The 144,179-nt window shown below is 42.0% G+C and overlaps 2 protein-coding genes across 2 annotated transcripts in view; one reads left to right on the top strand and one right to left on the bottom strand.

The window, feature by feature from the left end:
• EXOC1L (exocyst complex component 1 like) overlaps positions 1 to 12,805 on the bottom strand; it is a 12,936-nt gene extending 131 nt beyond the window's left edge. The window contains exons 1-3 of the mRNA XM_030565514.1: positions 12,685 to 12,805; positions 6,628 to 6,758; positions 1 to 133 (exon numbers count right to left, since the gene is read on the bottom strand). The exon at positions 1 to 133 is cut by the window's left edge and continues 131 nt beyond it. Coding sequence (XP_030421374.1) covers positions 1 to 133; positions 6,628 to 6,758; positions 12,685 to 12,805 — 385 coding nt within the window. The remainder of the gene's footprint in view (positions 134 to 6,627; positions 6,759 to 12,684) is intronic.
• Positions 12,806 to 33,628: 20,823 nt separating this feature from the next.
• On the top strand, positions 33,629 to 120,373 carry LOC115652666 (cyclic nucleotide-binding domain-containing protein 2-like). The gene is made up of 16 exons (XM_030565063.1): positions 33,629 to 33,792; positions 42,363 to 42,474; positions 43,366 to 43,440; positions 49,197 to 49,285; positions 51,249 to 51,411; positions 52,824 to 52,907; positions 70,680 to 70,744; positions 90,774 to 90,851; positions 91,491 to 91,551; positions 94,327 to 94,474; positions 95,713 to 95,777; positions 100,652 to 100,748; positions 101,765 to 101,808; positions 109,805 to 109,864; positions 111,087 to 111,134; positions 120,023 to 120,373. Exons 1-16 carry the CDS (start codon positions 33,629 to 33,631, stop codon positions 120,248 to 120,250), a joined length of 1,581 nt encoding a protein of 526 aa, XP_030420923.1. The 3' UTR covers positions 120,251 to 120,373.
• Positions 120,374 to 144,179: the final 23,806 nt, after the last annotated feature.

Genomic DNA, 144,179 nt, shown 5'->3' with positions numbered 1-144,179 from the left:
CAATCTTCAAGTCCTTTTTAAGGTACATGTAATTCAATTTGTTTAATGTTCGAGCAAAGGCATATTTAGATGCACAGCTATATGCTTCCCAACTGTAGACCTTCTCAAAGTGCATGTCAAAATATGGATTATCCTAAAAAAATGGAGAGAGAATGAAATTACTAGCTTTATAGGCACTGGAACAGCAACATTTATTGTTTTATGCTTAGCCACCTTGTAGTCTTTGTCTCACTATAATGGATTCATAAAATATTAGCACTGGACTTCAGAAATATTTCCACAATCCACAGACATTCCTACAGGGGTGACTCTTAAATTTTTACCAAGAATGCCCTAAAACAGTAGTCTTTAATCAGGTATAACTCTCAGTGATGTGAGCACGGGTTTCAGGATTTGACCAAATGAACACACTACAACTTACGACAATTTAAAAATGTGCAGGACTGTAACATTGTCCAAAATGTACTGTATGAAGAGCACTTATCTCCTATTATAAATAAATTCCCCTATCAAATTAAGAGTATTGCCTTTTTTGCTTATATTGCAGATATCTATGTTTACTGGCTCCTCTACTTGCTTAATGCTAACAATGACTTTAAAATGAAACCTGTTAAATTAAACTTTGTGAATGTCATTAGCTGTAGTTTATTATGAACATTTATCCTAATGTTAATGACTTTATGATTAAATGTTTTTTCATCAGAAATAAGACAGGCCTTGATCATACTCTCCTACGAAAAAAATCTGTGGGAGAAGGTTCAGGAATAGGAAATCTCTGGGAGGATTCCCTCAGGGGATAGCTCCCTCACATCATTGCATTATGGAAATGGAGTTCAGTGTAGCCATGTTATGAGCAAGTCCTTCTGTGGGAGCTCTGGGATGTGAAGAGAGTAAAGATAAATCAGCCCTAAATTGTTATTTTTTTGGCCTAAGCTGCATGGATCCAGGAGGGGCTGGGAGTGGTTGCACATGTCCTCCATCCCCTAGCCTCATTCACCCAGATTTACGATAAACACCGAGAGAGCATGAAGTACTCAAAGTATGGGAAGGGGGATGTGACTGACCCTACCCCGTCATGGGCATGAGAGGAGTATCATGTTCTTGTATCAGACATGGATGAGCTACAGAGCTTGCATATACACACCAGATGTGTTCATCACAAAATCCTTTCAGGCTTTGCCAGGTATGGCTGAGATTTGTTTAAATAAGGTATTTTACACACACATACACCCCTAGTGACTAAACAGTAAAATACAATTTAGCATTTCACTGCATCTCCCCCTTTAAGTTCTACATTCCCACCACTTACAATATTTATACTGTCACACTCTTTGATTTTCAGTATGGATCTGTCTGTTAAGTATCTCTGAAATGTGTTGAATTTCTAATTACATGACCTAACACATAACAACTCGTTCATCTAGCTAGTTGCAATGACTGTCTCTGGTCAGTTTGGAATCTGAGTGTTCTTTCTGAGGAACAAACTGTAGATGTTGACAGTTTTTGCTGAACTCTCTGCTATTGGTGTCAATCACATATGATCGTGGCGCTGAATTTTTTCCTTTACAGCAGCTGGAGTTGTCCATCCCTTATCTCCATCCAATTAGACAAAAACATGGTTGCCAGGTGGTAGACCTGACAGCTCTCTAACCAAATGATATCTGTTGTAAAAGTGTTTATAAGCTTTTTTAGCCTTTTTATCCTATTGGGCTACTTTCTTCATGTCTGGTCATGTTGGAGATAGAACCTGAGTTGTCTTCCCATCAGGAGTTTTGCTGGACTGCATCCAGTAGCTGCTGTTGGCATTGATCTGTTACTCAGAAGAACAAGGAATGGATCTTCCTGCTGTAGGATTTTCTTGGCCATGTGTACAGCTTTCTTAGCATCTCCTTTTGCTTGTGGGTAATGTGGGCTGCTAATAATATGATCAAAATCGTATTTCATTCAGAATGACTTACATTCTGCTGCAGTGAATTGTAATCTGTTGTCTGTCATTAGTTTTTCTGGAATACTGAAGTGATCAGAAGATAATTTCAATTTCTTAGTAACACTATGACATGTTATTTCTTTCAAGTGCATTATTTCTATATACCTGGAAAAACAATCCACTCTGACCAGATAATGATGTCCTCTGAATTTGCATAAATCTGCATCGAGTTTCTTCCAAGGTCTCTTTGGTAGGTATGTTTGTATACTGTAAGGTTCAGCATTGTCTTTTAAGTTGATTTGTACTGGATCTCCTTTCAAAAGTCCCCTATTATCATATCCATCATCAATTTCTTCCCATTTCTTTCACTAGCCCGTAAGGGCTGCCATATTGCAGCTGAGAAGGTTGTTAGTCTTTGATCCTAGGCACGCTGAACAATTGGAAAAAGGCAACCAGAGTGCCCATCTTTAAAAAAAGGGAAGAAGGAGAATCTGGGGAACTACAGATCGGTCAGCCTCACCTCAGTCCCTGAAAAAATCATTGAGTGAGTCCTCAGGCAATCCATTTTGAAGCACTCAAGTGTCTGTTATAGCTTCTAGGCTAGTTTCAGGCTTTTCAAGTTGCTCCTGCCTTTTGTTCTGTTTGACTAATTCTGACTGTTTTGCTATCTGTATAGCTGTGGCTAGGGTTAAATCTCTCTGCAGTTGTAACTGCTGTGAAAAGTTTTTATCTGTTAACCCAATTACCAGTCTGTAACGGGATCAGGACTCATCACCGCTGGCACCTCCTGCTGGTTGCGCCAGGAATTAGCTCTTGTCAGCTGTGGAGCACCCTCTGCGCATGGTGTCTTACCCGTTGTCTGCTCTGCTGGTTTGGGACCCGCGTTATTCCCTGCTCAGAGGCATCTGCTTTAGGACACTGCCCTCTGGCAGTGTCCACTACTCCATTCTCACCCCCTTCCAGGGGAGGGGGGGGTTAACATCAGTCCTTTGGCTTGCACCTGCCTCAGGTGGCCAGCCACAACCCCAAAGTCTAGCTCCTCACCTCAGGGGCAAGTTGCAGTCTATCTCTGCCACACTCCTCCGTGGCCAGGTGCAGTGCAAGGGGGGGGAAAGGAGGGACCCAGGCACACCCTCTACTCTGGGTCCTGACCCAAGGACCCTCTAGCAGCAGCCTCTCTCTGCCCTCCTTCTCTCCCCTCCTGTACACCTATCTTCCCTAGGACACCTCCCCTTTGGCCCCATTCACCTTCTCAACCCTTTTATCAGGGGCCGTATCCTAGCAGGCAGGACCGGAGCTAGGGGTTTGAGCACCCTAGGCTCACGGCAATTTCGCCGCCCTGCGCACTGGTCCCGCGGCTCTGGTGGAGCTGCCACAGTGGTGCCTGCAGAGGGTCCGATGCTCCATGGCTCCGGTGGAGCTGCCGCAGTCGTGCCTGCGGGCGGTCCACCGGAGCCGCATGAGCAGCCGACCGTCTGCAGGCATGACTGCGGCAGCTCCACCAGAGCCGCGGACCAGCGGACCCTCCGCAGGCACCACTGTGGCAGCTTCACCAGAGCCACCTGCCGCCCCCTCCGGCAAAGGTGCCCACCAATTATTCTGGCGCCCTAGGTGATTGCCTAGGCTGCCTAAATGGTAGCGCCAGCCCTGCTGGCAGGTAACTGGGCCAGAGCTCTCCTCTGCGCCCTCAAGCCTGCCCAGCACTGCTCTGTCCAAGGTGCTTCCTCCTTACAGGCATCTGTAACTTTCACTCTATGCATCTGAAGAAGTGGGTTTTTTAACCACGAAAGCTTATGCCCAAATAAATCTGTTAGTCTTTAAGGTGCCACTGGATTCCGTGTTGTTTTTTGTGGATACAAACTAACACGGCTACCCCGATACTTGACTCCTTACCTCAGGAGCCAGTCCTCCCCCCTTGCTAGTCTCCTCTGCTAGGCAGCCTTTATATGGGGCCAAACCCAGCCCTGATTGGCTCTCCACAGGCCTTTGCTGACTGGCTGTTGGTCTGCACAGCATCTCTGGCCTGTTCCAGCCCTTTTTCTCATGGAGTGGGGCAGCCGCCCCACTCCACAGTGTGTCTCTGATATTTTCACGTCTTGCCTTCCCTAAAATCAGTTTTCAGACAATGTACGCAGAGCTTTTATAAAACTTTCCACATTTTCCCCTGGTTCTTGAATTCCCTGTTGAAAACATGCTCTTTCTTAAACATTTCTATGAGGTATAGAGTATGCATCAAACATAGTCAGAACCCTTTCACAGTTATCTTTGACTATTTTCAGTAAAGTCAAAAGATTTAAAGATATGCTCTGCTTGCTTCCTCATAGCATAAATTAAAGACAATATCTGTATAGCTCCAGTTTCTTTGTTCAGCTTGGTTGTCATGCAAAATCTTGCAAAATATTATCTCCAGTCTGTCCATTCTGAAGGTTTGTTGAAGCTGAAGTTCTCTAGGGCATTGAAGAGTGGCACGCTGATGAGATCGTGCAACCTTTTTTGCTTTGTTTCTTCTGTTTGCAACCTTTGTTGCCTTTTCCCTTCTGTTTCTATTCTTAGTTTACTTCTGACACCATGTCATGTTCTGTATCAGCATTGGACTGGCTGTACAGCTTGCCTTTAAACACAAGGTATGTTCATCATAAGATCCTTTAATGCTCTGCCAGGTATGGCTGAGGTTTGTTTAAACCAGGGATTGGTAACCTCTGGCACGCAGTTCGCCAGGGTAAGCACCTTGGCAGGCCGGGCCAGTTTGTTTACCTGCCGCATTGGCAGGTTCGGCCGATTGCGGCTCTCACTGCCTGCGGTTCACTGTTCCAGGCAGGTGGGGGTGACAGGAAGCCGCAGCCAGCACATTCGTCACCAAAGCCACATGCCAGAGGTTGCCGACCCGTTGTAAAGGAAGTACTGTATTTCACACACAGAGCCATCTAGTGGCTGAACAGTATAATACAATTTAGCATTCCATTGAGGGAGATAGGTGTGAAGAGAGACAATTTTGGGGGGTGAATGATTCAGACCAAGGTTTGTTTTTCTTGGATGAAAATTGGTTTATATTCATTTGGCTGAATGTCTATTAAAATCTTGTATTGTAAATGCAATAAGGTATTTTCCTCAATTCACCTTCATCTTCTGTAAAATTTAATTTAATTCTGTCTCTAGATTTGTTCTGATGTCTGTTTTTACTGCCAATTTTGCCCCTTCCATAGTTAACATGAATTACTACTCTGATTTGAATCCTTTAGCCACAGGTCCAGTGATTAGGGCACTAGGCTAGAACTTAGAAATTAAACCTGGATCTCCCTAGTCTGCCACACACACTTTGCGTGTGATCTTGGGCAAGTCACTTAGCTTCTCTGTGCCTCAGTTCTGTATCTTAAAATGGGGATAATAGTACTTCACCAACTTACTGAGGTGTTGTGAAGATAAATACATTAAAAGATTGGCTGGTGCTCAGATTAGTGATGAGGGTTGTATAAGTACCAAAGATATATAGATCCTGTTTACTCATGAAAAACAGTCAGAGAAACCAAGTAATGTGAGCAAGATTTGGTCCCAAATATTTCACGATTGCAGTTCATGGGAATGCAGTAGCTAGCTCCATGTTTTGGGGTCTACCTCTTTTTCATTATATCTGTGGGGGTTTTCATGGGAAAGTTCCAGTGTAATAAAATAGTGTATGGTCACTACATCTATTTAAAAAGAGTAAATCACTAAAAGTTAAGTGTCTTAGGCCTTGTTTAGGTGCACATGGACTTAATCTTTTAAAACTGATTTAGTTAAACTGGTGCAGGTTTGTATATAAACACTATTTTAGTGTTTTTAATTTTGAAAAAGCAAGATTAAATCAACAGATTTGTTAGTTTAAGGTCCATGTTCCCATTCCTTATCTATAGGTGTAGGCTCCCTTCTGTACACTTACTTCTCCACTCTGCAACACTTGGGAATGTTCAGGGACTAGGCATGGTTTGGGGATTCTCTGGCAGCACAACAGTAGGCAGATGCTCTTGCATCCTGAAAATCTGCTGAGAGCCATGGGGACCTCAGAATTTGTGAGCTAACGGGGCAGAATCCCCAGCTGCTGCTTCCACTGATAGGAATAATTTTGATGCCACATTCTGTAGAATTTATATAAAGTTCTGCAAGTTGAAACTCTGGAATTTTCCTCATCTTTACTCGGGTTATTCCAAGTTCAAACATCCTGCCCTCAGTTATATGTAAGCAACTCAACTGAAGACATTGAGTTAATTTTCCTTTTAGTTACACCAATGTTAATCTACTGAATTACTCCAGATTTACACTGGTGTAGTTGAAGTCAAAAAGTGACTTGGATAATCTCTATTACGAGGACCTGCTCTAGGCACCAGCTAAGCAAGCACATGTGTGGGGCGGCACAATGCTTGGGGCAGCAAAAAACCTAGAGCCAGCTCTGTCTATTACTACAATGACATACAAACAAGAAATAGGTCATCTTGACTCTCATATCTAAGCAGAGTTTACAGAACTGACAAAAAAAATTATTGTAAGCAGAGCAAATGTGATCTGGAGTCGGACAAATGATAAATCTGTATCCTCATTATGCCATCTTTTTATTTTTTTTTCACAGAATCTGCTTTCTTAGTAAACTGCACCTCATCTGTTATGCCACAAATTGTAACATAAATGCATTGTGTTAATAGAAACTTACAGTAAAATACAGCACTTACAGTGTCCGCTTCTTTTCCATCAATCATCTCCAGATCTTTCAAAAACCACTTCTCAGCCATTTCATATTTCTCATCCAGATCTATTCTAAAGTGTTTCACCATAGATATTTCTACTTCTCCACCTTTAGTCACTGCAAGACAAAAAACTAGTTTACAAAAACAGACAATTGCTTTCCAAAATATCTGAAAATAAAATACTTCATCAAGCTGTATTTTAAAGAGTAGTTTAAAAACTAGAGCTATATGAAACTTGATGGGTTTGTTTGCACAGCGAGCAGAATTTAGCCCAATGTTTGCAGCCCAATAAAGTCTATTTGCTTTTAATAGATGCTTTTTTTTCAGCCTGACCCAGCCTATAAAGGTGAATCTTGTTTGTGGGAAAGCTTTGTTATTGGGTTTACTAAAGAATACACTCATTAAGGCCCAGATCCAGCCTTTAGATCTGTGCAAGTAGACCCTCGTGTCTGGAATCCTAGTTACTTCAGTTGTGTACCATGCACATGCAAAGGTCCACTGAGCTGATGGACTGTGACCAAAATCAGTTCTGAGTCTGGGCATTTATATTAATGTTTGTATACTTCCCATGAATGGAAGATCTGTGTTTTCCTATAAAATATTAGTATAATACAAAACAAAAACAACATGTAGTATTTAAGAAATACTACTTGAAGTTCCAACTTATCTGTGATTATCTTCTGCTAATAGGGAGTAAGTGAAAGAAGGATAGAAAAACTCTTCATAATCCTCATCAATAGTAATTAATTGCGTTAAGCACTGAAAAGGAGATCAGTATCATGGAATATACATGCTAATTAGTGAGGAAAACACTGGAATTTGAACACCTATATTAGGTAGGTTTATTTTATTTTCTCTTTTTTAATTGTCAGATGGTGTCTATGGCTTCACACAGAGATTTGTAACACTGGCACCCTCCTGAGAAGTTGTACACCTCTAACCTAACGGCCTGCTTCTTCAGCATAGCACTCCAAAACCGTGCTTCCCCTGCAGCTGCAGCCTGACTTCACCACTAGACATCAGCACATACCCTTTGCGGGAGTGGTCTGGTGTGAGAGTAGAAAGCTGTAGAAAAAGGGTGAAGACCAGTACTAGAGGCACAGCATACTTCAAGGGCACAGTATTTTTTTAAAATGGAATTCCTGGACATCATCTGGCAATAACTTCTTCCTATCCAAATTTCTTTTGCCTTGCCAGCAAGAAATTGGTAGTCCCTGTGGAGGAAGTTTTATGCTTTTTGTCAATCATTTTACTGTATTTAAAAAAATAATAGAAACAGATTTAAAATAAAAACAAGGGTAGGGCCTGATCTTGCTAAGGTGTATAACTCCATTTACAGAAGAGGGATTATGCCTGTAAGAATAACTCCCATGCGCAAGGGTTTACTGGGTCAAGCCCATATTTCACCCTGAAATACAGAGACAGACAAACCCAAACCAACAAATACACTGGATATAGTTTTTCCTGCAAATGCACAGTAAAACAGGGTGGCTTGCTTTTTTTTCTTCCTGGCCCTGTCTGTTGGGAAACCCAACTAATTACTGCTTTTTCTAGTGCTCGGCTCTAGACTCCAACTAGGAGTTGAAATCGTATGACATCTGACAAGAACATGTGTTAAGAAACAGCACTAGAAATAGTGAAGTCCTAGCTCATATAAAATATGTCCTCACTTTCTGGTAGTTTAGGTTATCCAAGTTCCTATTCTTCATACTCCCATGACAAAAATTGTGTAACATCAGCATTTCTCAGATTTCCCATTTAAATTAGGCTTGAAATTTCTTCTTGGGGGAGAGGAGAGACATTATAGTGCCTTGGATTGTTTAAGTTGTTTCCTGGAGTGTTTTACAGAAGAAAAAGAATTGTAGTTTGGGGATGCTTGTGTTTTCCAATGGACGATATTAAGATGTCATTGCAATCCCTCCTAACCACATCAAAACGCAGTTGGTAAAAATGGCTAGACATCTCTACATTTCAGTTTTGCCACTAATTGGGTTGTTTAGTAATTCAGTGTAGGAGAGTACATAATTTCCTCATTCCAGAATTTTACCATTTGCTACTATGAAAGTGAAGAGGGAATATGACATGGAAACAGCAGCATTTCTCTACCCACATTGTCGTTTTATTGTAGTATAGCTTTAAATGGGATAGTCTCCTAAAGGTTTCTGTTTGCATCTATGCAAATATTTGGTTATTTACAATATTTCTCTTTCTTACAAGCTATTGACAGGTGTAATACAGGTTAACCAGGAAGAATAATTTGAGACTACTATTGAAAGGATAAGATTTTAGTTAGAATGTTTTGATCTTACAGCTAATTGTGCAGCTAGAATATATACTTGCCACTTGTGAAGAATTAGAAAACATGTCTGTATTTAAATGATATTAAAACAGTAACAATTTTGTTTTAAAAGATATTTGTACCTCTTCTAAATGCACAAAAATACCAACCTGTTTTCAGAGTTCACAGAATTTTTTAAAAATAAATTAATGGAGATATCCTATCTCCTAGAGCTGGAAGTGACCTTGAAAGGTAATTGAGTCCAGCCCCCTGTTGTCACTAGCAGGACCAAGTACTGATTTTGCCCCAGATCCCTAAGTGGCCTCCTAAAGGGGGTTTAGCAGGCTAATGCTCAAACTACTGAGCAGAGGCAGCTCTAGGGATTTTGCTGCCCCAAGCATAGCAGGCTGGCTGCCTCCAGCGGTTTGCCTGCGGAGGGTCCGCTGGTCCTGTGGGTTCGGTGGACCTCCTGCAGGCGCCTTCCGGCAGAAGGCCTCCCGCGGCTTTCCGCCCCAAACACGCGCTTGGCGTGCTGGGGCCTGGAGCCACCCCTGCCACTGAGCTATCCCTCCTCCCAGAAAAGTTAGTAAAAAGTAAAACAAGTTTGGGCTCCTTTCCTCCTAATCCCTTATGGATACTGCACAGAGCCACCACCCATTCTGACCTTATTTGATATAACTGAGAGGCTCTATTCGAGAAACTTCCAGGAATAGAAAGAGCTGTTTAGATCAGGATTAAGGACTATATCAGGGGTTGGCAACCTTTCAGAAGTGGTGTGCCGAGTCTTCATTCATTCACTCTAATTTAAGGTTTTGCGTGCCGGTAATACATTTTAACATTCTTAGAAGGTCTCTTTCTAAAAGTCTATATTATATAACTAAACTATTGTTGTATGTAAAGTAAATAAAGTTTTTAAAATGTTTAAGAAGCGTCATTTAAGATTAAATAAAATGCAGAGCCCCCCGGACCGGTGGCCAGGACCTAGGCAGTGTGAGTGCCACTGCAAATTAGCTCGCGTGCTGCCTTCAGCACCCGTGCCATAGGTTGCCTACCCCTGGACTATATCGTGCAAGGTGCTGAGCAACTTGAACTCCCGTTGACTACAGTAGGAATTGGAGGGTACTCACCAACTTTCAGGATCAGATTTACCCTGTGCCCACTACTTACCCAACTATGTTAGAGTGGGTTTTTTTCTCTCTCATACACACATGCGCACACACGCACTCACTCTCCATTGTTAAATTTCAGAATATTTTCCATTATGTCTGCAGAGAGTCTCCATTAGGTGAATTTGTTTAGATGATTTCTTCACTGGTTTGTTCTTTTTATTCTATGAAAACAACACTCAAATATTTCAGAAGGTGCTTTTGCTCTTTTCCCTTTAAATGTTCTGTAACATAACTTTAATCTGATTTTAAAAAATTGATATTTGTCATAGTTGTACAAACTATCAACCTTCACAAAAATTCCTGAAGCCCATATGTAGCACATGGTTTGAACTTGAAGAAGAAAAAGGGAGTGGAAAGTAATGTTCACTTCTACTTACTAATCATAATATTTATAAATTCCCTAAGTCTGAAAAGCTTTCAGTGGTATAAAAACAATACAATCTCATTGATTTCTAAATGTATTTTACTAGGTGATATTTGTCAATGTCTTTTTAATAAAGTTATATAGCAGACACATTTGAAATGCATTTTTTGTAAATATTCTAGTAATAAGGTTGTGCCACCCTGAACAATCTTACTTTATTATAGTGATAAACATTCACAATTTCTTGGTTTAAACAAAGATGTACTTCAGGCAATGAATAACAAGAAACTATACTTAAACACAATGAGGGGATGGGGACTGCAAACACTAAACAACACACTAAAAAAAGAGGAAGAGAACAAATGTTTACTGAAGAATGTTATGGTTATAAAAATACAATTACTATTATAAAATAGCATTAGTCTTTTAAAGGCAATTAAATATGTTTGCAAAGTGTGAATAGTTTTCTAACATTTTGTATTGACTATCTCATTTCTTTGTGTATTATAAACAACTATGTATCTGGTGCTTTTCAAAACTGGTCTGAAGTAGGAAAAAAATGCATACTCTTTTCTAACCCTATTTTCAAATTCCTAAATATGTTGGCTACAACTTTGCAAAAGTGCTGGGATTCTCAGCAAAGCGGTAGACAAGGAAATGCCCTGAACTCGATACAAATGAGAAACAGAGACGCTTCAGACAAGGCTAATGGTTTCAGACTCCCCTTGCTTTATGCATGTCCACATTTGAAGACTGCAAAGGAACTGCTTGATTGAGACTGACAGCAGACAGCAATCTGGCAACATACTCGCCTGTCCCAAAAGATTCCAACCCATTTAATGCCATTAACTACAGAGGGAGGAAGTGTTGCAGGTTAGTTGCTCGTCACTTATATCAAATACAATCTCTCAGGCTCCGCTACTTTTTATTCGGGCAACATTCCCACTGAAGTCAATGGGAGTTATGCCCGCATTTAATCGTGCAGGATCAAGCCCTATATATATTATTGCCCAACATCATAGAACCAACATCTTCACTGATTTACGCTTTTCTTGTTCAAACCATTGATTTCAGTGGGGATGCCCTGGCAGCTATAACACAGGGCGGCAAATTTTATTCTCCCCCTTCTCTCCGCGCTGTGTGACAGTTTGTATCCAATCTCAGCAATGCATTTGGAAAACGGATGTGGCTAAGGGGCTATCTCATCCAGTTACTGTTCTATACTGTCACTCGCTTTCTTACCACACACAGTGTGCTTGGGCCATAGGCTATTCCTAAACATCCTCATGTGGAAATCTCGGATCCTTCTTACTGTGCAATTTAACCTGCTGCACATACTGTGAATGAATGAAAGCGGCGCGTTAAGCTTCGGTTTAACAAAGGAAGATCCGTCAGACAACGGACAGCGGCGCGGGCATGATCGTAAAATGTAGGCTATATTCGTGTCAACAGCCAACATAAAGCAACGAGGCCCGAGCAATCAGTCTACTCGGGTTGAAGGTTAGGAGCCTGGCACGCAGCGAAGCAAAGAGCTGTCAGTTACATTTCACCAAGAAAAGAGCCACAAGGTCTCACGAAGCATCTTCTTTGCTTGTATCTACACTTGGTTTAATATCAAAACAAGCACCCTGCGTTTGTTTCAATTACACTAGGCCAAAGGCTAAGTTGGACGCAGGATCATTAGTTAAAAACCTTTCCGAGAGGAGCAGCACTTCCTAAGAGTCCAGTGCACCGGCGTCCCCTCTCACCCCCACCTCGCTATTCCCACCTGAGGACAAGTAAGGACAGTTGTCCAGACCGCCACGGGGAAAGAACTTGCATTAGAGCCCTCTGAATACAACTTCAAAATAGTTCTTCATCAGTCCAGTACCATGCACATGCCACATGCAAGTAGCCCAGGATCCATGAAACGGGAAAGTGCAAGGTCAGGTGCCAGGCCAGCGTGCTGCAGGAAGACTCCCCTGAGTCACAAAATTAAGGCAAACGTTCCCCTCCAGCGCCTGGCACCGTTGCCACCAATGTAAGAGCCTGATGTGCAATGCAGATGTTGGAATGCAATTAGTGACCAACGCAAATCGGCCCGAGCTGGGCCCGCAGCAGGACCCAGCATCGTTCGCAGGCTCAGCGGGAGCCCGGAGGCGCATGGGAGAGGGCGAGCCCGCCGCTTGCTCACTGAGCGCGAGGCTCCTTCCTAGAGACCGACACACCTGCCCCCGCAGCCCCTGCGTTACCTGCGGCACAGAGGTAAAACCTGTCGTGGGCTGAGCACTCGATCTCTATGAACTTCCGCAGGCTCTGCCCCAGGGGCTGAAACAGCTTCTTTTGCAAGTCCTCCTTCACCAGCGAGGACATTTCCTTCGCGGCAGGAGAGGCTGATGCTGACTCTCTCTGGGTCCCTTGCAGCCCCGTTTCGTGGCTCCCGAGCAGGTGCCTGGAGGTCTCGGTCTCTGTAGACACCCCGATCGGGCCTCAGACAAACCTCCAACTTCCCAGCCTCCTGACAAGAGCAGCCGCTTGCCGCCACTCGCGCCCAGCACTGACTCCCTGCGGCTTGTCCAGAGTTTAGTGGTGTGGGGGACATACTCGTCCATATGGGTGTTGCAGACATATATAGCCCCCGGGCTGTTACCCTGCACAGGCATTTTTAATATCAAACCTTCAATAAAGCCGCACGACCTCGGTTTGATTCCATTATACCCATCAGTTAACAGCTGACTGAAGGTATCGATTGGGATCATCTTCCATTAAGAATATTACCACTGGCAAGAGGAAAGGCAGAAGCGGGGCTGTCTACCCACCCTCTCCCTCCCTCCTCTCCTACAGTAGCGCGGCTGCCGAACACTTAACTTTCCCCACAGGTCTGCGTGCGTTGCTTCAGAGCAAAGTGCCAGCCAGCTCTTGGCTCCAGACCGAAAAGTAGCTTCAGCATTAGCCCAGGTCCAGATTTTCACCAGGGTGAATCTGGCCTATTATTTGGAAATCTGATCCTCCAAACTAACCCCTTCCTTATCACACAAGGTGTTTGCAGCAATCACTGTGGTGTCTTGTGAGACACCTTTTCACGTTCTCACATCCTTCTCCTCCTTCCCTTGTCTTCAAAATTAAATCAGCTCTCATGTCCAATTAAAGGTGTGACAAATCTGTCATTATCAACCTCTGTTTGCAGAGGTTATAAACTTCTTTGTAGGCTAATTTCAATCTAAAGGTGTCATGGATTTTTAATAGCAATTTGAATAGATGGTTTTGCTCAGATATGATGCCTTTTTGGTCTAGCAACTGAAAAAAAAAACCCTACTTTTAATGAACTAACAAACGGCTCTATTCCCGTCAGTAATATGTACGTGTGAAACTCTCATTTTATGCATCTGATGAAGTGGGCTGTAGCCCAGGAAAGCTTGTGCTCAAATAAATTTGTTAGTCTCTAAGGAGCCACAAGTACTCATGTTCTTTTTGCAGATACAGACTAACAGGGCTGCTACTCTGAAACCTCTCATTTAATAGTACAACTTATGTGAAGCTATCAAGTCATTACTTTTGCACAGAATCGTGTAATTGAGAAGATATTGCAAAGTATTTTTTATTTGGAAGCAGAGAGTTTTACTTGAGATTTGCAAAGCTCTGAAGGCAGGTTGCAAACTGATCAGATCTGCCCTATCCTGTTGTCCTTGAGAACAGCAGGAGTCGCAGGGACAATTGAACAAACTAAAAGGTAGACCATTACAACCAAACAGAAGCTACAGTTCTTTATACAGCTGTCGCAACCTGTACAAGCTACTTCTTCAGGAGGCTATCAAGTCAAATAGTTAACAAGACCTTTTAAAGAGATCGGACAGCTTTATGACCAATAATAATATCTGCCATTATGAGATAGCTATACCTCATGCTTCTATAAACTGATTACCTGCTTGAGCTGGGAAATAATCTGCCTATCCTCATATAACACTACTCACAATTGGCCAGATGCATTTTTTTGGAGAAAGAGGAAGCCATCCTCTGAAGTGTTAAATACCCTTTTGGAAGCAGAATACATAACAGGTATGGCCATGCTTATAACCTATGGTTAACTATGCTTGTCAGCCAGCAGATGTTTCCATAAGGTTCCTCAGCAGTACAGTATCCCTTAATTTCAAAACCTGCAATAGAATGTTCCAACCTTTGATTTTCTCCCATTCTTAGATGCCTGTAGAAGCTGTGCTGTTGCAATTATTTCATTTCACATCCATCAACATGGTATTTAAGCGCTTCATTTATTTTTCGTTTCTTGTATTCTCACCCAAATCATTTTACTACTTACAGCCAATTTTATCTCAACTACCTTAGTAAATACTTTCCTTACAAAGGATCATCCCCCACTTCTTCTTCCCTGTATATAGATTGCATCTATGGATGTTAATTTAACATTTTTCAACTTTGGCAAACTCAATGGCAACATTTTCATTCACTTTTCTTAAATGAAGTCAGTGTCTTTAGCTGCCATATTTCTAGAATACATTTTAAACTTTTAACTTGCCAAGTGACTGTCCCTCTTTCCTGTCTGAATCATGTTGGTGCTGCTTCTTGTCAACACATCTTTGTTGCCTGGTGAGAGATGCTTAGCTCTTCTTCCCCTGTGCACTGAGGCTTTAATTTTAGTTTGGAAAATAATGTTGATTGTAACAGCTTCTCTCTTCTGCGGGTTTGCTGTGCTTCTAACGTCACTAACTGTTGCAAGGAAAAATGACACCAGAGTGTGATCTCATTAGTATGATATAAATCCATAGTAATACCATTGATTTTTGCCTCTGGCCTAAGGGACTCCTGAATGAGGATCTTGCAGGTGAGCTATGAAGCTGAAGAGTATTTTTTCAAAAAATAGTTTTGTTTTTATTAATCTACGTAGCATCATAGATATATCTGGGGTTCACTGACATGAAATAAGATGTAGTCACTGACTTATAGGCTTTTACATTCTCAGAGCCTAATTCTGCTCTTGCTTCCTCTGGTGTAAATTGGGAGTTACTTCAATGAAGTTTATGCTAGTGTAAAACAGTGTGCTTTAACAATAAACTGCCTAAATATGGGGTAAGTATGTGGCTAACAACCACAACATTTGAATTGTTTAGAATCATAGAAATCATAGAATAATACAGGGTTGGAAGGGACCTCAGAAGGTCATCCTAGTCCAACCCCCTGCTCAAAGCAGGACCAACACCAATTAAATTATCCCAGCCAGAGCTTTGTCAAGCCTGATGGTAAAAACCTCTAAGGAAGGAAATTCCACCACCTCCTAGGTAACCCATTCTAGTGCTTCACCACCTTCCTAGTGAAAAAGTTTTCCTAATATCCAACCTAAACCTTCCCCACTTCAACTTGAGACTGTTATTCCTTGTTCTGTCATCTGGTACCACTGAGAACAGGCTAGATCCGGGGTTGGCAACCTATGGCGCGCGGGCCGATTTTTATGGCATGCTGCTGCCTGCTGGCATCCCGGCTGCCGGCCCCACTCAGCTCGCTGCCGAACCCAGGCCGGCGCGGGCTGAGCAGGCTCGCGGCCGGGACCCTAGCAGGCAGCAGCATGCCATTAAGAATCCTGCCTGGCTGGCCCACTCTTTTCTGCCCCTCTGCTGGCATTTGCACATGCGTTCCTGACCTCCGTGCACTTCCAGTGGGAGGTCATGTTTCCAGATTAGCATGTCCATACCATTACCTGGGGTCCATGGAGTCTGAGCGGCCCCAGAAGCGGCCCCACCGGTGGGAGCAGGAAGAGGGACCCAACCCCACAGGAGTTGCAGTGCCCGCGAGGCCTATAGGTGGGGAAGAGTCCTGGGTCCCAGCTGCACTGTGCGCCCACCTGCCCCAAGCATGGCTGGCCCCACTCCCTGGACTTGGGCAGGCTGCCCCAGGGTTGGAGCCCCGGTGCCGGGATGAGCTTGGCTCTGTACTGGGGCAGGCTGCCTCCCACGGCCTGAACCCGAGCCCAGGGCCTGTGGTTCGCTGCCTGCTGGACCCTGGCAACAGCTAGGTCATGCCTCTTTCCCCACCCCAGGTCACTGGACTCCACTCCCCTCTGGCATTGAGGGCAGAACCCAGGAGTCTGGAGCCCTAGTCTCTGTTGGCCCCCCACCCCCTGGAACAACTAGAGCCCAGCTGGAAATCTAGGATTCCAGAGTCCTCGCTCCCAGCACTCCTCCCCCGAGCATCAGACACCAGCCCCTTCCCAGAGCCCAGGAATCCCAACTTCCACCCCACTCCCCGCCCTACCCCCCCACACCTCCCCCAAACCCCTGCCCTGACCCCTGCACCCCTCACATCCCCCAGCCCTCTGCCTCCTCACACACCCCCAGCCCCCTGCTCTGACCCCTGCACCCCCCACAACCCCAGCCCTGACTCCAGCACCCCACACATACCCAGCACCCCACACACCCCATGCCCTGAATCTTGCACCCCCACATCCCCACCCCCACCCTGAGCCCCAAATGGGAGCTCCTGCACTGCCCCACCCACATTCCCACCTGCACCCCTCACGCCAAATGGGAGCTGCCCAGGTAAGCATTCCACACCCAAGCCTCCTGCCCCAACCCTGAGCCCCCTCCCTCATTCTAGCTCCTGGCCAGAAGCTACAACCCAACCCCCAACCTATTCCTTCACCCCCAGCCCTGTGCTCAGTGCACCCCCCCCCCTCAGCTCAGTGCAGAGAGAGAGGAAGAGAATGGGCTTGAACCAGGGAGAAGGTAGGTACCCACTGTATGTGGGCAGGGCCGAGACCCCAGACCAGCAGTGGGCTGAGCGGCAGCAGGCTGAGTGGCTCAGCTCACTACAGGTCTGGGGTCCTGGCTGCCCGCCTCGCTCAGCCTGCTTCTGGCCCCGGATCTCAGAGGCCGTTCCCTTCCCTGGCCACCGGTCCCACTCAGCCTGCTGCCAGCCTAGGTGAATGGAACCCTGGGCCAGCAGCGGACTGAGTGGGCCAGCGGCATAAGATCAGCATTTTAATTTAACTTTTAATGAAGCCCTGCTCCTATCCTCCTGGACTCCAGATAATCTGGTTCTGATCTTTGATTCTGATTCCTGTCTGGCTCTGACTCTGCTTTGATCCTTGGCTCTGGCATTTGGACTCTGACTCTGATTCAGACTCCTGCTCTGACCACTAGGCCAGATCACCAATGACCTGGTCTCCTGATATGCTACTGATTCGAAACATCAGACTGGATTAATTGTGAACAAACAATTCTTACTCTCAGATTCTTGGTTACAGCTGAGGAAAGCACAGCATATCTTAGGAGGAGTGTGAAGGTGGTGGCTTCTGTGCTACCCTGATCCTAGGCCAGATCCTATGTTAGGCCAGACCCTGACATAATTTAGAGATGCCTACAGCTGGTGTGGGCAGCTGGGGATAAGCAAGGCATAAGGGTGCTTAGTTCCCTGGCCATGACTCCTCTGCTGGGATGGGTCGGTGTAAGAGAGCTATGAATACTTGATCTTGACCATCTGAGGATGCCCCTACACTGGAATAATTGGCATGCTAGTTCTGTGCCCGGACCCCACCAGGTTAGTGCTTAGATAGTAAACTCCTAAGGTAAGGGAGTCTATGTCTATGTCTATGTCTTTCTATGTAATTACACAGAATTAACACAAAATGGCTCTTGCCATAATGTGGGCACTGTGAGATGATGATATAATAATAGTAATTAATAACTTACAATTGAAAACTCCTTAGCTATGTTGCTTTCAGAAATAATTGCACTGACTTGACCTGACTTCAGTGGAGTTACTTTATTCTCACTACTGTGAGAGGGGACTCAAGTCTCCCTATTTCACTGCCAGTCTTTTCTGCATAAAGATTGCAGAAGATATTGATAGTAAGACTAATAAACACATTGCTTTTGTTTCAAAATATTAAAAGGCCTTACCTTAAAAAAATCTGTTTTTTAGTTTAGATCTTGTCAAGAGTTTCAAAAATGTTTGACACTATACAAATAATGAAGCTGTTTGTATATTTTTTTAAATGCTCTGAGATGATAATTTGCATGGCTTTGTTCTCAGCCAGGCAGAATTTCAAATATCTGAGATATTAATTAAGCCATCAGATATGGGGCTTGCAAATGCATAATAAATATGCAATATTGCACAGTGAACTTTTTGTGTAGTGAACTTCTTATAAGTTACAAAGGCAGCTGCTATCTGTTCAATAGAACGTCTTGCACACTGACAAAATTCTCCTAACAGATTTGCATTGTGAAACTTTACATTGATTATCTGTTCTCTTTGCATGCACAGAACTTCCCGAGCATATAGGCCAAACAGAATATCAGTCACAATCCACCGTGTGGATTCAGCAAGAGCCCCTAGATAGGCTGTTTATATACTCACTGGGTGGACCAGGGCAATACGTTCTTTCCCATAGCTTCAGGGAAGGTTTAAAAAATAATTGACTCTGTGGATGTACCTATTATCCCTTTTCTGACTGTTCCTGTGTTTTGGATTGGACTCCTATTTTTAAACCTGCAAATTCAGAGGTGTTGTAGCATGCAGCTATGATGTGAAAAAACAGCTTGCAATCTTCCCACTCTTACTGCCCAGCCTTTGTATCCATCCGTCAAGGATGTGCTGAAGCTTCTGCTCCCTCAGACTTCAGTTCATCACCATCAGTATTTATAGTGTCATGATAAGTTTCAGTGTTTCATAGTCAGTGCCAAAGTTCTCATTAAGAAACTATTATTTGTCTGACTCAGCTACAGTACATGGTGCACACTCCATGCCATGTGCCCGGAATATTTTTGTGACACTTTTTTAAACCTTGGGCTTATAGGTACAAACTACCTTTTAAAAACGTGTATGGATCTTTCAAAAAAAGCCTCAAATATATATAAAATCTTCATTTATTTATTATGCCCAGGTTCAATGCCAAGGCATTCAGGGTGCTGAACAGTTAAAATATAACTCCATACAAACAAAATAATTAAATATTGAAAAGCAATCTGAACAGTTCTATTATTAGAGCCGTGCTAAACTCAAGCTTTTGGAAGAAGGCACAGCAAATTTCCTTTTAGTTTGAGATTGCCTGGATTTGTGCCCTCTCGATTTCATTTTCAGTTTTCAGGTAGAAAGAAAACCTTGGCGACTGTGGCTGACTTGTTCCTTTAAGCTTCAGTTGAGCAAAACTCAGTGAAAATTGGAAAAAAAATCTTGGTTTTGGGTCAAAGCCACACATTTCTCATGGGCCCCTTTGGGGAGCAACAGAGCTTAAGCATATAATATGGATTTCCAGCAGTATCCTTCCTCCTCGGCATCTCAGGGGAGGATTTGTGGGTTTTACTCAAGACCAGGCAAAACTTTTTTTTATTAAATCATTTAATGTCTTGGTGCCTTAGTTTCTCCAGCTGTAAAATGAGAGCAGTAATATCCACCTCACAGTTGTGTTGTGAGATTTAATGTATTGATATTTTGAAGCACATTGTGGAAAGTATTATTTTGGTTCTTAAATATCATGCCAATAGACTTATTAGAAAAGCCTAGTTAGATAAGGCCATGAGCCTGCAACTCACTGTAAGTGTAGACCATTGCTGGTCTGCTCATGCAATTTGGTGCAGGATCCAGACCTAAACTTGCAGATGTCAGTGCACTTGGGCCAATTTTCAGGTTCCATGCAAAATGTTAATCAGTTCTGTGTTGTTTCGTGCTTATTAAAACCTCTCAGACACATTCACTACACTGAAATATAAATTACAGTTTTCTATATTTAGAAATTCTTTTGGGAAGGAGAACCATTTCAAAAAGGAGAAAGTGCTTAACACTTGCATACAATTTTTCTGTCCAAAGGGGGGGAAAGCATTGAAACAATTTTCATGAAACTTTTGTTTATGTATTTACAGTACTTCTGAGCAGTGGTGAAAAGCAACATGCCATCTCAGTCCCAGTTCACAAGACCTCATTCTGTTATACTACTGAGTAGTTTCTTTGCAGCTCCTCTTACATCAAAAATCAGCACAGGGATTAAATTACTTCTGCGACATGCTCTTATGCATTAAGCACACTACCTTGACAATATTAACAGGCTTACTGGGTGGATTTTTATATACAGTCTTTTATTAAGAGACAGCCAGTATTCTTGCCCACTGAATTTTGCTCTCTTGTTTTGTACCCCATTGTTTTAGGACAGTTTTGATAGGATTGATCTGCTATGGACAAAATTGGCTTTAGGATTTGGGGTATGGTCAGTAAAATTATTTTCTTCCCCTCCAGCTTAACTGATGCTTTATATAAAACAGACAGGGTTGGGTGACTCTCTGCTGTAGAAGTGGAGCCTAGCTGCTTGTGATGGGATCTATGCATTGTTGTCAACATATTAAAAAGAAAAAAGTCAATTGACAATTTTTAGTGCAGTTAGAGTGTCTGGGGGCTACACAGCATAGTAAGCCTGAGTTTGTGTGACCCATGCCTGCAGACTCTGTGTTTCCAAGCCCATGTTTGAGCATCCACCGTGCATTGGAAACATGGGCCTCACAAACATGCTGGTGCATCCATACTGCATGGACCCAAGTCAGAACTTCAGTTTCTATGGGCACATACCAGAGGTAGGCAACCTATGGCATGGGTGCTGAAGGCGGCATGCGAGCTGATTTTCAGTGGAACTCACACTGCCTGGGTCCTGGCCACTGGTCTGGGGAGCTCTGCATTTTAATTTAATTTTAAATGAAGCTGCTTAAACATTTTAAAAACCTTATTGACTTTACATACAGCAATAGTTTAGTTATATATTATATACTTCTAGAAAGAGACCATCTAAAAAGGTTAACATGTATTACTGGCACGTGAAACCTTAAATCAGAGTGAATAAATGAAGACTCAGCACACTATTTCTGAAAGGTTGCCAACCCCTAGGCACATACCATCACATAGCAGAGATCCTAGCACTGTATCCAGTTGTAGACTCTCTAGGGCTTTGTTCACAGTGGATTGTGGGAGAACTTGTCTGCCTGTCAACTTCTGCGGACTAAAAGGGTTGTTGAGTGGTTTTAGACTGTAAACACATCCAACCGAGCCATTTTGTGCTTGCATGCTCCCAGCAACTGGAGTCATCAGCATGGACCTAAACTGGTGGATGAACTTCTTTCCTCATGCTCTGTCCTATTTTGGGAATCAGGCAGAGCATCTGCAAGATGCTGTTGGACATTTGAGTGTCACTTTTTGACCTCTCAAAGGCACTTCTCAGAGGGGTGTGCATACCAGCTGATGCTGCTCATGCCTATGCCTTAGTGGCAGATTCCCTCATGCAGACCAGGATTTCTGAAGCAGGGCCACAAGCAGAAACTAGTGGGATCACATCATCACATGGACCTGGGAAAACAAGTAGTGGATCCAGACTTTTCACGTGAAGAAGCAGATGTTGCTGGAGGTTTGTGTTCAGCTTTCCCCAGCCCTCTAGCCTCACAACATCCACTTGAGGGAGGCCATGCCAATCCAGAAATGAGTAACTATAAGAAGGTAATAACAGCCATACTGGGTCATACCAATGGTCCATCCAGCCAAGTGTTCTGTCTCTTGTCAGTTACTAATGCCAGATGCTTTAGAGGGAGTGAACTGAACAGGACAATTATCAAGTGATCCATCCCCTGTTGTCTAGTCCCAGCTTTTGGCAGTCAAAGGCTTAAGGGCACCCAGCGAATGAGGTTGCATCCCTGACCATCCTTGGCTAATATCCACTGAAGGAAAAATCCTCCATGAACTCATCTAATTCTTTTTTTAACTCAGTTATACTTTTGGTCTTCACAACATCCTGCGGCAATGAGTTCCACAGGTTGACTGTGTGAAGAAGTACTTCCTCTTGTTTGTTTTTAAACCTTCTGTCTATTAACTTCATTGGGAGACCTGTGGTTTTTGTGTTATGTGAAGAGGTAATCAATACTTCCTTATTCATTTTTCCCACCTCATTCATGATTTTATAGATCTCTGTAATATCCCCCCTTAATTATCCTTTCCAAGCTGAGCAGTCCCAATCTTTTTAATTTCTCCTCATATGGACAGTGTTCCATACTCCTATAGCTAAGACCCTACTTAATTTGTGATATTGCAGGTCCTGCAATATTAGGCTTCTACTACAATTGTCAGCTGAGGGGCTGACAATGGGAGCCCTGCCATGCACGGGGCTGGTGGCTGGGGCTCTCCCTGTGAGCCTGGTGCATTAATAACTATAATAGAGTTGCAGCAAAATTGTCCAGTTATCAAAAAATTGCAGGCATAACATAATACTTGAGTGTTTATATTGTTCCACCAAATTTTTCTTAAACAAATAGGTCTTCTCTGGCTTTTCCAAATTTCCACAATTAATGAAAGACCATTACTACTTTTTTGAGATTTCCATGTCTGGCCTGCAATACATTCACAAATATTTGACAATCATCCCACGATTCAAGTAGGGCCTTACCTATAGCCATCTGCAGCTTGCTACCCCAGACTGCTACAGGTTTGTGGCTAACCGGCGTGGAATTGGCAAAACAACTATTGGGCAGTTTTGTGGCAGAGGTTGGTGAGGCTATCAGGATTGTGATGTACCCAAGGTGGTGGGCATTACAAATGTTCCTGACACAATTGCTAGCTTTGAGAGAATGGACTTTACAAACTGTGCAGGGCCATTGATGGGACTCGTGCCAACAGTTTTCCCTCTGCAAGGATCACATGAAGACATAAACTTCAAAAGATACTACTATATTGTTATGCAGGCCCTCGTTGACCACAGGGGCAGATTGGTAGACACTAATGTGAGATGCACTAGCAGGATGTATGATACCAGGGTGCTCCGGAGATTGAGACTACCTTCATGGACAAACTGGGACATATTCCCAGCAACTGACCTTGTTATAAACTGAGTTACGGTCCCATTTTGTCATTACTAGGGCCTTACCAAATTCACGGCTGTGAAAAACATTTTACAGACCTTCAAATCAGACCTCTCCTGTGAAAGCTAGAATATTGGCAGGGAGGGGTAGGGCTGGGGGTGCCCCACCTGGGAGCTCCTACTGTGCCCCAGTCTCCCGCTGCTAGTCCCTTCTGGGCTGGAGAGGGACAGGACTTCCTCTTCCCCTGCATGTCTGCTCTGAGGGGATGGAGGGGAGCGGGGAGAGATCAGATCCACTTCCAGATACCTTCCCTAGCTGCAGGTAGCTCTGGGGCTGGGTAGCAACCCTGGAGCTTCCTACAGCCATAGGAGGTTCCCGGAGGGGTGAAATGGGGGAGGAGTTCGGGCCCTGGAGTTCCCTCCAATCAGGGCAAAGAGTTTCACTGCAGTCCCAGACGAGACTGAGAGCTTGACCCCACCTGGGGCCCAGCTCTCATTTCTCCCTCCATCCCCCATGGCTGGGGCCATGGAGAGCAGCGAGTGGGGGCGGATCCTCAGCCGAAAGAGCTGTGTCAGAAGGCTAGCCTCCCCCAAGGGAAGCTTCACCTGCTGCCCATGTCCGCCCCCCCTCACTTCCTGCCCCCATTGCTCCACAGCCATGGGGGGAGGAGTCATTGTACAGGGAGTTGCCCTCTCTTCCAGATACATGCAATTATTAGCTTGTTTCAATAAAAATAAGAAAGGTCAAGAACAAGAGTTTTTGATTGACACTTTACTGTAGCAAATAATATTCAGGGCTCAACTCACTGATTGGTACATATGGACATTGGGGTGGTTTTGTAGCATAATGATCTCAGTTGGAAACCTACGAGAAGACAAGTGAAATGACTTTAAAATGAGTGTCCAAAGGAAATCACAAACCTCTACAATAATTACTGCAACGGATCATGTGAAAGAACTTGGAAGTCAAATTTTGCATGCCGATGGTGACAAACTATTTTGTACAAGCAGCAGTGTTTCATTGGATCATGCATTTGGGGCAATGGTTCAGTGCCACTTACACTCAGAAACCCATCAAAGCAGAAAGAAGGCTGCGGATAGCGCATTGCTGGGAAAAGTTTAAAAAACAAATAATTTCATCTCCTTTTAAGAAGATGATAGAGAGTTATGAGGCCATCATTTAGCTAGTCTGGAACTTGTGGATGCCTTTGCAAGTGTTAATATATCATTGGAAAAACTTGATTACCCAGAGCTGCATGAATTAATTCCACAAAATGTACAAAATGCCGGTTGCTTACCAAGTGTGAATAAGCTACAACAGCTCTACCTTCCAAAGGTGTGTACCATGCATTTTGAGGAGATGAAGTCTCAAATTAACTCATGTGAGTCTTTTGCAATTATTTCAGATGAGTCCACAGATGAGCAAGACAAATATACTGCACATTCTGTTTGATTTTTTTTCTGACAAGGCCGAAGAGGTACAGACAGGAAAGCAAACAGTGCTCACCAACTGCATTTATTTTGATTCTGTTAACTACACTACAGTTTCTCACCATTTCGAACCATTTCAAAATATGGTGCGGACTTTGATGGAGTATCTGGAGTTCGTAAGTGACAATAGAACTTAAATGACGACAAAATCTTTCAAATCTGTTCTCTAAGGTCTAATGCCAAATGCTGTCCATATTACATGTAATGCACATATAATTTCTTGTGGGTGATTTGTGGAGTTGAAAGTTTGGTAAAGTTGATAAACTGGTCAGCTACATTAAAAAGATCTTTAAACACTGCCCTAGCTGCAAACTTTGATACAGGCAGCATATTGCAAACACGACAGAAATCGGGGAACAAAAAACTGCACTCCCTACAGTGCCAGTAATTACTCATTGGAATTTTGGTTTCGGACTGCATAATACCATGCAGCTCACCTGAAATACTACTCTGAGTTCATCTCAGAAGAGCTGACACTGAGACAAAAAACGCAGGTTTTAACAGAACTTTCAACCCTTCTAAACAATGCTCAGCTGAACGAGGAAGTTCAGTTCATTGCCAAGAATGCCAGAGGACTGATGGACTTAATCACTTGGTTTGAATCTCGACATGTCACAATCCACCAAACTTACTATAAAGTAATGGTTGTACTGTTATGGGCTGAAGCACAGGCAAGCAAAAATCATCCTGACAGTGTGGAGTTAAATGCCAGTGTTCAGCAGGTGTTTTCTTGCATGGCAAAGAAGCTCAGACAACTACTGCTACAGGGAAGAATCAAGTGATGTAGCAAAAATGGCTCAAAAATTTCAACAACCTGCAGCAAGGATCCTAAAAGCTGTGCATGTTTTTGACCCTGCACAAATGCACCTGTTGATGGTGGATTTTACCTCTCTTAATGCAATTCATGGTTTTGACAAGAATTGCAGGCTGGAGATTCCTACTTACAAAAATATCACAAAAGAGGTAGACTGTAGTAGTTTGCCTGTGCTTCAGTTTGGAACTCAGTGGAAGGCAGAATTCCACACCTCACATGGCTACCTCAGTTCTGTCTGCCAGTTCCAATGAACTCCATGGATGCAGAGAGAGCTCTATCTAAATATGGAGCAGTGTTTTCAATGCAGAGACAGGGAATGAAGAAAGACACAGTCCCTGATGCTCCATGCTGACATTCAATTAATGATATTTGAAATCAGAACTTTTTTCCCCCACTTGTTTTTGTTAACTTAAGGCAGTGGTTCTCAAGTCTGAGGCTACCAATTGAGATGAGATCACAAAACCACCTCGGATGCCCATATCTACCAATCAGGGAGAGTTGAGCCCTGTGTGTTATTTGCTGATGTAAAGTGTCAATCAGTAAATCCTGTTAAGTTCACACGACCTTTCTTTATTTTATTGAAACAAGCTAATAATTGCATCTAGAAGGGGGGACGGTCCCTGTATAGTGACCCCTCCTCCTGTAGCTGCGGAGGGATGCAGACAGGAAGCGAGAGTGTGTGGGGGTGTACAGTGATTTCTGCCAGAAGAGGTACCCGAGAGCAGCTGTGCAGAGGAAGAGGAAGTCCTGTCCTTCCCCAACCCAGCCAGGACTAGCAGTAGGAGCCCCCAGCTGGGGCAATCTCAGCAGCATGGGGGAGATCAAACCCACATCCACCTCCAGGAGCCTCCTCCAGCTGCAGGAAGCTCTATCGCTGTTGCCTTCAGAGCCCAGCTGAAGGCTGGCACAGAAGTGAGGGTGGCAATCCCACAACCCCCCGCACAACAGCTATGTGCCCTCACCAGAACCTCCTTTTGGGTCAGGATCTCCACAGTTGCAACACCCTGAAATTTCAGATGTAAACTGCTGAAAATGTGAAACTGACTAATTTTCAAATCCTGTGGCCATGAAATTGACCAGAATGAACCATGAATTTGATAGGGCCCTAGTCATAACATAATATTGAACTTGCAATTATAGTCTAGTCACTAGTTCTAGTTTTTAAGTCCTTTCAGGCGGGGCAACCTGTGGAGAACATTGTTATTTTGGAGATCCGCAAATGGAAGTGTGATCTTCTGCTCCAGGGCAATGGAAGACAGTCATTTGTATACTAAGACGATATTTGGATATCTAGTGACTGACCAGCACTTCTCGGAATGGAGAGTGGTTGTGAGTTATAAAAGCAACCCGAATAAGTATGCCCTGCTCAGAATGTAACTGACTCTCTGGACTTCCTACTCCTGTGCAAGTTCGCTTTCATCACCAGCCAGCAATGGGTAAAACTTATAGTATATTAACAATCCCGTTGACTGTGCTTTACTTAGTCTGGTTACTAGACATGAGGGGAACAGAGGATGATGAATGTTAAACCCTGTGGCCAAGTATTAACTACTTCTTTTGTCTTTTCTTGTCTTATTTTTCCTTGCAAACCTTATCTGACTTTGTGTATATTTGTTAATTAATGCTCAGCAAAACTCCCATTAACTTTAACAGGAGCAGGAGCAAGCCCCAAAGGAATAAACCATTGTCTCTAGTACTAAGCTTTATGGTTTCTCAGATGCACTGTTCTGGGAAAAGCAATTCATCAGCTTTAGAAAAGATATTTATGATGTGTCCATATAGCTTCTTTGGACTTACTAATGTCCATTAGTACATACATTTAACTGATTACTTGGATCCTGATCCAAAGACCGTTAAGCCAATGAAAAGATTTCCATTGACTTCAATGGATTTTGGAGCAGGCCCTAATGGTAGCAGCAAAATATGCTGTGAATAGAAATGTTCATTCTGGGCTAAAAAAACCCCAGATTTTCCAATGCTTATTGTATTACTTTTAATACATACATTAATAGTCTAGTATTTAAGAAACAAATAACTTTGAAACAAATAACATTGGCCTAAGCCATATTCTAGAGATTGATTATTCTGTGGTGGTAGGGAAGACTTCTACAATCAGTTCTTACAGCCAGGCTCTTATTCCCTGAATTGGACAGGGACAGAGAGCGCACACAGCGCAAGACTGGATGGAGTGCCTCTGTTGTTCAATATTAAATCCCTACATATATAGGACCTGATCCTGCTCTCATTGAAGGCAATGGAAAAACTCCCCTTGATTTAATGGAAAAAGTTCTAAGTTCTTAGAAAGCAGTGTTGAATGAGATTGAAGATTTCTGTCTGTTTTTCCTTACTTGGAAAGATAGTGCTATTGGGGGTAAAGGAAGGAATTAAAATTTGTGAAATTCTTAAGAATCTATCCAAGCTATGAAGGATCCCTAGATACTGAAAGAGGGGGGAAATAACAATCATTTTATCATTTAAGTGATCTTCATTAGGCTTTACCTCTCTCGCAGTTCTATTGGTTTCAGGCGGTCTGCAGATGCAGTCAGACATCACTGCATCAGTTTACACTTTGAAAGTTTTCTTCACAGCTGTAAGGGCCAGCGACCTACTTTCTTTTAACTAAAAGACTAGATTTGGAGCACAAGATAGAAATCTTTACTTTAAAAAAACTGATTAGCTGTGCTGCCGTGAGCTGACTCAATTCAGCCCTCCAAACAAATTTTAAGAGAACTTTAGTAAACTACTAATTTCTGAGTAGTCACTTAATTTAATCTTTTCCATTCTCATTTATTCATGGACTCATTTTGTTAGTCATATGACTATTTCTAGAAACCCTTAACCCATTACATGGCTACTTAATGGTAAGTGGTTAGTATCTGAATTAATTATTAATAGCTGTAGTTTAGCATAAACTAGTTTAGATGTATTGAGAACTCTAAGAAATGAAAAGGAGGTAAAACTGTTTCATGCTTCAACAGTGAAATCACAATTAAACAGGGTAATTTTTAACTTGCTTCATGCATTGCTGAAGTAGAAATATGGGAACACTTTATGGAGGAGATATCAACTGGTTAAGAGTGTTTTCAGCTATTTCCTCTTTGAGATCCTGTTAAGAGTGATGGAAAAATTACAAGGTTTATGGATGCAGAAATGCTGGCCAGCTCAGGAACTCATAGGTCCTGGTAAAGCAGAACACTTTAAAAGACAACATGATGGACTTCTATATTACGACATAACATCTGAGTTTAAAAAAAAATAATCTTGTTATCCTTTTAATAGTAATATTTTGTGGGGTGTGTGTATATATCTATATATCTATATTCAAATTTTAAATGAGAATTTATGGTATATTTTGAGGAAAAATATAATACAATTTTATTACATCTGAAGAAATATATCACTGTGGCACTTTCATTTTGAAAAGCCTTCCACTCCTCTTCCCATGTGCAAACAGTTTTAGAGAATAATCAAGATGGTGGCAAGTCTATGGAATCTATTAGAGTAGAGCATAGCCTAGGCCTCACTTCTGCAAAGATTTACAAATGTGCTTAACTTTAAACATGAGTAATCCCATTGAATTCAAACTGAGCCCATTATGCATGTAAATCTTTTCAGAACCGGGGCCTTACTGGAGTAAACCAAGTTAGTAATTTAGGTCCCAGTTCAGCAAAGCACTTTAACACATGCTTAAGTACTTTGCTGAATAGGGCTGCTTTGCTGAATTGCAGCATTATATAATTACTAGGATCAAATAGTGGCACGGTCAACTCAGCTCTCTATTCCTTTTAAAGCAGATAAATGTAGTTCCATGAAGTTTTCTGCACGGGGGTCTTTCAGACAGATTTTAAAAAAATGTGTGCCTAGAGCTAGGCTCTGAGTCCTATGTCTATATTTAGGCACCTAAGTAAGTGGGGATTCTCCTGGATTGAAATCTAGGTTCAGTCACCCACTTAAAAAAAAAAAATCTTGGATCAGAGTCCCAACTGCTGTGTGTAAACCTCAAATTCTATGGCACTTTTCATTAGAGTAAAGAAAAGGTGTGACAGAGAAGAAAGACCAATAATATAAAAGCAGCAAAGAGTCCTGTGGCATCTTATAGACTAACAGACGTTTTGGAGCATGAGCTTTCATGGGTGAATATCCACTTTGTCGGATGCATAACAATAATATTATGTTAAACAAACAAGCAAATTAGAAATGTTTATGAAATTAACTAAAACTTCCCTTTTGTTTTTTCCCTTTGCCTACATTTTTCTTTGGGCAAATATAAGTTGTCGAATTTTTTTGTTTTTGTTTTTTGCGGGTACCATGTGTCACATTCTTAGAAATTCAGTAGCAAAGTCTCTCAAATTTTTAACAATGATTTTTATCTAGAGCCCTACAGTAAAGATGTTCATGTATCTTGGCACAGGAACCATTTTCTTCCCTCCTGAAAAGTGATTATTAATGAAAAATAGTTAATAACTTCAGGTTAATAAGCATTCTTAAAACAGTAAGATTGTATTGGGCATCCAATACCTTTTTTAATGTTTCATAAGGAATCAAGAAACCATAAACTGAGGTAATGTGTATGTTATATATTATATTGTATATGGAAGATCAATACACATTTAACACTTCTGCCTTAAAACATTTTATTCTATACAGTAAGTCACAGGTTTATCATGCCTTTCTGATGATATGCTTTAGCTAAATACTAATTATTGCACTCAAGAGAGGGTATATGGGTGAAATGTAATAGACTGTGATATACAGGTATTCTGACTAAATGAGCTAGTGATTCCTTTTGGCCTTAAAACTCTCCGAATCGATGCGTGGTGCCCCTTATGCTGCAATTTCAAAATAATGTGTTATACTTACAAGGAGTGTCACAGTTACTAGGTGAACAGTACTTCTGACCCCTCCTGATCTCTCTGAGAACACTCTCTCTCAGATTTCAAGCTATTACCTGGCTCTGAGTAGACTCATATGATTCTCCCACTCCAACCTAGGACCTGGTCACAGTCCTCTTGTATTAACCATTTTTACCTCAGCTTGTCTGGGATTTCTGTTCTCTCTGAGAGCAATGACAATGATACGCAGTGACCAAACAATTTCCTTAAAGCAAAGTATCATTTATTTAGCACCAAAACATTTCAGAGAAAACCATCTTAAACAATAGAAACAGACTGTATGCATATTTTACTTTTCCCGAGGCTCACCACTCCCTAGATCTAGGAAAGACCAGCTTCTTTAGACTCCCTCGCAAAGGCTCCGTCAGCCTGTCACTTTAGACAGCTTCTGGCTTTTTAGTCCAGACTCCTAGCTCTGGCAAAACAAGGCTTGAACAAGGAGTCAGGATCCATGAAGCGAACAGCTTTCCCTAATATATTTCAAGTTTGTGCTGGGGTGTCCTTATTTTGCTCTATTGTGTAGCTTTCCTGTTTACTCTTCCCACAGCCACCTATACAGTTTGATTAGTACAGTCATACATGGAATTTTAATAACTTGTCATAGTTATACAATAACTACCTCACTGCCTTATAATACTCATATGGGTGATCATCAGGTGGTTGTTAATTAAGCATCTCTTGGTGTGTCTCCCCAGCACACAGGCCCACTGACACCTTTTTATTATAGGATATACTCTGAGACTTATGAACATGCAGAGAGATTGCCATGTTTTTCCCTTATTTGTACTTCAATACCCCATGACTTTTGGTGCCCCAATTTTCAGAGGGTCAATCAATTCCTCTTACTCATTAACATCTGTCAATTAATCACAGTAGAGGCTTGTGGTTAATATATTGCTGACATCTTATTTCAATGAAAATCTCCAACATATTTCAACTGGTCTTAACTGGGATCTTGCAGTTATTTTATTTCTCCAAACATCAGCACTTGACAAATAATTAAGTACTATATAACTTGTTAACTTCTTTAATGCCAAAAGCCTTGTTTGGCTAAGCTAGTATCTCACAGGTCTGAGATCTGTAAGTCTTGTGTTTCAGCCCTATTTAATCTCAATATTTTATCTATAAGCTACATTAATACATGCCTGTCAGTTCTACCCCTCTGTAGTGCATTCCCACTTATTTCTTACCTATTATTCCTCCTATTACTAATAAATTGCTCCCCCAATTCCTAAATCACATATGACCAAATACAAGCTAATTGGCTACAACTCATAAAATGGGGATGATACTTCTGTGGTTCTGGAGTTAACTGCACCTTTCATGGTCTCCTGAAAGATACCTGCTTAGGTTTTAGGCCTCTAGCCATCACTTCTTTATGTGTGGGAACCCTCATTCCTTTCCCTGCAGACCAGAGCTGTAGGGTTGCACTTCCCTTGTAATTCACTGTTCTTATCCCAGCAGGTCTGACCTAAGTGCAGCACCAGTTGTTTGGCTGCCTATCATGGACTAAAACAGGGTTTACCATTGACCAGACAGCCTCCAGAAAGCATCTTAGATTTAGGACAAAATCATTCAGAATAAAATAATATCAAAACAATAGCCCACACACACACTAAGCATCATTCGTCTTCCATATGGTTAAAGTCTCATGCCCATTTGAGGGACCTGAGTCAGTTCAGGATGACACTTTATACAGATTGGGAGCCTTTGTTCTCCCAGGCCTCCTGAAGCAGTTGAAACCAGTCAATGCCCCTTTCCCCAGAAGGCTAAGCTTCAAAGAACTACTCACATAAGTAAGGCAAATGGGGGTAATTGCTCTTTAAATGTAACAATTCCTTAGTGTATGAGACTGCATAACTGGGATTGGGACACTGCATTGAACGCGTGACCAGTTAGCGATTCCAGATTCCACAGGAAATACCTCTAATAAAAACAGGAATATGTAGATACAGAAACACTTATTGATACAAAAGGATATTATCTGTGTCCATAGTGATCCACATATCATATAGTGTATTAGTCTTTGAAGATATCCAGGCCTCCAAAGTCTCACATCTCTTACAGATATAATTTAGATATTTTTTTCACATCTTAGCTCATAGAGCAGAGAAGATCACAAAAGAAACATGAGGCTTAATTAATGCTTATAAAGTGCTTTTAAATCCTCAGATGAGAAATGCTCCTAAGCGTAAAGTTAGTATTTTCCTGAATGTGTTTTCTCTCCTTTTTTCTACAGGTGAGTAAAATAGCATCAACTGTTTTTCTTTCCATTATCGTCATCATCATCACCACCAGCAAAGCTGGGTGAAAGATTTAGGGCCTGATTCTCCATTGTTTTGTTCTTTGGGAAATCATTTATCTCTCTGTACAAAGTGAATATAAAATGCAACCAGATCAAAATGATAACGTTTTACACCCACTGTGCATATCTGTAGATGACTACATAAGGTACAAGGCAGTGTGGAGAATCTGGATGGATAGATAGAAGTGGACTCCCTGAGTTTTGTATGGTGCCATGCATGTTTGTGGTGTTATCCAAATAAGAATCAAACTGTTTAATATTAGAGTCCAATCCAACTCCTACTGAAGTTTATGGGAATCTTTTCCCTGCACATACCAAAGTCAAAGGGGGCTACCTGTGCGTAAGGATGACACACCCGAGGCCTAATTAGAAGTGATTTCCTCCTGTGAGCCTAAACATCTCTTCACTTTGGCAGTTTGTCTTGATCATTCAGATTGATCTGTGCAGGCCCAGCGTGGTTTATATGACTACATGATACAAACGAAACCTTGACAGCTGAGGCGGCACAGGGGCTGAGACTGAACGCAAGGAGCCAGGCTGGCTGGATTCTGTTTCCGGCTCTGCACTGACTCGCTGGGGAGCTTGGGCAGGTCCTTTCTCCGTGCCTCAGTTTCCCGTGTGTAAGAGCGGGCGGGGAAGGCGAGTTGCAAGCCTGGGGCGTGCTGGGAGCGGTTCCCCAGCACAGCCGCTGTGTAACTTGGCCAAGGTGCTTGTGATGAACTAACAGGCGCGCAGAGCGTTTCCCACGTGCTGATCTGAACCCAGCCCGGACAGGACAGGAGCAGCCAGTGCGTGGCCGGGCACCGCCAGGCACGGAGCAGGGGCCCGAGTCCGCCCAGACACCGGCACGGCAGCGGCGCTCATGGCGTGCGGGCTGGGGCAGGGAGGCGCTGCCCCTGCGCTGCGCGGGGCGGCTGGGCTCAGCGGTGCCTGGCGCTCGCAGGGAGCGGGCGAGCCGCAGCGGCGCTTCCGCAGGGCAGCCCGAGTCCTGGCGCATCTCTGCGGACTGAGCTTGTGGCGGAAAAGGTGCGTGGGACCGGGCGGCGGCGGGGCTCGTAGTCGCTCTCGGGCCCTGTAGTGTATTAAACTGCTCTGCGAGGAATGTGCTACCGGCAGCAGTTACAGCTCCGCAACGGAGTGTAAGAAACTGCTATTACAGTAAACCGGTATCTGATGTAGCACCTGCCTACAGGTAGCAGTTTCTCGCGCTATACTCTATGTGATATTGCTGCATGTAGAAATGTGCTATCTGGAGCAGTTATGTATACATATAGATTGTAAGAAGCAACTTTTGTAAAAGGATGCTACTGCCTTCATAGGTCATGTTTTCTAGACCTTAATTTTTTTTCTCTTCTCTGGACTCTCTCCAATTTGTCCACATCTTTCCTGAAATGTGGCCCCCAGAACTGGACACAATACTCCAGTTGAGGCCTAATCAGCGCAGAGTAGAGCGGATATCCCAGAGTGATGTTCTGGGTTTTTTTGCATAGATCCCTTTCCAGAGTACTCCTATTCAGCTTGTGGTCCAGATCCCTCCCCGCAGTACTCCTTCCTGGGCAGTCATTTCCCATTTTGTGTGCGTGCAGCTCGTTATCATTCACAAACTTTATAATTGTACTCTGTATGCCATTATCTCAATCACTGATTAAGATTTGGAATAGGAACCTATCCAGAACTGATTCCTGGAGAACCCCACTCGTTATGCCCTTTCAGCCTGACTCAGTCCTTTCAATCTGTGAATCATTGATAACAGTTGGAAAACAGTTCCGACCATAGTTTTGCACCCATCTTATTTTAGCTCCATCTAGGTTGCATTTCCATAGTTTGTTTATGAGATGGTCATGGGAGACAGTATCAAAAGCCTTGCTAAAGACAAGATAGACCGGTCCTACAGATAGCATTTTCACATATATACACGTGTAAGAAACTGCAGTCTGTAGGGATGTGCTATCTGTAACACTACAATCTGATGAAGCTAATTCCTACAGATAGCAGTCTCACATATGGGGGAAACTGCTATCTGTAGCAATTTGCAACCTGTAGCAGAGAGAGAATGAATTCTTTCCATTAGCAGTTCCTGAGAGCTGCGAAGGGCCATGCTTGTGGACTCGCAGGTAAACAGTGTCTTGTGACCAGCTAGTGGCTTTCCCTTACAAGCCTCAACGCATACTTTGAAAACCCCTGGCCTAGCACAATAAGCAAACCTACCCTGCTATTTTCCTTAAGAGCAAAAGAAACTAATGCTGAATGCTGCAGTGAGGATGACCAGATGTTCCAGTTTTATAGGGACAGCCCGATTTTTGGGTCTTTTTCTTATATAGGCTCCTATTACCCCCCACCTCATCCTGATTTTTCACACTTGCTGTCTGACCACCCTAATTGCAGCTAACAGAATGTGTTAGAACTAGGGGTCACCAAATGTGATTAATAGGTAGCAGGTTTAAAACAAATAAAAGGAAGTTCTTCTTCACACAGTGCACAGTCAACTTGTGGAACTCCTTACCTGAGGAAGTTGTGAAGGCTAGGACTATAACAGCATTTAAAAGAGAACTGGATAAATTAATGATGGTTAAGTCCATTAATGGCTATGAGCCAGGATGAGTAAGGAATGGTGTCCCTAGTCTCTGTTTGTCAGATGATGGAGATGGCTGGCAGGAGAGAGATCACTTGATCATTGCCTGTTAGCTTCACTCCCTCAGGGGCACCTGGCATTGGCCACTGTCTGTAGACAGATACTGGGCTAGATGGACCTTTGGTCTGACCCGGTACGGCCGTTCTTATGTAAACAAGTATCACACAGATCTCTCTCTTGTTAGAAGAGCTTTCTGCTAAACTCTGCACATGCTCAGCCCAATCATACTCCCTACCTTCATCTGGCTTCTCTCACTCAGCACAAAACAAAATACACACAAGATGACATTTGGAAAGATGAGAGTTTCAGTTGATGAACCTGCCAGATAATTGCTGCTGCTGCTGGAAATGTAGCAGGAGAATACACCAGAGAGATTACACTGATCAGGCCTTTTGAGAATTTACCAGGGAAATCCAGAAATTTTGTAATTCAGGTTTCTGAAGAAAAGTACAGGGAAATGAAAGCCAGGATTTCCACTGACTTGCTGTGTAACCTTTGGCAAGTTACATCACCTTATGTGCCTCCAGTTTGTCCTCTCAACTTTTTCCTGCCCTGTTAACTCAAGAGTAAATAGGCCAGCTACAATTCTGATTTCAGCAGCAGATCTTTTCACTCCTCTGGATCTATCACCAGGTGTTAGATAGAAGTTGTTGTGCCTCTCACCTCTCATGTGGTGTAGTGTACAAAAGAGATAGATAAATGATTTTTGCAAACAAACATTCAATTCCTACATAGAAACTATTGACATGCTTGATAAATGGAAGTGTGTCAACAAATTCCTTTAAAAACAACTGTGTGGTAAGCAACACCTTTGAGAAACCACTCTCTGTTTTCATCATCCTCCGTAACCATGTCATCAAAATCACCTGGATGACTGCTTGAAACTCTTGACACTACACAGTCCTCATTTTCCATGTGTGTGACCTCCACTTGGCTATTGTGAGGCTTGTTAGACACATTGCCTCTCATTTCTCCTACCTCTGAGGTTTTCACAGTGTCATCCACAGCAGCTTCCTTTTCCATGTTCCTCTGTGATATGTTTTCCTCACCTAATTTTGGAGGCTCTTTAAATACTTGTAGTTGGGAGATGCTGTACAACTTTGCTAAACTTTTCCCTAACTTGTTTTCTGATTTAACTCTTTTGCCCTCTATAGCAGCCATTTTTTTATAGGTTTTTATAGGTTGTAGCTGCCCTCCCTTTCTTGTTTTCCTTCTCATATTCAGTAACAAGACAGTGTCACCAACCTTGAATGTTATTTCCCCATGTTTATGAGTCTTAGTTTTGGCATACTATATTTGTTGCTTTTCTCGTGCTTTTGTAATATTACTAATAGCCAGTTTAGTTTCAGCATCACGTCTAGCTTGAATTTTCATGATGTACTCTTTGAAGTATTCTTCTTCAAGTTCCTCAGAATCTGTTGGCTTTGGAAACAAATGGAGAAGGAGTTGTGTTTGTAAAAAGAACAATCGCAGAATAGCATATGCACCTGAAAGCTGAAGGACACTTACCGCCTAGTTGTCTGAGACTTGGTCTGGGAATCTTGCCTCAAAGCCATACAGTAGTCAATAGAGTGACAATTTAGTTGTCATGTTTGGTTTTATTCTCAAAGAAAATGCAATGTCACCAAGAAATTCATCCCATTTAGTCACACTGTCATCAACCAACTTGCGCAATGCTTTGTAAAAAATGGTGATGGATTATTTGTGAGGGAAGGGGAAACGACTGTCTTTACTGAGAGAAATTGTATGCAATCGAAAAGGCATAAAGAGGCCATCCTAGTGCAGTGGGATAATTCCTTTTACTTGAAATAAAAGACAAGTTGAGTTTCAATGTACTAAACATTTGAAGCAATTTGTAGTTTCTGTCATAGTGCAATCTCCTTTCTATTAATACTGTAATTTTTCCTGCCCTAAAATTACCATTTGATGGATTTGTTTGTGTTTTCAGCTAGTTCATTGATTTGTGAATGGTTTGGGTTGGTGAAGCTACGTTGTATTCCTAATTTTTTGCACATCTGTAGGTTAAGCTGAAAGGAAAAAAATGTATGCCATAAACTTTCCTTTGGACAGGTTTGGTGTGTAACCCTCACCCTAACCCTCTCCCCTGATTCCTTGCATGGCATGCTTTATATGTAAGATCACAATTCTATGAAAATGAGGAATATGGGGTACACTCCCCCAAGATATAAAATGTCACACATTCATTTTCTGATATAGCTGTACACCTGCTCTTAAAAATTTTCTAAATAAGTCATGGTTTAAAAGTGTATAATGTGTACCTTCTAGAAATTACACTTATGTCTAACTCTGAGTTGTGAAGAATATGTATTAAGGCTATAATAACCAACAAGAATGCACTTTTATCTAGAAAACCATGATTAAATTGAGTCTTCCTGACTCTTAATTTAAATCAATTTGATTTAAAAGTTTGTGGGTTTAGAAAAAAAAGGTGTAAACGTTATGTATACATTTATGTATGGTATACATATAAAATTAGTGGATAGTTAACAATGCATTATAAGAAATTGGATCCCATGGCCACAACCACCCCTGTCTGACCCGTTTGGTACCTGCCTACGCTGCTAAACCATAGCTTCCCAAAATACAGTGGGATATCTATTCTTGGTGCACCTCACTCTGAATCTATACAAGTGTTTCTGGTGAGTATCCTGACTGCTGAGACAAGGAGTCCAGGATGCATGCACACAAGTGACGTAGTAATCGTAAAAACAACAAGGAATCCAGTGGCACCTTAAAGACTAACAGATAAGATGCCACTGGACCCCTTGTTGTTTTTGTGGATACAGACTAACATGGCTACCCCCTGATACTTGACATAGTAACCGTAGTGACTCTGTGGTGACATAACTTGAGTTAACCCACACTTGAAGTGTAGATATGGCCTTAGGTATATGAAATGTTTGGGAGAGGTAACAGGAAAGTATGAGGGTAGACTAAGATTCATTAAGACGTTCAGGCTCAAGGCATTGGAACTGGCCTTATTGCACCCTACAGGCTCAGGAACAAAGAGGCTCATAAAAATATCATATATTTATTAAAATGTCTTGACTCAAGGGTATATAACTCATGATTTTAGAATTCTTGTGGTTGTAAAGGTATCTTGGGGTTGTAGATGTGGGTTCATTATATTTTGAAAGGCAAAAGTATGAATGGGTTGAACAAAGATTTAGATCAGTCCCTCAGATAATCAGGGATGCAGGCCCATGCTCTGCATGTCGCTAAACTGTCCTTTGGCTGCCAGATGCTGGGAGTGGACAATGGTATGGTTCACTGAGTTATTGCCTGGTCTGATCATTCCCTTAGAAGCACCTGGCATTGGCCACTGTCACAAGACAGGATACTAGATTAGGCGGACTATTGGTCTAACCCACAATGGCGGTTCTAATTTTCTGCAAAAATTACAACAGATTTTTTTTTCCAGGGAGAAAGACATTATAGGAGATAGTATACTGCCTTTATTGAATCTTAGAGAATCAAGCTGTACACAATGGCAGGCGGAAAAACACTAAGGGCTAGACAGAGAGGCAAAACAACAGTTGCAAAAATGCAATCCCCATTGGTGGATTGACTCAAAACAAAGTTTTGACACTAGACCAGAAATTCAGTCAGCTCTAAAATGAGAAGAAAAAATTAAATTAAAAAAATCGGGGAATTCAGGGAATCCCAGCAGCAGCAAAGACAATTTGGGAAACTGCTAGGAGACTCTATACAATCCAATACAGTGATAAGAGATTCTTTGTTTCTGAGGGATATGTGTAAAATGCTTCACTGAATTAAGTCTCAGGGATTATCTATACTGGCAAGTTAAAGTGCTCTAACTTGCTAGCTCAGGGATGTGAAAAATCACCCCCTGAAGTGCAGCAAGTTTGAGTGCTTTAAAGCACTAGTGTGGACAGGCTCAGCTCCCAGTGCTTGGAACTAATCTCCTTGTCGAGGTGGATTACCAGGAGCACTGGCACCCACCGCACCGCTTTGAATTTTGTAGTGTAGACATAGCTTCAGTAGGTTAGATCAGACAAAGAGGAGCTGCATTGACTAGGCATTGGGATGCCTGTGCATTTAAGAACCCAGCCCTGTGCCTGTGCGTGTGCCTTTAAGAACCCAACCCTGGGAAGCTGATGCTGAGAGGTGCTGTCTGTGAGAGGGGAAATAAAAAAAGCTGCTTTGCCCCCCACCATTTTTGCAAACACAGGTGTCTCAATCCCGCTGGGGTAACTGTTACCCGCTGTGTCCTGCCTGTGCCGGATTTTGCCCTCTGTCACCCTCTGCCAGCACCTCACCCTGAGCTTAACTTCTGCTCCTCCCCCCAGCCCTGATTTTGTCCTTTAGCCCCATTCCTAATGCTGCCTCCAGCTGCTTGACCCCCCTGACCAGTCAATTTCCACCCCCTGCTCAGACCTTGGTCACCTCCCTGCTCCAATTCGCCCCCTTTGCCACTTTTTAACCCCTCTAAAAAGTGGTCAGCAGATTTTTACGGCTAATAAGGGCAGGCTGAAGGACAGTGGCTTCAGCAGATGTTACTGAGCATGCTCAGTTTGTGTGACCATACAAAAAAGCCACTTTGCTCAAATAAAAAAGCCTCTGCTACCCCTCCCCCAAACTATTTTGCAAAGCACTAGTGTCTCAGTGCAGGGGCGGCTCTAGCTTTTTTGCCACCTCAAGCACGGCAGTCAGGCTGCCTTCAGCGGCTTGCCTGTGGGAGGTCCTTGGTCCTGCAGATTTGGCGGCTTGCCTGCGAATTTCCACTTGGAGCACTGGTGCCTAGAGCCGCCGCTGTCTCAGTGCCACTGGGGTAACTGCTACCCGCTCTGCCCCTGCTTGTGCCAGGGTTTTGCCCTCTGACACCCTCTGCCAGCACCTCACAGGCTTTTGAGCTTACAGAGAGCTCTTCAGGTGAAACCTTGTCTCTTTCACCACCAAAAGTTGGTGCCTTAAAACATTATCTCACCAACCTTGTCTCTCTGATGTCCTGGCACCAACTTCACTACAATAACCCTGCATACAAATAAATTAATGGGCAGCTGGCAAGCTGAGATCACCGCCTGTCATGCAGACCAATATTGTCTCAATGTTTCCTTGTACTCCCTCCTCTTGTTTGTCTGCATCAGTCTGTTATTGCTTGTCTTATACTTAGGCTGTAAGCTCTTTAGTGTCTTTTTGTTCTTTGTTTGTACAGTGCCTAGCACAATGGTTCCTGGTCCTTTTATTAAGGCTCCTAGGCACTACAGTAATACACAGAAATAAAAATAACAATGGTTATTTGTTCAGTGGCAGCTAAAACTTTAAATTTGGTTATTGGAGCTGTGAGCCTTTTCTCTCAAGAAAATGAAAATGAAGTACTATTGCTGCCTAAGGTGGTCAAGGGACATTTTTCTGCATTCTGCTTGTTCTAGTTTGGATGATTGTGCCAGGGTTTCTAAATTTTCATTCTCTTGGGTTTTAGTGCATCCGACTCTCACTTCATTTTATAGGTTGAGTTTTAATATAAATTAAAATGTCATTTCTGTCTCTAATCTGGGAATGTGAGACCACGTAATTTATTTTAAATTCAAAATACTAAGATCTAAATAATATTGTGGACAGTGCTCTTCCATCTGGTTTAAAATCTAGATCTGATCATATAGAGTGGAATTATTCTAATCCTTCACTAGTGCTGCCTGTTGTTGATGTTTAGCAATAACTGTGACTTTGCCCATGAATGTTTTTTTTCTTGGTTCCCACTCTTCAAGTCATTAGAGAATGTGGAGCTGGAAAGGCTGTGCACTTGGGCCATTTGCTTATATATGCATTGAGTCCAGGAATGCCCTTTTGTACACACACACAGGCTTGTTTCGATTACATTGGTTGGGGGGAAACATAGAATTGTGGAAGTTGAGACAGTGAGAACAATATTTCCATCAAAACAATATATCCTGAAGGTCAAGTGGCCTGATCATAAAAAGCTTGGTTAAACATGCACGTGTACTGTCTTGTGTTAATTTGTTGGTATTTAAATGTGATTTCAGAGGGAAATCACTGATACAGGTCACCTTCCTTTTCTTACTCTCTCAGTATCTGTGTAAAGTGATTTAGCAATATGTCAATTGTATATTGCAATGAATGGGCAACACATTTTTTTATTACTGGATCAGAGTGTGAAGACAAAACATTGAAACACGTTAATGATTGATGCTGGATGCCAGATTCATCAGGCTACATGTATAGCTTCAAGCATATAGATCTGATTTTTCTACTAGTTTTACTCTAGAGATCCAGAAATGTTTAAATTTGTGACCTTTATATTTGCCTTTTCCGAAGGATAATTGGCTAGAAGAGCTACCTCTGTTTTTCATTCCAGCATAGCACTTTATAGCTTTTGCAAAACCTCAGACAACACCAGATCATCTCCTTGCAAAGTAAAACACAACACTTATAATGATGATCAAGTCCATCAGGAAATACTTGTCCTCACATTTGTCAGCTTTGAACTCAGGAATGCCCCTAACTTGGGCTAATGCAGTCCTTTATTCAGTTTTTGCAATATCATCCAAATGGATGACAGCCAAGTAATAATAATTAAAAAATAAATTATTTCAGTGCTCTGGCTAGACTAACAACCCAGCATATATGGTGAATATTGCGACAAGATGGGGAGCTCTCACCACATAAGCTAAATACAAAAATATTTTAGGAAAATACTCAGAAAATTCATGTTGGCATAAGTTATACATGTAGATATTGTAGGAGTTTATAAATGTTCTAGGAATGTACACATAATGGCAAACATGGGCTCTTATTTCCTTCATCTTTTAGGGCTCTGTCAAGCTACTTTTAACCAAAAGAATAGTCCGATCAAAGTAGCAGAATGTTTAAAATTAAGCAGATGCATAAATGTTTAAAGCCTTAGAATGATTTTTTTCATTTATTTAAGAAAAACTTTTTGAATTCTCTGCTTTCTGTCTAGATATGTTGGAAAGAGTCCAGTAATACAGTGGGCAATATTTCACCTGAAGAGGCAGACACACCTTGGAAGTGATCTTCTATTCAACATCAACAATTTTTCTACAACTAACCTTGTTGGTATTTTTGATATTTGTGTTATAACTCTGCCATAATTGGTACCTATGGTCCCAGTCTTGCATTTAGATATGCCCATGGACCTGTGTGTCCATAAAGAGCCTCATTGACTTCAGTGGATTCTGTACAGGTGCAAGGACTTGCCTATGCAGATCAGATTGCAGGTTTGGTACCCACGCATTTTTTGTGGCAAAAATTCCTGTTAATTTCTGCAGGATATCTGGGTATGCAAGGATCAGACTGTATGCAATTATTAAGCTAGTTCTAATGAGGGATTGTTAGGCTTTTTTGCTGTATATTTTTTGTCTAATTAAAATTAGTTATTTATTCCTATATAATCTTAAATCTTATCTGAGTATACTAAAAATTCTCATTTAAGATAACTGAAGATATTTATCACAAGTATTTTAAGATCTGTTATGGTTACCTAAAAAAGATGGGGTGGGGTGGATGGGAGAAAAGAAGCTTCTCAACATGTTCACACACTTCTCCCAGCCCCCACCCCACCACCACCCCAAGTCATTCAGTGGGGTCAGAGTGGAACATACTTATAACAAACTCACAATTAAGTAAGTTGAAAGTCCCAGCCAAATTCTTCACAGAACAATTGTTGTTTGCATATTTCAATGCATTCAGATAAAATGAGTTCCTTATAAGAGTTTTACAGTATATGTGAATTATGTTCATTAATGAGTGAGCGTCTCAGAAATGTTAGACTAGATTTGTTGAACAAAAATAAAACCACAGTAAACACACAACTCAAACAGATACCCATGACTATTGTAGAAACCTTTATTCTATTTAAAGTACACCCAGTGTCCATAGAGACAAGTAGAATACAGTCAACAGGAATACGTAGACTAATGTTTACATTTTTACTTTTGTTGTAGAGGGGAGATTTTGAAAAGCTGAAGCATCTGTTGTATATTTGCCCTAAAGAAAGAAGCCAGCAAGATCTCAGGCAGGTAAGGAAAATAAAGCACTTTATTTGATAAATAATTGCTCCAGTGATACTAGGTAGGGCACAGTGATGATTTTCTTATGTCATTTTATTTTTGTAGGTCACCATTTAACTTATGGAAATATGATTTAAAAAGAAGAAAACTGCTAGTACAGCATGCAAAATTAGTGATTGTACTAAATTTTTAGACTGCTTCACCTGAAACTGATTACTACCTTGTTCTGTTCAGTCTTGAGTATTTGAGGGCTAATCTGTCTGATGTCAGTTTCAAGATCTTGAGGGAACTCCATCCAGATATATCTCTTGTGGTGTTAAGGGATAGCAGATCCCAGGCCTACAGTGCAGACACACTACTAATGTAGTGTATGTGGGTGCCATGAAGAAACTTGACCCATATGGGTATACTTGATTATGCAAAAATTCTATACTATTAAGCTTATGAAGATAAACTCAGATAATCAGATCCACTTCCTACTTCAAAAGTAATAAACTAGGTTGGGTGATTGGTATCAAATAAGGAGAGGGAAGGAGAAAGAACAAAAAAGTAAAGGGAGGGAAAGGAAAGGAGTTGAGGGGAGAGGAACGGAGTGGAGGAGAAGAGAGAACAACATCTCAGTTTCCATCTGCTAGGAATCAAAGATTTCTAAAATGTCAGACCAAATCTTTTCAAATTTGCTGGATGTTCCTCTTCTCCAAAATGTTATGCACTTTTTAGCTGCCAGGTCATCCAAGCCTCTGTGCCAATCTCCTATCCCTAGAGACAGTCTGGTTTTCAATCTGAGCCTTTTGTCTACAAGCGCTGCTCTAGAGACGCAAGCTTTCTGTGAGTTGCAGAATTTCCAAGGTGATAGGATGTAACACAGCTCTGGGAAGTCATTTTTAAGGCAGTATCCAGGATCATATTAATCCCCCTGCCTACTTCTAGCCAAAAGGCCTGTATCCTGGGACAGTCCCAAAACATGGGAGCCAAAGTGGCTTTGGGAGCCCCACATCTCCAGCAGCACTCCATTTTGGTAAGCCCAGGCATTTTCTGCAGGATCAGCCTTAATCGTAGATCAGTAGAAGAGGTTTAATTTTTTGCAAGGCACTTCCCCACAGGCTAGGGTTCAAGGATATATGCCAATCTTTGTTTCAGGCCTGGGACAGGCAATCTAAATTAGGGAGTGTCTTTTGGACCCCAAAGTCTTAACAAACTATAGATGATTGAGTAAACCTCTGGAGCTCTCTCCATGTCAACAACTATTCAAGAATCTCTGGTGCTCCCAGCGCATCAGGACCAAATATGTCCTTCAAGAGATGCTTACGTTGCTGGTAATGCCAGGCAGCTACACCAGGTAGGTTGTATTAGTTTTGGAGTGCTTGGAATGGGAGAAACTGATCCTCAGTTAAGAGACCCAAACTGTCCCCTTATCCATACACTCTCTCCACATTAATGGCTTCTTGATAATTTTCAGCACCGTGTTGCCCCCAAAGTATAGCATCGATGAGAGAGAGAGAAGGGATGGAATTTACATTTTCTAGCCAAACTGGCCCATGTTTGTCTTTTAGCCAACAATTGTAGGGGACGTTTTACAATCAAAATGGTAGTAGCTATCAGCTGAATCCAATATTCCTGCCAATGGAAGGTGATGGATCAACTCCTGTTCCACCAGCAGCCCAGGGAGTGGTCTGCTCTGTTATGTTTTGGAGCGACAGGGCTGCCTGGCTGCTGCTAAGTCTGTATAATAATTCTGCAAGTTGGAAGTCTCCCAATTTGGTTGAGAGTTGCAGTTTAAACGAAGCCAGTCTGGTCCTCCTGCCCACGGGATTAGAAACTGGGAGGCCTTTCAGAATACACCATGTTCAGGGAAACACGCCTTCATTTTGATATTATTCTGCCTCAAAGGCTAAGAGCAAGGGTTCTCCTTATGTCCCAAACTCTCACTACCTGAACTAAAATAGGCTCTACATTAATTTTGACCAGATTCTCCATCTCATTGGGATGATTTTCCCTAAATATTTCATCCATTGGGTTGCCAGTTAATGTTCCAATTATCATAGATTCCCCTATGAGCTTGTTTACTTACACCCAGAATTTCCAGTTTTTTTCCAATTGTTTTTACAGACCCAGAGGCATCCAAATGCATTAATAAAATTTAATAGGCTAGGAACAAAATCTTTCAGGTTTAGATACAAGAACAAAACCATTATCAGCATAAAGCATCATCTTGTGCTCTTGTTGGCCTATTCTGATGCCATGTATATGTTGACTTGTATACATAGCAGTGGCTAAAGGTTCTAGGGCTAGGTCAAACAGCAAAGGTGAAAGGGGAAAACCCCTGTCTTGCACCTCTGTGAAGTGAAAATGATTCTAAAGTAATGCCATGGGTGACAACCCTGGAAGAGGGATTCATACAAAGAAGTATAATGTAAGAGATAAATTCGGATTTGGCAGTCAGTTTAGCAAGCATATAGAAGGTAAACCATCTTTTAAAAGTGTTCTCTGCATCCAAGGAGACTGCAGTTTTGATGGACTCAAGAGCCTCTAGCTGCTATGATGTCAATCAGTTGACACAAATTGTCAGCTCATCTGTTTAACTTGTTGAATTATCTCTTAAAAATACTTAATGCTTACCACATTAATGCAAACTCCAGAAAGCATCAGGCCTGCATTTTCAAACTAGGATGCCTAAAGCTAGGTATCTAATAACATGAATTTAGATACCCCACCATAGGCATCACTGTGTGAAAACACAGCCCATCAGATTTTACCAGAGCTAATTAAAGTGTTGTGCTATATTGTGCGGGGAGGGAGGCAACTGCCCTGCATGATGTCCATTCCCCTTCGCTTCTCCCCAAAGTGCTGCTTGCGCACTGGGACATGGAACCACACCAGTTCTGCACAAGGGAACTCTTCACTGCCATGAATAAGGGGGTAGAATTTGCTCCTTAGGGAATGTTCCATATTCCTGTTTGTACTGATTTTGTGTGATCTTGCCAGTCACAGAACTATACAGGGTAAATAAAGAATAAAATGTGTTTTCTTTACCTACATATCTCAATGAACAATAAAAAAAAAGTGTGACTGCATTATGAATAATGTTGAAATCTTGCAGTGGGATCTTCACATATAGATCAAATATATAGGGTAAAAGAACTAGTTAAAGAACTATGAAAACAGTTTGGATACTAGGGTGATGAATAGCCACATTAGACCAAATACTTTTCTGAAAATGTAGTTGTTTAGACTTTGATCATACTTCAGAGAAGATGTATAGGATCATAGCCTTCCCCCTGCCTTAGAAACTGGGTCTGGGCAAGGGAAGGATAATATTTTTATGCACTTTACATTTTAATATCCCTAAATAAATTGGGTAATTGTCCATTAGTATAGGAGAGATAAAGAAACCTACATTTCATTTTGTTAACTATGACCTTTTAGAGATCAGATTTTTGTTTAATTGTTCCAATATAAAAAGCTTTTATGTAAATAGAAGGCTCATTCTAAAGCATCTGACAAATATTGACAAAAGTTGTTCCCCTTTTGAAAGACTGCATTATGTGAGTTGTGTGGAGGTTACTGAGAAGCTAGGAGTCTTTTCACACATCAGATCTGAGTCATTGCCAGCCACTTGTTACTCACAGTATAGTAAAAAGGAAACATTTTTTCTAAATTTGATAAATCTGCTAATGATTTAAACCCCATTAACTGATTGACCATGGATCTATAGTGTCTTCCCGTTCATTATGTGGGATTTTAGCAGTAGTTTGGCCTTAGGGATGCTTTAGAATGAGACTTGGCATTAGAGATGGATTTAAGCTCCTGGATCCACCAAAATTTCAACATTCCCCTTATTTTTTGAGTCTTCTCAGACAGACCCTTTCCTCCATCTGCCTACACTGACAGCAAGAGTCTGTCCCTCAGTTCTACTTCCTATTGATGGCAACAGCCTCACCAGGATCTTCCTCCTACACAGGCAGCCCAGTCCTGCCCTGCCAAATCTATCCTGGACAGACTGTTCCTTGCTCAATTTTCCCACTTCAAGGCCCCTGTGAGGGCTGACTCTTTTCTTTCAAACCAGTATCAAAGCTGGCAGTCTGTCTTCTTCTTACGGTACTAAATGGAATGAATTTCATTACTAATGGGGTATTTCATAAACTGTCACAAGGCAGAATGGCAGTGTGGTGAGCATCAGTACGGCCTGTTCTCTTATCCTCCTTCCCCACACTATGACATGACTTGAAAGACTGAGAGGAGAGACAAGTCCATAGTGCCCCTCTTACTTGCATTATCCTGCTGCTGCAGCATCAGGTGTTTGCCCAGCAGAAATCAGTCAAGAGGCTTGTTGCCTCCTCTAGCCCTCCTGATTTGAGAGGCATTGGCTCACCTTTCCTTCTCCCTTGAGCCTAAATTTGGTCTCCTACCAGTTTGCCACTAACAGCAAAATCCAGCTGTGAAGTGTCCATTTACTGCTGTTTTTCTGCTTCTCTCTGATGCACTACCAGCTACTATAACTGCTTGAGTACTGGAACTTTTTAATTCGGATTCCTGTTCCAGGGATCTGCAGGCAATCCACCTTTGCATGGTTCTCTTCCAGACTTGACCTAGCTAGAAACTTCCAAATTTGTATATTAAATGGTCCTATCCCAGAAATCTCATTTATCGTAATATAACTTGCTGGATCTCAGAATGTAAAAATAAAAAAGTAGCAAATTTGTTAAAAACTATATAGATGAAAAATATTCTAATACAGACAGATTAACTGATTGTGCAGCTGAAAGTGAGATTCTGACGTGCAGCAAACGTTCTTAGTGCCAAATTCTATACTAATATATGTACATGTGGCACCCTTTAATTAAGTGTGGAGTAACATCCTGGGGCCACACTCTGCTCTCAGCTACAGCAGTGTAAATCCAGAGCAACCATGTTGACTTTTGTGGAGGTACTAGTGGTGTAAATAAAGAGTAAGTAAGGACAGAACTTGGCCCCATGCCCATCAGGCAAGCTAGAGAGTAGAGTCACATTCTGAGACAACAGACAGGGTGAGGAAAGGAAATGATAATAGTAATACAATAATGTGGTTACTAAATCATGACATTCACAACAGAGAATCCATTACATTCTGGGAAAAATCTTAAAATACAGAGAAAGCCCAATGCATTAGGAAGAAGCATGATGCAAAAAAAAAGTACCATTTTCCTTTTTTCCTTATGAACAAGATCCTATTTTAAGGGGGTTCAGATGACTTTCTGTTAGCAGTATCCTCTCAGTCTCAAATTTGGTCCCGAATATATATGCACACAGCTCAAGTCTCCCATTGAGTGTAGTGGTACTTGGAGCCCTCAGTGAGTATGGAATTTGGCTCTCAGAGCCCTCAACTGGAGGCCAGCTGTTCTAGTGGAAGCCGTGGGAGGCATGGTATCTGAAGTAGGCCCAATACTTCTTGGTGCTGTTGCGAGGGCAAGGAAAGTGTGGCTACTCTACAACCCGGAAGGAGGGGAAATCATCCACTCCTCCGTATTGTCTGGTGTGGAAAATGGGGCAGGGCCATGGAAACCAACAGCAGTACTAGTCTCGCACAGAGCTCAAGTGCTGCTCTTGTGCCTGGATCCAACACAAGGGCCAGGGAAATGGAAGATTCTTCCACCCTCTTCCTCTGCCTGGGCACACACACAGGGGCTCAACTCAGTCCTGACCACAAGTGTAGTTTACAATTTCTTTTGTGTGTTATCTGAGCCTATTGTTAAATTAAAGTGTGCTGTCTTTTTTCCCCCCTCAAGATTCAAACATGTCTGAAGAAGAACAGAACATTTCAGTGTTTACCTAATAAAACACAGCTCCAACTTTGCCATGCTGTAGTCTACCAAGAGTAAGTAAGAGACAAGAATACTATATTGGACAGATGAGAAAATTAGGGCAAAAACAGGTGAAGTGATTCACCTGATTTCACTAGAAAAAGTCTGCTACAGCTGGGAATAGAATTCTGTTTCCCTGACTTTCTGATTGTTTTCATGTCTCTGTTAGTGCATTTAGCTAATGTTTTGACAAACTAGGCTGGTGAGTAGCTTTGTTCCATTGTGTTGTTTTGTTCTGTGTGACATCAGTTCAGATTCTGAGTTTAGTTATGTTTTTGTCAGTGAACTAGGATGGAAGCGCTTCACAGCTGAATACATTAAGCAGTGGTTCTCCACCTGCGGCCCATGGGCTGCTTGTGGCCCAGTCAGCACACAGCTGCAGCCTGTGTGACATCCTCAGGGCCATACAGGTAGTATTGGATGGGGCCCACAATGGTAAATAGATTAAGAACCACTGAATTAGAGTCTGATCTTTGGTGATGGCAGTCTGACCAGTTAGGTAGTTGATAGTAAAGAGTAGCTGCACTGATAATTATTTAGTCGTTTCTGTGGTTCAGGAGAAGAAGGACCTTTTGATTTCTTTCATGTATGTAACATACCATAGTCATTACTGTTTGGTACTTGGCACTTAAATAGCACTTTTCATGAACAGAGAGTTAAGCATTTTATAGTGACCGGTAATTACCATGGGTGTGCAAGAAAACTACCTTATGCTATAATGGTGTCATCTTTTAGGAATTCCACTCTCTGTTTTGCAGATTAATCCTTATTGTATACTGAAACTTAAACAAATCAAACATTAATTAACGATTGATGTTTTCCATGGTATGTGAAATATAACATGTAATATATTTAAAATTAATGTACCAGTAAGCTGTATATCTAATACTAGAAGGATCCTTTTTACAAAATAAATACATGGTGAGATTTCTGAAAGGAAAAACTTTAAATTGGATAAAAACAACAAGGAGTCCGGTAGCACCATAAAGACTAACAAATAAATCTGTTAGTCTTTAAGGTGCACCAGACTCCTTGTTGTTTTTGCGGATACAGACTAGCATGGCTGCCCCCTGATCAGGGCTGGCTCCAAGCACCAGCATCCCAAACAGGTGCTTGGGGCCGCAGTCTGCAAGGGGCGGATGTCAGTGTGTTTTTGCCCCCAAGCAGCACGCCGAATTGCCGCGGCGGATGGCGGGGACGGTCTGTGCACCTTTAGGGCAGCTCACACGTTTCCGCTGCGGCGGCAATTTGACAGCAGCCTCTATGTTCAGTTGTCCACGGCGGCACAGCTTCTGTCTTCTGGCTGAAGACAGAAGCTGCCGTCGAATTGCCACCGCCGCAGCAGAAACGCGTGAGCCACCCTAACGGCACACGGACTGCCCCCGCCTTCCACAGTGGCAATTCGGCGCACTCCTTGGAGTGGCAAAAACAGTAGAGCCGGCCCTGCCCCTGATATATAAATTGATGGGTCTCAACACAGGCTAAATCATGTGTTGTAACTACTCTGATAGAATTCCTTTAAGGTTTATCAGGGTTCCTTGCTGATAAGTATCTTGGCATCAAAAGGATCAGACTTTTAGAATGCTGTGTGCACAGTTTATGTCCAAAAGCATATGCCATTTTTGTGTTTAATTTACATGTATGACTGATGGACTCTAGGAATGCAGCTGCAGGAAATGTGCACTCAAATGACCAGTCAAGCATTTCAGTACTTGCGCAATCATGGTAATAGCATGTGCAGATTAAGTGTATGTACCATCTGAGGTTCTACAGCTTTGTTCTCCTCCTGACATAATATCAAGTTATTCTGTTCTTAGAATTATACTTTTTTCAGTGTTTCATGTTAATTTATGGAATAATTTTCATCCAGTCTACTAGGAAACATTCTGATGTCCGTATCTTGCAGTTTACATTTTGCATATTGCAGTCATTGTTTGTTGTCGACATTTGTCTTTGGGATTTTAATTCTCTTTCTAGGTGTGAAGCTGGAACCATAATTATAAGGCAAGGTCATGTTCCGAGTGAATGTTACTTAATACTATCTGGAAAGCTAAAAGTCCTATGGGGTGATTCAAATTTCAAAGCCCAAACTTTCATCTCTGAAATATTATGTGAAGCTGAAGAAGGAGACTTCATAGGGGTAAATATTTTCATTTCAAATTTTAATATTATTTGAATGAAACTATGCTTTAAAAATGTTTAAAGGGGATGTTTCCAAAGACACAAAAGGAAAGTCAGTGGAACCTGGATACCTAATTACCTTAGTCTGGATACCTAATTACCTTTGTTAAGTTTTTAATAACATTTACAAAATTAAAAATAATGTGGTAAAAATTTCTCCTAAGGTGAATGTCAGACAAAGTGTATATCATGGGTATTTTTAGCTTTTGTTAAATCGTATTAGAATATTGAATAACTTATGACTTACCATACCCCTTGTGGAGAACACCTAGGGTGCCCAGATATCCCGATTTTATAGGGACAGTCCCAATTTTTGGGTCTCTTTCGTATATAGGCTCCTATTACCCCCCACCCCCATCCCGATTTTTGACATTTGCTGTCTGGTCACCCTAAGAACACCCTGCAGCAACATGCCCTCTCTGTAGAAGTGCTCCATGAATCCTGTGATCTGTGCAGGAAAAAGGGGCAAGTTGGAGCAGATGTGGGGCGTGGACGAAGAGGTGGGGAGAAGAGAGAACTTGGCTCCATGCTTTATTATCTTTCTATGTGACCCTACACCACAGTACATTCCATTGATCCAGGCTTTCGTGTTTCGTTTGTTTGTGGGGCGGGGAGGAGCGGAGGGAAGGGAGACAGGCTGTCACCGGAGACCGGAAACAGCATGTAGGAATGTTTGGAAGAAATCTTATATAGATTACCTTCCTTCTCTTTAGCCTCTACCGTCAGTAAGGGACAATCAGGCCCTTAGACATTTGTTAATAAAAATGAATTTGATGGGCCCAATAGATTGTCTAGTAACAACGCAACATGCTGCTTTGAGAGAATTCTTGTCTCATACTTCCAACCTAACAGGATAAAAGGGAAATGAACACGTGTGATTAAATCTATTTTCATTTTAAAGGAGTTTGTTCCTCATATGATAAAAATGATGGTAACTCTCTTTAGCTTTGCACCCTTAAAACATTAGGCTGGATTTTGCCCCAAAGTACAAGTATGCATCTTCCACAGAAGGCAGCATTCGACCTTTTGAATTTAGTTGCCCATTTAGAAAGCCCTCTGATTTCTTCACCTGCAATAATTTTAGTTTCCCAAAATTTAATTTAGAATTTCCAGGCTTTTTAAAATGTGTCCTTGAGCAGAGTGCATTTGATATTAATTGCAAGAGGCAGATAGGATAAAGCAATATATTATAGTCAATGGAAGTAGATGGAACTCAGTTCCTTGTAGGACTGCATGGTTACCCAATGTACTATTATTAATTTATCTTTATACCTTTAATGAAAAGTTGTACAATCCTCGATGCAATCTTAAGTGTTTTATTATAAAAGTAAACTACAACTGAAAGAAGAATTATGCTTCTTGTTTTTGTAGGAAATCTGTCTTCTAACTAATACAAACCGATCTGCTTCCATTATATGTAAATCCGATGTGGAACTTCTAGTGATAAACAAAGAGGTACTTAAAAAAAAAATGAATGACAAAAGAAGTGGTTTCTTAAATTGAATTTATTCTCTCCTAAGATACTTTTAATATATTTCACATCTTTGAAGACAAAAATGTGCATTTAAAAATTAATCTCTGAACAATTAATGTTCTGATATTTAATTTCATTAGTAAATTGCTGTGTAAATTCTTAACAAGGACCGAACTCTGTATAATCAACAGTATTAGAGTAGTTTAAAATGATTCCATTAGATGTTAAAAATAATGCAGATACAGCGTTCCAGTAGCCAAAGTATTGTGATAAAGAAAAAAGGCACCTGAAGTAAGCTGCTACAAAGTATTATTTTTTAGAAAATATATAGTGTGCCTCTTTATAGTGGTTTCTTTATATTTCCAGTTAGAACCCCTCTGAGAGTCATATATCTAACAATATCATGCAATGGTGCATCAACTGCTAATGTTACAGCAGAAAAGCCATCTGATCACATTGGTATTGGCAGCTGTATCACAATTTGGCATATAAGCCTCTAGGGCTGAAGCTGACATTTTTCATTGTTTTTAGGAGATGAATTATAAATGAAAAATAATTTTTATTGCTGGTTCTGGGTCTCTTTTTATTTTAAAAATATTTACAAGGTAAATCTCGTGAGGCAGTAAGTCTTAATTCACAAGGTGATCGCCGATTGCTAGAAGTCTCTTTAAGTGGCTTTCTAAAGCTGTTTAGGCCATGAATTCCTGATGTAATGATGACAATAGTCTATCTATCTTGATGTGCCAGGTTGTGGAGTTTATTGCTTAGTCCCTCTCTAGGGAACTTTGAGTAACAGTCTTGATTTGTCTCTGGTGAGGGTGGGGGAATAGGGGAACTCATTGGCTGTTCTGGAACATTATAGATTATCTGTAGGAAGCTTTGTGGCATTAGACTCTAGGCCAAAAGTGCTTTTAGGTGTTGGTGTGGTTACCAGTATGGCCTGGAAAAAGAGCAAAGAGAAAAGAAAGACTGTGATGTGATGTTTTACTGTTAGGGAAGCAAATAATGGTTCTGAATATGTGTAAAAAGGTTAGATTTTTTTCCCCAGACATCTTTGTCAATATTCATTATATAAAAAGTCAATACTTGTTATTTTCCAAGATAAATCAGGCTGATATTCTCCTTCTCCTAATAATAATAGAGCTATGCAAGTGTGATGCATTTCAATTAGAAAATGTTAGAGGAAATATCCTGAACGTTTTAGCACTCAGAGATCTTCTTGGTTTAATGTGATCACTTTTATTTTTTTTAAAAACTCACAACAGAAGCCCTAGGAATCTGATTACCGGCAACAATTGTGAGAATAGTTAGTATAATAAAATAGTAATGCTATACTGCAAAAATACACCATAAATAAAGTCATGCCCTGGGTGTGGTTTTTGGTTTTTAAATTTTCTATTCATTGTATTATTTATAAAATGGAAAAGGAAAGAGAGAACTCTATTAATCCAATGACCTTTTTTTCCAAAGAATGATAACTGAGTGCTAATGGAGACATGTAAACAGCAGGTGCTGTTATGTATATGTAGTGCCTGAAACAGTGTTATTACATGATCATCAGTGAAGATTTTCAGTGCGTTTTAGCAGGAATTTACAGACACAATGATTTAGTTTCCTATATGAGAAGAAAAAGTGTTTATATTTTTGCATCTGGAAGGCTTCCTCCTTTCCCCAGTGTTAAGTTTTATACCATTTGTTTATACAACAGTATTTCTTTTGCTAGCACATTTCATTGTATTCATGAATTGAATTAGCAATTTATCAACTGTTGTTGTTTCGGTTCACTTAGGGCTGGTCTATACTACGAGGTTAGATCAAATTTAGCCACGTTAGGTCGATTTTATAAGCAATACAGCTGCACAACTAACCCATTCCGTTGACCTAAAGGGCTCTTAAAATTACCTGCTTACTCCTCCCTGATGAGGGAAGTAGTGCTAAAATCGACCTTTTTGGGTCTAATTTGGAGTAGTGCAGGTGCAGCGTTGTACAATTTGACAGTATTTACCTCCGGGAGCTATCCCAGAGTCCTCCAATGTGACCACTCTGTACAGCACTTTCATCTCCAATGCACTAGCCAGGTACGCTGGAAAAGTCCTGGGAACTTTTGAATTTCAGTTCCTGTTTGGTCAGCGTGGCGAGCTCAGCAGAACAGGTGACCATGCAGTTCCAGAATCACAAACGAGCTCCAGCAGGAAGCGATCGGGAGAGACTGGATCTGATTGCTGTATGGGGAGAAGAATCTGTGCAGGCAGAACTCTGATCCAGCAGGAGAAATTCTAATATACGTGCCAAAATCGCACAGGGCATGGTGAAGAGAAACTAACCAAGGGACACACAGCAGTGCTGCGTGAAAGTTAAGGAACTCGGGCAAGCCTACTACAAGACATAGGAGACAAACAGTCACTCCAGGTCAGAGCCCCATGCATGCGGCTTCTATGATCAGCTGCATAACATTTTAGCGGGGGACCCTACCACTATCCCATCACTGTCCGTGGTCATCTACAAGGGGGGAGTCTCTCACGCAACATGGAGGAGGATTTTGTGGATGAGGAAGAGGAGGAGAATGGGCAGCAGGCAAGTGGAGAATCTGTTCTCCCTGGCAGCCAGGATCTTTTCATCACCCTGGAGCCAATAGTCTCCCAAGGCGGGTTCCTGGACCCTGAAGGTGGAGAAGACACCTCTGGTGAGTGCACATTTGTAACTACACTACAGGGGTTAAAAACAATTGTGTTTAATGTTTGATTTGCTCTGAAGAATTGGAATGCATTCATGGCAGTACAGCTACTGGAAAAATCTGTTAACGTGTTTGGGAATGGAGCGGGAATCCTCCTGGAACCTCTCCATGAAGCTCTCCTGGAGGTACTCTAAAAGGCTTTTCAGAAGGTTTCTGGGGAGGGCTGCCGTATTTCGTCCTCCACAGTAGGACACTTTACCATGCCAAGCTAGTAGCAAGTAGTCTGGAATCATTGCAGCACAAAGCATAGTAGCGAATGGTCCTAGGTTTTGGTTGCGTTCATGCAACATTTGATCTTTATCTTTCTCTGTCAGCCTCAGGAGAGTAATGTCATTCATGGTCACCCAGTTGAAATAGGGGAATTTTTGTAAGCAAACTGTGAAAGGACCCTGTTCGTGCTGGGCTGTTTGCGCTTGGCTAAAAAGGATCATCCTGGAGAATTGCCACGCGGTGGGGGAGGGCTGTGCTGCACATTCACTCCAAAACCAGAGCCCCTCATTTTAAATGGCAAACCCAACCAGGATTGCTTTCTATGGGAAAGGAGGGCGCTGCAGTTTGAAACCATTCCCACATGTTATAAAGGTGGAAGAAGCCAACCCCACGTACCCTTTGACTTACCCTGACTGCCTGGAAACTGAATTCTGTTGCCCAGTTGTGTGTGATGTGTCACCATACCGGCAGGCACGCAATATAGAAAGCAAAATGCAACCTTGTCCTAAAGCACATGTGCTGTCTGCTGTGAATTGCTTGATTCACTGTGAAAGAGTCTCCTTTTTGTTCTCAGAAATGTATCTTCTTAAATTTTACTCTCCCTTTTTATCCTCCCTGCAGGTGCAAATGTTTCTATGTTCCTCGTGTCAACTCCATCCCTGAGGTTATCACAGATTAGAAGGCAAAAAAAAACGCACACGATGACAAGTTTTCCGAGCTCATGCAGTCCTCCTGCACTGATAGGGCACAGCTGAATGCATGGAGGCATATGGTGACAGAGGCCAGGAAAGCATTCAGTGAGCATGATCAGAACACACAGGAGGAGACGCTGAAGCTGATATGGGAGCAAACGGACATCGTAAGGCATCTGGTGGAGCTGTGGGAAAGGCAACTAGAGCACCGACCCCCTCTGCATCCACTGCCCTCCTCACCAAGTTCCATATCCTCCTCACCCAGACGCCCAAGAACCCATGGGGGAGAGGCTTCAGGCACCCAGCACCTCAAATCGAGAGGATGGCCCAAGCAACAGAAGGCTGTAATTCAAAAAGCTCCGATTTGTCATGTGGCTACAATAAGCAAAATGACCTTGTCCTTCCCTCCTCCCCTACTCCACCCGGGCTACCTTGTCAGTGATCTCTCTCTTTTTTTTTTAATAAATAGAGAATGAATGGATTCAAAACAATAGGGGCTTTATTTCCTTTGCCAGCTGTGTTTGACATGGGGAGCGGGATTGGCTTACAGGGAAGTACATTCAAGCTCAGCAGTTTCTCACTGGAGTCTGACAAATCTGACATCAGGAATCATAACATTCAAAAATCAATAGGAGAACACTTCAGCCTCTCTGGTCACTCAGTTACAGACTTAAAGTGGCAATTTTGCAACAGAAAATCTTCAAAAACAGACTCCAATGAGAAACTGATGAGCTTGAATTAATATGCAAACTGGATACCATTAATGTGGGTTTGAATTGAAACTGGGAGTGGCTGGGTCATTACACATATTGAATCTATTTACCCATGTTAAGTTTCCTCACACCTTCTTGTCAACTGTCTAAAATGGGCCATCTTGATTATCACTACAAAAGTTTTTTTCTTTTTTTCTCCTGCTGATAATAGCTCATCTTAGTTAATTAGCCTTTTACCGTTGGTATGGCAACTTCCACCTTTTCATGCTCTCTGTATGTTTATCTATCTTCTTACTATATGTTCCATTCTATGCATCTGATGAAGTGAGCTGTAGCCCATGAAAGCTTATGCTCAAATAAATTTGATAGTCTCTAAGGCGCCACAAGTACTCCTGTTCTTTTTGCGGATACAGACTAACACGGCTGCTACTCTGAAACCTGAGAGTAGACAGTTCATTTTCCCACCTCTCTGGATCTCCATCCCCCACTTAAAAATACTTCTGATATAGCCCATTCCTCCCACCTTGGGATTGAAGAAATGTGTGTGCTGCATACTTCAGCTGGGATGATGATCATTTCCCCCAAACCACTGAGCTCTTTTTCAAGCTACTCTGCAATTCCTCACCATGGAGACATAGTTTTTAAAGTTACAAGAGGAGTTCACACACCATTTTTTTGAAATGGAAACACACAAACTGGTGTTTTCATTTGTACCAGCCCCACAAGAGAGACTGTTTCAGAGTTTATAGAGGCTACAGTGTGATCGCTGAAAATGTGGTGATATGATGACATAATAAACTTTATTAAAGAGCCTAATTTAACAAAAGATGAGTGCTTTGGACTAAAGTCAGAGTGGAATAGCCTGGGTACAGCATGTTTTTTTTGCCTGGGGTTTTATAATAATGTGTTTATCATTTTTGCACTATGCCTAATATTTCTATAAATTCATGTCAGTCAACAATAGTTTAGCCATTTAAAAAGAATGTTTCACCCTCTCTTCTTCACCTTATGTGAAGTCATTTATGCATATTTTGACTTTGCAGGTTCGCTTCGAAACAGAGTGCCTGTCAGTCACATACAGAAATATAGAGCTGCCCATCTACCTTTTTATGTATTATTGATATATTTGACTCAGCAGTGCCTCTGGTTCTCTGCTTTATATTGCAAGAGGTTGAAGATTAAACTCCATAAGAATCCGTCTGCCTAGGGGAATTGAATAATGGAATAAAGAAACAAAAAGATACTTTGAAAGCCTTATCAGCTCTTGGGACTTAGAGAGACAAAGTGGGGGAGACTCTTCTTAAATGCTGTCATTTTATCACCTCTGGAACTGCAAATAAACAGTAGAATGGAAAAAAAAACATGGACAGAGTTCTCTAGTACTTTAGCAATGGTGATCATGCAGTCACAGCAGGCCTTACTGTATACATCTAAAAACAATTGCATTGACGCTGGACTTTCCCACTCCAAACAGTTCCACCAGAGTGTGGTGGTCAGTGCTGTGGGCCAACCTCCAGACTGCTATGAATTCTTTTGTCAATATGGATCATATGGCACTAACTCCATGTGGAGAAGTTAAAGTATGTCTAATGATCCAAAGATTTCTCAGCCAGTAACTCAGTCCAGACAGCTATAAATAGTATCCCAACTTTGGTTAGAGCTGGAACTGGCTTCAAGTCTTGCCTCTGCCATTCATTTTGGCAACATAAAGATATGAATGCCTTCTCATATGTAGCCACCCTTTTTTCATATACCACCTCAGATTGATTTGTATACAGTTGTTGCCATTACAGTTGCCTAGAAGGCAATTGAAAAATGAAAGCAATAGGATGCAGCAAACATAGCTGATGTACCATTGGGTAGGAGGAAATGCTATAGGATGCAACACAGTCATGTTTGTTGAAAATGGGTCAGATGAACATGTCAAAGTATTGTTACATAAATATGTAGTGGGTGGGTATTTTTTCTTGTTTTGTCTTGTTTTAGGTTTAATGTAGTGTGGGGTAGAGAATATGTGTGTAATTTGACTGTGTGATATATGTGATTTCTACTACTACTAATATATTGTAGATATATTACAGTTAAAGGTCCTGAAGCCACCTCCTCTCCCCCCCCCGCCATTGAAACAGATGAGTCTTTTCCCCGTAACTTTCATGGAAGTAGGATCTGTCCCAAAGTGTGTATGAAAAATAGCTCCACTGTAGTAGTACTACAGACCTAGATAATTTATCAGACAATTCTGTTACTTAAATGATAGCAGAATCATAGAACTATTTATGTCAATATTATGTATTTTGTCCTGGATACTATGCAGTTTAGGTACCACTGCGTGGAACAGTGGCTAGAGCACTGGACTAGGACTCTCGAGGGTTGGGTTTTATTCCCAGGTCTGACACTCATCTGCTGTGTGACCGTGGCAGTCAGTTCACCTCTCCATCACTCAGTTTCTCCATCTGTAAAATATGGATAATCATACTGATATCCTTTGTAAAGTGCTTTGAGATCTAATGATGCAAAGCGCTTTATAAAGAGTTAGGGTATCATTATTTGCATCTTTAGGTATCTATATACCTTTGAAAATCTGGCCTCAAGTGCCTAAGTGGGAAATGAAAGTGGAACTTACACTTCTTAATTATGCAGGAGCTTTTGAAAATATTACCCTTAATTTATAGTGCAGTTGAATCATGTTCCTGTGTGAAAGAGGTATTTTACATTGTATAGTGTACTTGAACTTTGCTCAGATTCCATGACTAGAAATAAATTCACAGGATTTCACCCTGTATCTTAGATGTAATTCCTGGGTAGCTAATGTATATGATTTTGTGGTATTTACATTTATCAAAACTGTCATTTCAGTTTAGTGTCCCAAATGAAACATGAGCCCAGTAACTCTTTAAACAGTCTGAATTTCAATGTTTAAATGGATTTGAAATGAGGCAAAAATGAATTGCATCCCTAATTGAGATAGCCAACAAAGATGCCAATTAGTGCAGTTATAACTTCGTGATTGTTGATATCGTCAACTAATAAATGGACTGTGTTCACCAAATCATTTCACATAGGTCACCTGTGAAGAGAACTTGTGGGCCTAGCTGACCCTACCCCACTACTACTTGCAAAAAATGTTCAGGAAGGGGAGCAGAGCTCTGCTACTTGCTTGACAAGGGAAGCCTTGATTCCAGCCAAGAACCTGAGGTGTCCCAGAGCCCTGGTTCCAGCCTGAGCCTGAATGTTTAAACTACAATTAAACAGCCCCTTACCCTGAGCCCCAGGAGCCTGAGTCAGCTGACACAGGTTTTTAATTGCAGTGTAGACATGTTCTAAGACAGCTTGCTACCTAGATGAGCCATTTGGTGGATGGGACGACTAGGCCCAGGAAGACGGACAAGAAGGGACTAGTTGCATGGAGACAAGCCTAGAGCAGAAGGGCAGGATCCAGCCGACAAATCCTGAGACAAACTTGATTTTTAGTTCACTGTTTTCATTTTTGTTTTGGACTCTAACATCTCGGAAAGGGTAGGACTTCAATGTGACTTAGCCAGAGGACTAAGGCACCATGGCACTGGATCTGCGAGGAGTAACATCCGACTATCGGGAATGTGAAGTTGGGAAATAGTGCTCTGATGGGCCACAAGGGGATGCCACCTATACATCACCCAACAACCATCAGCTGCTAACAGGTTTTAGTCTCTCTTAATTTGGGCAGTTTTTAAGATGGAGACTTAGTTAAAAGCCTCCAGAACGTATCAATTTTCTAAGCTATCTACTCTTTTAGAATGATCATTTTAAGTACTAGTTTTCATATTTCTAATATTGTAGTAGAAAAATATATGTTGTTACCTCAGAACTGTATGGAGAGATTGTCAGTGAATAGGTCAGTCTTCTGTAGATTTTATTATGTCATTCTTATTGCTCTTAAAAGTAATAAGATGTGTAGAATAATTAGATGGAATTAACAGCAAGTTGTGGCAATACATTCTATAGTGATCTATTAATCAGAGATTTATGGATGTTGGATGTGGATTCTTTAAGATGTTCAGATGCAGCATCATTTAAAGGCACTTAACTAAAAATTGATGGTCACAGATGCCATATAACTAATCAAAAACTATATCATATGGGTTTAAAGTGTAATTCTACTCTGAAGGAGACTAAAAATGGCATTTGTTGGTCTCATGTTTTTATCTCAGTGCTCATATTATTACAGACCTGATTCTGCAACTCTAACACACTTTGAGTAGTACCTCGCTAGTGACTCTAATGGAATTACTCTTGGAATAAAATACTACTCACAATAAATTAGGATGGCAGAATCTGTTTTAGTTTACAGGTAAAAATATGTGTATTCTAATTGCCAGCTGTACAAACTCACCTGAGAATCTGAACATCAAATTGCCTTCTTTCTGGAATATACATCTTTGCCATTAAACCTTCCCCTACTAGGGTGTACTAACTATAATTCAAGTGTAATTGATGATTGCATCTTATAATAAAGGTTCTTCAACTGGAAATACACTACACTACACAGTTAGGTCAACATAAGGCAGCTTATGTTGACCTAACTGTGTCAGCGTACACACAACAGTCTTGCTCCTGCCGAAGTAAGTGCCCTGCTACACTGATATCATAACTCACCTCCACGAGAGACATAGTGCTTATGTCTGTGTTGTTAGAGTGACACAGTGTCAATGCAGACACTGTGCTACTTACGTGGGCTCATGGCTGTCTTTCCCTGAAATTGAGAAGGCCTGGATCCCCAGCTGGGCTGCTGCTGGGTCTCCGCTTCAAGCTGGACTGCTACCCAGACTCCCCACTTGTGCTGCCACTCGGACTTCCCACTCCCACTGAGAGCCCTGCTGCCTGCTGGGGTCCCTTCTCCCAGCAGGGAGCCCGGCTGCCCCCCTCCACTCCCCTGCCCCAAGCTCTTGGTTCCCCCGTAATTATTGCAGTGGCTGTAAACTCACTTAACCTAGGTCGATTTAAGATTGTAGTGTGAATATACCTATAGTTTAAAAATTGTATTGAAGACGTTGGAGTCAGAAAAAATCTGACTCACTCTTCCAGGGCTGTATTAGTTCTGTTGTCCTAATGTGGTGGAATCCCTTGGATTGCAACCTGGAACTGGGGTACTGCTGTACTCACCTGGGCTGTCTCTTGCAATGCTTTGCTAGTGACAAGCAGCAAACCCCTCCAGGCACGTTATCACTAAGCATAATAGCATTTAGAGCCCCACACCCAACTAGATTGCATGAGTCCTCCCAGAGCCACTCATGAATCACACAGAGAAAGGCATCAGCCAATTTATCCCAGCTCCCCAGCCTTACACCCCAGAGCCGAACCATCTTTCCCTGGTCAGAAGTCTGACCAGTGTAAGTTTATTACCTGGTCCACCCCTCCCTCAATGTGGAGAGAACATACACTAGCCTTTGTAACCTGAGCTGAGATTTCTTAAGCACTTCAAGGAAAATATTTTAGATAAAATATAAAACAGATTTATTAACTACAGAAAGATAGATTGTAAGTGATTATAAGTGGTAGGCATAAAAGGTCAGAGAGAGAAATTAAAAGAAAAAAGATAAGCTCACAATCTAAATCTTATACCTTATTACAATAGATAGTATTTAGATCAAGCAATTTTCTCACCCACTGGATATTATAGTTCTTAAAACACAGGATTCTCCCTTAGCCTGGACCAGTCTCCTCAGTTGAAGTTTTCTGTTTTCACAGTGTTCTTGTTTCTTCCAGCATAGGTAGGGGAGGAGAAAGGCAAAAGCGTGATGACACTGTCCCCTATTTTATATCCTTAGTCCATATGCCTAGAAGACATTAGCCCAGGCATGCCCTGGTGGGCTGTGATGAGTCACAGGGTTGAACAATCCTCCTGATCTGATCTTGTACAACTGAATCATAGAGTTCAGTAGTCCCCATTGCGTGGAGCTTGAGCAGCCCTCATTGAACTGCAAATCCATTGATTACAACTCCGCTGCTCCTGGGAGTGGTTTGCCTTCATTGTATGTCACTAGCAAACATAACATATTTCAGTAACAACCATACAGCAAAATCTCATGACTTTATACACACTTATGATATACACATTTGTACAGAACAGTGGGTTTCAACAGATCATGACCTTTCATATGATATCTTACATGGCATGCTTTGTATGAAATATCACAACCACATATGAATGATGAACATGGGGGTTATAGGGTGCTATTTTGAGGTACATGTCACAGCTAAGAGTTGTAAACAGTAACAAAAATCTTATTTTTGCCAATAATCAGATGTGGTATGATTATATAAAAGGATCAGTACTGTGAGATAATACAGTGTCATTGTTATAAAGCCACTTTTCTGACTGTAACCACACTTTAAATAGTTCCCTTCCTTGCTGGAAGTTTTGTGGTAAGGTACTTGGATCCAAAGACTTTGAGTTATGGTAAACATAATTTTATTAAAATTACTTGACATTAAGTGAGATGCAAGACTTTTGCTGCGGTCACCAAAAGAAGTGAATGGTTGTGCACAATATGGGGATATGACTTTGATTATGTTATTAGCTGTAAGAAGAGTTGTTTGTATGGTTTTATAAAAGTGGGAGGGCCCCAAAGAGAGAAATTTCCCTCCCTTCTTCCTGCACCTCATTTTGGGCCTGATCCTATGAGGCATTGAATATGCTCAGTGAGATATTCAGCACCTTTAACTCATTACGTTTTATGGGGATTGAGAGTGCTCAGGACCTTGCAGGCAGGTTCACTCAGTGACTTGCAGACTTGGGCCCTTTATTTGGTTTTTGGAGAAATTTTTTTTTAAAGTGTAAAGAATAACACATGGTAAACAGTGTACATAAAAATGGCAATATTGGGTCAGACCAATGGTCCATCTAGCCCAGTATCCTGTCTTCTGACAGTGACCAATGCTAGGTTCCCCAGAGGGAATTAACAGAACAGGTAATCACCAAGTGATCCATCCCCTGTTGCCCATTCCCAGCTTCTGGCCAACAGAGGCTTGGGACACCATCCCTGCCCATCCTGGCTAACAGCCATTGTTGGACCTGTCCTCCATGAACTTATCTAGTTCTTTTTTGAACCCTGTTATACACATGAACAAGACTCATATTAACTGAAATATGCTGACAACCGTTGAATCACAGATGTATTAACAAAGTGGTAATACTCCTGTATTGCATTAAATACCCATCTTTGGGGCAATGTGGTGATAGGAGAGACAAAGACAAATGTCAGCTATCATCAAAGGAAAAAAGGTGTCACCAACAGGATAAGGGCTAATAAAAGATTTGTTATGAGACATCTGAAATGAGAACTGGTCTGAAGGTTTGGGCCAATAATTGCAATGTATAAACTGACAGCATATTGAGAGAGTTTTCAAAATGTATTTGTTTTTAAAACAAAGAAAAACTGGGTCCTTTTAAACTTCGGTAGCAGTGATTAAGTATGACACAGATTTTCAAAATTGAAAATATTGGCCTATTATATAACCTATACAGACCAGTTACGTGAAAGCATCAATTTCCTTTAATGTCTGGATTTTTTCTCCTCTAAGAAGTCAACCTAAAACAAGATATAAATTAATGAAATGTAAAAAAATCTAAACAAAATCCCTACCCCAAGCAGAGTTTTTACCCTGAAAAAGGAGAAGTGCCAGACACTCTATGGAGTTGACTAGAGTCTTTGCAATTGCTATTGATTTTGGGTGGAAAGTACTTGGATACTGCTAAAATCCTAAAATAGAATCAGGTCTTGGAGCTCCTCTGACAGCTTTTTGTGCCTATGAAGATTCCTCCTTTAAAGGGGGAATTCTTCAGTGCAGATCTCTTGCTACGTGTAGTTCAGTTTGGTCTGCATAAGACTGAATTTAGCAGACTGAAGACTCTGGTTCAAAATGTTTAAAATTAAAGGAGAGAGATGAAGATGGTAATCTATACCAGGGGTCGGCAACCTTTCAGAAGTGCTGTGCCAAGTCTTCATTTATTCACTCTCATTTAAGGTTTCACGTGCTAGTAATACTTTTTAATGTTTTTAGAAGATCTCTTTCTATAAGTCTATACTATATAACTAAACTATTGTTGTATGTAAAGTAAATAAGGTTTTAAAAATGTTTGTTTAAGAAGCTTCATTTAAAATTAAATTAAAATGCAGAGTCCCCTGGACTGGTGGCCAGGACCTGGGCAGTGTGAGTGGCACTGAAAATCTACTCACGTGCCGCCTTCAGCACGTGTGACATAGATTGCCTACCCCTGCTCTATATAGTCAAGTCCAGCATTTCATAATCAGTATAACAATTTATGCCAGAGAGCAAACTTCACATTAACTATATTTTATGCCTTGGAAAGTGGGAGAGTCCTATAATACATTTTTAAGACGCTAATTTGTTTAATCCTTAGAGGCAGCAAAATAATCTTGGGTTATTTTAAGTAAAAAGATGCCCGAGGAGAGAGAATCTATATCAGTACCACCTGGGTCAGAACGAACATTTAAAGAAGTAATGTGTTAATTCTTAATAGAATTTATTCATGCATATTTTATAACTTCTAGCTTTTGTAGCTGAATATAATGAATGGAGCTCCAAGAGGTTGAGTCATCATACCGGTAGCTGGTGCCAGTTTCCAGGCATTAACTTTAATTATTTATGCTTTCTCTAATAGAATTTATGGCACATTTTAAAAGTAAAGAATTCTATCTTACCAAACGCATGCCTTGGTACCTGGCAAACAGACTGAGGTTGGCAGAAGTAAAAATTTAGTTTTCACTTAGTCTTTAAGTCAAATATTTATTTTGGGGTTTTGTTTTTTAATTACAGTGTATAATACTTCACCTCTAGGACTGTTTTGTTTGTTTGTTTTTGGAAAAAGGAGCGAATTAGTCAATGGAAGAACAAACTAAGTGGACAAGGACTGATGCTGTGGTTGGCCACAACTTACAATGTGACATAATGCAGCATTTTATGGCCTTGTTAGCTTATGGAGTCTGAATATACAGACCCATGCATCTGTCCTAAATATAATGGCAATATTTTGTACTAATGTAGTATTTTACATTTTCAAGGCATTTTATATAAATTATATTCACAATACCCTTCTGGCAGGCAGGGCCGGCTCCAGGGGTTTGCTGCCCCAAGCAGCCAAAAAAAAAAAAAAAAAAGAAGCCGCGATTGCGATCTGCGGCAATTCAGCAGGAGGTCCTTCGCTCCGAGTGGGAGTGAGGGACCCTCTGCTGAATTGCCGCCGAATACCTGAAAGTGCCGCCCTGCTCCGGAGTTGCCGCCCCAAGCACCTGCTTGATAAGCTAGTGCCTGGAGCCAGCCCTGCTGGCAGGTAATTATTATCTCCATTATCAGGGTCAGCGCTACCATTTAGGCAGCCTAGGCAATCACCTAGGGCTCCAGAATAAATGGTGGGCGCCATTTTGCTGGAGGGGGCTGCAGGCGGCTCCCGTGGAGCTGCCGCAGTGGTGCCTGCGGAGGGTCTGGTGCTCTGCCGCTCCGGTGGAGCTGCCGCAGTCGTGCCTGCAGACGGTCGGCTGCTCGCGCGGCTCCGGTGGACCTCCCGCAGGCACGACTGCGGCAGCTCCACCGGAGCCACGGAGCACCGGACCCTCCGCAGGCACCACTGCGGCAGCTCCACCGGAGCCGCGGGACCAGCGCGCGGGGTGGCGAAATTGCCATCCACCTAGGGCACTCAAACCCCTAGTGCCGGTCCTGTCCATTGTACAGATGGAGAAGCTGTGACAAAGGTGAAATGACTTCCCAAGGTTATAGAGAAAACTATAGTCAGAGACAGAGTTGAAGTTTAGGAATTCCTAGCATGGAAGGTTACTTTATGTTTTAATCCACACCTTCAGTTCTGTATCAGAGGGGTAGCCATGTTAGTCTGGGTCTGTAAAAGCAGCAAAGAGTTCTGTGGCACCTTATAGACTAACAGACGTATTGGAGCATGAGCTTTCGTGGGTGAATACCCACTTCGTCAGATGCAACCTTCAGTTATGATGGTGCAAGTCAGTGTGTGGACAACCATATTCCTGAATAAAATTTACAAAAATGACATAATATAAATTGAAAAGGGTGGTCTTATTCCAGAATAAGTGTGTCCGCACACAGACTTGAACTGACTTAAATAAATGTCTGAATTAAAACAATTTTAGTTGTTTGGGATCCCCTTTGTATGTGGATGAACCTTTACTCTTGTGCGTAGACCACATCTCTCATTTAAATGTATTTGATACAAAGGATATTAAGTGAAATGTTGTCAGTCTAACTATTTGTGGGGTATGTTAAAAATAAAAGCATGCACAGAATTGTTATTATGAATGAAGCGATAATGAGAGGCAGCTTGTTCTAGTGGAGCCAAATTCTAGCCATGGCCCTAACGCGGATTCCCTGTGTCTTAGACAAATCACTTAACCTCTGTGTGCCTATTTCATCATCTGTAAAATGGAAATAGTTCTTCCCTACGTTATTGAGGTTGGAGGATGAATTAGTTAAGATCCCGTCCCTTTATGACAACAAAGGGGAATTTGACCTGGTGCAATAGTGGGATTGTCAGCTCCGTAACATGCTCTCTCTTTCTCACAACCCCATGTAAGCCATTTAGAAGAATGTAGGCTCTGTGGGTGGGGGATGAAATAGGAGGGAGCAAGTTTTGGAGGTGGTTTTCATGCGTAACTCCATTGTGCCACCCTCAAACACATGGAAGGGCAAACTAGCACAAGTTAATGCTGATTCAATCAGCATTATCTTCAGTATTTTCCCCATCCACATTCTGATCCTTTCAACACCTGAAGAAGAGTTAAGGAGCCATGCTGTTTGACAGAGCCCAAAGTAACATCAGATTCATGCTGTCAGTGGGTTACAGGTAACCAAGAGCCAGGGCATCTAAGGAGATGACCCAGGCCTCTGGTGGCTGTCTCGAGATCTCATTAGATGTGCGGACATCTCTCTTTGCCATTTCTGTAGCAGTGCAACCTCTCAGGGCCCCAGTAGAAGAATGAAGAGAAAAGTTTCTGAGTGCAGACTCATGTCATTTAGAGAGTCTTGGATTTAGGGGAGTCTGGGGATCTTAATGTTTATACAGCATTTGAAAATGTAAAACATCATATAAGAACTATGTGTTACAATAATGCATTTTTTCATTCCACCACAGGTAATTGACTCTTTGCATTCCATAGGATTTAAATATATATATAACAAATATATATATAACAAATATAAACATTTGTTAAGTGTGTGTGTGTGTGTGTGTGTGTGTATATATATATATATATATATATATATATACATACACACACACACACACTCAACAAATATGGTTCTAAGAGGATTTACTGAGATTTCCTTTTCTGTATTATTTATATTGTTTATTATTGTTAAACACTGACTGCTGAACAAGAGACCATTCTTCCTGAGGAGTTTATAATCTAAATAGACAGATAATGCAAAATGCATCATGAGATGCACAGAAAGGTCATATATATCTATCTATCTGACAGAGCTTTATGTACGGTAGCTTTATGTATGACCCTATGTATTATACAGCTGCAGAACACATGTGTTGCCTGCCTTTTTCAGCAGACTTGTGCTAAAAGTTTTCATTTATTTTCAAAAACTTTCTAGCACCTTGAAAATATGAAGTGTGTAAACTGATGCAATACTGTATTTGTGAGTCTGAAGAGAGTCTACAATAAAAGCCTAAGAGGTGTGAACTGCCCCATTCACCTCAATGGTTGATTTCTGGAACATAAGAATTATACTTGAAGTCAATATTGTCTGTTTGTTTGTAGTGGTGGGTGTTGTAACTGTGTTGTTCCCAGAATATGAAAGAGGCAAAGTGGGTATGGTAATATCTTTTATTGGATCAACTTCTGTTGGTGAAAGATACAAGCTTTCAAGCTACACAGAGCTCTGCTTCTCTGTGATAGTTCAAAAGATTGTACCTTCCACCAACAGAAGTTGGTCCAATAAAAGATATTACCTCTGTCTGCCTAATCTCTTTAATATTGTGTTTCAGTTCCAGTGATTTAAACAGAAATATACATCTAATGTAATTATCCCGCAATCCCAAATTGCCTTTCATTCTCCCCAGATGCCAAAATCTTCAGCATACTGAAAACTAGCAATGTGGGTACAGCATAAAAAAAGTATATGTCTTGTCTTGTCCTTATGCTGTGTGCTCTGGCCTTTTAGACTGATCCTGTGAAAATTTAGGCATATGATTATTTTTGAGCACTCTGAATAGTTCTGTTGAAATTGGGATTACTCAGAGTGCACAAGATTAACCATGTACCTAAAGGCAAGGTTTTTTAAGGTATTGAGGTGCCTACAAATGCAGATAGGTGATTTTGAAAATCCCAACTTCATCTTCAGGTGCCTAAACACTGTTGCCTTTTTTCAACCCAAGTGGATAGAACATTTTGGGGCCTTGGGGTGTTCTAGCTGGGAGTAGAAATTAGTGATAGGTATTTCTGTAAGGCAGTTCTGTTTATTTACAAAAAAAAGTGTACAAACTCCTGTGTTTCTGAACACAGAAGGAATCAAGAACAAAAGGAGCAGGTTTTTTGTTTACAGCACCAAACCCCTTTAGCCAACAGACTGAAAAACTCTCCTTCTGGCTTTTTCCAGGGACACACTATGCTTACAGGCCACTGTTTGGCTTTCTTACTTTTTGCCTGTTCCTCTGTCTCTGTTTTTGTCTGTCCTCACCTCAGTTTGTGTGTTCTCCTATACACCCACCTGATCAAAATAACCAGTCAGACCCTCCACCCACCTGGCGCTAGTTTCTGGCAGACTCTATTAGGCTTTGTTTTAGGTATGGACCCTTAGCTGTATCTTACAACTCTCTTACATGGGGATCTCATTCACACATCACTATGAACAAGGTTTTAACGCGACCTATAACAAGGTTTCACCCAGCTCATAATGGTACTTTTAAAATTCTGGCCCTACAGCTAGGCCTACGCTACAGACATCTGTCAGCGCAGCAGCTTTGGTCAGGGATGCTGAGAGGTGATCCCTGACTGACATAGCTGTGCTGGCAGAAGTCTATAGTGTAGATGCACTTAGGCCAAACTGTGCTTTTACTGGTACACAGTATGTGTGGCATGTTTGTGGGATGGTTCTGTTATATTGTGCAAAATACAGCTTTGACGGTAGAACTGTGTCCGCAATAAAAGGCTTTGCTGGTGAAATATACTGGTATTCCTATACTAGTAAAGCACTCCCCTTGTATAGACATAACCTTATGCAAAATCAAGATCTTCAAACAAGAAAATATTCGTTAATTAAGACTTTCCGAAACCTGTCATCAGTTTGTATCTAGTTTAATGGATACTGATACTTTGTTTCCAGTTGCATATTGTGTTCAGATATACATTTCTCTCTCTTTTGTTGTAGGATTTTGATTGTATTCTTTCAGATTTACTACATGAACAATACCGTGCAACGTGTAACTTCCTAAGGTAAAATTTCTTTCCCTAAATGTTGGGTATTGGAGATGAAGTAGTGAGGATGTCTGGAATTCAATTGTCTCTGACTCAGTTCAACTGTGTCATGAGAGTTTCATAAAACACTATGTATTTTGACTTTTTTTTTCTCCTGTTGGCATTTATATGAATTAAGTCTGATCTAAAGTGCACTGGAGTTAATTTGAGTCTTTCCACTGACTCCCGTGGGCTTTGGACCAGGCCTTAAATGACAGACAGAGGGTGCTGATAAATAGTCTTATGGATCCATCCACATATTGAGACAAATTTTATCTCTGATGTAAGGTGGCACTACTCCCATGGAATTGTCTGGGATAAATTGATTGGTGACTAAAGTTTCATGTGGATCAGGAAAACAATGTTAGCTCCAAAAACACAAGTTGCATCAGTTTAATTAAAGTTGGATTATAATTGATCTAGTTAAACTTGTACAAACCCTTGTGTAGTTACACGTATATTGGTTCTAAGATGATTATTTTGGTTTAGCTTGTGCCTGTAAATTTGTCAACGCAAACTAAACCAATATAAGGTAGTAGTAAATTGAATTAAGAATGTTCAGACATGGTTTTTCATTGGCTTAACTAAATCACTTTAACTTCACACCTTTAGTTAAACTGGTGCAATTTTGTGTGTAGACCTGATCTTAATGGGTTTAAATGATAAAGCAATCTATCCTGCGCTAATCGGGCATTCACTGAGTATGCAAAATTGGCCATATTTGAATATCAGTTGTTCCTACCCATGCCTGCTTTCTGACCCACTTTCACCCATGTGTGTAACTTAAACTACTGTTTGAATCACTATTTACTTTGGCTAATTGCAGGAAGGACTATGCATTAGCAACATCATTTGTCTGCCTTCTTTTCATATTGTCATTACTAGGCCCCTGCTAGACCTCGAAATATAGTCTTGCTTGTATAGAGGCTAGCTATTAGTATTGTACACTTTGCGAAATTGTATGGCAAATGCTGGTTTGGCAACACAGAGAATGTTCAGCAGTTTCAACTCATTTGACTGAATATAAAATACTGACTCCAAACTGAAATTCTGGAAGGTTTTATTCCATAGGCCCCTCCATTATTTGAAAACATTTGTTTTTAATTTCGTTCCAAAATAAATATAACCTTTGGCTTTGTCTATTGCAGTGGTTCTCAAACTCTTTTTTTCACAGACCACTTGAAAATTGCTGAGGGTCTCAGCAGAACACTTAATGATCTTTCCAAATGTTGTTTGTACCGTTAGCTAATTATTGTAAAGTGCTTTGGATAAAAGCACTATATAAAAAAACCTTAATAATGCACCTCTACCCCGATATCATGTGACCCGATATAACACAAATTCGGATATAACGTGGTAAAGCAGTGCTCCAAGTGGGTGGGGTTGCACATTCCAGTGGATCAAAGCAAGTTCGATATAATGCGGTTTCACCTATAACGTGGTAAGATTTTTTGACTCCCAAGGACCGTGTTATATTGGGGTAGAGGTGTAATTAACGTTTTTTTGTTCTAGAAATAAAAGCCCACAACTCACAATTTAATATCAGTAGTGTTACCTTTCTAATGCGATGGATGTGCCCTCTCTCTCCCGCTATGGTAGCCCCTGACCTGGGGCTGGGAAGCAGGAGGCGGGAAAAGGGGAGATATCTCTTCCTTTCTCCCCTACCGCAACAGCCTCCGAGCTGGGGCTGGGAAGGAGAGGGGTCTCTCCCAGCAGCCGCAGCCCTGTAGCTAGAAAAAATTGCCTTTCTCTGGCTGCCGCAGCTCTGCACATCTCAAATTCTCCCCACCCCCTTTTCTCACCCCACTGCCCCCTCCTACGTACCCCGTGTTTCCCCCCAGGCCACAACCTCACCTTACATGTGCGTCTTCTCCAGGGTTCAGGCACCTAATTAGTGAAGCCACTTCTGTGAGGCTCCACTAATTAGGTGGGTGGCCCTTCATTCTCTCCTGTGCGGCCACCCAGGTGTGCACCTTATAGGGAACTATCCGCAGACCACCTGAATGGAGCATGCAGATCACTGGTGGTCCGCGGACCACAGTTTGAGAACTTCTGGTCTATTGCTTTGAATGTATTTTTGACAATATGAGCTGCTTTACCTGTCAGATGCTCATTTTGTAGGCAGTAGTGTGTGACCAGTCTTTCCAAAATGTGTTTGTTTGAGGACATTACTGTTTTATTTTCCATTTTTTCCAAAATAAATTATGCTTTTTTAATTTGTTCTCCCCCTCTCCTTGTATCGTTCTTCTTCAAATAATGTCCCTGTAGGTGCTCCATTTTTCGGTGTGCATGTGTCCTGTGTGCTTTTGATTGGAAACGTTTGGTAACAGTGCCCATTCAGTCTGCACATGCACCCTAGCTAGCCTTGTGCCCTATAACAAGGATATACAGAGCCATGTTGGACAAACTGCCATCAGTTCGTTTTCAGCAGTCTTGGCTTGAGACGGAGTGTTTTGCCGTGCATCTTCTTAGCTAGTTTACCTTAGGGAATAGCTGTTCTTGTTTAACTATTTTTGGTTTTAGGTTTTGCCATTTAGCTCTTTCTAGTTTTTATCCATATTAGCAGGTTTCTTTGAGAGGAGACTTCTTCAGGAAACTCCCACTTCCCCGATGTTTCTCCTTCCTTTGGAGGAGGAGGCCATCTTGGGTTATGCCTAAATACCTGGATTTGTACCTTGCCTTACTTGCTGGGATCCTACCCCAGTTAGTGCAGTCACTCTCACTTTATCCACTGCTTAGGGGATTACCTATGTTCCATCTAAGTGTAAAATTTGTTCAGGGTTTATAAGTAGGTCTAGAAAGAACAGGGAGATAAAGCTTGGACTTCTAATTATGGTGCACTCCCTTTGATCTGCCTCTGACCCAGGCCCCGATAACCCCCTATATAGCAGTTTTCCAGTGAACACAATGCCCCTGTAGCCTCTGCAGCCAGCTCACCCATTAGATCTTTGCAGGAAGAACCATGGGAGATAGTACCAAGACTTCCAGAAGGAGGCACTCCAGATCCCGTCAGAGAGAAATGGGTGCCTAGGCCACCACAGAGACCTGCAGCTCCAGAGATCTCACATCCCCAAAAGGGTACTGCTGAGGCTCAAAGCTCTCCTGGTACTGAGGGTCCCTCCCCATCTAAGGTTTCAGATACTTCTAAGTCCCAGTGTACTCAGCATCGCCTGATACTGAAGCCGGCCCTGGTACCAGCCAGCTAGGATCGTGGTGCTAGGGTCTCTAAGGACTCTGTGTTGAAGAAGCTGTTACTGGCTGTAGCCTCTGCTTCTTCCATGTTATCTACCATACCCAAGTTGAAATCACAAACTGATTGACCGATGCCATTGAAGCCAAAGTCATCATCAGTACCACTAGTTCTCACTGCCAGGCCTTGCCTGGTTTCTGCACAGATTCACCTGGTACCACAGGAGTTTAGATTATCCAGGGACTTATTTGTCTTTGATTCTGAATCCCCTCTGCTTATGGGTGCAAAAGACTCTTAGTATTGGAGCTTCATCTGTCACCAGTATCACATCATTCTCCTGACAGTCTTGCTCCCCAGTACCCACTAGAAAGGACAGACAACTTGCCTAAAACCCGCCCCGACTGCCCCTCCCATAGGCTAAGAGGAGCATAACTTCTCTGACTCTGATTTCCATGTGAGGCTCATGTGATTACCAGCTCGGAGTTCCCTCTCCGAGATCTTTTCTGAGAGAAACTTCAAGACACAGGCAGACTCAAGTCCCTCTTTAGTCTTCCTGGTATGACTAATCTTGGATACCTTCTTTTCTGTATGGCCTTTCTCAGTTGCCATATTGGGATCTGTGGGCTGCTTATCAGCAACAGTTCTCCAGAGCACCCCGCTATACCCTGGGGAGTGCCAGAGGCAGCAATTATCTGCTCTTCGTGTTCCTCCACATCTCTGTCACAGGAGAAATCTTTAGAGGAGCAGTAGAATAGGGCTGATGAGGATGCTACCCCACAGACATCTTCTCCTCTTCACCCAATGAGGTGGTGATATATCAGGTGGATTTGCACTCCCAAGCTGTGGCATTCCATCACTGATGAGTAGAAACACTTCCACGACATCGATTATGGTTGCTGAGCTGAGCATTACATGGTTGTGACTTACAGTATATTGTTCGAGTAACACTAACACCCTTTGGTGGGGAGGTTTTTTTATTCCTATTTGCCTCAGGCTCTGAGCTCATCGTGGGATGCAACATATCTGTTAAAGGTTCTAAAAATGATAACTATTATGCCTTCAGTAAAAGTAATTAACATTCAAAGAGCACTCTTCATGTCCATAGTACTTTACTGACATTGCGCCAAATCATGCTATTTTAGGTCAATTGAGGTACTTTGAATTAATGCTAATGAGACTGTGAGTAGACTTTAACCTACTGTCTAATCTTCTCAACAACAGTGTGAGAGGGAGACAAGTAGTAGTAGTCTCTTTTTACAGGTGGGGAAATTGAGACAGAGAAGTTAAATGGCTTGCCTAGTGCTATAGTAGCAATTAGTGTCTGTTCAGATTAGATCCTGGGAAGGCCTGTGATCCAACTACTAGATCACACACCTCTCAACAAATAAGCTCTAATTCTGGCTTATTATAAATTTATTTAAGAAAAATACAATTCTATATTACAGATAGAAAAAAGACCGCCAGATGGTGCTATGCAATAGGTAATGAAATAATTCAGGCAGGGAAAATACACTGCTGTGTTTCATTTTGTGAGGAGCTGAGCATAAGGAATTCCTCTGGGCTGGTCCACACTAGGGGGGGGAAATCGATCTTAGATACGCAACTTCAGCTACGTGAATAACGTAGCTGAAGTCGAATATCTAAGATCGGATTACTCACCCATCCACACCGTGCGGGATCGATGTTCGTGGCTCTCTGTGTCAATTCCGGATCTCCGTTGGGGTTGATGGAGTTCCGGAATCGATATAAGCGCGCTTGGGAATCGATATATCGCGTCTAGATTAGACGCGATATATCGATCCCCGAGCAATTGATTTTAACCCGCCGATACGGCGGGTAGTCTGGACGTGGCCTCTGAGGAAAATGATCATGTAAGTAAGGGACCACCATCCACAATCATTAGAAAAATGGGACTAATTTATGTATATTCCTAGCAGTGTCATGTGATTTCACAAGGCAATAACATTCTTAAATCTTCTGGGGTTCTGCATATTGCCACCAGACTACCTGCTGATATGAGTGGATATAAATGGAGGACAGCAATTGTATCAAATTATACCAGCAAATCGTGTGCTGCTGCATTATGCACTGCATTCAGCACCTGGTGGATTTAAGATGTAGTCACAAATAGAGCACATTACAGTAGTCTAATCTTACACAACGAAGACATGAATCATAATGAAGTGCACATCCAAAAGAAAAGGTTGCTGTTTCCTAGCCTGATGCAAATAAAAGAAAGTTATCCTGCCTATTCAACAACTGGGAATCTAACCAGGCTCTCAAGTTGTAAATACAAGTAGCCTCAAACAGACATCATCCTCACCATATTCCCCAACCCATCAGTATTCCCTCTGTATAATAGAAATTGAAGATCTTCCCCAAAGCATGTTAAAATCAATGGAAAGACTCCTACTGACATCAGTAAGTTTAGGATAAGACCACTCTGTGAGCCTTAGTCCACTCACTCTCACTCATACTCATGTTCATCCAGGCACCGGCTAAAGCTACACAACTGTATCATCTGGCTCAGAAGAGAAAGAAACAGATGGTCTTGTGTGTGTCCTGAAGGCATCACAATTACATGTTATCACTATCCCTTCCTATAGCCCCACATACACTTTTAATAGGAGGGGGGACATGATGGGACCCTATATGAACTCCACATGAGAGCACCCTGGAGGGAAAATAGCAACAGCCCAATGAGACATTCTTCAAAATCGGAGAGAAAAGAGGGAAGCCATTTAAGGGCAATGCCATGCACTCCTCCTGGAGGTCTGGGGATGGGTCAACAACACTTTATAATCAGTAGTATTAAATGCAGTGGATAAATCTAGTAATATCAGTATGAACATATGATCCTCATTAATGACCAGTAGGAGGTTGTCAACCAGTGTATCCAGCTCAGTGCTGGCATTCAGAATGGCAAGGGTCTAGGAAATCTGAATTATCTAGATGCTGTGGGATTGTCTTGCTGCAATCTTTTCAATAATCTTAGCCAAATATTGTCAATGTGAAGGGAGATCTTCCTGAGCCAATGATGTATCAATGCATTCTTAAGCAAATCCAGCAGCCTTGCTTTTTGTAACAGAGACACTGACAATTTCCATTAGAATAGGTTCCAAATATATTTACCGGACTTCAGCAAGAAAGAAGATATATCTAGAACTGGGTTTGTGGCGCCTGCTCTCAGTCACATCACATGCCCTCTCTTGGGGCTTTCAGCCACGAAATGAACACCTTGTCTTAAAGGGACCTGGATGAACAGAGTGGCTGCACCAGACTCAGCTTGGCTCTTTCTAGCACTGGAAAAGGTTCAGAAAAGGGCAACTAAAATGATTAGGGGTTTGGAGAGGATCCTATATGAGGAGAGATTAAAGAGGCTAGGACTCTTCAGCTTGGAAAAAAGGAGACTAAGGGGGGATATGATAGAGGTATATAAAATCATGAATGATCTGAAGAAAATGGATAAGGAAAAGTAATTTACTTATTCCCATAATACAAGAACCAGGGATCACCAAATGAAATTAATGGGCAGCAGGTTTAAAACAAATAAAAGGAAGTTCTTCTTCACACAGCTCACAGTCAACTTGTGGAACTCCTTACCTGAGGAGGTTGTGAAGGCTGGGACTGTAACAATGCTTAAAAGGGAACTGGATAAATTCATGGTGGTTAAGTCCATAAATGGCTATTAGCCAGGATGGGTAAGGAATGGTGTCCCTAGCCTCTCTTTGTCAGAGGATGGAGATGGATGGCAGGAGAGAAGTCACTTGATCATTGCCTGTTAGCTTCACTCCCTCTGGGGCACCTGGCATTGGCCACTGTCGGTAGACAGATACTGGACTAGATGGACCTTTGGTCTGACCTGGTACGGCCGTTCTTATGTTCTTAAAGGGCTACTGCCTTGTTAGAGCAGCTTTCTCCTTCAGAGAAGTGCTATTTGGAGAAGACCTAGAGAAGGTAGCCAAAGAGTTCTCTCTTGCATATCTTCTTCTTCAGCATTGTAGGTTCTTCTCACTCAGGCCCACAACCTTCTCCTGTCACAGCACTTTTTTATCTTTTTGAAGAGACTCTTTTAAGCCTGGGGTAACCATACAAGACTCATTAAAAGTCTCACAGATATGATTAATTTCCTCGTAGTCTCCCCAAACACCTTTTGAAGGACAGCCCCTACTAGTTTGTTTACCGTTTGCTAGAGATTTGTTCAGATATCTGGGCTCGAGAGGAGATTACACAAGGAAACATCTAGACTCTGTCCCTTGTTGTATTCCTTTTATATTTAGAGAGAGAGCCTGGTTTATAATTTTTTCTCATAGACAAGCTCTGGAAATCTCTCATAGGCAAGTCCTCACTCGAAATTCCAACATGGGGCTTCCTAAAGCCTATTGTGATAATCTCTTTGGAGGAGCAAGGCTGGTGATTTGTTGGTCCTAGTCTGTTTTGGTCCCAAACAAGTTGGAAAGATTTTGTCCCATCCTGGACTTAAACCACTTCAGAAATTGAATTTGCTGGATATATTTCTAGCTGGAAAATCCTCCGTTCCATTCTGCTTTTCTGGTTCCTGGAGGATTTCCTTTACTCCATAGACCTCAAGGATGCTTATTTTTCTGTGTCTGTCACTGAATTTTCCCAAACTCTATGCTTTGACTTGTTCTCAGCTCCCATAGTTGCACAACAGTTTGCCAGTAGTGTATTTTCCATTAAGTGGAATTTTCCAATTTTTTTCCCTGGGGAAACAAAGGAAAAAATAAAATCCTTCTTCTAGCAGATCATCGCTTGCATATTTTTGGCATCATATAAAATTATTGACATGAAGTTCTGTTTAGATCAGGGAGCTAATGATTTCCTGTTTAATGTCAATAAAAAAATCACTTAATGTCAATTAATCATCAATCATGTAATATAAATTAGTGCTCGGGTATTATTATGATGGATTCCTGGGGAATACATTGTGATAGACAGATCTGAAGTAGATGCATCTGCTAAATTATTTGCTACATGGAGAAAACATTTGTATTAAATGTACTTGAGATGATATTAATACTTGACTGTATTACTACTAAGAAAGAAGTGGATTGACTGGATCTTTAAAAGGTAGTGATTGACCATATTTTTTCCTTCTTGTTATCTGGTAAAGGGACTCATATTACTCTCTGTTAAAGAGTGTTTCCTTGGAGAAACTAAGGCCTGGTCTACACTACGTGTTTATACCGATTTTAGCAGCATTAAACCGATTTAAACCCATCCACACTACAATGCCCTTTAAATCGATATAAAGGGCTCTTTAAATCGGTTTCTGTACTCTTCCTCAACGAGAGGAGTAGCGCTAAAATCGGTATTATTATATCAGATTAGGGTTAGTGTGGCCGCAAATCGATGGTATTGGCCTCCGGGCCGTATCCCGCAGTGCACCACTGACCGCTCTGGACAGCAATCTGAACTTGGGTGCACTGGCCAGGTAGACAGGAAAAGCCCCGCGAACTTTTGAATTTCATTTCCTGTTTGCCCAGTGTGGAGCTCTGATCAGCACAGGTGACCACGCAGAGCTCATCAGCACAGGTAACAATGCAGTCTCCTGAGAATAGAAAAAGAGCTCCAGCATGGACCGCACGGGAAGTACTGGATCTGATCGCTATATGGGGAGAGGATTCAGGCTAACAGAACTCCGTTCAAAAAGACGAAATGAAAAAACTTTTGAAAAAATTTCCAAGACCATGAAGGAGAGAGGCCAACCCAGGGACTCAGTGCAGTGCAGAGTGAAAGTGAAGGAGCTCAGACAAGCCTACCAGAAAACCAAAGAGGCAAACGGAAGGTCTGGGGCAGGGCTGAAAACATGCTGCTTCTATGCTGTGCTGCATGCAGTTTTAGGGGACTACACCACCACTACCTCCCCCCCCCATCCTTGGATTCCGTGGTGGGGGTTGTAATCTCAGCCATGCCTGAGGATTATGGGGACAGGGAAGGTGAGGAGGGGGAAGAGGACGACGAGCTTGAAGAGAGCACACAGCACTCTGTTAGCCCCAACAGCCAGGAGCTTTTTCTGACCCAGACGGAATTACCGTCCCAGCCCTCCCAAGCCACTAGCCCAGACAGTGAAGCCATGGAAGCGACCTCTGGTGAGTGTACCTTTGGTGAGTGTACCTTTGTAAATATAAAACACGGTTTAAAAGCAAGCTTTTTTTAATGATTGATTTGCCCTGAGGGCTTGGGATGCATTCGCGGGCAGTAAAGTTACTGGAAAAGTTTGTTAACATGTCTGGGGATGGAGCAGAAATCCTCCAGGGACATCTCCATGAAGCGCTCCTGGAAGTACTCCAAAAAGCTTTGCAGAAGGTTTCTGGGCAAGGCAGCCTTGTTCCGTCCACCATGGTAGGACACTTTACCGCGCCATGCATGTAGCAAGTAATCGGGTATCACTGCATGACAAAGCATAGCTGCGTATGGTCCCGGTGATTGCGGGCATTCAAGAAACATCCGTTCTTTATCTTGCTCTGTTATCCTCAGCAAAGTGATATCGTTCATGGTAACCTGGTTGAAATTCAGGAATTTAACTAAGGGAACAGAGATGGACTTTTCCTACAGGGGTGTTTACCTGTTGCTTACAAGAAATCCTTCCTTGCATGTAGCCAAGCAGGGGGAGGAGAGGAAGGATAGTGCTGAGCTTTCTTGCGTTTGGCTAGCAGGAATCTTCCCGGCTAGCAGGACTCTTCCCAGCTACCAGCCACGCGGTGGGGGGGGAAGGGGGGTGATTAGCAGTGATCTTCCATGATACCAGCCATGCGGTGGGGGGAGGGGGTAAAGCGATCATCCTAGAGAATTGGAGGGGGGGTGGGGGTGGCTTCTGTGAATGGAAGTGAAGGCTGCTGAAGCCGAAAGACAATGGCTTACTATGGCTGCATGCAAGCTGAATTCTGATGCCCGGACCTGCGTCTGTGAGATCTGTAACAGCAGAGCCCAGGCACTCAAAGTTAAGATGCAAAATGCAACCTTGTAGTGAAATCACATGTGCTGTGTAAGGTGAATAGTGTTGTTCACTGTGAAAGAGTATAACCATTGTTCTGTAAAATGTATCTTCTCTCCCTTTTTTCCCTCCTCATGCAGCTGCACATTTTTCAAATCTCCCTACTCCATCCCGAAGACTAGCTCAGATAAGGTGGAGGAAGAAGAGGACGCGAGATGAAATGTTCTCTGAAATCATGGAAGTAACCAGCAATGCAAGAGCTCATCTGAATCAGTGGAAGGACGTGGTATCAAATTACAGGAAAGATGTCAGTGAAGTGAGGACAGGAGAGACGCTCAAGATGAGAGGTGGCGGCAGGAAGATCAGAGGTGTAGGCAGGAAGATCAGCAATGGCGGAATGAAACGCTGGGGCTGCTGCGTGATCAAACTGACATCCTCTGACCTCTGGTGGAGCTTCAGGAAGAGCAGCGAGGTCACAGAGTGCCGCTGCAGCCCCTGTGTCACCACCCTCAATACTCACCATGTTCCATATCTTCCTCACCCAGACGTGTAAGAACGCGTTGGGGAAGGCTTTGTGCCTCCACCCCCATGGACAGCCCAACCAAAAGGCTGTCATTACATTGAAATGATTTTAGTGGCCCTTTCCTTCCCTCCTGTCCTCCTCCCAAACGGCACCCGGGCTATCTTGCCAGTTCTCTCCCTCTTTTTATAATGAGCTTTTTAATAAATACATGATTTTTAAACGATAGTGACTTAATTTTCTTAAGCAAGCTGTAATCGAAGGGGGAGGGTGGGTTGCTTACAGGGAATGAGTCAATCAAGGGGGTGGGGTTCATCAAGGGGAAACAAACACAGCAGTCACACCGTACCCTGGCCCTGATGAAACTCGTTTTCAAAGCTTCTCTGATGCGCACCACTTCCCGGTGTTCTCTTCTAATCGCCCTCGCGTCTGGCTGCATGTAATCAGCGTCCAGGTGATTTGCCTCAGCCTCCCACCCCGCCATAAAGGTCTCCCCCCTTACTCTCACAGAGATTGTGGAGCACACAGCAAGCAGCAACAACAAAGGGGACATTGGTTTGACTGAGGTCTGAGCGAGTCAGTAATGCGCGCCAGCGCGCCTTTAAACGGCCAAATGCACATTCTACCACCATTCTGCACTTGCTCAGCCTGTAGTTGAACAGCTCCTGACCACTGTCCAGACTGCCTGTGTATGACTTCATGAGCCATGGCATCAAGGGGTAGGCTGGGTCCCCCAGGATAACTACAGGCATTTCAACATCCCCAACTGTTATTTTCTGGTCTGGGAAGTAAATCCTTGCTGCAGCATTTTAAACAGAGCAGTGCTTCTGAAGACGCAAGCTGTCATAAACAGATAGCTAAGGGTTAATATTCTTTTACCTGGAAAGGAGTAACCTGACCAGAGGACCAATCAGGAAACAAGACTTTTTTAAATCTGGGTGGAGGGAAGTTTGTGTGTGAGTTTTTTGTTCTTTGTTTTCTGCCTGTACTCTCTCGGCTATGAGAGTGATTTTTCTATCTCCAGCCTTCTAATCTTCTGTTTCCCAGTTGTAAGTACAGAAAGGACAGTGGTTTATATGTTTTTTTTTTGTATTTACATGTGTGTAGTTGCTGGAGTGTTTGAATTGTATTCTTTTTGAATAAGGCTGTTTATTCATATTTCTTTTAAGCAATTGACCCTGTATTTGTTACCTTAATACAGAGAGACCATTTTTATGTACTTTTTCTTCTTTTTTATATAAAGCTTTCTTTTTAAGACCTGTTGGAGTTTTTCTTTAGTGGGGAACTCCAGGGAATTGAGTCTATACTCACCAGGGAATTGGTGGGAGGAAGAAGTCGGGGGGAAAATCTCTTTTTGTGTTAGATTTACTAGCCTGACTTTGCATACCCCCTGGGTGAAGAGGGAAGTACTTCTGTTTCCAGGACTGGAAATAGGGAGGGTGGAATCCCTCCGTTTAGATTCACGGAGCTTGCTTCTGTGTATCTCTCCAGGAACCCAGGGAGGGAACACCTGGAAGGAGAAGGGGGAAGGGAAATGGTTTATTCCCCTGTGTTGTGAGACTCAAGGAATTTGGGTCTTTGGGTCCTCAGGGAAGGTTGCTGGGGGGACCAGAGTGCCCCAAAACACTCTAATTTATTGGGTGGTGGCAGCTTTACCAGGTCCAAGCTGGTAACTAAGCTTGGAGGTTTTCATGCTAACACCCATATTTTGGACGCTAAGGTCCAAATCTGGGAATATGTTATGACACGAGCGTCATGAACCCTTCCTGGCCATCCCACGTGGATGTTGATGAAACGTCCCTTGTGATCCACCAGTGCTTGCAGCACCATTGAAGAGTACCCCTTGCGGTTTATGTACTGGGTGGCCTGGTGCGCCGGTGCCAAGATAGGGATATGGGTTCCATCTATCACCCCCCACCTCCACAGTTAGGGAATCCCATTGCAGCAAAGCCATCCACTATGGCCTGCACGTTTCCTAGAGTCACAACCTTTTGTAGCAGCAGCTTAGTGATTGCTTTGGCTACTTGCGTCACAGCAGCCCCAACAGTAGATTTTCCCACTCCAAATTGATTCCCGACTGACCGGTAGCTGTCTGGCGTTGCAAGCTTCCAGAGGGCTATTGCCACTCACTTCTCCACTGTGAGGGCTGCTCTCATCTTGGTATTATGGCGTTTCAGGGCAGGGGAAAGCAAGTCACAATGTTCCATGAAAGTGCTCTTACGCATGCGAAAGTTTCACAGCCACTGCAAATCGTCCCACACCTGCAAAACTATGCGGTCCCACCAGTCTGTGCTTGTTTCTTGGGCCCAAAATCGGCGTTCAATGGGTAGAACCTGCCCCATTACCAGCAGGAGCTCCAAAGCGCAGGGGCCCGCGGTTAAGGAGAATTCAGCTTCCATGTCCTCATCACTCTTGTCGCCGCGCTGCCGTAGCCACCTCCTCCTCCTCGCCTGGCTTTGCAGTTCACGGTTCACCATAGACTGCACGAGAATGCGTGAGGTGTTTACAACGTTCACGATCGCGGTGTTGATCTGAGCGGGGTCCATGCTTGCAGTGCTATGGCGTCTGCACAGTTCACCCAGGAAAAAAGGCGCGAAACGGTTGTCTGCTGCTTTCAGTTAGGGAGGGGTGAGGCTGTACCCAGAACCACTCGCGACAATGATTTTTGCCCATCAGGCACTGGGCTCTCAAACCAGAATTCCAAGGGGCGGGGGAGACTGTGGGAACTATGGGATAGCTACGGGATAGCTACCCACAGTGCAACGCTCCAGAAATCGACGCTAGCCTCGGACCATGGACGCACACCGCCGAATTAATGTACCTGGTGTGGCCGCGCACAATCGACTCTATATCTGTTTTATAAAACCGGTTTATGTTAAATCGAATTTATCCCGTAGTGTAGACGTGCCCTCTGATAATGAGGACTACCACTGCCTACCACATCCCTCCCCTTATTAATAGGAATCCAATCATGTAAGATACACCCACTTGAGTCTATTTTAGGGGATGTCTTCTCTGCAAAGTTAGCCAGGATTAGTCCAGCAGTTGCGGAGCATCCCCATTGCAAATTGCTACCTGTGCCAGACCTGTATTAAAGAGTCCACAGTGATGCTGTACTGGCCTGTGTACTTGAATGGATTTCTGGTGGGACAGCCCGTGGTTCTTGGTGGGGCATGAAACTGAGTTGCTCTATGAATTCATTTAAAGGGGGCTCTCTTCCCCCTCCCTTCACCCCAAGCGGGAACTGCTGTCCATGGTAGTGATGTGAGAACAATATTTTATGTAAATAACTTCCAACTGGACTTACTTTTTATTAGCACAGACAGTTCTGATGGTAAAAGCCAACAGTGTTTGGCAGCAATAACTTTTAATGAGAATACCATTAGGGAATACAGACTGGAAACTGTAAATTGATTTGTAATGTACCTGACTGGCTTTGCTGCCTCTCTTTCTTTCCTGTCAACTGAATATAAAATTATTATTTTGGGGACACTTCCCCAAATTTGAATTTTACTGATATCACACCACAGTTTTACAGAAGGCTGGTGTCAGCCTCTGGTAATGGGCAGCACAAAAAGGAGGATTTCTTGGATGGCATCTGTTCAAATGCTGTGGAAATGCTTCAGAAAATGAGCTGGCAAACATGGGGTTAAAATGCTGATCCAGTAAAAGTAAGTTCAGTGCAGAAGAGAAGACATAGACAAGAATACACAACCCAGGTGGAATTGTGGAATAGGACTGAAGACTAATGGAACCCAGGCTTGATTAGCCTGCATGTACGTGGCATTGTAAATAGGTTACCAGCCAGAGCTGGAGTGAAACCTAAGGTCAAGCCTATACCCTCAGCCGTGCCTGTCACTCGGGGTTAAAGCACTCTCAGGCTTGGGTTAGAAGTGTACGGAAAGGAGGTTGGGTGACACCTAGGCTACAGCCCAGGCTAACTCTGTGATGAAGACATACCCATAAGTGTTTTACATAGCCACCCACCCTCTTATCTGAGCACCTAAGGAATAGTCTCTGCTCAGTTCTTCAGAGGTCTGCGGGGTTATTCCCCCTTGGCTCCAAATTTGACAAGCACTTGTGGATCACAGGTGAAAAAGTTCACCATAATTGAGCATTTTATCCCATTTATGTCCTGAGACAAAGCTAAAATCTCATCTTGAATTAATCTGACTGAGCTAAATTCATTGTTAGTGTAAATCTGTTGTCTTCAGGGACTCCATTTGATCCATTGTTGTCTCTCATATGTGGTTCTATTGGGACAATCAATCATAATGGGAAAATATTTGTATAATTGCTCAAGAAAACATGTTATAGACAAATTCTTAGCCATGTTTTTCATTTTCCTTTTTCAGATCGCCTCTTCCTTTCTTTGACAAACCATCTCTTACTTCCTCTTCCTTTGCTATCCTATGCATTTTTCATTGTATACCACTGCATATCAGCATTACTCACACCATAAGTGTTTCTGTTAGTAGTCTTTTGAGATTGCCTGTGAATTAACCATGTCCTCAGCAATAATACTTGCTCATAACTGAGTGAGGTAATGAAAGAATTTGAGCCTTTAATCTGCATTTGTGGAACCTTTCCTCATAATTTGTGTGTGCATGTGAAATTTTTTGCAGCTTTTTCCTCCTATTTTTTTTAAACGAACCCATTTGATAAAGTTAGATGAGAAGAGACGGAGTGTTTTTGTTTACATTTTTTATTTTTAAAACAAAAAATGAGCTTTTTTTTTCTGTCTTGCCTAGTCTGTCCATATGTTTTTGGTCTTTTTAATTTGATCTGTGCGTTCTGATTGCCACAGTGTGTGCACCTTCTTATTTGATTTTCCTATCTACTATTTTAAATCCCTGCCTATTTTTCTGTTCATTTTGCTTTTTCTTTGTGCTGTTTCTATCATCAAGGGGCCCCACTGGTTGTTTAGCAGGCTTCCTGCTTCTGATGTACTTAAAAAACATTTTGTTATTACCTTTGGAGTTTTTGGCTAGCCGTTCTTCAAACTCCTCTTTGGCTTTTCTTATTACACTCTTGCACTTAATTTGGCAGTGTTTATGCTCCTTTCTATTTGCCTCACTAGGATTTGACTTCCACTTTTTAAAGAAAGTCTTTTTATCTTTCACTGCTTTCTTTGGGTGCCATTGTGTTCCTTTATTGTAGAACATGCTGTATGTGTGTTGAGTATGAAATCATTTGTGAAGAATGACACCAGGATGATTATCAAATTGAATTGTCATCTCTATGCATTATGATGCAATTTTATTTACTTAAGCAGCAGATGTATAATGAAATTAGAATTCGTAAATCATTTATCAGGTTATTTCTATCATTATTCCATAACAGCCTAGTCTTTTTAGGGAGATTTTCTTCCTTTCCCTGGGCCCAATTTAATTTAAAACAAAAATATGTCTGGGTTTCTCATGACAGAAGCCCTGAAAAATTAAATTTTTAATGGCTTCTGGACATTTTAAAAAATTGAATCAGGCACCTTATGAGAACATTGATCCTTCCTCTGCAGATCTCTTTAAATTTATCCTATGAACATATAATTTCCAGGCACTGCAGCCTGGCTGGAAATCCATCAGTCACATGGAAAACCGGTAGTATTTTGTTCTGACACATTTATAAACGCTAAGTATAAAAAAATTGGTAAAATTGAAAAATAAATGTTGTTTATATAGTGAAAGATACCTTAGGATAGAATTTTAAAGTTCCAGTTAAAGGTTACCTTGTTTCATTTATTTAATTCTGTGCACCAATCAGTCTGGCTACTGGCCATATAATATATTTTAAACCAACACATTAAATTCAGTTTCCCACAACATACAGCCTGCATCATGAGAAGAAAGTTCCTTGTAGTTGATCTGTAGTTGAACAAATGTTTGATTAAAACTTTTTGCCTTGTGCAGCACATTTAAGTTAAGTACCTATGGGCTGAGAAGGTGAGTTCCATAGTGGGGAAAACACCCTGGGTCTGATTATCATTTACGCTAAGGCCCCTTTGCATCACTCTGGCTATACAAATTTAGGCTGTGTGTAAAGAGGAACTAGTATAAATCAGAATTCAGGCCTCTGCCTCTAGTCCTTAAAAGTATCTCATGTGATCTTGGTGATTCAGCTGTAAAGCACTTCTTCCTAGCAAACCTTGTATACTACAAGGCCGCCCAGGCGGGGCAAGTGGGGTAATTTGCCTCAAGCCCCAGGCTCCACAGGGGCCCCCATGAGAACGGCCGAGGCTCCCTCCCCAGCCCGACCCCGCCTCCGCCCCTCTCCTGGAGCCTCAGCACATCCAGGAGCATCCCTGAACAGCTGCAGCATGGCTTCTGCGGGGCTCCTGAGCTCCTCCCCGCTCAGAGCCATGTGGTAAGGGGGCTGGGCTGCGAGCTCCACGCTGAGCGGAGGAAGCTCAGGCCATGCTGGAATGGTGGTTGGGAAGGGTCTCGGGGGGACAGTGAGGGGACAAGGAGCAGGATGCATCTAGGATTCTGAGGGGGGCGGGCAGTTGGGGGGCAGGAAGTAGGTGGGGATCGGATAAGGGGCAGTGCCAGGCTGTTTGGGAGGCACAGTATTCCCTACCCTAAAGATCATTCAGCAGTTTGAGGCTTGCAGAAGAGCAAGCTGTTAGCTTTTCCATTAGGGCTACCATTCCTTTCATTTCTCAAATGACAAATTATAGTCTATATTTAATTTCAGTGCCATAGGGAGATTCATGTCAGGGGAGGGTAGCTTCATTTAAAATTAGCCACTAGGGGAGGGATCACATGAGAAGAGCAATATTCTACACCACCTACCTCCTTTCCAACCCTACCAAGGGAGACCCCCCCCTCCCTTGCATTCCCTGAGGCTTCAGAGGGGTTAATTCAGTGTGATTCTCAAACTTTTGTACTGGTGAACCCTTTCACATAGCAAACCTCTGAGTGCGACCCCACCTCCTTATAAATTGAAAACACTTTTTTATATATTTAACACTGTTACAAATGCTGGAGGAAAAGCGGGGTTTGAGGTGGAGGCTGACAGCTCGCAATCCCCAGTAATAACCTTGTAACCCCCTGAGGAGTCCCGACCCCTAGTTTGAGATACCCTGGGTTAATTTAATTTTAGCACCCTGTGTCCATTCACATGCATGTGCTATTTTGAGCATTTCAGTTTTCACAACATAGGCTCATCCCAGGTTCTGGACAAGCTTGGATGCTCAGTTCGTGGAATATATACATAAGCTATACTAAAGACAAACTCACAGTAACTGTCTCCAGTTTGTGAGGGACCCCATGCAGCCTGTCTCTAGGAAACAGATAAATGCATGGAGGTTAAGTCCATTAATGACTATTAGCCAGGATGTGTAAGGAATGGTGTCCCTAGCCTCTGTTTGTCAGAGGGTGGAGATGGATGGCAGGAGAGAGATCACTTGATCATTACCTGTTAGGTTTACTCCCTCTGGGGCACTTGGTGTTGGCCATTGTCGGTAGACAGGATACTGGGCTGGATAGACCTTTGGTTTGACCCAGTATGGCTGTTCTTATGTTCTAAGCTAAATGAACCCAAAGTTATGGAGACAGATATGAGTCAAGGAAGCCAGTAGAGTATCAGAAACCTGGAAAAAATCTCTGACCGGATGGGCTCAGGGGTTTGGTCACAAGCTGAGGTGGTTCAAAAGTTTTGAATTTTTTTTAAGCAGACTTTTTTTTATTGTTTCTTTAAACAATCAAACACAGCAAGCAGAAAATATTTGGCCACACACTTCTGAAACCCCAAACCATATTCAGGTTTTGGCAGACTTATTTCAGCTTTTCAATTAAAAAAACCACAACAAATTTTGAAGGAAAGCAGACATGGTCCATAAATTTTTTTTTTTTTTTTTTTTTTTTTTTTTTTTTGCTTTTTAAAACCCTCTAGTTTTCGGTCCAAAAAAAGTTTTGATGGAAAATATTTGCCCAACCCTTTTAATGAACTTTAGTGACTTTTAGCACTAGCTGATACTGAGAACCAGTGATACCTTGTAAAGAAGTTTTCTCAAAACTGGGTTTGTGCCGAGATGCAGAAGGTGGGTTTGTGCCGAGATGCAGAAGGTTTATTTTTCCCAGGGCCACCCGTGAAGGGGAGCAAGTGGGGCAATTTGCACCAGGCTCTGCAGGGGCCCCCACGAGAATATAGTATAGTATTGGAATTTTTTTTATGGAAGGGGCCCCCAAAATTGTTTTGCCCCTGGCCCCCTAAATCCTCTGGGTGGCCCTGGTATACTGTAGATTTGTGGGTATGATACTGCAGTTGTAACTCCCTCTCCCTCTTTTGCATTTTGATGACCCACTGAAATATGCCCTGATATGTTTTGCTGCCTTTGGAAATCATTATATTTTTTAGTATTTTTAGTAAAAGTCACGGACAGGTCATGGGCTGTAAACAAAAATTCGAGGCCCATGACCTGTCCATGACTTTACTAAAAATACCAGTGACTAAAACGTGGAGGGTGGGATGCCTGGAGGCACCATGGGTGCAGGGGGAGGGCGGCCTGGGTGCTGGGGAGGGGTGGGTGGTGGCGCGTGGCCTGGGACCCCTGCTGGTACTGGAGTGGAGGGTGGATGGCAGCACTCGGCCCGGGACCCTGCTGGTGCTGGGGGGGCATGGGGGGGCCATGGGAGGCGGCGTGTAGCCTGGGCCACCCGCTGGTACTGGCATGGGGGGCGTTGGCAGGGCCCACAGGCTCCTTGCCTGGCTTCTGCGCCTCCCCTCTCCACCAGCAGCTGGGTGTGGGTGTGGGAGGGGGCTGAGGCACAGGACGGGGTGAGGTAGGCTCTGAGCAGTGTTTAGTCAGGAGCTCCCCGGAAGCGGCGACATCCCCCTCTCTTAGCTGCTAGGCAGAGGCATGGCCAGGCAGCTCTGCGCGCTGCCTCCGCCCAGAGTGCTGGCTTCCCGGCCAATGGGAGCTGCGGAGGTGGTGCCTACAGACAATGACTTTCTCTATGGGTACTTATATGGGCCTCACTATATCTCTGTTGTGTGATTGCCTCCCTAGTAATTTAAAAATCAAACAGTACAAATAACTTCTTCCTCACCTGTAGAAGAAAAACGTCAAAATACATATTGGTATATTTAAATGGATGGGCTGAGTAAATGTATGCACTGGAAGAAGTTATTGTGCAGATTTTTAAATGTTTTTAGTTGTTCAACAAAGTACATTTTTCATTATTATTACGTACTGTTTTATTACAGTAGTGCCTAGAGGTCTCCGTTAAATACAGTAATTTATTTCTAATTCAGGAGAAAGTAGAATTTCATCTGCGGGTTTTAGAAGTAGAGAAGGAGTTTATTAACAATTCTAATATCTTTTTTCCTTTCTCTACAGGAAACTCACATTATTCTCTTCATGGCCAGCAGAAGAAATAGAATTTCTTGTTCACTGCTCCCTACAGAGATTTTACAGGTGGTTGTTAGGGAAATGCAACAAAATTTAATAAGAATAGAGAATACTTTTCCTATAAAATGTAGTTAGGCTATTTCATAGGCAGGTGCAAATATAGCCCTTTTTTAATAACTCAAGAAATGTTTATTTTGATCTATATTTGTAGACATTTGATTGTATTTTTGTGGACTTCATACTTCATCAGTATAACCATTAATAATAAGATAGATATCATAGTATTACACTGGATTTACATTGGTGTAACTAGGAATGGAATGCTGCCCACTGACTTCAGTGGAGCTACTGCTGAGCTAAGTGAATGGAGAATCTGCTTCTAAAAACTGCAGTTCCCTACATAACTAGAACATATAACACACATAACTTCTAACACTGTTGCAAAAAGAGGAACAGTAGTGTTTTTCTACTCATGAGCATTAAGTTTTACCACAAGGGAAACTGAAGTATTTGTGTAAACATTCTATATTAAACCACTGAAGCTTCTGGATTGTTTCCAGAGCTCCAGCACTGTGCACTTACATGGTATTCAATTGCTATAAGAACGTTTTGGATATTGGCATCACTGACCCTTTTGAGTCAGAATATCTGTGGAAGGAATTTGTAGACACACTGACATTTATTCCATTTTTCTATTGTCTACAGGACAGGAACAATTGTTGTCCCAGAAAGTTTAAACTCTTACTTCTTAGTAGTTGTAAAATCGGTAAGTATGTTAAAAACATATCTGGCAGAAATGACATCCTATAATTCCTGGTGTAAAAGCTCAGATAACTGTAGGTTACAGTAAGGAATAAAACTGAATATAAGAAAACTTTGTGAGAATGATGCATGTGAAAACTTGTGCTAGCCTCATGGGGGGATGTAATCTCTGAATCTCTGAATACAGCCAATAGGGAGCTATTTGCATTTCTTAGTTTTCATTGTGGGTCTGACCCTGCATTCCTCATTCAGACAATAGCTTCTCAACCACTTTCCTCTCACTTTCAGCTCTTTGACTAAAATGGGAAGTTTTGCCTGAGAAAGGACCTCAGGATCAGGAACATACTGTAAATTCATTCTAGTCTGAGATAGCATGGGGATCCCATTTTTCTGTAACAGTGTTTTTGAAAGATGTTATCAATCAATTACATGTCTGAGATATTTTTCAGTCATTACAGTTATGAAGAAATCTACCTCGAGTCATATTGGGCCATATTTTTAGCCTGTATTGGTTTTGTGCACTCACAGGGTAACAGTGGACGAGAAGCTGGATATGAGTCAACAATGTGCCTTTGTTGCCAAGAAAGCAACTGGCATTTTGGGCTGCTACCCATCTCTTCCTCTCTGTAGACCATATAGTCCAGTGAAGGGGAATCTGCATGCATAAGCGCCAACTTCTACTCGCGCTGGTGGGTGCTCAACCCCCCTGTACCCTGGCCCTGCCTCCATTCCAACCCCTTCCCCAAAGTCCCCACCCCAACCCTGCCCCCTCTTTGCCCCTATACCCCCTCCTTCCCCAAATTCCTGCCCTGACTCCGCCTCCTCCCCTGAGTGTGCCATGTTCCTTCTCCTCTCCCCTCCCTCCTGGAGCTTGCTATGCCACCAAACCGCTGTTTGGCAGCGGCAAGCACTGTGAGGTAAGCAGAGGAGTGAGAACGCGCTGTGCTCAGGGGAGGAGGAGGAGGTGAGGTGGGTGGAGGGGTGGGGAAGGGGAGCTTGGCTGCCAGTGCATACAGAGCACCCACTGATTTTTCCCCGTGGATGCTCCAGCCCCGGAGCACCAACAGAGACGGCGCCTATGTCTGCATGGGACAAGTGAGTGGGGATGGTATCATGGAAACAGTATTCCTGCCCCTATCAGCGAGGCAAGGAGAAGGGAGGGCCTCCTGTGTGCAGAGCATCAAGGGATGCAATCTGGCTGTCTTTTTCCTTCTAAAGGCTGTTTCTACATATTTTGATTCATTCATAAATGAGGAAATATGAACGCAGTCTAAAAAATGCTCATATGCTGCAAACTGTTTTGCATGCTGCTGTCTGAGTGCCACCTAATTAATCTTTAGTATGCTAATTGCATCACCTTTTCTATGGTTCATTGCTAAACTGGAAGTTTAGAGAAGAAACACATACAAAAGCTGATCAGGACTTGAAACAGAGCTTTGAATTATGTGAAAACTATAAATCTGATCCTAATTATGGCTGGGAAATTCGTATCCTATTTTATAAATTGGTCATGTATATTCCTAGTGGAAAGTAAGAATTTGTACATCAAGACTTTTTATTTAAAATGTACTGGTGTGCTTTTATATATACCATGGAATATATATGTATTTAAATAATTTTCCTGTCTTGGAAAGCAGTTAAATATCCCCCCTGGGTTTGGGGAAGCAAGGTACGACCCACAGATGGTTTAGAAAGCCTGATATAAACTTCAAGAACTATGGTGACCAAAATTAGTAGAAACTAATTTGGGGATTGTTGTTTTTATAAATAATGATAAAAGTAATTGTGTTTGAAATGCTGGCAAAAACCTTTAAAAAAGTTTACTAAAACTTGTATGGACTGTTATGCTTAGTAACTGTGTTTGAAGTGCTGGCAAAAACTTAAAAAATAGAGTTTTAACAAAACTTGTATGGACTGTTATTCTTGCCCCAATAGTTATATAATTAAATTACTTTGTTAAGAAATATTCAGGAGATGTGTTCTTATATCAAATTATGGGGATTTGCAAATGCAACTTGTATTAACAGTAATGTGATTTACACGTTTATTCTTTGCATCAAGTGATTTTTTTCCCCCAAAGTGCTGTATTCCACAAACGTGAACATTTTTTACTGGAGATCAGTGTTTGAATAGGTTGTGTGTCTAGGGTCACAAGTATAATTAAGCGGTTATCCATAGCTCACTTATTACTATGTTTAAATGCTCTCCTGAATTGAGGCCTTTATTAGCATAGTTTCAGACAACTGAAAGATATTTTGAAAAAGCTGCCTTATGTTTAATTTGAAATGCATTTTAGTTACCTTCACGGTGTGAACTTTTTTTAGAACACATTCTTGCTTGGAGTTGCTTTAGAAAGTTTGACAAAACGAATATTCCTTGCAAGCAAAACTCACTTGTGAAGGAATCAGACACGCTACTTGAGTAATTTAGGGGAAGTAAATTTTCCAACAGTTCAGATAGATATTGTATAACAACCCCCATTATTACTGTAACATTTAAACTTAAGTGGAAACCTTGTGCAATATTTTGAAAATGTATCCCTTTATTCCTGGTAGATGAATTTACTTCTGCAAAAGCTTCTACCACAGAAAATCATATTAAATGAGTCAATTAGTATCAGTATGATGGTTTAATCTGCACATTTTATTCTGCACATTGTCAAAATAAAATTGTAGATCAGACACGGAAAAGAGTAATGGTGACAATTTAGGCGATGTAGAATAACACAAATATCTCTAAATATTATTTCCATATAATTAAAATCTCCATACATTTCCAGGGTCGATGTCTGATAGTGACACAAGTGGATCAAGAGAGAATATATGCACACTCCAATGAAATGCAGAATTTTTCTTCTCTTTGTGATGATTTTATCACAATATCATCATTAAAAGAAAAGAAGGATTTGACTAGAAGACTTTGGGAAAGTAAGTGTCTGTGTCATGATAGGTAGCAGTGTAAAATACTTTAACCCTCATTTAGAGGCTAGATACCCAGCAGTTCTGAATATTTTTTTGTAATCTCTTTCTATATGTAAATGCTATGAGTATGGGGTGGGATTTTCAGATGAGCCTAAACTGTTGAGGACTACAAGTCTCACTGACTTGTGTTTCTAAGACATGTAGGTACTTTTGAAAATTGCACACATGGCAATTACAACAACGCACAATATGGTCTGGAAACATTATATTGTACATTATTTTAAAAAGTCTAAACATTCAGAATATATTGGTCTATTCCACAATGTCTATTTGGGGGGCTCATGTTTAGTAGCACACTTCCATCTTGGTTGCTGGGTTTGACGCGCCCACAAGGAGTTGGAAGATGGGAGGGGAAATACATGTGGTGTCACAGTCTCAAGCATTTGTTGGCTATCCACTAAGGAACATCTTTTAAGTCTAGGAAAAGAGTTGGTTGTTACCTTAGTGGTGCAACAGAGCAGGGAGGGACTATAGAATTCTAAAGTGAAAACTGTCAAGTATCAGAGGGGTAGCCGTGTTAGTCTGGATCTGTAAAGGAGCAAAGAATCCCGTGGCACCTTATAGACTAACAGACGTTTAGGAGCATGAGCTTTCGTGGGTGAATACCCACTTCGTTGGATGCATGTACATCCACGAAAGCTCATGCTCCTAAACGTCTGTTAGCCTATAAGGTGCCACAGGACTCTTTGCTTCTTTTAAAGTGAAAACTGGTAGCCATACTTCAAATTTTAATTAAAACCCCAACTTCTTAATGAACCAGCTAGATGGCGTAGGGCCGTGTATCTGGAAGTGAGGGCATCCTTTGCATATGCTGTCTTAAATTAGCAGATCTGCTCATGGAAGGAAAGAAAGTGATGTCAAAGCTTACTGCTATAATTTACATGCTAACCCTAATGTAAGTGACTTGAGTTACTTTTATTTCCTTCTTGTTTTTATTTGTTAAATCTCCATTTTTCATTAAAATAAAATTATATTGAGGCCAGCAAACAACATCAAATTCGGTCCTACAGATTACAATGTGTGAGTTGTCAAATTCTCTCTCTAGACTGGGAACTAAATTAATAAAAGAAAATTAAGTCACCTTGACTTTTGTAATGATGTCGTTTCAAGGATTTATTATAATATCTATTATGCTAATATCTCAAATTTCTGTTACAAAAGTCATATATTTGATTTGATTTTAGGATCTCTTTATTCAGCTGCTCAGAGAACTCCTCTTACCCAGATGCCCAGAAGACCAAGACCTCAAGTAGGACAACCATTTCTACCTCTTGGTTTAGAATTTTCCTTTTCTGAGTCATTTCTTAGGAGGGTGGGATCATCCCCTTCCTATGGTGCAGATTTGCAGAAGCTTTTAAACTCTTCATGCACCAGTGAAGAGGATCCTCTGTTATAGTTTATTCCTTAAGTTCAAGATGCAACAGCCGGAAAAGAGGATCGTGAAAGCCCTTGAACATAGATACCTTTTGACAGAACTTTTCTACTCCCCTCACTTACATAGTCATTGAGAGAGAGAATAAGAATGATTCTATATCCTGGAGGTTAGGGCACTCACCTGAGAGGAGGAGACCCAGGGTTTAATCCCCCTGCTTAAATGACTACTTAAGTACTTATCCAAAGTGGAACAGGGACAACAGGAGAGATGGAGAGAGACCATATCAGAATATCCCATAGCCAACTGTTTGGGGCACCCTTCTCAGAGATAGGAAACCCCTGTTCAAATCTTTTCTCCAAAGGGTTAGGCAGAGGGGGGAATTGAACCTAGGTCTCCCATATCCTGGGTAAGTGCTCTAAGCAGTGGGCTAAAAATTATGAGGGAGGCATCTCTTCCTCCAGCTGGATTTTTGTGTGGTGCCCGATCTCATAGGCATGCTCTCAGCACACCCACTGGATTGAACCCCACAGGCAAGATAAGCCTTGCCCCACCTAAATTTATCTGGTCTGAAGATCAGGCTAGGGATTAAGCATGAGATAGGCATTGTGCGCATGTTGAGTGGAAGAAATTTTAACAGAGAATTTAGGTGCTGGGGAATTTTAGGTACCTACAGGCCTAGGTAGCAGCCAAGGAGTGGTTTTGAGGCTCTGACTCGTGCCTACATTTTGGACGTAAGCACCTATAGTGGGGAGTTAGGCAACTAGGTACTTTTGTGAATCTTGGCCTTTGTGCCTAAGCTGGTAGAACTGAAGATAATGGGAGCAGGGTGGGCTGGTCCCATTATTAGTATGCTTGTTTTTTGTTTGTTTGGATAGCACCAACAGTGTGCGCATTAATGAAAGGCAGGTTCTGAATAATTACTAACAAATAATCATAATCAAATAATATCTTACACATATTGTAAGGTGGCAAGACTGCATTTTGATAACGTTGAGTGTGCAACAATAACAGCAAGAAGTCTGTATCTGTAGTGTAGATAACAGACTAACAGGTGATGTTGGTGGTAGAATGTCCATGCCTAACAGGGTACAGAATGTGAGTGAAGCCAAACGGCAAAAATTAAGATGTCTGTACACTAATGCGAGGAGCCTAGGGAACAAAATGGAGGAACTAGAGCTACTGGTGCAGGAAGTGAAACCAGATATTATAGGGATAACAGAAACGTGGTGGAATAGTAGTCATGACTGGAGTACAGATATTGAAGGCTATGTGCTGTTTAGGAAAGATAGAAACAAAGGCAAAGGTGGTGGGGTAGCATTGTACATCAATGAGGAGGTTAACTGTAAAGAAATAAGAAGTGATGGAATGGACAAGACAGAGTCTATCTGGGCAAAAATCACACTGGGAAAGAAAGCTACTAGAGCCTCCCCTGAGATAGTGCTTGGGGTGTGCTACAGACCGCCGGGATCTGATTTGGAGATGGATAGAGACCTCTTTAATGTTTTTAAGGAAGTAAACACTAATGGGAAATGTGTGATCATGGGAGACTTTAACTTCCCAGATATAGACTGGAGTACAAGTGCTAGCAAGAATAGTAGGGATCAGATTTTTCTGGATGTGATAGCTGATGGATTCCTTCACCAAGTAGTTGAAGAACCGACAAGAGGGGATGCCATTTTAGATTTTGGTGAGCAGTGAGGAGCTCATAGAAGAAATGGTTGTAGGGGACAACCTTGGTTCGAGTGATCATGAGCTAATTCAGTTCAAACTAGATGGAAGGATAAACAAAAATAGATCTGGGACTAGGGTTTTTTATTTCAAAAGGGCTAACTTTAAAGAATTAAGGAAATTAGTTAGGGAAGTGGATTGGACTGAAGAACTTGTGGATCCAAATGCAGAAGAGGCCTGGAATTACTTTAAGTCGCAGCTGCAGAAACTATCGGAAGCCTGCATCCCAAGAAAGGGGAAAAAAAACATAGGCAGGAGTTGTAGACCAAGCTGGATGAGCAAGCATCTCAGAGAGGTGATTAAGAAAAAGCAGAAAGCCTACAAGGAGTGGAAGAAGGGTGGGATTAGCAAGGAAAGCTATCTTAGTGAGGTCAGAACATGTAGGGATAAAGTGAGAAAGGCTAAAAGCCAAGTAGAGTTGAACCTTGCAAAGGGAATTAAAACCAATAGTAAAAGGTTCTATAGCCATATAAATAAGAAGAAAACAAAGAAAGAAGAAGTGGGACCGCTACACGCTGAGGATGGAAAGGAGGTTAAGGATAACCTAGGCATGGCCCAATATCTAAATAAGTACTTTGCCTCAGTCTTTAATAAGGCTAATGGAGAGCTTAGGGGTAATGGAAGGATGACAAATGGGAATGAGGATATGGAGGCGGATATTACCACATCTGAGGTAGAAGCCATACTTGAACAGCTTAATGAGACAAAATCGGAGGACCCGGACAATCTTCATCAGAGAATATTAAAGGAACTGGCGCATGAAATTGCAAGCCCGTTAGCGAGAATTTTTAATGAATCGGTAAACTCAGGGGTTGTACCGTATGACTGGAGAATTGCTAACGTAGTTCCTATCTTTATGAAAGGGAGAAAGAGTGATCCGAGTAACTATAGGCCTGTTAGTTTGATATCTGTAGTATGTAAACTCTTGGAAAAAATTTTGAAGGAGAAAGTAGTTAAGGGCATTGAGGTCAATGGTAATTGGGACAAAGTACAACATGGTTTTACTAAAGGTAGATCGTGCCAAACCAACCTGATCTCCTTCTTTGAGAAGGTGACTGACTATTTAGACAAAGGAAATGCGGTAGACCTAATTTACCTCGATTTCAGTAAGGCATTTGACACGGTTCCACATGTGGAATTATTAGTCAAATTAGAAAAGATGGGGATCAATATGAGAATTGAAAGGTGGATAAGGAACTGGTTAAAGGGGAGACTACAACGGGTCGTACTGAAGGGTGAACTGTCAGGCTGGAAGGAGGTTACTAGTGGAGTTCCTCAAGGATCAGTTCTGGGACCAATCTTATTTAACCTTTTTATTACCGACCTTGGCACAAAAAGCGGGAATGTGCTAATAAAGTTCGCAGATGACACAAAGCTGGGGGGTATTGCTAACACGGAGAAGGACCGGGATATCATACAGGAAGATCTGGACGACCTTGTAAACTGGAGTAATAGTAATAGGATGAAATTTAATAGTGAAAAGTGCAAGGTCTTGCACTTAGGGATTAATAATAAGAACTTTAGATATAGATTGTGGATGCATCAGTTGGAAGCAACAGAGGAGGAGAAAGACCTTGGGGTATTGGTAGATCACAGGATGACTATGAGCCGCCAATGTGATATGGCCATGAAAAAAGCTAATGCGGTTTTAGGATGCATCAGGTGAGGTATTTCCAGCAAAGATAAGGAGGTGTTAGTACCGTTATATAAGGCTCTGGTGAGACCCCACCTGGAATACTGTGTGTAGTTCTGGTCTCCCATGTTTAAGAAGGATGAATTCAAACTGGAACAGGTTTAGAGACGGGCTACTAGGATGATCCGAGGAATGGAAAACCTGTCATATGAAAGGAGACTCAAAGAGCTTGGCTTGTTTAGTCTAGCCAAAAGAAGACTAAGGGGGGATATGCTTGCTCTTTATAAATATATCAGAGGGATTAATATTAGGGAGGGAGAGGAATTATTTAAGCTTAGTACCAATGTAGATACAAGAACGAATGGGTATAAACTGGACACTAGGAAGTTTAGACTTGAAATTAGACGAAGGTTTCTAACCATTAGAGGAGTGAAGTTCTGGAACAGCCTTCCAAGGGGAGTAGTGGGGGCAAAAGACATATCTGGCTTTAAGATTAAGCTTGATAAGTTTATGGAAGGGATGGTATGATGGGTGAGTCTAATTTTGGCAATTGATCTTTGACTATCGCCAGATAAGTATGCCGAGTGGTTGGTGATGGGATGTTGGATGGGATGGGATCTGAGTTACTGCAGAGAATTCTTTTCTGAGTGCTGGCTGGTGAGTCTTGCCCACATGCTCAGGGTTTAGCTGATCGCCGTATTTGGGGTCGGGAGGGAATTTTCCTCCAGGGCAGATTGGCAGAGGCCCTGGAGGTTTTTCACCTTCCCCTGCAGCGTGGGGCATGGGTCACTTGCTGGTGGATTCTCTGCAGCTTGAGGTCTTCAGACCACAATTTGAAGACTTCAATAACTCAGGCATAGGTTAGGGGTTTGTTATAGAAGTGGATGGGTAGGGTTCTGTGGCCTGCTTTGTGCAGGGGGTCGGACTAGATGATCACATTGGCCCTTTCTGACCCTAGAATCTATGAATCTATGAATCTATGCTGTTCAGAACCAAGCAAGTACAGAATTTGGGAAAAGAAAAATAAAATATTCTTCTTTTCCTATATCTTACTCATGTCATTATATAGCATAATTCACTCATTTCTACTTTAATATACTGACTTCATCCTGGCATTCAGATCGTAATATTACATAGCATGAAATGACAGTGTGCCTTTAATTGGATTACTCATGCCACACTTGATTTTATTACATGTATATTATAAAAAGGCAGAGAAAATGAATCATTTCCTAAGTTAATTAATGTATCACTTACCAAAGGTCATTAAACCCTAGTTAATTAAATATAGTGGCAAAGTTAATTAAGACAGATACTTTTCTAAAACAAATGAAACTGTATTTTAAGCAACTTGTTCCTTTAACGTCTTCCTTAATTGATTTAATAGACAGCTGCAGTATTATGTTATTCGCTCAGGGACAGAAAAGCCTTTGGTGACCTGGAACAGAAAGGTAATGAGGCACTACATGTGAACCTAACAGAAGGTAAGCATGGTCGGAAGTGACAAGTGTGTCAGAAAGCAACATACAGAGCTGAAAAGCATATTGAGAAGTTCTGAATTAGAACCGGTTTTCTTTATATCTACCACATTGTTGCAGACAAGCTGATAAAAATAAGTAGGATTTTATAAATGACTAATTTAAGTACTAATTTAGCAAATCTAAGTCAAAAGCGTGGAACTGTGAAAATGGTGAAAGTAAAAATCCTAATTCTATCCCTGCATATTATAATTTTCTCTTCTGCTACTGGAGCTGTCATCTACCTTCTGTAGATACACTTTTCTGTGTTTTAAAATATTTCTTTGTACAAAAATAGTGATCGCTATTTTTCTACTCTGTGCAGTTTAAAACAATTATTCTGAAAAATCCCTAATTCACAAATAATTCACCCACAGAATCTATGAAAACAAGGGAATTTAAAAGTCATGAGTTGTCTCTATTCTGTTATAATCTGGTTCTTACACTGGGTATCTGATTGCCTCTTAAAATATTTCTTTTACCAGTCAAATTGTAGTCTTCTTTGGGATTAAATGTTGGTAAAGTAGTTGAAGCCTTTTCTCTGACCATTTATTTACTCATGCTAAAAGTTGTTGACTTCTTCTTTAACAGAATAGCAAGAATACCTGAATCCTATAAACAAGTTTCAATATACTGTACTGTAGCAATGCAGCAAGAATGACACCATTAAAACAAATAGAGCTTCTCGTTGTGTTTTTGCTGATCACTTAACAGCATTTTCTACAGAAATCCAGAACAAAAGCAAAACAACAAACAAATGAAAAACCACTTACAGCTCTGACGTGCTGCTTTTTAAATATATATATTTTTAACTATAGTTTTTATTTTGAGCCTCCTGGCCAAACTGTATATGTTACTACACTCACTTTAGGTACCTAGGGACTTTAGATGTTATTTCTACATTTCATATTCTTCATCTTTCTAATACCTGTAGGTTTCTTGTAGATTTATAATTGTGAGTTTCCTTTTTTTGGGGGGCTTAGGTGAAAAAGTTGCCGAGACAAAGAGAGGTGGAAGGAAACAAAAGGCATGTAAAATATTGCATTTTTCTTTTTAATCTGTTTTTTAACATTAAATGAGAAAGTGAGAATAATAAGTTTTCAACATAGAATTAAAATAAATGAACCATACCAAACTTACTTATAAATTTACTTTGATTCTCTGTTGTGAAATGAATTTAAGACTTCTTCTAAATCTTTGTTTTATTTTGGTTAAGAAAACCTTTAAAAGAAATAAAAGAACTAAAGATGGCTATATGATAGTAAGAAAGATAAACATCTTTATTTAACCTGGCATTCAAATTTATCAAGAAATGATTAAATTTGATACAATAACTAAAGTATTATCGAAAAATAGTAATCCTATTGAAGACCCTGATCCTATGCATGTACTTAATTTTACACACTATCAGTGGCTTTAGTGGGGCCACTCACAACAGTATGTAAGGTTAAACGTGCAAAAGTCTTTGTGGGTTTGGGGTCTAATTCTGTTCTATAGTGAGAAGATAATTTTGTTATTAATATTGAAACTAGGAACCTATAATACAGAACCTTAGTAAGTGCCAGTCAAAGATTGAAGACTATGCCTAACTTTATTCATGTGGATATTCTCACGCAAGTCATACCTTTATCACTGGAATAATCACATATAAGTGTAACCCTTCTGCCCCTCTGAATTGGCAGCAACAAGGGCCAGGTTCCGTATCCAGGGGTTCCGTTTCAATAACACAATGCATAACCGGCTCAAGCCCCCACCCAGTGACCTGGGACACTTACATACCACACCCCCCTGGGTGCCTCTAGGAGGCAATACTTCCCCTCTCGCAAGCACGGAGTCTGAATGTAGCAAAATCTTTTTAATAAAGGAAGGAAACAATGCGGCATCCCACTGGAGAAACACCACAAACAGGATTATAACACAAACCATAAACAAACAAAAAAAAACCCACCCCCCAGGTACGTTTGGCAATGTCCTTTTCCCCTTAGAGTCTTAATTCCAATCACCCCAAAGTCCAACAACCCAAAAGTCTCTGGTCAGTGCCACCCCAGAATTCGAGAGTTTATCTGCAGAGTTTTACTCCCCCTAGCCTGGGTGGAAAGTGGGGGGGAAGTCCACACAGGGTCTTAAGGGGCACCTTATGTGGGCCAGGGCCAACTGCTCTGCCTCTCCGTGGAGTTCTGCTGCAGCCTCCACCACACCCCAGCTGTGCCACTCCTCCAGCTGTCCCTGTAAACCGCTTCACTCCGCTCACTGTTCCATGGGCTGCTCCAACACCCTGCAAACTGCTCTGCTCTGCCAGCCGCTTAACAATAGGTCGTCAGGCTCCCCCACTAGTTAACACAGCACTCCGTGATCTCAATTCAGCTCTTTCAGTGATTTCAGCTCTTAATAGGGGAGCCCTGGTGCAGGTGCACCATTGGCTCAACATGAATTCAGCTCAGCAGTCTCTAGATAGACTCCTAATAGAATTAAAAATTAGCTCTACTCTTTAACATTGGAGAGAGGAGGATGTGCAATTGGTGTTCCAGGCCCTCAAAAGGGGCCCATACCACCAGGTACACACACCAGTCCTCAATCTCTCTCCATTCATGGGGTTTTGGAACCTATGTCCCATGTTTAGCAAGTACCACCTAACTGAGGTTGAGTCATTTCTGTCACAAAGCAGTCCCATCCCAAGCTGCTGTGGGGTTATGCTAAGTGTGTGTGTGGGGGGGGGGAGGGGTGCATGCCAATGCAAATTCTTAAAATTCTTTCCACACTCTCTCCAATTCACCACCAGATGTCAGGATAGCGCTCATCCTGACTCTGCTTACATAGGCATAATATCTTGATCCATGATGCACATTGCAAGTTACATTCAAATATTTATTACCATCATCCTGTAACCATCTGTATTTCAATTTATGATTTAATGTTTGTCATACTTTGACCCAGAATTCTTAACAGATCTTTTAACAACCATTCATAGGCACAAGCTAGTACAGAGAATCATTACAAGGCATCCTTTAAATCCCACCCTGTGAAATCTGTGCCTGCAATAAGCATTGTTTACTAGTCTGAGTAACCGAACCCTATATGCAATGTATACATACATGAAAGATTTTGATTAATTTCTAAGTAAATAAAAAATGTTTACATTTCTTACTTCTAACTTTGCACTTAATTTTTAACTGAATTGTCCCAGGCAGCGACATGGGCCCCAACCCTGCAGAGACCTAAAGCACATGTCTAAGGCTATGTCTACACTAGCACTTTTGTCGGTAATACTTTTGTCAGTCAGGGGTGTGAAAAGACACACTCCTGACTGCCATAAGTTTCACCGACAGAAGCACCAGAATGGACAGCGCTATGTTGGCAGGAGATGCTCTCTTGCTGACATAGCTTCTGCTGCTCGTTGGGGGTAAGGGGCATGTGCAGGGATTTAAATTTGACTACTTTTTTGGGGGGGAGGATTTTAAACACTGGCCCTCTACCCAATGCCCCCGGGCCTTGCTGCCTCCCTCACCCCCTGGCTCCCAATGCCTCCTTGGGATCCCCACCCATCCCCCCCGGCTCCCTGCTGCCTCCCTACCCCCATTGTCCCAGGCTCCAAACACTTACTAGAGGCTGCAGGTGAGGAAGGGATGGGGCTCAGCAAGCTTCCTGTGCCCTCTCTGGCAGAACTGTGCTGCCAGCCCAGCTTCCCTGCTCCAGGTACCATCTAATGGGGCTCAGCTGGAGTGCCTTTCCCGGGTGCATCTCCAGCCACGCTCAGCCCGACTTCCACTGTGACAGAAAATGGGGAGGATGGGCTTGGGGCGGGAATCTAGGGGCAAGGGTAGAAGCTGTGGACAGTGGCAGAGATGGTTACTGGGGAGGGGCCTGTGCCCCTGGTTGCCCCCCTTGCGCACACCCCTGGGCGTGGTTTAATTCTGCTGACAGGAGAGCTCACTCCCATTGGCATAGAGCAGCTACGCAGGAGACATTACAGCAGTGCAGCTACAGTGGTACAGCTATGCCGCTGTAAGGTCTCTGCTGTAGACATGGCCTAACTTTACGTAGGGAAGAAGTCTAATGGACTTCACAGAACATTAGTCATCCTGCCATAATGTGCACTTGATTTTTCTTTTTTACTAACCAAGTTTCACTGGAGGTCCTACAAAGTGGTTTCCAGTTGAAAAGAGATTGTTAATACTTGGTGAAATTCACCGCAAGCAGAGGGTCCTCCTAGAGTGTGTGCCCTACTTCAGTCTCATGTAAGCCCTCAAATGAAACAATCCCACTTTTGAAAAATAATCAGAAGTCCCAGTTGTTGAGGGCAACACAAAGCTGAGTGACATTGACTCAAATCTTATGTGTGAGACCCACGAATCTTCTAAATGAGATTAAAGTAGGAATTCAAATATTTTGGTAGCCATCTGAATATTTTAAAAAGTTTTAAGGATTTTAGTTGAAGAGTTTCTGATTCATTTAACTAGGCAATGTATTATAATTATATAATTTACTATGTCATAAATAGCAGCACAGCATGGGGAGGAGGAGACCAGTCCTCTGTGGAGAAAGAAGTGGTTCAGGACTATTTAGAAAAGCTGGATGAGCACAAGTCCATGGGGCCGGATGCGCTGCATCCGAGAGTGCTAAAGGAGTTGGCAGATGTGATTGCAGAGCTATTGGCCATTATCTTTGAAAACTTATGGTGTTTGGGGGAGGTCCTGGATGACTGGAAAAAGGCTAATGTAGTGCCCATCTTTAAAAAAGAGAAAAAGGAGGATCCAGGGAACTACAGCCAGTCAGCCTCGCCTCAGTCCCTCGAAAAATAATGAAGCGGATCCTCAAGGAATCAATTCTGAAGCACTTAGGGGAGAGGAAAGTGATCAGGAACAGTCAGCATGGATTCACCAAGGGCAAGTCGTGCCTAACTAACCTAATTGCCTTTTATGAAGAGATAACTGGCTCTGTGGATGAGGGGAAAGCTGTGGATATATTATTTTTTGACTTTAGCAAAGCTTTTGAGACAGTCTCCCACAGTATTCTTGCCAGCAAGTTAAAGAAGTATGGGCTGAATGAATGGAATATAAGGTGGATAGAAAACTGGCTAGATCATCGGGCTTAACAGGTACTGATCAATGGCTCCATGTCTAGTTGACAGCTGGTATCAAGCAGAGTGTCTCAAGGGTCGGTCCTGGGGCTGGTTTTGTTCAATATCTTCATTAATGATCTGGAGGATGGTGTGGACTGCACCCTCAGCAAGTTTGCAGATGACACTAAACTGGGAGGAGTGGTAGATCCACTGGAGGGTAGGGATAGAATATAGAGTGACCTAGAAAAATCAGAGGATTGGGCTGAAAGAAATCTGATGAGGTTCAACAAGGACAAGTGCAGAGTCCTGCACTTAGGCCGGAAGAATCCTATGCACTACTACAGACTAGAGACCGAATGGCTAGGCAGCAGTTCTGCAGAAAAGGACCTAGGGGTTACAGTGGACAAGAAGCTGGATATGAGTCAGTGTGCCCTTGTTGCTAAGAAGACTAATGGCTTATTGGGCTGTATAAGTAGGGGCATTGCTAGCAGATCGAGGGATATGATCATTCCTCTCTATTTGACATTGGTGAGGCCTCATCTGGAGTACTATGTCCCGTGTTGGGCCACACACTGCAAGAAGGATTAGGAAAAATTGGAAAGAGTCCAGGGGAGGGCAACAAAAATGATTAGGGGGATGGAGCACATGACTGAGGGAGGGAAGCTGAGGGAACTGGGGTTGCTTAGTCTGCAGAAGAGAAGAATGAGGGGAATTTGATAGCTGCTTTCAACTATCTGAAAGGGAGTTCCAAAGAGGGTGGATCTAGACTGTTCTCAGTGGTAGCAGATGACAGAACAAGGTTAATGGTCTCAGGTTGCAGTGGGGGAGGTTTTGGATGTATATTAGGAAAACCTTTCACTAGGAGAGTGGTGAAGCACTGGAATGGATTACCTAGGGAGGTGGTGGAATCTTCTTTCTTAGAGGTTTTTAAGGTCAGACTTGACAAAGGCCTGGCTGGGATGATTTATTTAGGGATTTATCCTGCTTTGAGCAGGGGGTTGGACTAGATGACCTCCTGAGGTGCCTTCCAACCCTAATATTCTGTGATTCTATGAAAACTGTTTAGTGGTGCTCAAATTCAAATTAGTGTTATGATTATGACTGAAAATTCCCAACCTAGTCTACAGTCAGTTTTCCCAAGTCATTCCTGAGAGTAAATACCTGAATTTCTGAAGTAAAATCTCTATTTTACCACATTATCTAGTTAGTTATGCTTAAAAATAGGGTTTTTTTTTATTTAGAAAAAAATGTTTATTTATAAAAGTTGTGAAATTTTTAAGGCAGTTAAAAAAAATATCAGAAGCATTGTAATGGTACTTCTAACTTCAATCATCAATTCAAAGGGTGTGGGGAGGAAGTGGAGTCATGTGGCATGCACACAGCTGGCCAGGCATGGAGGTAAGTGTACATTTCACAGAGGCTGCACTTTTGGGGAACTCCTGAAGGCCTTGTGCCCCTCAGAGTACTACCTCAATTTGTAATTTGAGGCTGTTGGTTAATCCCACAGTTTAACTATCTTCTTTCTGTAGCATAGATAAGACACTATTCATTCTGTGTTGTCAAATTATTGGTCTTTATCAGTATGAATACAGAAATAATTTGACCAGATTGGTTTCCATTTTATTCATTACATTACTTTGCCATGTCTGGTAATATAAGAAAATACTGTGACATTTAGTGGGAAAAAAATAGTTTTAAATGTTACTATAATTTATTCTTGAAGGTGCTGTTTTCAGGTCAAACTGTTCCCAAGAACTGTGATAATTTTACTTTTCTGATGTATCTAATACTTCTGAAAATTAAGTAGACATATGTTATAGTATTCAGTTCTCTAGTCTGGTGAATTGTGCTGTCTGTCAGTGTATTGTTCTGTGTAACTGCATAAAGGAATCATAATAATTAAAATAGTATCGTTATTTTATTTGACAGTGGTTGTCATATCTAAAAGGCTTTCTGTTTTCCTGTCTGATAATAAGTCATAATGAATAAGGCAGAAGTAGAAAAACCTCTGACCTATGGCTATATATCTATGAGAGAGTTCAAACTGAAAAAATATAAACTATACTAAATGTGTTCTGACTATCAAGTATTAAGAAGATGTTCTTTTTTCTCTAGCTTGCTCTTTTTCATTGCAGCACGGTTTGTTGTTACACTGGGTCACATTTTGTTATCTCACAAGATCTAAACAGAAATTATGGTTTGTGACTGAATGACAAAATATACAGTGAAACTAAAAATATTCATTTGGAATAGGCACATGCTAATAGTTAAAAGATCAATTATCTAATTTAGAGTCTAGTGCTCTTTAGTTTAGCAGAATAATCTTTGACTGTTTTAATAAAGAATTTGAATTATTTTCATGTAAGGCTCAGTTCTTCAGGTGCTGAGCACTCTGGTCCAATTCAGCGAAGCACTTAAGCATATGCTTAACCTTAACCATGTATTGACCCACTTGATGCTTAAATTCTTTGCTGGATTGGGGCTAGAGTGCTCAGTACTTCACAGGATTGAACCCATAGAATTTATTATCTTGTTCCCAGACCAGATTTAAAAAGTGATGCCAGTGTTCATCATGGAGCTGTAGGTCTGGTCAGTTACTGCACTGTAATCTTCTCCCACAAGAACAACCAATATGTTTCCTGGTAAATTTTCATGACCAAGACATTTCCTTTCTATTGCTTATGATGATTAAAGCAAATGCACGCAATTTTCCTCCTCAATCTCTAATTATATTGTAATGATATTTTCTCCTTAGGATTTGTTGCACCAGTTTAGTCAAATATAAGTCTTTGTTTGCTAACTTTCCTTCAACTGATATTTAAATAACTATTATTGGCAAATTGCTATCCCATTTTTGCATTTATAATTTCTCCCTTTTCTTATTACCTGATACTAAACTTCTAATATGATTTCTAGTGTTAGCCCCATCTGCATTACAAGCACAGCCTTCCTGAGTGACCTGATCACAGTACAGTTGTTTCTTGACACACTTAGAGCACAGTGCCAAATATTTAGGCGTGTGCTTAATTTTATATATGCGAGCAGCCTCATTGACTTCAGTGGGGTTATATGTGTGCTTAAAGTCTTTGCAAAAATGGGGCCCAAGACTTCCACAGGGTTTAGAGGCATGGTTATGGTCATGTCTAGACTATAAAACAATGTTTCCTCTCTCTAGATTCTTTTCCTTACCCTACCTACTAGAATATCCTATCATTAAATTTTGGAAATTCTGCTAGTTTTATAATTGATATTTTTTAAAAAAAATTGTATAAACCTGTACCAGAAGAATGGTTTGCTGTAACTTGGTAGAGTACTTCAGAACTTGACATTGCTACTCCTACTGCTTTGAAAGTCACATGTCTAATGGTTTAGTTTTAAGAATATGTCTTTTGAGCTGAAAGCAGTTGTAATACTAGCTGTCATTTTCCAAATGATTTAAAACATACTATTGATGGTTTCTGCTTGTAAAAGTAACACTGATGTGTGGATTTGAAAAGATTGGGTTTAAATACTGGTGTGATTGTGAAATTGTCTGTAATGGTTCTTAGATTCTCAGACAGAAATCAGTTTCTCTGGTGATTACCTTGTACTATAAAGGAAGTAGTTTGTACCATATACACTCTGCAGGCAGGCCCCTCCTCAGCTGGTGTAAATCAGCACGGCTCCAATGCAGGTAACAGAGCTATGCCATTTACACATGCAGGGGATCTGGCCCACACTGTTTCAAAATACGACATATTTAAAATACAGGCATACGTATCAGTAATCCTAGATTTAATATTCTGGTATAACTAACATAGCAATGCGGTTGGATTGCAGCATCTAAGGAATACTGACAATATAAAATCTTTAACGGTGTAAAAGAGATCTCAGATGTTTTGTCAAGCATGTTCCTATTTTACCTCAGGTTTTACCTCTTTCCAATTAATGGTCATCAGTGTTTCATGTAGTCTTCTCTCTGCAGGTGGCTTCATCAGTTCCTCAGTTCCTGAAGATAAGGGCGCTGGAACAAGGTGGCATTTTTGTAAGTTTTTGTGATTAAATCTGTTGTGAAGTTGTGTGTGTGGGTTTGTGTATTTTAAAAAATAGCTGTAACTTCCCAATGTGACACAATGAGTCATTGACAGGACTGGGAACAGAAACCAGGAGTCCTGATGCCAGGACATTCCCTCCTTTACTATGAGCTTTTATACCAATAATACATTTAGAATTTGGGCAACCCGTACCAAAAGTCACTGGATGCTTTAGCAAAATATTTTCAAAACTCTTTTTAACTTAAATAAATGTTTAAAATATATTTTTAAAAGTTCATTCCATACACGTTCCAGGCAAAGAGGTAATTAAGTGTGACATATTCTTCACTCTTAATTTCTACTCATACTACTCTGAAAACAACAGTGATAGAGGATAGGTGGTAAGACACAGTATCTGCTGTGAATGGCAGAAGAAAAAACTTCTATTAATCTACAGTTGTCCAGATCTTTTCATATCAGAATAAAGCAATGAGGCAATAATAGCAGAAATGAATGGTCATGTTTTGAACATTCCATGGCTCCTCCTTGCATACTTTTGAGACACTAGCACTGACAACAAGCTTTGTGTAGTGCTTGAGCTACAGGGAGGGCAGAGACCACATTGGCTAGTCCCTGGGTTCAAGTTTCTCCTCTACATAAAATCTAGAGCCGTGTGAAAATTACTTTATGTTGGTGTTTAGCAGTTTGTCCTATCCCACCCCACCAAAAACAAACAGGATATTTAAAAATTATTTTAATGGTCACTTGTAAATCAATCCATAGATCACTCACGTCTATATGGTTTTTTTCTGATATATGCCCATAACATATAGGTCCAGATTCAGCAACACTTAATGCTTCACTTCAGGTAAATGAGAATTCCCATTTAAGAAGTCAGTGGGCTTAAAGCACTTTTTAAAATTAAGTGTATGCATTAGTGCTTTCCTGAATTACAGTCTGTATTTCCCACTGAAATATCGCTGTGATTCTCCTTCCTCTGAAAGCAAGGAGCGGGGTCACTTATCCCCACGAATTACCAAGGAGAAGAAAACAAGTTTTAAAAATTGAAATATTGCACTGCACTGGAGCAGACATTCCATGAGAGAGTACATCATTTGGCTTATACTTTTCTTGCACTGTATTAAATTGCAATGGTTTCCACTTAGAAAAAAGTCATAATTTGTCCCTATAATAAATCATGTTAACTTTTTTTAAAAGTTTTTATCTTTGTAGGGTTTGGCAGAAACAATGGACAAGTTTTGTTGCCTTCAGTTTAGCTTGGTAAGAAGATTGGAAGGGAGAGTGGTAAAATGTTTTTGCTTTTATTTTATTTTTTTTGAGTTTTTAACCAACTGGACATATTATTTAAACAGAGGCAGCAGCCATTTTGCACTGAATTTAGGAAATTTGTATATGGACAAATGTTAGCAGTCTGAACTTAAACTGCTGTAGTTTGGGCTGAGACCATATTCAGTTCCAAAATAAAAATTAAAAAATAAGCATTTCCGGTAATTGTGAGCCTGTCACAGTAAAGCTTGTGTGGTAATTGCCATTCACCCAGTAGGACTTGTTCTTAGTTTGAATGTTCCTGTTTCTTCTTATAAGAAAAATGAGCCTGAAAACTAAAAGAAGAAGAAACTCTCAAGGAAATCAGCTTGAATTGCTTATGTGCTATGTAGGCTTCACCCCTGGGCTCTCTCCCTCTTTGTGATCATGCAGATGTGAAGAAGAAAGCCATGACTGGGTTAGGAAAGAGGAAATTGGTTGCAATAGTCCTCATCCCCTCCATTACCTGCATCTGTGGTCACTGAAATAGACAGAGCTATGACTTGTGGTTACCTGTGACATCTCTTGTTCTCCAACATATTCCTGAATATAGTTTTTAATTTGTACATCATTATATCCTACTTAATAAAAGACGTGGGGAAAAGAAAGAAAAAAGCCCTCTCTACACAAACCATACACAAGAAGGATATAAACTTGATCTTGGCCAAACTGGATTCCAGTATATTTTGGCAAACACATCTGGATGAGACCAAACCACTTCAAAAAGAATACGCTCTATCCTAGGCCTCTACCTGGGATAAAGCATGATTGTTAAATGGTTAAAACATAATTTTAGCCACATCCACACCATCTGGTGAAACTAGTCTGACCTGCTTAGATTATAATGGAGTTTAAACCACATTTAAGCATGGTAGTCACAACACAGTTGTTATGGCTGTTTAGATGGGGCCTAGCATACTAGCTCAACAAGTGGATCTTATTCCAAAAAGCAACTGTCTCAGCTATTCAGTGGTTTTCAAAAACAAGCTGAACATTGCATCTCTTGAGTTCACAAAGATTGCATTGCAGCTAAAATACTATCAAAGTCTCCCAGCAACATCTGTGTGCAATTTTCTGTAGTTTGATCATCACTGACCAGGTGTCACATTTTGGGGTGCAACCCAGACCAGTGAAAGGTTGTTTCACTGCTTGTTCTGTAATCTTGAGTGCCTTAAAATGCTCTGCTGCTGTTGCTTCCTGTCTGGACACTCCCAGCCAGCAGACAAGCATGCACTGAGGGTATGGCTACACTTGAAACTTCAAAGCGCTGCCGCGGGAGTGCTGCCGCAGTAGTGCTTTGAAGTGTGAGTGTAGTTGCAGCACCAGCGCTGGGAGAGAGCTCTCCCAGTGCTGCACGTACTCTACCTCCTCATGGGGATTAGCTTGCAGCGCTGGGAGCCGCACTCCCAGCGCTGTGGCACTGTTTACACTGGCGCTTTACAGCACTGTATCTTGCAGCGCTCCGGGTATGTGTTTTTTTCACACCCATGAGCGAGAAAGTTGCAGCGCTGTAAAGCACCAGTGTAGCCAGGGCCTGAGTGTCTGTGTGTTAAGCAGCCCAAGTTCAGCAGCTCTGACTCTAGCAGCCTGCTTGTTACACAACAGCCACACACTGGAGTCCACCAGCCTTGGTTACTACTAGCCTAGTGACCCCAACACACTCCCAGTCCCAGATTTTCCCATAACTGTCTGCCCTGAAATGTGCAGTCCTCTCCTGGAACATTTAGAGAAGTAGTAAGGTCCATTGCTCTTTTAAAGAGACAAAAACAGCAATGTGTTGCTTTAACTGGAGTTAATAATCACTTCAATTCAAACACAAACACTGGATTAGTTTAGATTAAAAGTAAAACAAGTCTACTAACCAAAAGAGAGTGGATTTTAAGTGAATTCACATATAAGGGATAAAGTCAGAATTGGTTACAAGCAAATAAAAGTGGAAAGTGCTTTCCAGTTACTAAGACTTAACTTTGGCAACTTTGTTCAACGTAGTTTCCCCATCAGTCTTCCAGGCTCAGCGACTTCAGCCCCCTTGGCTGAAGGACCTATTTTTCTAGGCTTGCCAGAGCTCTGGTCCCTTGTATCTGTGTAGTGATGGATGTCAAGGTGGCTCCTTCTCTTTCTTAATATCTTCACAAACTCACTATTTTGTCCCCAGATTTAGGATTACCTCATGCTGTCCTTTCCTTCCTGTGGATTTCCTATCCCCATGCTGATTTTTATGTAAATGGGGCTTCCATTGTTTTTTGTCACACTTTGCTTAATTTCACTGGGGATAGATAAATAGCTGCCTTTCCTCCTGTCTGGGGGAAAACCTGTTTCTCCCTGTGTTTGGTCACAGACTTTAAAGCATAGTATCATTGAGTATTCATAATTCCTCATGTAGCGTTAATACATACATTTCACAATGATATTAATCACCAGTGTGTCATTTGCTTTCATAAAAACCCTTACTTGATACCCTTTTATAATACAGTCACATTGTCTACAATCAGTTGAGTCAATTATTTATCTTTTGAGGTTCAGATTCCCTGTCTGTAGACCTCCACTCACTAGATTGATGGCTTTGTTTACTGTCTATGTAAATGTGCCTTGATTGTCTCTGCCTGACAACCAGGCAAGTCAGACAGACAAATACTCATTCCTTTGTCTGGGGCAGACTGGCTGAAGCATTGCTTTCCAAACACATTTTAAGATTATAATTCTAGCACATATCCATAACTCTTTGTACATAGTCTATACCCACATGCAAAAATATTAACGATCAGTGAGTTATTAGTTTTCAAATGAATTATATCATGTCACCTATTGGGTATATATCATGACAGCAGTTTGTTAGGTGTAGTAAGTATGTCAGGCCTGATCAGGTTCTTTCTTCAGTACACTGCTCATCATTAGCAGACAAGCTTGTTTGGTAATAATGAGCCGTGTACTGAAGAAAGAACTACAGATGCTTCTCTCCTTATTGGCCTAAGCACTGCTCAATAAACTCAAAGCTTAAACACAAAGAAATGTCATTTCTTCAAGCTATTATGAATTCGGAAAGAACAACTATAAAGAAAATAGATTGAGTACTGAAGTAGACACTAGGAGTCAGAGAGGTAGGGATGATTTTAACTGCTAGGTTTGCATCCTACTTGGCAAGCGTTGACATTTCTGCTCTCTCCTCAGAGCCTTGTAATGTTGTGCATACGCTACAGTGCAGAGACAACTAATGATCCATGCTGTAGAATCAGGGCTTGACTTGTACCAGCAGATCAAGGATATTTGCTTGTTGTCTTCTAAACCATTTTTGTCCCAGTAATTTTTTCATTGTTTTCTCCAGTACTTTTCTATAAACCCACAAAATTGTATTAAGACTCTTACAGTCTGGAACTAGTAGAGTTTTATGTGATGAGCAAATTTCTTTTATTGTTCCACAGTCAGGAGTTTACTTGTGATTGTTGTATTTATCAGCATCTACCTTGGATGTGGAGGTAGATATTACCACATCCTAGGTAGAAGCTAAACTCGAAAAGCTTAATGGGACGAAATCAGGGGACCTAGATAATCTTCATCCAAGAATATTAAAGGAACTGGCACATGAAATTGCAAGCCCACTAGCAAGGGTTTTTAATGAATCTGTAAACTCAGGGATTGTACCGTATGATTGGAGAATTGCTAACATAGTTCCTATCTTTAAGAAAGGGGAGGAAAAAAGTGATCCAGGCAACTACAGGCCTGTCAGTTTGACATCTGTAGTATGCAAGGACTTGGAAAAAATTTTGGAGGAAAAAAGTAGTCAAGGACATTGAGGTCAATGGTAATTGGGACAAAATACAACAGGATTTTACAAAAGGTAGCTCAGGCCAGACCAACCTGATCTTTGAGAAGTTAACAGATTTTTTAGACAAAGGAAATGCAGTGGATCTAATTTACCCCAATTTCAGTAAGGCATTTGATACGGTTCCACATGGGGAATTATTAGTTAAATTGGAAAAGATGGGGATCAATATGAAAACTGAAAGGTGGATAAGGAACTGGTTAAAGGGGAGACTACAACGGATCATACTGAAAGGTTAATTGTCAGGCTGGAGGGAGGTTACTAGTGGAGTTCCTCAGGGATTGGTTTTGAGACCAATCTTTTTATTACTGTCCTTGGCACAAAAAGTGGGAATGTGCTAATAAAGTTTGCAGATGACACAAAGCTGAGAGGTATTGCCAATACAGAGAAGGACCAGGATATCATACAGGAAGATCTGGATGACGTTGTAAACTGGAGTAATAGTAATAGGATGAAGTTTAATAGTGAAAAGTGCAAGGTCATGCATTTAGGGATTAATAACAGAAACTATTGTTATAAACTGGGGAGGCATCAGTTGGAAGTAACAGAGGAGAAAGATCTTGGAGTATTGGTTGACCACAGGATGACTATGAGCCGCCAATATGATATGGCCATGAAAAAAGCTAATGTGGTCTTGGGATGCATCAGACAAGATATTTCCAGTAGAAATAAGGAGGTGTTAGTACCGTTATACAAGGCACTAGTGAGACCTCATCTGGAACACTGTGTGCAGTTCTGGTCTCCCATGTTTAAGAAGGAAGAATTCAAACTGGAACAGGTTCAGAGAAGGGCTACTAGGATAATCCGAGGAATGGATATGAAGGGAGACTCAATGAGCTTGGCTTGTTTAGCCTAACCAAAAGAAGGCTGAGGGGAGATATGATTGCTCTCTACAAATATATCAGAGGAATAAATACCAGAGACAGTGAGGAATTATTTAAGCTCAGTACCAATGTGGACACAAGAACAAATGGATATAAACTGGCTATCAGGAAGTTTAGACTTGAAATTAGATGAAGGTTTCTAACCATCAGAGGAGTGAAGTTCTGGAACAGCTTTCCAAGGAGAGTAGTGGGAGCATGTACACGTGTGGTGCCGGGGCTCGACCCTCTCCAGGGAGGAGGGGAGCCACGCCGACCCACTCTAGTCCGGTTGGTCCGGGAAACTAGTCCGGTGGTCCTGGCAGTATTTGTCCGCCTGGCGGGCGAGGGGCTCAGGCCCTCCAGCAGGGCAGAGCCGTAACAACCGCGAGGCGCCAGGCCCTACGTCAGGGTGGACAGCAAACACAGAGTCAGTAAGCTCAGGCCTTCTGTCAGGGCTGAGCAACAGTAGCAGTTTTAAAGGTCCAGCCCTAAGTCAGGGCGGGGCAGCAAACACTGGGTCAGTAAGCGCAGGCCTTACGTCAGGACTGAGCGACAGTAGCAGTTTTAAAGGCCCGGCCCTACGTCAGGGCAGGGCAGCAAACACTGAGTCAGTAAGCTCAGGCCTTGAGTCAGGACTGAGCAACAGTAGCAGTTATCGGCCTCCTCAGGCCAGGGAGAGGGGGAGTCTGCCACCCTGGAGTGGGGTGGCAGGGGGGACGCAGGCCCTCCCACTCCACTGCTTCCCAGCCTGGGGCCCTAACAGTGGCTGTCACTCCGCTGGTCAGTCAGTGGGGATCCTGGCCGCAACACGCTGACATAGGCTCCGGCAGTTCCGCAGCCTGACTGGGGTCGGCTGCCCCCGGGCTGCTTCCGTACTCCCCCTCGGGACCTGCCTGGGTCCTAATGTTGGTCTCTGAAGGGTCCACGAGCATAGGCTCATCGCAACCAGGGCTGGGTGGCAGGTCCAGGAGTTCCTCGGGATAGTCGGGCCAGGGGAGCGCCGTCGGCTCCTCCGGGTAGCGGCAGGCGCGGGGGAGCCCCGGCGGCTCCTCCGGGTAGCGGCAGGCGCGGGGGAGCCCCGGCGGCTCCTCCGGGTAGCGGCAGGCGCGGGGGAGCCCCGGCGGCTCCTCCGGGTAGCGGCAGGCGCAGGGGAGCCCCGGCGGCTCCTCCGGGTAGCGGCAGGCGCGGGGGAGCCCCGGCGGCTCCTCCTTTAGTGAGCGTGGGGAGGCTCCGGCGGCTCCTCTCGGTAGCGAGCGCAGGGGAGCTCCGGCCAGTTGGGGCAGCTACCCTGGGTCGCCGGAGTCTCCCAGTCTTGGGCTCCCTGAGGGACGTCTGTTCTCTCCGGCTGCTGGGGCCTGACTGAGCTCGGAGGGCCAGCTTTTATAGTTCCAGGTCGCCGCCTGAGCCTTTGAGGGGTGGGATCAGAGCTCCGTAGCTCTGCCCATTCTGGCCTCCGGTGGTGCTCGACCTTCTCCGGGGAGGAGGGGAGCCACGCCGGCCCACTACAGGGCAAAAGACATATCTGGCTTCAAGACTAAGCTTGATAAGTTTATGGAGGGGATGGTGTAATGGGGTAGCCTAATTTTGGCAATTAATTCGTCTTTGACTACTAGCAATAAATATGCCCAATGGCTTGTGATGGGATATTAGATGGGGTGGGATCTGAGTTACTACAGAAAATTCTTTCTTGAATGGCTGGCTGATGAGTCTTGCCCACATGCTCAGGGTTTAACTGATCGTCATATTTGGGGTCGGGAAGGAATTTTCCTCCAGGGCAGATTGGCAGAAGTCCTGGGGGGTTTTCGCCTTCCTCTGCAGTGTGAGGCACGGGCCACTTGCTAGAAGAGTCTCTGCACCCTGAAATCTTTAAACCATGATTTGAGGACTTCAATGGCTCAGACACAGGTTTGATACAGGAGTGGGTGGGTGAGATTCTTGGCCTGCATTGTGCAGGAGGTCAGACTAGGTGATCATAATGGTCCCTTTTGACCTTAAATTCTATGTTGTTAAGCAAATGAGTACTTGGGGTACTTGTTTGCTAATTAATAATGAAGCAAAGACAATGTTTTAAAGAGCTCAACTTTTCATGAATCTAGTACATATGGGACTCTTCCTCAGTGTTTTGTGTATGCTGCCATTAAATCATACATAGAATATATGGCCAGATTTTCAAAGATGTTGAGCACATACAACCCCTTACTTTTACTAGGAACACCTCTGAAAATCCAACCAGTAGGTTATGATTATAGATATACTGAAAGGTTATTCAGAAGCATTCATTTTGTGGGAAAATAGAGATTCTGTTCCATTATAAAAGAATATCAGATTTCTTAATTTCATGAACATATATAAATAGATATATATGATAGGTTTAGAGAGAGATGGTAGAGATAAAAACGTTAATAAGTGCTTTTAATAGTAATGAAATAAATGGCTAATAAATTAGAAATAAGGAATGTTTGCTTGTGAGGGCAGTGGTGTTATGAAATTAACATTAGATGAAAATGAAAAGTACAGAAAGTGACATTTTGCATTAAGAATATAAAAATTTTTAGTGTCAAGATAGAAGTTATGTGACTGGCTTACCATGCTGACCAGTATTGTTTCATTGTTTGCTTGTGCTCCCCTTCTCTGCTGTTGAATTCATCTGTTGTCTCTCATCTTATACTGCAGTGTGGACTGTGGAGTTGTATGTGTAAACAGAGTGTAACTACCTATTGTGTACATTGCTGGCATGAACAAAGAGGTGCCTAGTTTATAGCCCTGTTTTGAAGAGTACGTTACCAAGAACTAGGAACCTCTTCATTTGCGCCAGCACTGTCCACGCAGGGCAGTTACAATGCAACACTTTAATGCACTTTGCAATTTACCCCACACCTAAGGTTACCAGATAGCAACTGTGAAAAAACAGGACAGGGGGTGAGGGGTAATAGGTGCCTATATAAGAAAAAGTCCCCCAAAAATGGGACTGTCCCTTTAAAAACAGGATATCTTGTCACCGTACCCAAACCTCCCATATTCCACTTGTAGACAAGCCCTTAGTTAAAACTGAATAGAGAGCTGTAATTGCACCATCACAGCTGGCTCATGCCAGCTAACTTGGCTCAGGCTAAGGGGTTGTTTGATTGTAGTGTAGACATTTGGGCTTGGGACATTTTTAAGAGCCATTTTTAAGAGCATGCCAAACAGGGTGTTATTTCAGAGTGCACTTCCCTGCCCCAGCTGGTGTGACCTCAGATGCATGATGCATGTGAGGTCACAGTGGCTGGGATGGAGCAATGCACTCTTCAGAATGGCACCCGATATCAGACAAAACCGCATCCAGTTTTATTTGAGTACTGAATGGGGGACAAATCCTAGAAAAGAAAGACTCCTGATTTAATGCCAGATGAGTGGCCTGCCAATTGGGAACAGCTGTCCTCTTCTCAACTGCATCTGATTAGTTAACAATCTGACCCTGATAGGGACAGGCCACCCTGCTACGAGAGCTTCAAAAAACAGTGTTACACACATGCTAAGTATGACATTTGTTTTGGAGGGATGATATTCTTTCCTTTATTAAGGTTGCAGTCAGTGTCCATTATAAACCCTATATAAATTTGGCTTAGCTAATCTGGTTTGGCCTGAAAACTAACAAATTTCGTTTAAAAACTAAAGCAAATGCATTTATTTCGCTGCTATCATTTTAAATCCAAGCAAGTGCTCTAACTGAATCAGCATCACTCTCTCTGCAGAACACAGTATGATAATTCCATTTAATCCTAGTTTAAACTATCACTAAATTCATAAATGTGAACTCAGATTTCATTATCCTTAAGATAAAAAAATAAACCCAACCTTTTTTAAATGAGGAAAAGATATTATTTTGGATAATAGTGTTTTTGGTCTTTTCCATCTGTGAGCTACAAAAATAAAACATAATGGATGGGCAACTCTTACATGTTGTCTTTATCAACTTTCCAAACTGATTTTGAAAGAATTCTTAATGTGATACATAATGTAAATAGAGAACACACTGTAATAAATGAAGATGCATTCATAATCCTATTTGTAATTAATAATTTATAGTGAAGCTATAGGAAAGAAGAACAGTATGAAGTTTTAGTACTGCCTAGAAACCAACACAGTTATTCTCTGTTTTTGTTTTTTCTCTCCCACAGATCAGTGAAGGAGCGGAGTGCATTTTCATTCCCAAAAAACTTTTTCTAGACAAAGCCCCTGTCAAGTCGAGAAAGATGGCTCTTGAGCTGGTGAAAAGCTACCCCTCAGAAAGCATAATTATGGAGAACTATGCTAGGCACCAAGCTTGGAATACCTACAAGGCCAAGCTTATTAGACAACATCTTGACAGACAAGCTATGCCAACTTCAGCTCGCTTTTCTTTTTAAAAGATGTCTATGGTAGCTGCCTTATGCCCAGATACTACTTCTTTTAGTTAATGAGATGATGATACTCAAGCATGTGCTAATGGGAAAATATGTACTGTCCATGACTATATACACATAGGATAATGCACATCTTACATGCCTTTTAAATAAAGTTTGTTCCATTGTATAGAACTGCAAATGTTTCTGTTCAAATAGGCCTGATCCTAAGAGCCAACAAAGACTCCAATGGGAGCTGTTGCCCTCAAAGATCAGAGCCTAAAAATCACCTGTATTTGTCCTACACTTCTCTTTTAAATAGTATGTCGAAGTTCCTACCTCCTCCACCACCACTCCAGGTCTGTCATCGTTCTCATTGGTCTGGCCACAGTCAGTATCATTGTTGTGGCCACAGTGGAAACAAAACAGCCAGCACACTGTAATGGAGATTTTGGTCGTCTTCTACACTATAAAAACTCATGTTAGACTGATGCTATTATAAAAACATTGATAAGCCTCTTGTGAACAAAGTCAGGGGAGCAGACAATCAAATACCGTGCGGTGCCAGTTTACCATTATGGGGAATGGATGGCACAATAGAAGAGGGAGAGCTGAGGTTGATATTAATGTTAGTAGAATAAAACAAAGAGGCCTGCATTTAGATGTATACGCTTTATATTTCTTCTTTCCATTGTTGTCGTAGGAAAGAATGATTCAGACTACAGGTTTGGGAGTTAAAGTCCTGAGTTTGAGCTTGCTGTTAATTCACTGCATGGTCTTAAGCAAATCATTTCACTTCCTTGCCTCAGTTTCCCTATTTGTAAAGTGGGGATAACAATCTATTTCACAGAAATGTTGTGAGGATAAATTACTGAACATTTCTATAATGCTTTGAACATATCAAGTGTTATATACAGTATGCCGAGCTGCCAGTAAATCTCCTCAATCTGCAGCTTTCTGTATATTCAGCCTTGTAGGGATTAATTTGTATCTCTGCAAAGCCTTTGCAGGCTTGTCTTCTGCTCTTTCTATAGCATTTCTTGTGCAAAGGAAAGCCCCAGGATATGGCGACTGCAAAACGGAATGTCTGGTAGAGCTAATAATCTCTGTGACAGTGTGCAGAAGGGCAGGAGAAGGATGTAAGGATTTGTCCTCCCCTTGTGTGACAGGAGAGCAAAGGACCACAATTGCACCTGGCTCAGTGGTCAAATGTAGAAATAGAAACTCCATGGGGTGACTTCCTGTCCATCTCAGTCAATAGAGCTAGCCAACCACTGTACCCTGCTGGAGGGTGTAGCATCAGTGATGATCGTGCACCTTCCCTCAGTGCTCCTGACAGCATGATGCTTGCTCAAAAGTGAACTCAGAAAAGGAGGAAACAGACAGAAGCAGAGGAAATCAAGGGAGGTGGGGTAAATTCCATCCCTTCAGAAACAGCAGGTCTCCAGGAAGAGCAATTGTCCTGATTTTAAAAGGAAAAAAAGGGGAAAACATCTTAGTAAGCAGGGACAAATTTAGCCCTGGTGTTAGGTACCCACTTTAAATTAGGGATGAATTTGTTCCCCACACTTTATTGAAGTTATCCTCCTATCAGAGAGTGGAGAACTTAAATAAGAATTTCCATGGGGACATCCTCAGAAATATATTGCAAAATCAAAACATTTAGTTCCACAAAAAGCACTTAAGATGACAACTAGGTATCTATCACATTGAAAAAACAAACCTTAAAAGTGATGAAATTAATAGTTAATAATGCAGCCCTCCCTTGAACACATTGATACCTACTTTTATCCCTATATGAAGTCATTTAAAACATGTTTAATCCCAATAAGTGTGTATATAGTTTATTCCACATTCTCAGAAAACGTTCACATTGTCAATGAGACTTAGTCTGAAATGTAAAAGCAGGAGAAGTTTTTTCTTTGTCTTAAAGTTACAAAACGGATCAAAATCAGAACCTTTGTTACTAGTTCAACACCAGAGAAGCTCTGCTAAATCACTGCCCCCCTCTGTCACCTGATCCCTTGTGGAGGTCTGTGCTAGAAATTTTGAAAATCTATTTGTGAAAAGGTGAGTGTAAGAGGGTGTACCTGGCCTTTGCAGCTTCCTACAGGAGGCCACACAGCCCTACTACTCCCTACCCCAGAAAGCAGCAAAATGGGAGGAAAAGAGCAGCAAAAGTGGGTCCTCCAGGCCTGCATAAAGAGGCCTCCATGGAGCAACCATCTTAGAAACTAGAGTGACTGTCTCTCAAGGGGCTAACAGGGCTAATGGCAGCCAATTAGAGCCCAGGTAAAAGGGGAGGCTGGCCCTTAATGGTTCAGTTGCTGGGTGGGAACAGAGAGATGAGGGAGGGTGCTTGTCTCTGGCCAAAGATGCTTGAGGGCTAGCTAATGGCTGCATTTTGCATAGTTGGGTTTGTAGGGTGAAAGAGGACCTGAGAACCTTAACCCTGAGATAAGGGTGAGGCTAAAGGCAGGAAGAGGCCCAGGGAAATAGCAGCAGTAAACTGAATCAAGTATGTGGCTGATGTTTTAGGGTCCCTAGGTTGGAACCTGGTGTGGTGGTTGGGCCTGGGTTCCTCTACTGGCCACAGGTAAAGTGGCATAAATTAGGGGACAAGGCTTAGTTGGGAGCTGCCTGAACACAGTGCCACTAGGCTGAAGACCCTAGAGAGGGCAAATAGATTGTTGATTAAACTCAAGACTCTGGAGGAGGTTCATTTGGACTTTATGATTTGGCTGGAGAGTCAAACCACCAAAGACCCTGCCAAGATTGACTGGTAGCCTCTAGAGGGACCAAGGGTGAGAAAAGGACTGTAGTACCACACCCTGCTGCTTGGAGGTGATCCAGAGGTGAGTGCCCTATGATAGTGATGGAGCAGCATAATGCAATCTACAAGTTTGTTTTTTCACAATTATTTTAATGACCATTTAAGATATGTTTCACTATTACATTCACAGAAGGAGAATACAGCATACATCTACTGAAAGATATGAAATGTTGAATTCCCCCCCTCCCCAGGCTTAGGAAAATATACTACTCAACTATAAAATGTCCACTCATCTATCCCTTCGCTGCTCCCTAGTCAAGTCTCTAAAACCAACAATTAGAAAGTTTTGCAACTGAACATTGATTATATGAGTGACATTTTGCTGACCTTCTTTCTCCCCCCCCGAGCAATAGGCAGGTTTTAGCTGCCTGCTTCCACTGGCCCTTTATAGAATTATTGGATTTCCTCAGAAAAGAAACCGAGAAGCTCTGGATCTGAGACTATTATTACTCCAAGGTTTCTCAGAGAACAGCCTTGCCTATGCTGTCCATTGACTCAATGTTATGGACCATACAAAACTGCTTCCATAAGGCACTCCCTTGTGAGCAAATTATCTCCATTTGGAAACTCACTGCTGGTAATTTTGGTTGCAACTTCTTCTGAAAAGAGGATTAGAGCAAAATCACTAACATCTATTAAAAAAAAACCCAAATGCTCTTTATCTAGTCTTGTTTTTCTTTTAATTTTTCTCTTCCAACCAGTGAAATAATTGACTGTATTTATTAATATATATAGAGATGTTTGTTTGTATTCTAATATGAGCAACTGTTTTCCTGGGCTAGCAAAATTAGGGAAAGGACAGTTACTGAATGGAAATATGGGCAAATATCAAGGTAGTGAGTTAATAACTGAATATACATACTAAAGCCTTCCGTCCAAATGTGAGGCTACAATAGAAAAAGCAAACAGGATGTCTAGCAACAAATGCTAGAAGAATTGGTTATGGAGCAGTTCGGCAATCAGGGAGTGCACACCACAAGGTCCTGTGACCCAGCCTCACAAGTTCATATGAATAGGAAACCTAAGCACAGGGCAGAATGGCAGAACTGTTCATCTACTGCTACAGAAAATCCAGGGCATGCATGCATATTAACATAGACTGGTATTCTCAAGGGGGACTTAGGCTGAGCATCTAACTTATAGAGTCCTTGCTATCAAGGGGAATTCTCAACCCCGAGTGAGGTGCCCAGGTTCACCACACAAGGCACTGGGAGCATTAGGTGCATAAAAATGGGATTCACAAGAGCCAGCACGCAGAGCAGAGAACTGCTTAACCTAACCAGTTGGAAATGCTGAGGGAAGGGGGTGGCCTAAACCCTACACTTCAAAAAGGCCAGGTTTACACTACATAGGTTTATTGACATAGGTACCACAGTCAAAGCTGTGAAAAAAACACACACCATTGCTGACATAGCTGTGCCAGCAAACCCCCAACATGGATGCAGCTATTCCACCATATGAGTGATTCTGTTCACATAGCTAATGTCATTGAGGTGGTAGTATAGTTATGTTGACAGAAAAACTCCTTTTGGCATATGCTATGTGATGTAGCTATACCAGCAAAGCATTTGCAATGTAAACAAGCTCTAACTCTGTGCTGGAAAGTAGGGGTGGAGAAATAAGCTTGGAGAAATTGTTCTATTTTACTTTACCATCTGGGCCATTACACAAAGTAAAACTATTTCCCCATGCTTATTACCCCCCACCCCCAACACACACACAGTTCCTTACATCTCCTTGTCAATTGCTGGAAATGGGCCATTTTCATTACCACTACAAACAGTTCTTTTTCTCTCCTGCTGATAATAGCTCACCTTAACTGATCACTCTCCTTATAGTGTGTATGGAAACACCCATTGTTTCATGTTCTCTGTGTATATATATATCTTCCTACTGTATTTTCCACTACATGCATCTGATGAAGTGGGCTGTAGCCCACGAAAGCTTATGCTCAAATAAATTTGTTAGTCTCTAAGGTGCCACAAGTACTCCTGTTCTTTTTGTGGATACAGGCTAACACAGCTGCTACTCTGAAACCTATCAGGAGAGAATGTTAATGCTGCTCAGATTGCTAGGCAGCGAAGGGGGCAGTAAATAGGGAATTTCTATGTAATGTTAATGAATGCAATGAATTGTAGGAGCTAGACACTGTAAGAGGGAACTAACAATTATTTGTAAAAAATGAGAAATTGAAATAGATTTGGAAAATGCAGTTCCAGAACCTTTGAACTGAGGGGAAGGAGATGTAGCTAGTTTGAGGCAAGCTGAGTATTTTTAGTAGGGCAGGCTGGAGCAGGTTATATTGCTGCCTGCTGCACTTTTAATCCTCCTCCCCACATGAAGGGAAATTGGAGTTAGACCTGCCCTGTGACCTTGAGGCTTGTTTCCGCCTTTGGCAAGCCTCTTCTCCCACAGGTGCCAACAGCCTGCCAACTCTGTGTTGGCTCACCAGGACAGGACTGCAAAGTGCTGGAAGGCAGCAGCCTAGAACATTAACATCCATTTGTACCTCCTGGTACTCGCCCAGACCTAATGGTTTCATTTTCTGTGGACCCCCCATTAGATCTTTTTTAGCATCATTTAAAAGCACCAGTGCCTTTTCCAGATATAGGGTCTAAACCTGAAGATCCAGAAGTCTGTCTTACTATGCCCCTGGTAGCAACCACCCTGCATTTTTCTCACTGGCTTACAAAGTAAAAAATTATTGTTAGAGGCATACCCGCTACATTTTAATCTGGATCTCAAATGTCCCAGAATGCAGGGCTGCGCAGATCTGGAAGTTTGGTTTAGCTTCTTGGAAGAAGAGTAGGCCAATATCAAGTATCTGAAGTTCTGGATCTCATACCTTCTGAGTTAAAGGTTTGGATGTCATAGGTCCTGATCCTGCTATCTGCTCTGTACAGCTGAACATCTCTGCTGATGCAGAGCTCCACTGACATCAATAGGGGTCTGCGTAAGTGCAGGGGTACACCCATGCAGAACAACTTGCAGGATCAGGACTTTCCATTGTTAGTTCTTTGGATCAGAATCTGTTGAGGTGTGTGAGCACACTACATAATTGTTGATGTATTATTCCTTTTGGAAATGCAGACAGCTGTAGTAAACAAAGTTAATACATTACATCAAACCACTAGAGAAGGTTATTTTTTTGTGACAGATTGCAGAGAAACCCCAAGTTCTCCATAATCGGAGGCAAACAACTTGATTTTTTTCTGTGCTTTAGTAATCTATCATTGCAGTAGGATGAAACTGGATTAAGATGCTGCATCTCAAATTTTAATGACATTGTACATACACAATAAAAGAACATGTCCATATGGACCAGGATTTGTTTAAAATTGTGTGCTTGCATACTCTATAGTCAAGATAAAAAGAAATGTATATCATGACCTCCGAGTAGGTTTATTTGGATTAAAAACTAATTTCATGCATTATGAAATATAGCAGATCTTCTCAACAAATGAGCACACGACAGTTTTAAAATACAAGTTTAATACATGAAATGTTTTAATATGGATTTTGTCTAGAGAGCTAACTATTAAATTAAGAATAAATTATGCATAAATGAAATAATGAATTATCACAAGTTAAATTATAAAGATTTTATGGGCAGTAAAACATAGCAGAAAGAGATGAATTACTATACACATGCCTTGTACTTTAAGGGCTTATAGCATTGTGTATGTGCCCCACTGCAAGAAACAACCATTGCAGACAAGGAAGTATAACAAGGTATTTAGTACTTTAGGAGGCAGCAGGATATGAAGGGATGAGCATAGGGTTAAGAGTCTGGAGAACAAAAGTTCTAATCCTGGGTCTTCTAATGATGCTGTGGGCAAGTTTCTTTGCTCCTCTGCCTCAGCTTCCCCATCTGCACAGGAAAGTATAATTGTACTTAATCGAGGTTGTGAGGTGATTATGTAGCTTTTGTACACTGCTTCAAAGATATGAAGTGTGATACGCCTGTTGAGTGCTATTAATAGTCTCTGCGGGTTGTGTATGGAGTAGAAGTACTTTTGCTTGTGGTCATACATAAGCAGAGCCATTGGCAAAAGAAGTGTTAACTTCCTAGCAGATACCATCCGGGGAAGGATTGTGTGAGATGCCACATAGTGAAGTGTTAAAGTATAAAAAGAAGCACTAAAGGCATTGTGTAGTGTAGTGCTGGGGAGAAGCCCGTGGTAGCGGTACATGTAGACATGGAGAAGGATAGGAGAGAGGTCCTGGAAGCCAAATTTAGGCTGCTAGATAAGAGATCGAAGTCCATGACCTCTATGGTAGCATTCTCTGAAATGCTTCCAGTTTCATGCACAGGGCCAGTTAGACAGGTGCAACTGCAAAGTCTTAATATGTGACTGAGATGATGGTGTAGGGAGGAGAGGTTTAGATTTATTAGGAACTGGGGAAGCTTTTGGGAGAGGGGAGCCTATACAGGAAAGATGGGCTCCACCTAAACCAAAACGGAACCAGATTGCTGGCACTTAAAATTAAAAAGGTCGTAGAACAGTTTTTAAACTAAGAGCTGGGGGAAAGCCGACAGGTGTGGCGGAGCATGTGGTTCGGACAACCCTTAGGGAATCTCCATATAGATCCTCCCCTATGTCCTAATAAGGAGGAGAGGATGGAAAATGATAAAATACAGGGAGGATCTGTTGAGAAACAGAAAAATGAAAAAAAGTCCGATTCAATTACGCCATGCAATAGGGGACAGCCAAAAAAATGACAAGTTTTTAAAATGCTTGTATACCAATGCTAAAAGTCTAGATAATAAGATGGGTGAACTAGAGTGCCTGGTATTAAATGAGGATATTGATATAATAGGCATCACAGAAACCTGGTGGAATGAGGATAATCAATGGGACACAGTAATACCAGGGTACAAAATATATCGGAAGGACATAACAGGTTGTACTGGTGGGGGAGTGGCACTATATGTGAAAGAAAGCGTAGAATCAAATGAAGTAAAAATCTTAATTGAACTAAATTGTACTATAGAATCTCTATGGATAGTAATTCTATGCTTGAAAAATAAGAACATAGCAGTAGGGCTATATTACAGATCACCTGACCACGATGGTATTAGTGACTCTGAAATGCTCTGGGAGATTAGAGAGACTATTAAAATAAAAAACTCAATAATAATAATGGGGGATTTCAACTATCCCCCTATTAACTGGGTACATATCACCTCAGGAAGGGATGCTGAGATAAAGTTTCTTGACACCTTAAATGACTGCTTCTTGGAGCAGCTAGTCCTGGAACCCACAAGAGGAGAGGCAATTTTTGACTTAGTCCTAAGTGAAGCACAGGATCAGGTCCAAGAGGTGAATATAGCTGGACTGCTTGGTAATGGTGACCATAATATAATTAAATTTAACATCCCTGTGATGGGGAAAACCCCACACCAGACCAACAGTGTAGCATTTAATATCAGACAGGGGGACTACACAAAAACGAGGAAGTTAGTGAAACAGAAATTAAAAGGTCCAGTACCAAAAGTGAAATCCCTGCAAACTGCATGGAAACTTTTTAAAGACACCATAATACAGGCTCAACTTAAATATATGCCCCAATTTAAAAAACACAGTAAGAGAACCGTAAAAGAGCCACCATGGTTAAACAACGAAGTAAAAGAAACAATAAAAGGCAAAAAGGCATCCTTTAGAAAGTGTAAGATAAATCCTAATAAGGAAAATAGAAAAGAGCATAAACTCTGGCAAATGAAGTGTAAAAATATAATTAGGAAGACCAAAAACAGAATTTGAAGAACAGCTGGCCAAAGACTCCAAAAGTAATAGCAAAATTTTTTTTAAAATACATCAGAAGCAGAAAGCCTGTTGAACAACCAGTGGGGACACTGGATGATTGAGATGCTAAAGGAGCACTCAAAAGCTATAAGGCCATTGTGGAGAAACTAAATGAATTCTTTGCATTGGTCTTCACGGTTGAGGATGTGAGGGAGATTCCCAAACCTGAGCCATTCTTTTTGGGTGACAGATCTGAGGAACTGTCCCAAACTGAGGTGTCATTAGAGGAGGTTTTGGAACAAATTGATAAACTAAACATTAATAGTCTCCAGGACCTGATGGTATTCACCCAAGAGTTCTGAAGGACCTCAAATGTGAAATTGCAGAACTACTAACTGTCATCTGTAACCTATCATTTAAATCAGCTTCTGTACCAAATGACTGGAAGATAGCTAATGTGATGCCAATTTTTTAAAAGGGCTCCAGAGGTGACCCTGGCAACTACAGGCCAATAAGCCTCACTTCAGTACTGGACAAATTGGTTGCAATTATCATAAAGAACAAAATTGTCAGACACATGGATGAACATAATTTGTTGAGAAATAGTCAACATGATTTTTGTAAAGGGAAATCGTGCCTCACCAATCTACTAGAATTCTTTGAGGGGGTAAACAAGCACATGGACAAAGGAGATCCTGTGGATATAGTGTATTTAGATTTTCAGAAAGCCTTTGACAAGGTCCCTCACCAAAGGCTCTTAAGCAAAATAAGCAGTCATGGGATGAGAGGGAAGGTTCTCTTATTGATTGGTAACTGGTTAAAAGATAGGAAACAAAGAGTAGGAATAAAGGGTCAGTTTTCAGAATGGAGAGAGGTAAATAGTGGTGTCTCCCAGGGGTCTGTACTGGGCCCAGTCCTATTTAACATATTCATAAACGATCTGGAAAAAGGGGTAAACAATGAGGTGGCAAAATTTGCAGATGATACAAAACTACTCAAGATAGTTAAGTCCCAGGCAGACTGCGAAGAGCTACAGAAGGATCTCACAAACCTGGGTGACTGGGCAACAAAATGGCAGATGAAATTTAATGTTGATAAATGCAAAGTAATGCATATTGGAAAACATAATCCCAGATATACACATACAATGATGAGATCTAAATTAGCTGTTACCATTCAAGAAAGCAATCTTGGAGTCATTGTTCTCTGAAAACATCAATTCAATGTGCAGCGGCAGTCAAAAAACAACAAAAACAAAACATGTTGAGAATCATCAAGAAAGGGATAGATAATAAGCCAGAAAATATCATATTGCCTCTGTATAAATCCATGGTACTCCCACACCTTGAATACTGACTGCAGATGTGGTCACCCCATCTCAGAAAAGTTATATTGGAATTGGAAAAGGTTCAGAAAAGGGCAACAAAAATGATTAGGGGTATAGAACGGCTTCCGTATGAGGAGAGGTAAATAAGACTGGGACTTTTCAGCTTGGAAAAGAGGCAACTAAGGGGGGATATGATAGAGGTCTATAAAATCATGAGTGGTATAGAGGAAGTAAATAAGGAAGTGTTATTTACTCCTTCTCATAATACAAGAACAAGGGGCCACCAAATGAAACTAATAGGTAGCAGGTTTAAAACAAACTCAAAGAAGTATTTTTTTACGTAACGCACTGTGGACTTCTGGAACTCCTTGCCAGAGGGTGTTGTGAACGCTAACACTATAACGGGGTTCAAAAGGGAGCTAGATAGATTCATGGAAGATAGGTCCATCAATGGCTATTAACCAGGATGGGGAGAAATGGTGTCCCTAGCCTCTGTTTGCCAGAAGCTGGGACTGGGTGACAGGGCATGGATCACTTGATGATAACCTGTCTGTTTATTCCCTCTAAGGCACCTGCCATTGGCCACTGTCAGAGGACAGGATACTGGGCTTGATGGACTTTCGGTCTGACCCAGTATGGCCGTTCTTATGTTCTTATTGTATCAGGAATCGGGACAGGAGAGTGGTTGTTATGAGGCTAGCTTGGGATCTTGAGTGTACTCCTGTCCCTCTGTTTAGAACATTCAAGCTGACTATACTGTACTTTTCTGAGAGGACACACTGCCTAGCAGCTAAAAAGCAGGCCTGAGAGTCATGAGTTCTAGGTCCTAATCATGACTCTACAATTTACTTTGTACGTTCGGGTATGTCACCTTCTTTAAGACTCAGTTTCCTCATCTGTAAATGGGAAAACCATCACTTACCTACTTCACAAGAGTTTTGTTAGGCTTAGTTCACTAATTTTTGTAAATTACTGTGACCTGTCCAGGTAGAAGTCAATATAAGAGTGCCCAATATTAAGGGTTTATTATCCTTGTACATGACTTAGGAACTTGGTTGTGAAAAATCCTTTTATTTTCTCAGTTCAGTGGACATTTTTAACGGAAGGAAAACCATGAGAACTAGAAACTTGTGGAATTACCTTTTTCCTGGTACTAGTTTTGCCTCACTTGATAGAGGGCTGTGTAACTTTCCTCATCAAAATGTATGCACTTAAGCAAGGTAACACAATGATTTTAGTTTTATTGTATAGGTTTTTTTAAAAACGTATAATTCCTAACATGCCCAGCTGATGTTCTGTATAGTTGTGAACTACATAGGGGGTGTCTCTGCATATTTGCTGTTTACCAGATGCAAGGCAGTTTACAATCGTTCTATTGATTTGCTGTTTTTAAGCCTGTAATTCAAGTGTATTATAGCCCCATCTTCACTCATTCAAACATTCTTCTTCTGGGCTCTATCTTTCCATGCTGAGGCGTCACCTCAAAGAGAATTGTCTGACAATTTGTGTTTCAGCTTCATGGGCTCAGTGAAGCATTCCTGCCAAAGCTGGGGCTCAGCTCCATTGCGATCACAATCTGAGGTGAGCGTTGCTCACTGAAGTGTGTGGTGCATTTCAAATGAATCAGAATTTTGATCAGAAATGTTGCGCTGAAACTAGTAGAAATTTTCTGTGGGTTATTCAAGAGCAGAAACGGTGAATTTCATCCCAGTGTGTCTGCATTACTGTTAAGATATTATTAAAATACCTTACCAATGGCAGGGCGTTCTTGCAAAAAAACAAGTGCATGTTGTTGGGAAACTTTACTATTACCTTTCTGGTGAATATGGAGCAAAAGCGGGGGTGAGAGGGATGGGGAGGGAGAGAGATGCCAGAAACAAGCATTTCACATGGGAAGAAAGCTGAAAGTTATTGGAACTGGCAGTGACACAAGAAAAGAAGTTACAACAAATGAAAACAGGTCAAACTCTCATTCACTTTTCCTGAGTAGACATTCTTGGAGCCGGAAAGTGGAAGAGGTATCTCTGTCTCTGGCTGAACTGTGTATTAAAGGAAATTAGCAAATTTTGCAGATTTGTATTTGTACACGGTGGAGCTCTTGCAACAGATAGATTTAAATGCTTCCTAATTTGAGTAACCAAGAAGTAGAACAATGAGAGAACAATCAACACTTGCACTCTAAGCTAACTTTACTGTTCAGCATACTGAAATTATGAAGAGGGATTATTTAAACATGTTGTGCTACATGGATACCTTGTATAACTTCAGCTAAATCAATGCAGTTTTTTACCAGGGATAAATGTGAACCATGACATGATCCAACGGGGAACTGCTCGATAGCTTTGAGCATACACTTATAGAGACATTGGACTCATACTCTTCTGGGATCTTGTTTTAATTAGAAAACTGCAGTTACTTTTTTCTTATTTGTGCGGAGCCATAGGTGCGACCAGCGCCACCTTTTTTCATGTGGCAATAGCGGAACAGTGAACACAACGCTGTGACTAGAGGTGGATCTTAAGGTCTTTTATCCAGCCCAGAGAACCACACGACAGTTGCAGTTCAGTGATTTCCTCACTTTCCATCTATGGAGTAAGTATATGCATCCTCCATGTTGCGTGCGGATACAAGTTAAGAGCTGTCCATATATGCCATGTGGAGAAGAAGCCTGGCACTTGCAGAGTTGTTGTTTTGGTACACTGGCAGCTGACCAGGCTTCAGACAATCTTCTGCAAACATCCTTTTCTTCCACAAAGAGGGCTGTGTCATGAGACCAGAAAGGTTTTCTTTATTTTAGTCAGTGACGAGGGGGATATTCTAGGTCACAGAGGAGCGGTAGTGTGGTATTTGCCATGATCTTTATGTACTCTCTAATTGTCCAACACCTTGTTGGATAGTTGCTGGTGCAATGTTAGCCAGTACCAATAGCCATGGAAGTGACCAGTGCCTAGCAACTTTACAGAGAAGATGTCTATCCCCAAAGAGCTTATATACAACATTTCAGTGCCATTAGAGCTTTTCATTGTAGTCAAACACATCTGATTATAGTAATGATATAATAGATACCAGCCTGAGTATAAATTAAGCTTTCATGGTCATTGGGTCTAAAGTTAAAAGGGAATTTAGGAGCAAGAAAGTTTAAAAAAATATTTGAAGGACATCTCACAAATCTTTAGGAAAATAACATACATTCATGTTGTCCAGACTGATCAATCATGTAAGCATCTCAGGGGGAGAGAGCAAATTTCCATTTCTCTAGAATGCCAGCAGTGAGGCCACCAAATGAGGCTCCATTAAAGCATTCTCCAGCTCATCCAGGCTGCTTTGTCTTGTTCTTTTCCAAAAGATTAATTTGTGATTAGGACACATGACAAATAAGCCAAAGGGTAGTCAGAGGCAAAGAAAAAGGGATTAACAATTTCAGTATGTCATGTATTCTGGAAGTTAGGCTATGTAATTGGTTTGAAGAGTGTCAGAACATGGCACTGAACAATGAGTTTGTGACAGACACGAAACCTTGCTCCTTGCATGCTCCCCATGAATTTGACAGGAGTCCTGTCTCTTCAGAGTTAAGCCTTGAAACAAAGTGCACTTGAGTGTTTTCAGTTTAGCTGTGACTGATGCACAATAAGCTGTTTATTTCTGCAGTGTCCCCCAGCCCCTGGAGCATTTGCTGTTTTGCTGAAGTGCATGTTGAAGAAATCCAATAGTCAGTTAAGTCTTATTAGCTGGAGCTCATTACCTTGAAAGCAGGGTTTAAAAAGACCCAGCAGAAACAGAGTTCTGGCACTTAACTCTCAGCCTGTATTGTGATGTTAACAGAGAAAATCAGCCTGGAGTTGTTCACTTTTTTGCTACTGTCTTACATACAAAGCCTGAAATCTGTGTTCACTCCCCCAGCAGTGTCAAGTCTGATGTTCCTTGGTATCACTGGAGGACTTATCTGAGGAGGGGAGAGGGGATAGAATTTACTTATTGGCTTTTCTTTGGCCCCATCCTTGTAGTAGCTAAATGACTGACAGTCATCAATGAATTTAGCCTCCCATCACCCCTGTTAAAGAGTGAAGATAATGTTCATCAACCTGACTCTTTCACTCCTCTCCCTGAAAGGACCATCTCACCAACTCTGCCTTACCCCCAACTTCTGTTTGTTTCACTCTTGCTGCTGACGCTATGGAGACAGTCCCATGACTATTGAGACTATGTCCACTACAAGTCTCCTACTTCCACTCTGCTGTTTTCCTGATCCAGCAGCACAACTCCTCTCAACAACTCCCACGCATGCAATCCCAGGGCATATCATTATCTTGCTGTTTGTTCCTCTATAACATTAGAAGCTTTCTCAACTGTGAATTGGAAAGTGGGGCAGTTGCTTCCTTCTTAAGAGTTTTCTCCCAACAATTCTAGTTGTACAAGCATTAAACATGAGCTAACACTGTCTCCACCAGTTGCCTCCTACCATCTTCCCCCTCTTCTTTCTTCTGAATCCCAATCTTTCTGTAATGACACTGTCTCATGTTCCCATCCTCACCACCTCCAATGCTTACCCTCACCATCACTCCCATTCTTCATAGATCCTCTGTTAGTAGCTAGGTTGTGTAGGGAAAGAAGAAAAAAGTTTCCCTTTCTGTCCCTTCTCGTACAAGCCAGAGCTCTTGAAAACCTCTGTCATGTGCTTTGCCAGGGAAGTTGATGCAGCTATCCAGGAGCTGGGCTCTGTAATCCATTAGGGCTTTCATTATAGTGGAGTAGTAGCCTTTTAAGCTAATATTTGCCTGTGGTGGGTAGGGACTTGTTAAAAAACAATTCCTTCAATAGCTTCACTGAAGTTGGGGAAGCTCCATTCACACTAAAACCCTTCCTTTTCTTATCAGGTTTTTTTTAGATCAGACTCTCACAGCTCTGCAGGATGTTATTGCACTGCAAATCTTTTACCCAGTGGGCCCAGCTGCAGACTTGCCCATCACAAACATTTGAGCCATGAACGATACTTTATTTGTAACCAACTTGGACTCATAAGGTTAGAAGGGACTGCAAGGATCATCTAGTCTAACCCCCTGCCCAGATACAGAATTTGTTGTGTCTAAACCATGCAAGACTTGTGGCTATCCAGCCCCCTTTTGAAAACCTCCAGTGAAGGAGTTTCCACAGCCTCCTGAGACAGTCTGTTCTATTGTCCTATTCTTACAGTTAGGAATTTTTTCCTGAAATTTAATCTAAATCTGCTATGCTGTAGTTTGAACTCAATGCCTCTTGTCCTGCCCTCTGTGGCAAGAGAGAACAGTTTTTTCCTCCATTTTTTTTATGGCAGCCTTTCTGTATTTGAAAACCACTATCATATCCCCCCTTAATCTCCTCTTTTCCAAATGAAACCTACCCAGTTCCTTCAACCTTTGCTCATATGGCTTGCATTCCATCCCTTTGATCATCTTTGTTGCTTGCCTCTGCATCCTTTCCAGTTTTGTTACATCCTTTCTATACATTGGTGACCACATTTGGACACGGTACTCCAACTGGGGCCTAACCAGCGCTGAGTAGAGCAGTACTATCACCTCACCACGTGATTTGTTTTTTGCAGCAGCAGCATCACATTGCTGATTCATGCAGAGGTTATGATTCACCACAACTCCCAGAGACTTCTCAGCAGTGCTGCTGTCAAGCCAGTTTTCCCCCATTCTGTATTTGTGCATTTGGTTTTTCTTTCCTAAGTGCAGGATCTTACATTTGTCTTTGGTGAATTTCATTTTGTTGTGTATAGTTCAGTTCTCCAATTTATCAAGATCCCTCTGAATTTTAAACTTTAAGTATTGGCAACCCCACCCCAGCTTTGTGTCCTCTGCAAATTTGACCAGTATTCTATATTATTTATATATATTCTGGCACTTCTTGGAATAGCGTGGGCCCACTCCTGCCAGTATCACCTTGTATGCACAGTATGTGCAATATCATGGGGGATCCTATTTTCAAGAGTACCCTGCTCTGTCCCTACCAGTATAATCTTGAATGCAGTATGTGTATCATGTCACACCAGTGGGGGCAGAGTGGCTCACTATTCAAAATGCTGTCTCCGCATCTGTCCAGTTTTGTCCAATCATGTCCAATTTCGTCTTAGTACTGGATGGGGGACAAACCAGCCAAGAAGAAGACTGTCTGGTATAAAACCAGGGCCTGCCTAGTGGGAGTGGGAGTGTTCTAGAGAGAGCTTAATGGATGAGTGGCAGGGGTTGAAGTTGTGGTGGAAATCTATAAGGGAGTTTAGGTCACCTGCCTAGAATATGGGTTTTTTTTCATCCTCACACTACCATCAACTTCCTGAATTTTCATCCTCTGGAGAGATGACCTAAACACCCTCAGATTTTCACCATAACTTCTACCACTGCCACTATTCATTTAACTCTCATTAGAGCAATCCCATGCTAGCATCAGCTCCCTGGACACACAATCATCTTCAGCAATAGAACATTACAGACAGCTATACACAAGAAATTCATAGATCACCACACCTACCTTCACAGACCCAGTAACCACCCCAAACACACTGAGAAATCTGTTCTCTAGAGCCAGGCACTCAGATACCAGAGAATATGCTCTGAGGAGAAAGTCTGGGATATACACCTTAACACATGTAAATCTGCTTTCACTAGATAAAGACACTCCACCAGAGAGGTAGATTGCATGGTGGAATGGGCAACCTAAATATTCCAAGAAAATACAGAAATAAAACCCCTTCTGCCGACGCACCTCTAGTTGTCTCCTACCACCCCACACTGGAATCCGTATGGTTTATGATCAAATAATTACAACCCAAACTCAATTAGGATCACATCCTGAAAGGAATTATTTTCTGAATCCCCTTTTCTGGCCTTCAAACAATCCCAAAACACCATCAGAAGCAAGATCCTCACAGACCAGGACCCACCAACTCCAAGCAGCACCACACCCTGCCAGAACAGATGCAAAACTGTAGACATATCTGCACTGCTCTATATTATCTGGGGTTCTCTCAACCCAAAGCTCTTGGTAACTTTACTCTTTGCAAGGTGGTATCAGGAAATTAAATCAGATGGATGGGCTGTGGCCCCATTGATTTAAGATTGGCACAAACCCAAAGTGCTTTTATCCAAAATTACTATTTTATTAGATTTCCAGCACACATAGATATGCAAAAGTATTACAGAACCACCAAACAATAGTTATCCATGGTTTGGAGGGGCCTCAGGTAGTCAAACGATAAGGTTCAAGGGGCCAGCTATCCGCCTGTCGCTGGAGATTCCAAGAGATATACAGGTCAAATCCAAATCACTCAGATCTCTTTCCTTTTTTGTGCTCGATGTCACAGCTTGTCAATCACCAATAACCACTGAGCAAGCAGTTTGTTAAGCAAGAAATTTCAAACTATTAGTTATACAGATGTGTTTTTGGAAGGAGTCCACAGTCTCATGGGCCCCAAAACACACACACCAGAAGTCCAATATAGACAAATTTCCGGTCTTTCCAAAATCACATACTTCACCAGTTTGAAAGTAGCAAGACAGGATGGCACAGGATCATGCTCAGTTCTCGTGGTCACTCCCTCTCCCCTCCTGGCCTGCTGAGTTATGCTAAGGCTGTTACAAAGGCCTTACAGCTGCTTTTGGAAATAAGCATAATAATCAATACTCCAGCACTGGCAGTGGCCTAGGCATTTTGCTGGGCTGTCAAAATCTCCCCTAACAGTCAACACCCCTCATAACACATCTTTCCAAGATCCACGAGTCCTACACATACCTATCAACACATGGTGTACCTCGTCCATTGCACTAACTGCCCCAATAACTATATGGGGAAAACCAGCCACTTGCAACACTCTTGAATTCACAGAAAAATGCTAAAAGACAAAAACACCTTATCACCAGGGAGTGAACACTTTTCACAAAAGCAGCAAAGAATCCTGTGGCACCTTATAGACTAACAGACATTTTGGAGCATGAACTTTCGTGGGTGAATACCCACTTCATCAGATGCATGTAGTGAAAATTTCCAGGGGCAGGTATATATATGCAGGCAAGCTAGAGATAATGAGGTAGTTCAATCAGGGAGGATGTGGCCCTGTTCTAGCAGTTGAGGTGTGAAAACCAAGGGAGGAGAAACTGGTTTTGTAATTGGCAAGCCATTCACAGTCTTTGTTTAATCCTGAGCTGATGGTGTCAAATTTGCAGATGAACTGAAGCTCAGGAGTTTCTCTTTGAAGTCTGGTCCTGAAGTTTTTTTTGCTGCAGGATGGCCACCTTAAGGTCTGCTATAGTGTGGCCAGGGAGGTTGAAGTGGTCTCCTACAGGTTTTTGTATATTGCCATTCCTAATATCTGATTTGTGTCCGTTTGTCCTTTTCTGTAGCGACTGTCCAGTTTGGCCGATGTACATAGCAGAGGGGCATTGCTGGCATATGATGGCGTATATTACATTGGTGGACGTGCAGGTGAATGAACTGGTGATGGTGTGGCTGATCTGGTTAGGTCCTGTGATGGTGTCACTGGTGTAGATATGTGGGCAGAGTTGGCATTGAGGTTTGTTGCATGGATTGGTTCCTGAGCTAGAGTTACTATGGTGCAGTGTGCAGTTACTGGTGAGAATATGTTTCAGGTTGGCAGGTTGCCTGTGGGCAAGGACTGGCCTGCCACCCAAGGCCTGTGAAAGTGTGGGATCATTGTCCAGGATGGGTTGTAGATCCCTGATGATGCGTTGGAGAGGTTTTAACTGGGGACTGTATGTGATGGTCAGTGGAGTCCTGTTGGTTTCTTTCTTGGGTTTGTCTTGCAGTAGGAGGCTTCTGGGTACAAACCTGGCTCTGTTGATCTGTTTCCTTATTTCCTCGTGCGGGTATTGTAGTTTTGAGAATGCTTGGTGGAGACTTTGTAGGTGTTGGTCTCTGTCTGAGGGGTTAGAGCAGATGCGGTTGTACCTCAGTGCTTGGCTGTAGACAATGGATCGTGTAATGTGCCCGGGATGGAAACTGGAGGCATGAAGGTAGGCATAGCGGTTGGTAGGTTTTCGGTATAGGATGGTGGTAATGTGACCATCACTTATTTGAACCGTGTTGTCTAGGAAGTGGACCTCCCGTGTAGATTGGTCCAGGCTGAGGTTGATGGTGGGGTGGAAGCTGTTGAAATCGTGATGGAATACCCAGAGTCTCCTTCCCATGGGTCCAGATGATGAAGATGTCATCAATGTAGCGTAGGTAGAGAAGGGGCGTGAGTGGACGAGAGCTGAGGAAGCGTTGTTCCAGATCTGCCATAAAAATATTGGCATATTGTGGGGCCATGCGGGTGCCCATAGCGGTGCCACTGATCTGGAGATATATATTGCCATCAAATTTGAAATAGTTGTGTGTGAGGATAAAGGCACAGAGCTCAGCAGCCAGTTGTGCTGTGGCATCATCAGGGATACTGTTCCTGACAGCTTGTATTCCATCTGTGTGTGGGATGTTCGTGTAGAGAGCCTCTACATCCATGGTGGCTAGGATGGTGTTTTCTGGAAGTTCACCAATGCATTGTAGTTTCCTCAGGAAATCAGTGGTGTCACGGAGATAGCTGGGAGTGCTGGTGCTATCTCTGTGGCACCACTGATTTCCTGAGGAAACTACAATGCATTGGTGAACTTCCAGAAAACACCATCTGACGAAGTGGGTATTTACCCATGAAAGTTCATGCTCCAAAACGTCTGTTAGTCTATAAGGTGCCACAGGATTCTTCGCTGCTTTTACAGATCCAGACTAACACGGCTACCCCTCTGATACTTTTCATGAAGTGATCACTCTATATTTGACCTCTTGGTGCTCATCCTCAAAGGAAACTTGCACCACAGCTTCAAAGACAAGTCTGGGAGTGTAAAGTCATAACTTTGTTAGACCCTAAAAGCCATGGATTGAATAAATACACTGGATTTATTACAACACTCTATAACTCATTAATGCCCCCTTTTCCTTCCCCACCATGATTGGAGAGGTGTTAACAAGCCACTTCACATTGAATGATGCCTTGAAATGTGCAAGCTGCTTATGCTAAACAATCTGTTCCGCCTTGTATTAGGTATGACACTCTGGGTACATTTCCCAGACCTGAAGAAGAACATAACCTTTGAAAGCTTGTCTCTCTCACCACCAGAAGTTGGTCCAATCAAAGATATTACCTCACCCACCTTCTCTTTCTATTATCCTGGGACCAAATGGCTACAACATTGCATACATTATAGTTTGTGTCTTTTTGAGTGTGAGTGGGCGAGGGGGCTAGAGGATGAGTCTACAGCTACAGGAGCTGGTAAACCCCAGTTGGAGGTGATATGGAGCCCAATTTAAAATCACAGAACCTGGCTCAGAGAACATCTTTCAATTCATAATCAGTACTGCCAACTCTTGTGATATTTGAAGTGTTTCTTAAAGTCCTGGCTCCTGAAGTCCTGTGAACATGCAAGAATCTCGGCGTTCATTAAAACCCAGTGCAGGTTTCTAGGCCTAATGGTTGCAGAGAAAAGCTTGACAATGCGAGGGTAAATAATTTTTTTTTTAAGTGTCATGATTTTAAGCCAGTATTTTGACTTCTGGGGGCCCCAGCTCACAATTTTGAATGCTGGGAGTTGGCAATAATGCATTAAAGTCTTTTTCTAAACACAGTTGCTCTCAAGGGCCAGTTTTGAGCTTCAAAGGCGACAAGTAGCCCCAGGGCTATAAGCTGGACACACACACACACACACACACACACACACACACACACACACACACACACACACACACACACACACACACACACACACACACGAGTTCATTGATTAAGAAATACATGAAACTTCTGGTTTTCTCCTTTAAAATGAAGAGCAATTTGCTGCCACCCTAGAGACCAGAATAGAGCAAAACAGACTTTCCTATGAAAAGAAGGACAGACTAAGGGAAGAGTGAAATTCAGTTTTCTTCACAATGAATCTATAATGTGCCTTTGTTCCATGAAAAAGGCAAGTGAAACTGACTCTTTACAATGTATAGCCACCAGAAGCTACTCTCTACTCACATATGATATAGTGAGACATGCACTATTGGGGTGAGAAAGTCAGATTTGTTTTTCCAAGTGTTTCACAGTCATAGAGCATTGAAAAACAGATTCAGTTTTTATGCAAAGCCTCTGTAAGAGCCAAGCCAAAAAGAAAAGTCACATTCAAGATATTCTAATGTCCCTCTAAATAGAACAGCACAACTAAAGAAGAGAGAACTAAATAAAGCCAAATTATTTTTTTCCACTGAGCCCTTTAAAGTGCTACTTGAAGAAACAGACTGAAGGGGTCTAATTCTTTTACAATGTGGCTCTAGAAATAGAAGATGCCTCTTGAGACTTGATATAATTTTTAAAATTAGTCTCACTACTCAGAAAACCCTACAGTATCATGACTGGAATAAGTTAAGTCTACTTTATTAGTACTGTAGCTATGGATGAAATTTCAAACATGACAGCATACAGCAGCTCATGCCCATGCAATCAGGCATTGCCATGCAGGTAAGTCGTGCCTTGATTTCTCTTTATGTGGAACATGAACAAGTGTGGACCAGCTTTTGGTATTAAAGAGCACCCTCCCTGGAGGATCTCTCTTTATTTAACAGTGTCCCCCACAAGGCATACAGGACACTTTTCTATCTCAGCTTCCTGGTTGAGGTACTCAGTCAGTCCCAGTCTGTCACCTGTCTTGAGTTTAGTAGTCACCTCCAGCCAGGTACTTCATCTGGTTGTTCTCACCTCAAGGCTCCTGGTGCTCCCTGGGTGGAGTCTCCCTCTGACGTTGGGGTCCATGGAGGTTTCTCACAAGGGCCACACCAAATACTAGGCAAAGGCCTCTGGGCTGTCTGTCCACTGTGACTCTCCCACTAGAGCACTCCCCTGTCCTGAATTTTTTTTCCAGGTTCCCTGGCCTGGTAGGTTCCCCAAGAAGCTCTCTGTTTCCAGAATCCCCCTTAGGCTCTCTACCCTAGGAACTTACTTTCTGCTTAACCCAGATTCCTGCGCTGGGAGCACAGTTTCTGTTTAGCTCATGCTTCCAATCTCAGGAGCACAGATTCCACCTAGCTCAATCTCCCTACATCAGGAGCATGTCTCCTGCCTAAATCAGGCTTCTTATCCTAGGCACACAGCTCTTGCCCAGTTCAGAGAGCTGAGAACGCTACTGCTCCAGAGTTTTCTTTCTCCTCAAGCATCTCCCTCTAACTGACGTCTCTAGCCTTTTATCATGCCCAGATGCTTCCCTGCCTAATTACCCGCCTCCTGGTTACGCTATCTTACTCCCCCTCATGGAGCCTCAAAGGGTCAGTTGGGGACTTTGATGAGAAGTGCAAGATGGTTGCTGAATCAGGAAGGCCTGCAGCTGCTCTGCAGTTCTAGGATAGAGACCAAGGGGATATGCAGGAGAGGCAGATCTGATTCCCTCCTGAAAGGCTTTCATTCAAGGAGAGGGAAGTGGCAGAGGAGGAGAAGAAGCAGCTGTTGGAGGCTGAAGGGAGGACAGGAGCAGGTATTGGGAGTGGTTGTTACCGAGGAGGGCTGGGGCAGGGGAAATGGAGTTTGGTTGTCTCTCAAGCCTGGGGTTGGGCAGAAGGGCATCTCTGAAGACTTTATCTCACCAGGGGCCATTCTTGCAACCAGTAAACCAGAGAACTCCTGAAAGCAGTGAGCAGGACTGAGGGGGCAGGGGTAGTTATTGGGGTTCAAGAGGAGCAGCAGTGTGGAGAGGTTGGGGAAGGACACCCAGGAAAAGGTGAAGCACTGTAGAGTCACGGGACTCAGGGCAGAAGGACAGGAATTGTGGGGCATGGTGGCTCCAGTGAATTCCGTAGTAGAACAGGAAGAACAACAGAACCAGGCAGACTAAGGGGGTTTGGAAGGAGGACAGTAGTGTGAGCCATCCCCTTTCTCACTCCCTCCGGTGATGGAGACTGAGTCCTGAGGTCTGGAAGCAGCAGCTGATGCAGACACTGGAGGAAGCACACACAGTTACTTCAGTGGTGCACATTAATGCTAACCACTATGTTAGCAGTATCCAGTTATCTTTTCTTGCATCCTGGATAAGGCGGTGTCCATATCTTGGCCAGAACTCCAGCTCTGCCCTAGACTCAGCAGTTCTGGCCCTTCCCATTTTTAGCTGCAGCATCCCTGTGCTGACCACCTCTGAGCGTCCCCACCTGGACCCAGTACCTGTCAGCTCAGAGGATGCTCTGCAGCCAGTAAAGGAAGAGAGCTGCCTTTCAGAGGCCAGAGCAGCTGGGAGCCTGGCATGGAGCTGGAGCTAGGTAGCAGGGCTACCTTTACAGTGGAGCCCCCAACTGGGAGCACGAAGGAACAATTGATGCGTGGTAGGCCAAACGGAAGGCACTCGTGGGTTGGATCTGCCAATTGAAGAACACTGCACTGTGTCATCCTTCACCAGTGCAGCCTCCTTAACACACACTCTTCTCCTTGGGTTTTCACTATTCTGTGCTTACTGGTTCCCTTCCTACCTCTTGGACTGCTGCTTCAGTGTCTCCCTTGGTAGTTCCACTTCTTCCCCTGTCAATTTCAGTGTCTCCAGGGTCTGTTCCTGGTCTCTTCTTCTCCCTCTTGCTTTATCCCTACACTATCTCATCTGTTCTCTTGGCTCCAATTACCACTTCTCTACAGATGACTTTGAATTCTACCTTCTCACCCCTAACTGCCCCTAATGTATTTGGTCTCGCATGTGCAACTGCCTTCAACATCTGTTCCTGGATGTTCCACTGGTAAATTAATATTCTCTCCTTCACCAAATTCACCTTAAGTCACTGAATTAATCGTCAATATTCTCAATATTGCAGATGAGTAAAACTTAAGTCCATTGAAGTCACTAGTGTATGTGAAGTCCACTGAGATCCTTGAATAGAAGATGGCCTACAAATGCAAAGTATTACTCACTCTGCCAGACTCTACCTTCCACCCACACTGTAGTAACTGGGCTAAATCAGATACTTTGACAGGTGCTTGTTATGTTAATTTCCATGGGATAAATGGACCCAGCGAGTCAA

This window comes from Gopherus evgoodei, chromosome 5 (genome assembly GCF_007399415.2).
Source record: "Gopherus evgoodei ecotype Sinaloan lineage chromosome 5, rGopEvg1_v1.p, whole genome shotgun sequence".
In the NCBI taxonomy this organism is placed as follows: Eukaryota; Metazoa; Chordata; order Testudines; family Testudinidae; genus Gopherus; species Gopherus evgoodei.
The sequence above is the reverse complement of the archived record's forward strand: the minus strand, read 5'-3'. Positions and strand labels throughout refer to the sequence as shown.

Coding starts and splice junctions, on each gene's coding strand:
- LOC115652666 (XM_030565063.1), top strand. CDS start 33,629: ATGGCGTGCGGGCTGGGGCAGGGAGGCGCTGCCCCTGCGCTGCGCGGG. Junction 52,908..70,679: donor TTCTAGTGATAAACAAAGAG/GTACTTAAAAAA, acceptor CTTTTGTTGTAG/GATTTTGATTGTATTCTTTC. Junction 100,749..101,764: donor ACATGTGAACCTAACAGAAG/GTAAGCATGGTC, acceptor TGGGGGGCTTAG/GTGAAAAAGTTGCCGAGACA.